Raw genomic sequence first — 144,179 nt, forward strand, 5'->3', positions numbered from 1 at the left:
TGGCAGGCTTAGTAGGCAGATGAGGTGTTAGAGAGTCTAGCCCAAGGACTCCATGCTGAATAGCACGACAATCTGCTTCTGAATCTAAATATAAAATGTTAGCTGTGAGCTGCCAGGAACACTGTTGGCCCCATACCTCCATAATGTCACACACCACCACTGCTGTGAACAGGTGACGTGACAGACCTCAAGAGAAAAAGAAGGGAAGAGGTTCAGAATGAGTGAACAGAAGGCTGTTGGTGGGGACACTTGCAGTGCAAACATTTTACATTTTTATATTGCAAAACTGAAGTGTTTCTGCAATATACTGTTAAGTATGCATTTTTTATCTGCATTTCTAAGGTGTACATTAATAAAGAAAAAAATGTGTTAAAACTTGAAACTAGGGCTTTAATGAAGAGTCTTCATTTAAAGGGCTGCCTTCTTTTACTGTGATAAATATTAGGACACTGGGCCAGGGATTTCTGATTGCGGAGTCAGGAAGAAATATTTTCCTTTTGAAAATAAAATGGTCCATGCCTTCAAGGGTTTTTTGACTTCCTCTGAAGGAGGTTCTGAGGATATTTGTTTGTTTGTTTTTGCTATTTTTATTAAAATTGACTGGACTTGATGGACATGTATCTTTTTTTTTTTTTTTAACCAAACTAATTGTGTAATCCAGTGTGGTAAAGTGGTAAAATGCAGAATTAACAGCTGCCGTCCATCCACTGGTGTCTAAGAGGTGACAACACACTAGCTCAGCACTGGAAGTTGTCAAGCAGCACAGATGTACAGAGGAGGGGGGTCTGTGCCCCAGACAATACTTAATGACGAGGGGTCTGGTCCGTGCCAGCAGTCGATAGGTCAGTATGTGTACTGTAAATCTATAGAAAATCTCAGGGCAGAAGGTCAGCTGTCTTCTTTCGTTCCTGCTGTAATTATTAAGCTCTGCAAGACTCAGGAAGCAGCTGGCTTAAACAGCCAGACATGCAGCAGATATGAATGGCATATAACATGCTGTATCAGAGGCCGCCTTTGCAATTAACTCAGTGCTGGAGACACTGGGGAAAGACAAAGTGAGAGAGAGTGAGAGTGTAGCAACCTGCATTTCATATCAGCTCAATTTTTCACCACACTAATTGGGAACTCCAACACGTTGCCTCATTTGTTGTGTGTTACAATGTCAAACACAATACACGGTGAGACTGAGCAATGGACAAGACACAAGTTATTCATGGGGCTGCAAAGGCAACAAGATCTGTTTCTCTAAGAGAAAAGAAAGTGTTGTTGGGGAGGGGGGGTTGTGTAATTTGGGGAGTGGAGGGGGAGATTTCAGTCAAACTACAAATAAGGGTAATGATCTTTTGGCCCTTATATTTCTCAGAAAATAATCTGAGGGTGTCTTTTATGTTCAAAAGATTGAGTGGTTCTCTTCCCTAGAGTGCTGAGGAAGGGTATTATGAGCAAGAAGCATTGTGTTAAATTTGTCATGGTTTCAGTCAACAGCCTGTCAGCAGCCAGTGACCATTTATCCCTGCTGTGCGCCAGGAGGACAAACCAATGGGTTGAAAAATTCTATCTCAGCTGATTGCTAGTTGCCTGTGCTTTGACGATGCATAAGATTGGAGGTGGCGGTACGAACATCAGACTATCAGCTGAAATGATCAAAAACAAGTATTTTGCTCATCTAATGTCTAGACATAAAAATAGCGTTCCTTTGTTAAAGACCATCCCTGGGCATAGATCTAAAAATACTAGTGTATAGCTCAGAGAAGGGAAGAGGCACCCCAAAAGAATAATCAAAGGCTTAAAAACTGTTTAAAAGGCAAGTATAGACTTCAAACCTCAAATGATGGATTGAATCAGTAAAAAAGGCTTATTTGTACACTTGACACACAAGACAACCTGTTTCGTGGGTGTCGTGCCACTTTCTCAGGTTGATAAAGTGTACGGAATAAAATCTGTATGGGCTAGGAGACAGTCCATCACCAGGTGGCCATCTCATGACGTGTGCTTGTTTTTTTATTGGAGAGCAAAGATTTACAAGTATCAGTAAAGCCGCTGCTGCAACCCCACTTTTTTATTATACTGCCCCTTTGTTTTATATTGTTCTGAATACTACACTATACAGGGCTCCCGGCCTCTCTCTTTTTTTGTTTCTGAAGGATTGTTGGTCTTTTGAGACATTCCCAAATCTTATACAGTGGTGTGAAAAACTATTTGCCCCCTTCCTGATTTCTTATTCTTTTGCATGTTTGTCACACTTAAATGTTTCTGCTCATCAAAAACCGTTAACTATTAGTCAAAGATAACATAATTGAACACAAAATGCAGTTTTAAATGATGCTTTTTATTATTTAGTGAGAAAAAAAACTCAAAACCTACATGGCCCTGTGTGAAAAAGAAATTGCCCCCTGAACCTATAACTGGTTGGGCCACCCTTAGCAGCAATAACTGCAATCAAGCGTTTGCGATAACTTGCAACGAGTCTTTTACAGAGCTCTGGAGGAATTTTGGCCCACTCATCTTTGCAGAATTGTTGTAATTCAGCTTTCTTTGAGGGTTTTCTAGCATGAACCTTCTTTTTAAGGTCATGCCACAACATCTCAATAGGATTCAGGTCAGGACTTTGACTAGGCCACTCCAAAGTCTTCATTTTGTTTTTCTTCAGCCATTCAGAGGTGGATTTGCTGGTGTGTTTTGGGTCATTGTGCTGCTGCAGCACCCAAGATCGCTTCAGCTTGAGTTGACGAACAGATGGCCAGACATTCTCCTTCAGGATTTTTTGGTAGACAGTAGAAATCATGGTTCCATCTATCACAGCAAGCCTTCCAGGTCCTGAAGCAGCTAAACAACCCCAGACCATCACACTACCACCACCATATTTTACTGTTGGTATGATGTTCTTTTGCTGAAATGCTGTGTTACTTCTACGCCGGATGTAACAGGACACGCACTTTCCAAAAAGTTCAACTTTTGTCTCGTCGGTCCACAAGGTATTTTCCCAAAAGTCTTGGCAATCATTGAGATGTCTTCTAGCAAAATTGAGACGAGCCTTAATGTTCTTTTTGCTTAAAAGTGGTTTGCGCCTTGGATATCTGCCATGCAGGCCGTTTTTGCCCAGTCTCTTTCTTATGGTGGAGTCGTGAACACTGACCTTAATTGAGGCAAGTGAGGCCTGCAGTTCTTTAGCTGTTGTCCTGGGGTGTTTTGTGGCCTCTCGGATGAGTTTTCTCTGCGCTCTTGGGGTAATTTTGGTCGGCCGGCCACTCCTGAGAAGGTTGATCACTGTTCCATGTTTTTGCCATTTGTGGATAATGGCTCTCACTGTGGTTCGCTTGAGTCCCAAAGCTTTAGAAATGGCTTTATAACCTTTACCAGACTGATAGATCTCAATTACTTTTTGTTCTCATTTGTTCCTGAATTTCTTTGGATCTTGGCATGATGTCTAGCTTTTGAGGTGCTTTTGGTCTACTTATCTGTGTCAGAAAGCTCCTAGTAAAGTGATTTCTTGATTGAAACAGGTGTGGCAGTAATCAGGCCTGGGGGTGACTACAGAAATTGAACTCAGGTGTGATAAACCACAGTTAAGTTATTTTTTAACAAGGGGGGCAATCACTTTTTCACACAGGGCCAAGTAGATTTGGAGGTTTTTTTTCTCACTACATAATAAAAACCAACATTTAAAACTGCATTTTGTGTTTAATTATGTTATCTTTGACTAATAGTTAATGGTTTTTAATTAGCAGAAACATTTAAGTGTGACAAACATGCAAAAGAAGAAGAAATCAGGAAGGGGGCAAATAGTTTTTCACACCACTGTAGTTCACTAATTGAAGAACTCACATGTTAGGTTTTTTTTTGTTTGAAATGAAGCTTCGGCAGGAAAATATCCTGTCTTCAAATTCTGATTACGTGACCAGAAGCATCTGAGATTCATGTTCAGTGGGTGGCTGTTTGGACTGCATCATTTGCTCTTCATACTGTAAGGGGAAGGCACAGACGGAAACTCTAGACGGAAACTCTTTGCAACTGAAAGTTGAGAGAACAAGTATAAGGTAGCAGTGAAGAAACAATATAATAATATTCATCATTTGGCTAGTAAGAAATCACCTTTGAATCTCTGGTCTCAAGTTTTGAAGTTCGGAGAAGGGTTGGTGTTGCACCCAAGCACCACATGTGTTCTAAACCTCAACTACAGCTACATCTGGGTGAAGAATATTTAGTCCTGCAATACATTTCAGCCACCAGATCTTTACGTTCTAAAAACTTTCACATCAATACTCCAGTACCATTTTCAAGAAACACTAAGGACCATATGCAATTCCCTTTTTCTCCTGAGATTTCTCCTAAAATATATTTTCACACCTTGTTATAAAATGCCTTTTGAACCGCCAGCAAGCAAGAAACGATTCCATATAATTTTGATAGTAATTTTCATCAACTCTTGAATACTTTTTTAATTGTAAAATGCATAAAAGTTATTGTAAAGAGAATATGAAAATTATCTCCTAGGACATAACTCAGGTGAAAAATGGAATTGCATATGGGCCTTAGGGTTCCAATAGTCAGGGCATCCAGCCCTTGCTTCGTTCAGTTAGGTCACTGTATTCCCTATAGACTCACCTGCCGCCTCCTCAGCTCTCATGTCGTATCACGGCTTTCTTCTTCCACTTCACCACGCGAATTTCAAGTTCTTGTTTTGTTACATTTTCCACTTTAATCATTCTCGCTAATGTGACACAAAATCACAACAGAACACAAATCATTTCTCTCTGGCTGCCTCTGAAAGGATGCAAATCCACCAGGGTAACCGTGAATGCAAACTGAAATCGATAACCACCGAGCAAAATAAAAACACTTTTATCAATAAGGCTCTTTATTCTCTGCAATCACGACACACAATTAACCCTTTAGCATCTGGGCTGTGTGTGTGTCTTTTAGCCTGAGAGAAGGTGATCTCAGACATAAGTTCTCAGCAGCTTCCAGGGTGTTCTCATATCTTGATAATCATATAGGTTTTGTTATCCGTGGCCTGGAGGAAGATATTGGCGAGGTGAAAGGATGTGAGTCTCCAATGAACTTTCAAATCAACGATTTTCAATCTCTGCTGTGTAGGAGTCTGAGGAGTTTAGCGGGTCAAAAGGTCCTATTACATCAGCAGAAGCCTTTGAAAGTGGTTAGATTATGTCACGTATGTCTGAAAACGATTCCAAGCAAATATATCTGTTTTCTTTTCCTTGGAGGTTTCTAAAGGAAGATACATGGAATTTGGTGATATCCCGAAGTTCTGGAAAAGTAATGAGCCAAATTACAATATTTTTGTAACAAAATGACCACAGCAGAGTGGTTAGTTATTCAGGAAGATGGTAAAGTGTTATGATGAAATGTGAAAGGACTGTAGGACTGCCCTAAATGTGCTATTAATCTAAATTACGAATTAAAAATTAGGAGTGGTTTGATCTTACCTCCATTATAGAACAAACTGCATAAGGTAGGTATAATATTAATTGATGCACATAAAACAACGCATTTCATGGGTACTGGTCCACTTCCTTGGGTCAATATAAAGTGCCTAAGTTCCAGCAGTCACGAGTGTGGTTGCCTCTATTACCTAATAATAGTAATAGAGGCGCCCACACTAGCAACTGCTGCAATTTAGGCACTTTATATTGACCCTAGGAAGCGGGCCAGTACCCATGAAACACCATTGTCTTATGAGCATCAATAAATATGATCATTTATGATTATCTTGAGTATAAAGCTAGCATCACTAATGGTCCTATAAGGTCCATACGTGTTAATCAGTCATCTATTGTGCTGGGCCACTAAAAATCCAAAACATGACTTCTGTTTTTAAGCACCTTCCTTTCCTCCTCCACTTATCCCTCTCATGAGATGTGATGACTGGTGTGTAGACCTGGGAACTATTGCACAGATATCTCAACATCAGATTTTAAGATATAAAAGACTCCATTTTGTTTTAGTTACTAGGTAGGTTAGTCTAACAAATTTAACAGCAAATATTCTGGTGGCCTGGCTGATTAATAGGATAATAATAATTAATAAGATGAATTCATAATAATTAAAGGACAACTGAAGTGAGAGGGATATGGATATTTATTTCCTTTTAAGCAAAACCAGTTGCCTGGCTGTCCTGTTGATCTTCTGCCTCTAATACTTTTAGCCGTAGACCCTAAACAAGCATGCAACAGATCAGATAAGCTGCATGCTTGTTTCTGGTGGGATTCAGACACTTCCGAAGCCAAATAGATCAGCAGGGCTGCCAAGTAACTGGTATTTATTAAAAGAGTAGTATTCATATTCTTCTCACATCAGTTGCCCTTTTAAAGCTAGATACACAAGTTAGATGAACTTAGCATGTGTACAGGTGTTTCCTGAGGTCACATGAAGATTTGGCACACTGGATCTTTAGCAATAGTAACTCTAAACCAACACATGAGCATATTGTACCCCTCTTTATGCCTCTTCCTGGAAGCTGCTTTATCGTGTGCCACGCTGTCATCCTTCCTCTCCCTCCATAGCAACAGAACACGTTGCCAGGTTGTTGCACTTGGCTCCAAACTGTCAACCGAGGCATCAAATCCTGGTCACTGCAGGTGCAAATGTGTTAATGTACACACTTTAATACTTAGCAGCAAATCAGTCTTCACGTTTTGTTGTTGTGGTTGAAAATTCATGAAAGGTGAAATCTTGTTGTTGGTTGTTGCCAATCATTATTGATATAAGCTGAGTTTAATAAGGTAATGCTGCTGACTGATACACAAATGCCTTCTCTCTATCCTGCCAAAAATCTCACTCAGGCACACATAACAGTGAGGTTACAGGAGGTATAACATTGTATCTGGCAGTTACCTTGCAATCTGGGGTTAAACACGAGTTCTGTTTCTAAGCTGCTACAGGCCCGCCATGGATTGCCTCCTCTGCGGCTAATGTGCTGCACGGCCCTTCAGAGAGACATCAATTATCCTCAGAGATAAAAAGACAAATATCAATAAGTTTCTGCTCTGGTTTATTAATATCAGGGAACGCAACTCAAACTCCACTTCAAAATGCAATTTATACAAATCACGCTCAAATATTCAGACACATAACAAATTGCAATCTATTATCATTAATACCCATGAACTCTGAATAAGATACACATAATGCACAATGATAATACTCAATTATTCCAGCCAAATGCCACAGGACAAACACAATCAGATTGCTTTAAAAAAGAAACACCATTTTCATCTACAATAGCCTCAGGAAATCAATACCCCTTCCCTGTATAAAACACTTAGGGCCCTTTCACACTGTGTGCGCAGTGCATTGTGTTTTATTTTTTATTATTATTATTATTATTGATTTACAGTATATAGCACCAGCATCTTCCGTGGCATTGTACAACAGCATACATGGTATAACAATACAATATAAACAATACAACAGTTAATACAAGACAATGGTGGATTACCGCAGATGCAGTGAACAAATCAACTATGGTTTTTACACAGGGGTGGGAGGTGTTCTGTGTTAAATAGTCAACCACGTCAAGACAATCTTGGGGGTTGATGGCACGTGCCTTCTGAACACTGTACTTTGGTCCAGGGCCGCACTAAATCACGACAGCACGACCTTGAACAGACCTGCCGGGTGGCCTGCCTCTGCCTGTTCTGCCCATATTGGGGGATGAAGTGAAAGGTATGCACTGACTTGACTAATACAATGTGCAGTCACACAGGTGCAGTGAACAGGTATGCAGTGACTGGTATCAATACAATGCGCAGCTGTCACACACACAGGTACCGTGAACAGGTGCAGCGCCTGACTGGTATATAACACTGTGTGCGCTCACGTAGGTAGGTAGGTGCACTGAACAGGTGGGTATGCAGTTATTGGTATTACAAATGTGCAGCTATCACACACAGGTACCGTGAACAGGTGCAGTGACACTGCGTGCGCTCACGTAGGTAGGTAGGTGCACTGAACAGGTGGGTATGCAGTGATTGGTATGACAAATGTGCAGCTGTCACACACACAGGTAGTCACTGAATGTGCTGGGCCTGGCAGTGGCACAGTAGGAATTACCAAGGGGCCAAGGTCCAGCAGCTGCGACTGACTGACAGGGCTGTATATGCAACACAAGTGTCTCTGGGACACACACACAAAAAAAAAATAGATCACAAGAACAACATTAGCTCTCAAAAGAGGTGTTGAGGATGAGGAATACTTTTTAGCAATAAGATCAGCAAGAAGGTGCAACCTAACAAGCCTAACACAAGAGACTAACTAAGCTTTTCCTGTGTCAGCAGCAGGTTCTCTCCCTTCTCTAATTACTGCAGCCACACAAGTGAGTGAAATGGCTGACGCTGCCTGCATTTTATAAGGAGGGAGGGAGTGTAGCCTGATTGGCTACCCTGTGTCTGCTGACTGTGATGTAAAGGGTCAAAGTTGACCCTAATGATGTAGTATAGAGGGGGGGCGAACTCTCATATAGTTCGCGGTTCACCGCGAACGCGAACCACCGAAGTTCGTGTGAATAAGTTTGCAGGCGAACCGTTCGGGCCATCTCTAATAACAGCAAAAACATAAAGAAAACGTTGTATGTATGAAACGTAACTCACGTTGTTTATAAGTAGGGGACTGTCTTTAGCCTGGAATTAATTTAGTAAAAATAACAAGGTACCTTGAAAAGAAGGGCAGAAAATTATCCTCCCTCCTCTTTACAAAGTTTATATAAAAACAACATGGTATTCCTCACCTCCACATGCTCAGTAGATCACAACCAGAATTATTTTCTTCTTTATGTTCCTAGGATTGTATGGGGTCAGAATAATGGGGAGAGCAACCACAGGGAAGCTCAGACCAGTGAGCTTATCTTCTTACTCTTCCGTCTTCCAATACAGATTGTAAGCCTCTGGCAGGGTCCTCTCTCCCCTAGTGTAGTCTACATGATTGTGTGCTACTTTCCTAAGACTTATTCTTGTATTACTGGGCCTACCTAACCAGCCCATAATCGCATGATCGTGTATCTTGTACCGTTTGCCTCTTATAACTTTGTTCTATATTGTATAACCTTGTTACATCTGTCATTCTTGTATCGTTGTATATATTTATTGTCCAGCGCTGCGTAATATGTTGGCGCTTTATAAATTAAATAAATAATAATACAGGGGACACCCCTCCAAACCAGGCAGTATTGAGGCCTAATTATTATGGATGAGGGGGGAATGCAGTATTATGAACAAAACTGGAAGGCAAAATACTGCTACTCACACTGTGTTGACAGTGGCGGCGCTACACTGGGGCTTACCCAGGCTTCAGCCCCAGCTGTCAACTAGCCAGCCCCCCCTAAAGCCACCCCGCGGGCTGTGGCCGCCGCAAGTCAGTACTCGCGGTTCAGAAGAAGGAAGGAAGAGGGCTGGCCTGGCTGTCAGAAGGAACCCCGCCCCTGCCCGGGTAATTATACAGTCTATCTGTATACAGAGGCGGCACGCACGGGCAAGGGAACGTTCGTGGCTCATTTGTGTCACGTGACGACGTCCGTCATGTGACACGCAGCAGTGTGCAGCGTGTTGCCTGGCCTGGCCTGGCCTGCCCGTCCACCCGCCCAGCTTCAGAGGCAGAGCAGAGAGGCTTGCTGCTATTCACTGCGACGGCGCCGGGGACTCATTCCAGCCACCAGACTGTCACTTACTACTAGTGACTCACTCACGGAGACGCAGGAGGACCTCCATTGACAGCTCAGCAGAAGGAGGAGGAATCAAGGTGGGTTACTGTGGGGTGGGCAGCCAAGCCAACTTGAATTATTTTTTTTTTATATGTGATGCTGATGTGAGCCTGGGGCCCCCAGCCCACTACCACCAGCCAGACCTGAGCTGCCCCCCCTGGGCCCCCAGCCCACCATCACCAGCCAGGCGCCTCCAGCCCAGCCCACCACCAGGCAGACCTGAGCTCCCCCCCCCCTGGGGCCCTCAGCCCACCACCAGCCAGGCCTGAGCTGCCCCCCCTGGGGTTCATAGCCCACCACCACCAGCCAGGCGCCTCCAGCCCACCACCAGCCAGACCTGAGCTGCCCTCCCTGGGGCCCCCAACCCACCACAAGCCAGACCTGAGCCTGGGGCCTCCATCCCACCATCACCAGCCAGGCGCCTCCAGCTCAGCCCACCACCAGGATGACCTGAGCTGCCCCCCTGGGGCCCCCAGCCCACTACCAGCCAGGCCTGAGCCTGGGGCCTCCAGCCCAGTCCACCACCAGACAGACCTGAGCTGCCCTGGGGCCCCCAACCCACCACTATAAGCCAGACCTGAGCCTGGGGCCTCCAGCCCACCACCAGGCAGACCTGAGCTGCCCTGGGGCCCCCAACCCACCACCATAAGCCAGACCTGAGCCTGAGGCCTCCAGCCCAGTCCACCACCAGGCAGACCTGAGCTGCCCCCCTTGGGCCCCCAGCCCACCACCAGGCAGACCTGAGCTGCCCCCCTGGGGCCCCCAGCCCACCACCAGGCAGACCTGAGCTGCCCCTAGCCCACCACCACCAGCCAGGTCTGAGCCTGGGGCCTCTAGCCAACCACCAGGCAGACCTGAGCTGCCCCCAGCCCACCACCAGCCAGACCTGAGCCTGGGGCCTCCAGCCCAGCCCACCACTGCCTCTTATGTGCATTTACTGGTGAAACGCTGTCTCATTATGTGCATTTACTGGTGAAAGGCTGTCTCTCATTACATGCATTTACTAGGGAAACACTGTCTGTCAGTATGTGCATTAACTGGTGAAACGCTGTCTCTCAATACCTACATTTACTGGTGAAAGGTTGTCTGTCATTACGTGCATTTACTGGTGAAACGCTGTCTCTTATGTGCATTTAGTGGTGAAACGCTGTCTCATTACATGCATTTACTGGTGAAACGTTCTCTCATTATGTGCATTTACTGGGGAAATGCTGTTTGTCATTATGTGCATGAACTGGTGAAAAGTTGTCCCTTATGTGCATTTACTGCGGAAACGCAGTCTGTCATTATGTGCATTAACTGGTGAAAAGCTGTCTCTTATGTGCATTTACTGGGGAAATGCTGTCTGTCATTATGTGCATTAACTGGTGAAAAGCTGTCCCTTATGTGCATTTACTGCGGAAACGCAGTCTGTCATTATGTGAATTAACTGGTGAAAAGCTGTCTCTTATGTGCATTTACTGGGGAAATGCTGTCTGTCATTATGTGCATGAACTGGTGAAAAGTTGTCCCTTATGTGCATTTACTGCGGAAACGCAGTCTGTCATTATGTGCATTAACTGGTGAAAAGCTGTCCCTTATGTGCATTTACTGCGGAAACGCAGTCTGTCATTATGTGAATTAACTGGTGAAAAGCTGTCTCTTATATTCATTTAATGGGGAAACTGTCTGTCATTACATGCATTAACCGGTGAAAAGCCAGCTCTTATGTGCATTTACTGCAGAAACGCAGTCTGTCATTATGTGCATTAACTGGTGAAAAGCTGATTCTTATGTGCATTTACTGGTGAAAGGCTACCTGTCATTATGTGCGTTTACTTCATTTTTTTTTCCATGTAACTACGTTAGCTGGTACAACTACATTACAGTTAGCCCTGCCCACATGACATCATGACCACGCCCAATTTTTCGCCGCGGCGCAATTCCCCCCCCCAAGCCCGGCCTGCCAGCCTTCGTGCCCCCTTTGAGCCCCCCCAAAAATCTGAAGCTGGAGCCGCCACTGTGTGTTGATGCCAGCAAATGGCTGTCCAGTAATGTATTGTATAATTTAAAGGAGTACTGTTGGGGGATATGGGGGGAAAAAAAGAGTTGAACGTACCTTGGGCTTCTAATGGTCCCTGCAGATGTCCTGTTCCCGTGCAGCCACTCACCGACCCGTCCTCCGGTTCACCTCTGGAATTTCTGACTTTAAACTCGGAAAACCACTGCTCCTGCACGGCCGTGCCCTCGCTCCCACTGACGTCACCAGTAGTGTATTACGTAGGCCCAGTATGCTCCTGGTGACGTCAGCGGGAGTGAGGACACGGCTGCGCCGGTGCAGTGGTTCTCCGACTTTAAAGTCGGAAATTCCAGGAGTGAAACGGAGGCGGGGACCGGAGCATCGGTGAGTGGCTGCGCGGGCACAGGATGTTTGTGGGGGACCATTATAAGCCCCAAGTATGTTCAATTCTTTTTTCCCCCTACAGTAGTCCTTTAGGCTCCTATACCTAGCATCTTTCACTAACTGCATGAGACAAGAGTGTTGTAGCCTAGCCTTCCCATGCTTTTTATAGGGAGGAGGATAGCTAATTCATCATTTGGTTATAAGTCTGACTGTATATGATGTCAAACATGGTAGGCGACACCTTTCAGAACATTCTATGGCTGTTTGAACTCATGGGGTGACATTGTGGGTCTATGGCTGGTAAAAAATAATGTGTGCAAAAGGTACACGTAAATTCTACCAGCAGTAACGCAAACTAGTTAGCATACTTTATGTAGTTTGTGTAACGCACATTACACACATTGGGCCTGATTCACTAAACCGTGATAACTCATATCACAACAGTTTTTGCGCACATTTTCACATTTGCACACGAAAACGGCCGTGATATCACAGTTTAGTGAATCAAGCCCATTGTGCGTATGTCAGTCATTCCAACCCCTATATGGTTTGCATAACAGCCGGTAAAATGTACATGCGCTGTCAGTACTTTTTACCAGCCAATAGTAAATAGACCCCATTGTTTCAGCATGCAATTCTGTGCAGAATGCACAACATGGCAACATTTGTAAAATATTCAAGGGAAATGCAAATTGTGTGGAAACTAAACACTTATCCGTATTCAGTAGCAGTGGTAAAGTACATTTAAATACACTTGCCAGTGCTTATTTGAATTTGTTGCTGTACTGACATGACCCAGCTGCCTCACCCCACTGCATCATCTATAAATAGATTCAGGGCTGGTGGCAGAAGATTAGAGGAGCACCACTGCTCAAAGAAGACAGACACTGGGGACACTATCTCTTCAAGCAATACAGAAGACTACTATCATCATGCAGAGAACAATGTTGCAAGCAAACTGACAAGATTGTTCTAGTAAGATGAAATAAGACTTCTATAAGTACAGAAGAAGCAGATCTAGACAGGGTTGCCAGTAAAGATCCCAAACACTTTTACTAACATTAAACAAAGTTAAATAAAATATTAAAACATCCTGTATGGTTTCTTGACTCTACTTTAACCCTTTTATGGTTATTAGATCATCTGCTCAAAGACTCATTCTATCCTTTTACTTTTTAACTGAGGTTGGTTCTTTGGTTGACCTTTTGTTAAGGGGCAACCAAGAGCACCAGAAGCCCCCTCATTATATTACCTTTACCTTATTTAAAGGCACATGGCAGTAAGGAGGATTAAAAGCCTTATAGATTGCTATTGGTTAGGTATTAGAGCCCCATGCTCAGGGCCTCTATTTTCCTTGACAGTGCCACATCAGCTGGGCGCTATATCATGCCACCAAAAGTAACATATTGGTAATAGAAATTACTGATATTTTACTATGCACTGCCCGGCACCTATGCTAACTGTAACCCTCTGCTGTAAGTGCCCAACCTTAACCCCCCCACCTAACCCCTAACACTAACCCCCTCCCCCCCTGTAAATGCTTAAACCCCCACCTAATAGCTAACCTTAACCTTGGGCATCTTAACCATGGGCAGTACAGTGGCATAGTGGTTAGCACTGTTGCCTTACAGTGCTGGGTCCCTGGTTCTAATCCTAGCACAGGCAATATCTACACAGGTTTGTAAGTTCTCCCTGTGTTTGTGTGGGTTTCCACCGGACACCCTGGTTTCCTCCCACACCCCCAAAACATACAAAGTTAATTGGCTTCTCCCTGAAATGGCCCTAGACTATATGTCTATGTATGTATTGTGTAGAGTATGTACTGTATCTTAATACAGTACATACTCCACACAATACATACATAGACATATGACTATGGTAGGGATTAGATTGTGAGACCCTCTGAGGGACAGCGACAAGACAATATCAGCGCTGCAGAAAATGTCAGCTATATAAAATACTAAATAATAATAACTAACGACCAATAGTTGTAGCTGATCGGCTTTAGTTGTAACCAAAGGTCAGCCAGGCCAGGTGCAGCAATTAAGTGGGTAATTAGATGAGCCAGGTTCAGCAGCAATACAGGTACTCAGATTTGCAGAGGTTGGTAGCAAGCAGGTGGTCAGACAAGTAAAGTTCGCAACAGAGCAATCCAAAGACAGCCGCCCATGTCAGCAAGGCCTTGTGGCTATCGAGAGATTATGATGAGAGTGCGACATAGGGGTGGTGCCCATAGATGAGGAGCATAGCATGAACCCCCAAATTAAGACTGTCGCATACAAATAGTGGTAGCTGTGAGGTATGGCTGTGGTTCATAAAATTAACTACTTTATATATACATTAACTAATGTTAAAGCCAGAGAATTGCTGCATTTGCCACGCAAAAAATCATTCATCATTATTTCAGCCAACAAACTTGTCTCATACCCCATTTCTACCTGCTCAGCCAAGCAGCATATACTGGACTATAGAGAGGGAGTGGACCAGGAGGAGGCACCCAGCATCAAAGCAATCAGCAAAAAATAACGGGTCCAGCTGATTGTTTCCCACATTAGGTCAGGCACAGAAGATGAGCTATGCCTGCATAGACATCACTGATGGCCAAAATGATCAGGGATTATCCTTTCAGCCACCAAAATTATGTATGCACCTTACATATAGAGTCCTCATATATCAGACTTCTCCTTTGGAGACTATCGAAAAATGTACAACGTGACATGACCACAGTTCCTTTAATAAGACAAACAACTAAATTATCTCATAAGGACCCTCAATTGCTTTTCTTTTCATTGTTGTTTATGGTTTTGCTCAATGACTGTATGTTTTTGCCTTTGACACACTCTTAAGGCCCGTACCCCCCTCGTAATTTTTTGAGAGCTGAGCGGTCATTTCCACCATCTTGAAACGTGGGTACAGGCGCACTATCATGTGAACGTTGTTTAGCGTCACACAGTGATAACTGTCATGGTAGATCGGATCTTTAAGATCCCAGGCGACTCCTGCGCAAAGAACCGCGGTCACTTGAAGTCTCTTTTGCGCCCATCGTCACGCATACCCCATAGCTGGAAGATGGATCGGGTGGCGCTCGTTGTCAAGGAGACACTGCTGGATCCATCTTCCTCATCGCTGCAGGGAGGATTCAGCTTTACTCTGAACAGCAGAATGGGAGATGATAGAACTATACAAATCTTTAATATTGATTTGACTATTTGATTTCCTATAATGCTCTTTGTTTCTTTTAACGAACAAATACTCCCAATATGTAAACAATATATATGAACATGTTTACAGGACCCATAAACTAAGGGAAAGAGTATGGGCAAGTAGCCCAATCAGAATTTGTCATTCTGAAGCAATGACAGTAAACTGAAACGGCAAGCTACTTACAGGCGTGATAGAGGAATAAAAATAAGCATTCAAAGCATTTCATGAATATTTCTTTTATCGCATCTAGAAATTCTTACAGATGGGATCTCCATCTGGACTAAACATCTGTAGTGCATTACGCCATTGACAACATTTGGATCCTAATTTACTCTTCTTTCATTCCACATTCATAAATATTGGAAAACTAATTTAATTTTAAATTGTGAACTTCTTTTTCAATAAACAAATGTTGTTTATCAAGGTGGTAAAGGCGTGAATAGCACTTCATCGCCATGTGCTACCACTGTTATACAAACAACCACTGCTCGGATGCGGGAAAAACTTAAGAAAGGGATTGAAGAATGGCAGCAGCCAGCAGGAATACTGGGACTTTTGTACCAATTCACAGTCTGTCTGTTACATTTTGCTTTTAGTTGAAAAGTTCTGAATTACTTCCGAGAAATTAAACCGCTTTCAGCGATCACAGTGGATGTACGTGAAACTTTTATGGAGGAGTTAAGGGAGGAAAACACATTTGAAAAGATGCTCTGCAATCTTGTTTCACAGCTCACAGAAGCAGGGGCATGGTGTTATATAGTCCCAGACACTGTGTGTGAGTGTGTGTGCGTGTGTGTGTGTGTGTGTGTGTGTGTGTGTGTGTGTGTGTGTGTGTGTGTGTGTGTGTGTGTGTGTGTGTGTGTGTGTGTGTGTGTGTTATACATTTAACCCCTTCAGGACAGGAACAATGAAGGTGTCACTTGTAGTGAAGATAGAAGGTCCAGTCCAAGATTTGTCCAGCTTGTATTTCACAGACCTGGCAGATGTTGGAGTGGTTTCCATGGCAATGTGGCTCAAGCAGAAATTTAGGTTTTGTGGCCTACTTCCCCCAGAGCAGTCAAAGAGGGTCATTGTTCGGGCTGGGCTGGCAGCCCTTCCTCTTTGCTGGTGTTTGGAGGAGATGAGCACTCAGTTTAGGTTCTAAATCTTTATTTATCTGCAGTGTGTGATGTTAGTGGCAGAGAATGACACACAATCCGCCCGTGACATTCCTCTTAAGTGACTACAGTCCAGGCCATGACAAGGTGGCATACACATGGGATTATGGGTCCTGGTAGTACAACATGCCCAGTGTGACCTGATATGTCACTTTATACTTTAACACACTGACATAGGCCTTAGTCCCTGATAACTCTGAGGATGAGGAATAATGTGAATCAAACGTGAACCCATCCACTGATTTAAGTACATTGCTCCAGTAGTACAAGACCTTTTCCTGAGTATAATCATTATTACCAAGGCTGTACTAATAACTGAGCTAAATGGACATTTGGCACAGGGCCACCAAGGGACTTCAAAGTTAACTGTACTTTAATATTGCATTAACAATGCTTTTTTTGAAATCTACTTCTGAAATTGTAAATGTTAATGTTTCTGGATGTTAGGAGATGAGGTCGTTAATGTATGGCTTTAAGTTTGGGTAGAGACTCCAGAGAACTATTGCACACGTCCATTTGCCATCAGATCTGTCCAGATTTATGTTGGACATATATTATAAAGTGTGCTATGGTACTGATCTCCACAGAGAGTACATTTCCCAGCAGGGCCGGTTTAAGCAACAATGGGGCCCCAGGGCAAAATAAACCTGGGGGCCCCCCCCCAACAGATATCCCGGAACAAAACTCAGCATTAAGGGACCTTTTTTGCAGCTGGTATAGTCAGGGTGTGAAGCCCCAATCGGTCGGAGCGCCACATTCTGGCTACCCCAGCCTGCATGGGTGACAAGGGGTTAAAGTTTCAGGAGGGGGGACCCCACATAATTTTTTTTTTAAATTCCCGCACTCTAAACATAAAAAAAATTGGGAAAATAGGAAAAAATGCCAGGGATCTTCATACAGCCATATTGTGGCTGTATAGCGATCCCTGGCCAAAGCGCTGCGGCTGTGTATGGGCCCCCTGGAAACCCCGTCAGGAAATTTATTGCTCTTTCTTTTGATGCATGTAAAATTACACTACTGTTGGGTTTGCTACTAAAAGTGACATTTACCGCATTTAAAAGTATACTTTTTTCCTTCGAAACTTTAAAATCGATTTTCTCAAAAACTATAAGGTCTTTTTGAAAAATAGTTTTTTTTCCTCTTATTCCCAATGATCTCCTTAACATATCCTACACATTTAGGGTTTGTAGCATTTAAGGTGGATTTGCTAATAACCATTAAAGTCGGCGGGTTTTTAAATGTGTATTTTTTTTCCTTTGAAACTTTAAAATCAGTTTTCTCAAAAACTATAAGGTCGATTTGAAATTTTTTTTTCCTCTTGTAGCCACTGGGGGCCCCTACAAGCTCTGGGGCCCTGGGGAAATTGCCTCCTTTGCCTCTATGGTAGCGCCGGCCCTGTTTCCCAGACAAACTCGCTATACTCACAAAATTTCTTGAGAGCGCTACAATATTATCTCTAAGTAGACATAAAATGGATAACTCCACATTAATGATAAAAATGAAAAATACTAATTAAAAACAGTCTTTTAGACCCAATCAAGTCCTATAAAACTTTAACAGGCTATAGCCGGTCAGATGTGCCATGTGCACTTTCTACTGGCTACAGGCAGGCCATTCCGGCAGTCCTTTTATGTATAAGTAGCGCTCAATGTAATCCTCACTGAGTACACCACCATACTTAGGAGCCTAGCAAGATGATCGGGAAGTGAATAGTGAAGACTCACGTGGTGAGGGGAGGACGCCGTTGGTTTACTGGTGCCAATCCTGCAGCCTACCCGGGAGGCAACACTGAGCCTGTAAAACTCAGTGCCTGTTTACCATTTATGTGAATGTGAGTACATCCTCTATAATAAAACCCGTGTCTCTGCGTATGCTGTCTCTGTGTAGCTGGGTCCGTGCTTTTTGCTACTGCGCATGTGCGCAGCACGGACCCAGCCTCACAGAGACAGGAGGACAAGGACGGGGCCAGGGAGCCAGACGGGCGTGTGAACGGTTGGCCGGGTGTTCGGCGGGTGTGCGTGCGCGGCAGGTGCACGCGCGCACATGTACGGTGGGTGCAAGTGCGTGCACAGTACATACGGCGGGCGGCGGCGAGAAACACAGACCCTAGAGCCCGTTTTTAAACAGGCTTGGGTCTGCTAGTTTTTATAATAAAATGCTTTTAATCTAAACGGTGTTATGCTATGAGAGCTAGCTCCTTATGAGGTTTCTAAAGTGAAGATCTACTTCAAACCACCTGTGCATGAAAATAAGAGGGAGTCAGACCATCAGAGGCTAAATGTCCAGGCTCACCGGTAGAGCACAAACTGACCAAACTATCAGAGGTCACACGGATCAGGGGAGTTCTCTCCCTCATGGGGTGTATGGTGGTGGACTCGCTGAGGATTACGTTGAGCGCTATTTATACATATAATGAAACTCACTATATTAGCAGCTCAATTTAACCACATCAACACTGTTACATAAGTTATGACAGGCATGTCCATAGAGAATCTCACAAAAATGAGTACACCTCTCAATCTCTCTTAAATCCTTTCATGGGACAACACTGAAGATATGACACATTGATACAATGTAAAGTAACAGTGTACAGCTTGGATAACAATTTGCTGCCCCATCAAAATAACTCAGCACACAACCATTCATGTATAAACCACAGACAACAAAAGTGAGTACACACCTAAAGAAATGGTAAAAATATGCCCAAAATGTCAATATTTTGTTTACCCACCAATATTTTTGATATTTTTCACTTAGTGGGTGTAATCACTTTTGTTGGCAGCATCTTCAAAATTAAAAGCTGTGTGTTAAGTTATTTTGATGGGACCAGGGCCGGCGCTACCATAGAGGCAAAGGGGGCAATTGCCCCAGGGCCCCAGAGCTTGTAGGGGCCCCCAGTGGCTACAAGAGGGGAAAAAAATTCAAATCGACCTTATAGTTTTTGAGAAAACTGATTTTAAAGTTTAAAGGAAAAAAAATACACATTTAAAAACCCGCCGACTTTAATGTTTAATAGCAAATCCACCTTAAATGCTAGGAACCTTAAATTTGCAGGATATATTAAGGAGATCATTGGGAATAAGAGGAAAAAAGTATTTTTCAAAAAGACCTTATAGTTTTTGAGAAAATCGATTTTAAAGTTTAGAAGGAAAAAAGTATACTTTTAAATGCTGTAAATGTCACTTTTAGTAGCAAACCCAATGGTAGTGTAATTTTACATGCATCAAAAGAAAGAGCAATACATTTTCTGACGGGGTTTCCAGGGGGTCCATACGCAGCCGCAGCGCTTTGGTTAGGGATCGCTATACAGCCGCAATATGGCTGAATGAAGATCCCTGGCATTTTTTCCTATTTTCCCAATTTTTTTTTTATGTTTAGAGTGCGGGAATATAAAAAAAAAATATGTGGGGTCCCTCTCCTGAAACTTTTTTTTTTTTTTTAATCAATTAAGTTTTATTGAAAGGAATACAACCAATAACATGTAAATGCCAATTGAAGAATAGTGAATAGACATTTCAAGCATGACATATGACAAAGCATATAATATAACACTGTCTTACAAGTGCCGAAGCACAGGAAATGTCACATGGAGAGCTTTATTACAAAAGCCATGTTAAAAATTCAAAAAATGGAACATAAGCTATGATTCTAGATAAACATGTCATTAACTGTTGTTATAGGGCTGGACCATCACGGGGAGGGAAAGGGAGAAGAGAAATGATCAGTGAAGGACAGTTGGGAGATGTCAGCATAGGGGAAAGGGGAAGAGGTTATACAGAGGAAGAAAGATACAAGTTACTTATTCGAACCCCGATTAATTGGGTTCCATGATTTGTTTGTATGTGTCCGAACACTGGAAGTCCATCCAAACCGACCAGGTCAAGGTGTATTGTTCAGATCGATCATGCAATAGGAGGATTAAGTGTTCCATATGTTCAATAAATTCAATTCTCGTGATCCATGACTTTATGGACGGAGCATTGGGGGACTTCCAGTGAAGGGGAATCATTGCCCTTGCCGCGTTAATAAGATGGATAGTTATTGATTTTTTTGTATGTCTTAGTGGGTTCATGGGTGCCATGAAGAAGTAAGGCAGCAGGGTGAAAAGGGATTTTTTCCCAAGTTATTACCTCCATTAAGTGGTGAACTTCCCTCCAGAAGGGGACAATAACAGAGCAAGACCAGAATATATGGAAGATATCGCACCCACCAGCACCACATCTCCAACAGGAGTCAGGTGATGAGGGGAAGATTCTGTGTAATATTTGTGGAGTTTTGTACCAACGAGATAGTATTTTAAACCCGAGTTCTTGGGTGTTTACATTCAGAGAGCCTTTGAGGTTTAGGTTGAAGATTTTATGCCATTGCTCTTCCTCAAAGATTTGTCCGAGGTCTCTCTCCCAAGCCTCCTGGTAATTGAGCTTATCTGGAGTCGTGGAGACTACAAGCATCTGATATATGGCGGAAATTAGGTGTCTGTGTGGCGCAGGGCTTACTATTAAGTTTTCAAACGGAGTTAAGGTCGGGGGCCAGTTTCCTATTTTGAGTATAGAGCGTAAAAAGTGTCGAATTTGAAAATATTGCCAGTTGGAAAGGGGTATCTGCTCTCTCATTCTAATTATTTCCTGGTGTGTTTTGATTTTTCCTGCTGTCACAAAGTCCCTTACCCTAGGGGGTTGGTGGGGGTCCCAGGAAGTGAGGAGTGGTATATCCGCCGCTGGTTTGAACGCTGGATTGTCTTTTAGGGGAGTGAGTGGGCCCAATAGGTTGGTGAGGTTTAAGGACGAAGCGTATTTTCTAAAGCATTTGACAGTAGCTTCCATGAGGGGATTTTGCCAAGTCACCTGTACTTTACGTGGAGTATCTACCCAGCCCAGGGCTGAGGCGTGGATGCCCGCCAATTCTTGCTCAATTATTACCCACGGCTTGGGGCTATCCCCCACAGCCCATTCAACCACCCTACTTAGATGAGAGGCCACGTGATATTTCTGGAGGTCAGGGAGCCCTACCCCACCCAGGTCCTTTGGAGTTGAAAGCAGGGGCGTAGCAATAGGGGTTGCAGAGGTAGCGACCGCATCGGGGCCCTTGGGCCAGAGGGGCCCCGAAGGACCCTCCCTCAACTACAGTATTAGCTCTCTATTGATCCTGTGCTCATAATAATCACTTCTATAGATACTTTAAATAGTGGTAATCATTAACAAACTGTTCCCCATCTCCTTCTTGCACCTCTGACACAGTAGTTGCCATTGGCAGGTTTTGGTGCGCCGTATCAATTGTTATGTATAGAGTGCTTGGGGGGGCCCCAATGTAAAACTTGCATCGGGGCCCACAGCTCATTAGCTACGCCACTGGTTGAAAGTATGGCTCTCTTGATTCGTGGAGGCTTATTGCCCCATATGAATTTATTGATTGCCCCTTGTAAATGTTTTAAAAAAGTGGGAGGGAGATTTATCGGGATACTTTGGCTTATGTATAGGATACGGGGCAGGAGATTCATTTTGATGGAAGACATTCTTCCAAACCATGACAAGTGGGTTTGGCTGCCCCAGCGAGCGAGATCAGTTTTCAGCATAGAATCTATTTTACTAAAGTTTTCAGAGAATAGGTTTATCAGGTTAGAGGTGATGTTGATTCCTAGCTAAGTTGGTTTTGGGACCATTGAAAGGGGAGACTGGTCTTGCAGGTGTGTAATGTGCTAGCGTCAAGAGAGACGTTTAGCGCCTGTGACTTCTGAAGGTTAATTTTTAAATTAGATAATTGGCCAAATTCAGTGAATCTGCGAATGAAATTAGGGATAGAGGTCATCGGATTTTGCAGGAAAAATAATAGATCGTCTGCAAACGCAGCGACTAGGTGTTTTGATGGGCCTACAGGGATGCCATGTATATCAGGGTCCGATCGAACCGCATTTAGAAAGGGTTCCAGTGTGAGTATGTATATTAGTGGTGAAAGGGGGCAGCCCTGCCTAGTCCCATTTGTTATAGAGAATGAGTCCAAGAAGACACCGTTAACTCTGACGTTAGCCGAAGGGTTGGTGTATAGCAAGCCAATAAGATTGAACATAGTGTCCCCGATTCCCAGCCCTGACAGGACCGCTCGAGTGTAATTCCAAGCGACCCTGTCAAAAGCCTTCTCTGCATCAGTTGAAAGCAGGAATGCTTTAATCCCCTTAGCCTTGGAATATGACATGAAGTTTATTGTCCTCATGACATTGTCCTTTGCTTCACGACCTGGGACAAAGCCAGCTTGGTCTGGGTCAACGTGTCTAGAGACAAATGGGACTAGGCGGTTAGCTAATATTTTGGCCAAAATCTTGGCATCTAAGTTTAAAAGGGAGATGGGCCTGTAGCTGGGGCAAAGTGCGGGGTCTTTGTCTGGCTTGGGGATCACTACTATGTGGGCTTCTAAGAACTGGGTGGAGGGAATAGTGTTAGGGGTAATTGAATTAAAGGCTTCAACAAACGCTGGGGCTAGTATACCGCTAAAGGCTTTATAGTATTGGCTCATGAGGCCATCAGGGCAGGGTGCCTTGCCTGGTTTCAAGGAACCAACTGCCACACGAAATTCATCCTCAGTAAGAGGAGATTCCATGTCTTCCTTTTCTGATTGATCTAGGTTTAAGCTAGTAGCATGTTGAGAGAGAAAATTAGAAATGGCAGAGGCTCTGATGGTGAGCTGATCAGGTGATTGGCTATGGGTGCGCAGGTTGTAAAGTGAGGGATAGTATGTCTTAAATTCATCTGCAATTTCCTTCGGTTTAAAAACCTGGGACTGCTTTTTGTTGGTAATACATGTGACGTTCGTACGAAGGGTTCTTTTCCTCAAGGCTCGGGCAAGATATTTGCCACTTTTATTGCCATGTTCGTAATATATTTTTTTGACAGACATTAACTTCCGTCTTGCGTCGGAATATAGGAGTTTGTCTAGTGCACTTCTAGCTTTATTAAGTTCCTCCAGGTTAGCTAAAGCTAAAGTTTGTTTATGGGTACGTTCCAGACGGTCAATGTCTGCCATCAGTTGTCTGATCATTTCTACCCTTTCTTTTTTAAGTCTAGAGCCCATCCTAATAAAGTGTCCCCGAACTACTGCTTTGTGCGCCTCCCATGTCGTGAGTTTGGATGTTGCTTGATCATTGTTATGAAGAAAGTATTCATCAAGGGCCTCAGATATGTTTTGTCTCCTACCAGCATCTGCCAGGATATTTGGGTTCAGTCTCCAGTTCCAGATTTTTGTAGAGGAGTCAGGAGTGGAGATGGTGAGAAACACCGGGGAGTGATCCGAGATCGTTCGATTGCCTATGTCAGATTTAATTACTAGAGATAGGTCTCTTTGTGGGACAAAGAAATAGTCTATCCTAGAATATTTATTGTGGATAGCGGAGAAGAAGGTATAATCCTTCTCCTGTGGGTGGGATATCCTCCAAGGGTCCATTAAGGATAAACTCTGCAGTTGAGCTTTGATGCGGCGTAAAGCCACGTATGAGAGAGTGGTTGAGCCATTAGAGCAGTCTTGGAGAGGGTTGAGGGGGATATTAAAATCCCCTCCTACAATTAGTACACCACTAGTAAAGGCGGCTAGTTTGGTTAACGTGGAGGATAGGAATGACGGTTGGTGCTTGTTGGGTACATATATATTAGCCATGGTGACCGTTTGGTTAGCAATTCTCCCCTTAATAAATAGATAACGGCCATCTGGGTCATGAACTGACTCATCCAATGTGAACGGTATATCTTGATGTAAGAAGAAGAGACTCCTTTAGTTTTAGAAGTAGGTGATGTAGCATGAAAGGCTAACGGGTATCGAGAGTTGAATCTCTTAGGAATATGGTTGGTTCGTAAGTGAGTCTCTTGCAGGTAAGCTATCTGCACTTTTTCTTGCTGGAGAAAGTCAAATATAATAGATCTTTTCTCCGGCGTATTAAGGCCGTTCACATTAAACGAGACCAGCCTTCAATTTGCTTGATGCGTACACAATGTCATAGTTACTTGTCTTGCTGGATTTGCCAGCCCACCAAAACCCAAATTTTTCCCCGTAGAGATAGTGATTAGAGAGATGAACGAAGGTAGAAGAGAAAGAATAGAGAAAGTGGAAAGAAGGAGGTAAAGGGTACGAGAAGACAGGTCCTCCCCGCGATGGATCAACATACGAACTAGTGTAAACAAACACAAATAGGTTATAGGAAATAGTTCCCACATGTGTGCGACTTGGGGGACCGCACACACTTCCTGAAGTGGGATATATGTAGTCAGTGTATAAATAACACACTGGGTGGGGATAATGAAAGACACCGCCAAAGTATGACCACGGAGAGAAACTACCACACACAGAGGTTTCTGTATGTATAGAGATAAAACTACGCGATCATAAACCACTCTGGCCACTGTAATAGAAAACTTATAAAATTCAACAAACGGGCTAGAAGAATGGGGCCCCGCATTCCCGGGTGGGCTCCGCCCCGACATCCCACACGCATGGGGCACGGGGAAAAGGAGCCCAGCCGGGAGCGCACTAAAGCCCCCACTAAGGCCATATCTTGGTCTCCACCCCACCATACTAACCTCTAAGGTCTTAGGGTGAGATAACGTATAGGGGGAGGTGCCTACCGTACAAACAAAGCTGCATTAGAGCTTGTCATCAGCCCAGCCTCTGTATAGTTGTGTTGAGGATCTTAATGAATGCATAACAATCCCGCCCTCTCCCCCTCTCCTCCTATTGTAAACCTCCCTCTGATTATAGCAAGCATATACATATAGTACAGTATACTTAGACGGGTATGAATGGAAAACAATTATATAGCAGATTGGCAGTATATTATGATATCGAATGGTTGAAATAAAAGCCCAACTTTGAATATGAACTAGACCTAGTCCACAATCGCTAAATAAAGTGTGGGGGCATAAGTGTGGACCATATGCCCTTATAGGCTGTAGGAGGTGATTAGGTGACAGAGTCTCTTCAAAGAGAGAGCTCTAGGTATGTAGGCAAGGGTATTAATGGGGGAGGGAGAGTAAGGTGAGTCGGCATAAGAGGAGGGGAAAGCATATCATCAGGGGTCCTCGTAAGACTTTAAACAGCACAGGTATATGAAAGCCAAAAACATGTCATAATAGCACAACATCGCAATAAACTCACAAAGCTGAGGGTATACGTGTCATATCTTCAAGCTCAATTGTAAGGACATTGTGTGGGCCCTCCGTATTGGCTATAAAACAGAATGGGTATAATACCATTGCTCATATGTTCGTTTTAAGCTGGCCTCCGCTCGTCAATGAGAAAGTCCATAGACCATATAAGGGAGATTGCGTTAATTAGCTTATAAAAGGAAAAATGAAAAAACCTAATGCCTTATGAGGTAAAAAAGAAAAACGGGGGGTTAATGAGACCGTATAACCAAGGGTGTTCAGGAGGGCAGTCCGAGCACCGAGAAAGTTAGTGCACTTGGTATAGCAGGTAAGACCGAACAGGGCTAAATAGTTACCAGAACGATGGATGAGTAGTGCCTCTAGAACCATAGGGAGCTGAGATGAGATGAAGGGAGACCACAACACGGATGACCCTTAGCCATCTTCCGCCGATGAACACGAATCACGGCGGGGACGAGTAGTCTCTGATCCGGATTCCGAATCCCTGCTTCTGGAGCGGTGCGCTGGTTTCTGGCTGTTAGGTGGGTGACGCTTGGAGGCCCCGGAGGCTTGTGTGTTTGGTCGCTGAAATACTATGTCACCGTCCCAGTCCGGGAGCTCGACCACAGGGATATTCAGGTCACTGCAAAAGTCATTCAGGTCCGCTGCTGTGCGTAGAGTGTATGTTTTCCCCTCAGCCGTGACGGATAGCGAGAAGGGAAACCGCCACTTGTACATCAGGCCTTTCTTTCTGATTGCTAGCAGGAGAGGCTTTAGAACCCTTCGCTTTGCTAGGGTAATGGCAGATAGATCTTGATAAAGTTGTACGGGCGTCTCATTGAACAGGATCTGATCCTGTGTTCTTGCTGCCCGCATGATATTCTCCTTGAGCTGGAAAGACTCCAGACAGCAAATAATGTCTCGTGTCTTCTCACCGTCGTTACTGCGAGGGCGAAGGGCTCTATGTGTGCGGACGAAAGCAATCTCGGAATCCGCACGCCTTTCCAGAAGGTTGTTAAAGATGGCCGAAAGTGCGTCACAGATCTTCTCGGAGGCCACCGACTCTGGCAGGCCCTTCACTCTAATGTTGCATCTGCGGCCTCGATTGTCCAGGTCCTCGATACATCTAGTGTGGTCGGTTAGCCTGGAGGAGTGCTTGTCAGAGGTTTTAGATAGCTTCTTCAGCTGCAGGGTTGTTTGCGTGTTGGCCGCTTCTAAGATGTGTAGCTTGGAGCCTAGTGCAGCAACGTCCGCTCGGACTTCCGACACTGCAGAGAGCATGGAAGCCTTGATATCGTCAGCAAATAGCTGTAGGTCAGCAAGAGTGGGGGATAGCTGCTGTTTGCCCGAAGGTCTGCCGGAGTCAGTGGGCGAAGAGTCTGGTGACGATTGGGCCTGGCCTTCTCTGATTTTGTCCGGCGCCATCTTGGAGGCCTGAACGGATTCCTTTTGGGAGCGGAATAAGTCCGGTAGGGTCTTTCCAGCTTTACTTGAATTGCCTCTGCCAGTTGCCAGTGTGTTCTGCTGGCTGCGGGTACCCGGCATATCTGTTGGGTGCCCGTTGGAGTGGTTGAATAGCGAGCTTTAGCGGCTGTAGAGCGGGAGAGAAGAGAATAGGCAGCCATCTTCCAGCAGCGCCAAGCCACGCCCCCCTCCTGAAACTTTTTAACCCCTTGTCCCCCATGCAGGCTGGGGTATCCAGAATGTGGAGCTCCGACCGATTGGGGCTTCACACCCTGACTATACCAGCTGCAAAAAAGGTCCCTTAATGCCGATTTTTGTTCCGGGGTATCTGTTGGGGGGGCCCCCCAGGTTTATTTTGCCCTGGGGCCCCATTGTTGCTTAAACCGGCCCTGGATGGGACTGCATATTTACACTGTTATACTGTATAATCTGTACACTGACTAGTTCACATTGCATCAAAGGGGTTGATGCTCGTACCTGCAGTAATTTTGCCGTGCACAGACAGCGCACAGCAATATTTCCCTTACTTCTGCCCACAGTACCGCAAGTTACATTATTCGCATGGCTCACAGTACTTAAGCTCCTTAGTAACGAGTGTGGCCATAGCAATGGTCACGTTTCTCAGGTGGGAGTCGCGATTCTCAGGTGCGAGTCGCGCAGTACTTGTAGTACTGCGGGCAGAAGTAGGGGTAATATTGCAGTGAAATGTCTGTGCACGGCAATATTACTGCAGGTACGTGCATCAACCCCTAAGTGTCATATCTTCAGTGTTATTCCATGGAAAGATACAGTATAATAAATTATTTTTAAAAAAATTGAGAGGTGTACTCACTTTTGTGAGATACTGTATGTACTAATGCAAGTATAAATATGCTTTATAGTTTCTTTTTTTTTCTTTTTTTTCGTCTTTTTAACTCAGCACACAGACCCAAATTCATGAGTGATCAGTTACACGGGGCATTAGCAATACTCATTTCTTGCCATACCCCTGAACTGAATTGTGTGATCATCATAGTTTGGTGGGAGCTGAATATGAACAATTATGCCTTTCTTTTCTTTCCCTCCCTCACCATTAACCTCCTTAGCGGTCCCCGTGTGTGACACGGGGTAAGCCGCCGGAGGGTGCCGCTCAGGCCCTGCTGGGCCGATTTAAATAATTTTTTTTTGCTGGATGCAGCTAGCACTTTGCTAGCTGCGCCAGCACCCTGATCGCCGCCGCCGCGCGCCCGATCGCCGCTATCCAATGCGGCGCGCGCCCCCCCCCCCAGACCCCGTGCGCTGCCTGGCCAATCAGTGCCAGGCAGCGCCGAGGGTTGGATCCGGAGTCCCAATGACGTCCTGACGTCGGTGACGTCATCCCGCCCCGTCGCCATGGCGACGGGGAAGCCCTCCAGGAAATCCCGTTCTTTGAACGGGATTTCCTGATCGGAGATCGCCGAAGGCGATCGAAGCGGGCGGGGGGATGCCGCTGAGCAGCGGCTATCATGTAGCGAGCCCTGGGCTCGCTACATGATTTAAAAAATTAAAAAAAAACAAAAACTGCTGCGCTGCCCCCTGGCGGTATTTTTCATACCGCCAAGGGGGTTAAACGACTGTTGCTGAGCTTGTTCTTTAATTATCCTTCTCATAACACATTCATACACATATACACCGACATCATCCTGCACCTACCCCTCTCCCTACTCCAGCCTCTCTCTTTAAGGTGGCCTAACTGAGGTTGGTTGTAAGGCTTCTCCACACTTCTTCGGATCTAACCGCACATCCTAAATCCTCATAATAACACTCTTTATAGTTTCTTGTCTGATTACAGATACACACTAAAATAAAATAAACACTAAAATAAGTTTGTTTTAAGTTTTGTAGCATATAAATTTGTTAAAAAAATGCTGGTGATATGCAATAGAAATTTAACGCCTTAAAGGGCAACTGAAGTGAGAAGAATATGGCTGCCATATTTATTTGCTTTTAAGTGATACCAGTTTCATGGCTATTCTGTTGATCCTCTGCCTCTAATAGTTTTAGCCATAGACCCTGAACAAGCATGCAGCCGATCAGGTTTTTCTGACATTATTCTGACTGGATTAGCTGCATGCTTGTTTCTGGTGTACTTTAGGCACTACTGCAGCCAAATAGATCAGCACAGATGCCAGGTAACTAGTATTATTTAAATGTATTATTCTCACTTGCGCTTTAACAAAAGCCTCTATGGAACATAACAGATTTCACAACTTCTACAGCAAATTTTATATGCCTTAATTCCTTTCCCAATCATCAACCCTTTACAAAAAATAAATTAAAAAAAATTAATAAGATTTACCCAGCCGGTAATAACTTTTTAAATGTATTTTTCACATGGAAAAAGGTAACTATTGATTTACATCTCAGATATTGTATTGTCTCAGTCCACAGTAATACTGCTGGTATATCCTTCTGAAAATGTATTTTTATGCAGCATATAATCATTGAGTTGCTCAGGAGTTTCTGAAACTTTCCCGGTTAGGAAAACTTCCTCTATGATCATTATTAATTCCCCTGAGACGGTTTTTAATCATATCCCAGCGAGTTTGGGCAGAGATTTTGCAGCTCTGTCGGTATGATCCAGGCAAGGCAGAACTGACTGAAGAAAGGGCACCTTTCCATCTGCAGGGCCTTTTAAAGTCAAGATCAGGGAAAATGGCGCTTAGCTTCTATTCCAGGGGAATTAAAGCCAGCAATGCATCACAGAGACTCCATTAATGTCATACAACTTGTCATTGCTTTGCCTTCCCCTTCATTAGTGTCACCATCAGATGGAAGGTTCCTGTTTGTCAAGATGTTCACATTCTGCAACTGCTTTCCAGGTGGATCAATGGGCAATGGATCAGCTGTGATTACTATACATGTCACAGAGATACTCAGATACTGACTGAGGCCTTGGAAATGTCCCTGGCCTGGGGTAGAGCCAATCACTACAGATACCACTACTGTATTCAGCTTTGTATCTCAATATTACTGTACATGTGCAGCTGGGGGTGCTGAGAGCTGATGTGTCTGCCCTGTTCTATGACAAGCTGCAAACCTCAAACAGTTTAAAAATAATTACTTTCCATATTCAATGTATCTCAGAAAATCTATATTTAAAATGCAACTCCAGGCACAAAGCTAAAATCAAGTTTTGACATTTTCCGTGTAACCTGAAACAGCAGAGCCCAAGGGGTTAACAAGGAACGTAAGGCTTCGTTTTCTTTTTTTGTTTTATATAAGAGAGACAGGGTAAATTAGTGGAAGGATTTAACTTTCTGTCTTGGTTCTTCTTGTGGAAATGTCTTCTCACTTCCTGTGTCATTGCCAGGATCACCCAGAACAGGATATGAGGTAAAGTAGTAGAAGGTGAACAGAGGCGCCAAACGGATAAAATATGCTAAAATTGTTATAAGGTTTGGGAGGTGGTGGTGGCCTCGACCTCCCCAAACAGACAGATAAGGTATCGATTTTTCAGCAACAACAAGATTTTTATTCACATACTCCAAAAAAACAGGCAACGCGTTTCGCAGGAGTATCACACAGCAAGAAGTCTAGTCCACACCTAGCACCCCTGGCTCACCTTCTACTATATCTGTGTCCACCCCTTGGTGGAGGGGTGTTTATCTCCCTTTTTCCTGCTCTACAAAGAGTGATTCCTGAGTGGGGACAGGCCTAATCTCCCCACTTGCGTTTACAATGGTTGCCTGAGCGGTAACCCTGGTTTGTGAGTATAAATTGCTTACTATTCATTTATCCTATCCTTTTCCAATACATATTACACTATTCTGGGCTCTCGGTCTCCCTGTTTTACATATTAGGATATTATAAGGTGAAATCTCTTCATGAGCAGGGATGCTCAAATTCGGATTCGGGAGATACCCGGATAGTTGCTATCCAGATATCTCCCAGTAAACCTGTGCGGGCTGGGCGGGGGGGTCAAGCTTACCTGTCTGACGTCTTCTTCGGTCCGTCCCTCGGCGCCTCCCACAATGCAGTCCACGCGCATCACGTGACTACAAACACTTCCTCCTTCAACCCGGAAGGAGGAAGTGTTTGTAGTCACGTGACCGCTGGACCGCATCGTGGGAGGCGCCGAGGGACGGACCAAAAAAGACAGGTGAGCTTGACCCCCCACCCAGCCCGCACATGTTTACCGAATCCGAATTTGAGCAGCCCTGTTCATGAGAGACACATACTGAAATGAAGACCCTATTTCTAGATTTATGGAAAATGTTACAACTTTTCTGCACTTTTACTGCTGTTTTTGTGACAGTTGAGAATATTCTCTTCATCCACTATACCAGTTACAGGAAGTAAATGGAAATTTCCCAAACCAGCAGTAAAATCCTGAGAGCAAAGCCTTTTATACCCTTTTTTTCAAATTCATTTTGACATTATGTCTGTTTTTCCCTTTTGTCTTCTAAGGTTCTGTTTGGCTCTTTATTCCTTCTTACATTCTTACATGTGTTCTATTGTGGTCCTTTGGATTTGTTTTTAATCATTTATTTAATAGTGTTTATAAACCTTTTTATGCCTGTTGAGTGGGTCATTACAGCATACCTCAAGTAATTGTACCGTTGCAGAACAAGGAATGGGATATCGGAAAAGGACTTTTTACCATTGTGTTGACAGGAATGTCCAGAGATATTGTCATTGTTATTTTGTTTTCAGAAGCTAAAGGAAGATGGCAGACAGTTACCTCCTGACTATTGCTGAGTAGAGATAGGCAATTTTTGCTTAACATTCTCTCAATTTAGAGAATTAATAGACAAGCATAGGATCGATTTGATTATGTGTTTGATTTGTAAGTCTGTGATTGGCTGGCTGTGAAAAAGTCTAATTAAGCAGCTCCCAGATAATTTTGCAGCAGCTAGAGCAGGAGTGGCTCGGGAGCCAGATGTGGCTCTTTTGATGGCTACATCTGGCTCACAGACAAATCAATAGGGTTGGTTCACTAAGCTACACTGCACAAGCAGCACAGCTTAGTGTGTGTAACGATTGTGGAATTATCTCCGTGGTCAGTGCACAAGAGGTGCGCTGACACTGCGAAAATCCTCCACAAGCGTATAAAATAACAGAACCCAGCTGTGGTGCAAAGCACCTGTAGAGGGAAAGTGAGCACAGAGACAGAATGTATGTGTGTCCACCAATCTAGTCGCCACCCGGCGAAGGCGAACACACAACAGCGGAAACCAAGCGGGAACGCAACCGCAAGAATGGCGATTGCCAGTGGTGCTCACCGCCAGGTCGTGATCACGCTTACGCGTGGATTCACGACCATTTTGACGCATTCCGCCTCGGACACGCTAAGCCGTGAATAGATTTTCAACCACGAAAATCTACTTCGGCTTCGCGTGAATGCGAACAGAAATCCGCATTTACGCTCGTGAAACCCGGTGCTGAAGTCGTGGTTTGCGGAAATGCGTCAAACTATGCGGAAGTGACACATTGCAGGCCAATCAGAGTGCCCCAGCCAGGCCCTAGCAACCAATCACAGGAGGGGAGCTATGCCCTCCCCTCCTGAATATAAAGCGGCGGCCATGATGGAAAAGCTCTGTCCTTGCTAGACTGTGGTGCTGAGAGGATTATCTCCAGGCCATTGTTGTTTGAGCAAGTGCATTTATTGTGTTAAAAACAAAGTGTTTTTTTTGTTAACACTGCTCTTATACTGTACACAGTTAGCTAGTTAGTAAGTGATTGCTGTAGTTAGTTGTAGTCAGTGTAGTGTAGTGGGAGTGTGGGAGTCTAGTGATTATTTAACTGTGTGTAGTGCAGGCAGGTTCAGTGCTGCAGTGTAGTCAGTGTAGTGGGAGTGGGGATTATCTGTGTGTAGTGCAGGCAGGCAGGTTAGTGCAGCTGCAGTGTTCACTTGCATATTCCAGTGACAGTTATACACTTGTACTATTTGCAGGCAGCCAGTCACACCGCCGGCGCCACCACTCTCTGCCAGCGCTGTTCATTCATTCTGTCAGTGACCTTGTGCCGTGCCCAGTGCCCACTGCTCGCTCGCTGGCATATGAGCATCTCATTACACAGTGTGACATCCTTGTGTGCCCACTGCATCCTTCAGTGACCTAGTTGTATATCCAGTGCCCACTGCTGTGCCCACTGCATCCTTCAGTGACCTTGTACTGTGCCCACTGCATCCTTCAGTGACCTAGTTGTATATCCAGTGCCCACTGCTGTGCCCACTGCATCCTTCAGTGACCTTGTACTGTGCCCACTACATCCTTCAGTGACCTTGTACTGTGCCCACTACATCCTTCAGTGACCTTGTTGTATATCCAGTGCCCACTGCTGTGCCCACTGCATCCTTCAGTGACCTTGTACTTTGCCCACTGCATCCTTCAGTGACCTAGTTGTATATCCAGTGCTCACTGCTGTGCCCACTGCATCCTTCAGTGACCTTGTACTGTGCCCACTGCATCCTTCAGTGACCTTGTACTGTGCCCACTGCATCCTTCAGTGCCGTTGTACTGTGCCTGGTGCATCCTTCAGTGACCTTGTACTGTGCCCACTGCATCCAGTGATTCATTACTAGCAACATGTCTGGCAGGGTTTCGCGGGGTGAGAGGAAAGGGAGTTCAATTGCCTCAGCCACTTCTGGGACTGCTCCACGTCCAGGGAGAGGACGCTCAGCTGTACGTGGTCGTGATGCAGCAGAAAGGGGGGCAGCAAAGCCTGGGCCGAGTCATTGTCCAAATATTTTAAAGTTTCTGGTCCCCGTGTGGTGGTTGAGCAAATGGAACCTGACGTACTCATGGACATCATGACTTCCTCCCAGACCTCTACTGTGAGCACCACTCCAAGCAGCAGCAGCAGCCAACGTCCCACGCTTGTTGTGACATCCACCCCAGCACCCACTGGTCAGCAGCCCTCCCAGGATGACAGCGTTCTGTCCCTCAGTCCGGCTTCTGGGAACCTGCTGATGCAAGAAGCTCAGGACTTACTGGGGACTGATGTGGCAATCACAAGCGTTGTTGAGTTCTGGTGATGAAGTAGAGGGGTCTGTGTCTGGGGATGTAGGGACAGAAGAGGAGGCAGGGGAGTCAGAGGAAGAGCTGGATTATGATGATGCTGCTGATGATGACGACGTTGTGGACCCTAACTATGTGCAGCCTGCTGAGTCCGTGGAATAATGGTCAGAGGCAGAGCAGGATGACGAGTCACCTCGGCCTAGGCAAGGATATCGCCATATGTCAGGCAGGGGCATCGGCAGCAGTGGGCGTGGAGGAAGTAGACAGGACACTGCTTCAGCCGGCACCACCACCATGCAACCCCCGGCAACTACTACCACACATTGTTCCGCTGCACCCTCTGCTAGTGGGGGCCGCAGTAAATTAAAGTCACCAGTGTGGGATTGCTTTGAGGAATGTACTGATGACAAAAGGTATGCGGTGTGCAGGTTATGCAGCAAAAGATTGAGCCGTGGGAAAAGTCTGAGCAAGATGGGTACCTCATCCCTCCAGGGCCACCTGAGAAGCCGCCACTGCCACAAGTATGCGGACTTTAAGAGGAAGCAGGCACTGCTGGCAGGGGTTCCTGAGAGCAGAAGGCCCACCAGCGCAGCAGCATCATCCCTCCCTCAGGGTCGTGAATCCTCCACAGCAGCAGCAGTAGTAGCACGCAAGCGCTCTTCCACCTCGGCTACTCAGGACACAGACATTGAGGCTGGCAGCCAGTGTTCGTCTCTCTCCTCTGTCTCCCCTGCATCCCAGCGTCGTCAGACCCTGCTGAGCGACACCTTTCAGGGTCTGACCAAGCCTCTGCCTCCAAGCCACAGGCGGATCCGCAAACTAAATGGCTTGCTGGCCCGGGCCATGGCATCACAGCTGCTTCCCTACTCCCTGGTGCAGGAGGGGAGCGCCATGCGGACGCTGCTCCAATTTGGCATCCCCGAGTGGCAAGTCCCCAGTCGCCACTATTTCAGCAGGAGCGCGATCCCAGCACTCCACAAGTTTGCGGTGGAAAACGTGGCCCGTTCCCTGGACTACTCTGTGGGCAAGTGGGTCCACGTGACCATGGACTCGTGAAATAGCAGATTTGGGACAGGTCGCTACCTGTCCTTTACGGCCCACTGGGTGACACTGATGGAAGGGAGGGAGGACAAGAGCGCATCAGCCCAGCTAGTGGTGCCACCACGCGGGATCAGGGGGGATGCAGAAGGGTCCTGTCACGACACTCCCTCTGCACCCGGAAAGCAAGCCCGCCTCAGCAGCAGCAGTGCCAAGCCTCGGCACTGCCAAGCCCTTTTAAAATTGGTGACCCTGGGGAAGGAGAGGCTTACGGCCACCAACGTCCTGGCCGCCCTCAGGAAGCAGGAGCGGAGGTGGCTGACCCCCAGAGGCCTGGAAGTGGGGTATGTGGCAGCCGATAACGGGGCCAACCTGGTGGCAGCAGTGCAGCAGGGAAACCTCCAGCACATCCCCTGCTTGGCCCACGTGCTCAATCTTTTGGCACAGCGCTTCTTGCGCACCTACCAGGGGATGAGCGAGCTGCTGCAGGATGCCCGGGCGGTGGTACGCTTTTTCCGCCTGTCAGCCACTGCCTCTGCACTCTTGTCCACCTTACAGCAGCAGTATGGAAGGCCACAACACCGGCTGATCATCGACATGCCAGTTCGCTGGAATTCGACTCTGGCCATGTTGGAGCGGCTGTGTCAGCACAGGCTGGCTCTTAGGGCCTACATGCTAGACCCAAGTGTCCCCAGCAACCAGCAAGTCCCCATGATTACTGCCACTCAGTGGACACTGATGCAGCAAGTATGCCTGGTGCTGAGTCCCTTCCTGGAGGCAACCAAAATGGTCAGTGAGGAGCGGGCCTCTGTGTGCCAGTGGGTGCCCTTGGTTTGTCTACTGGAGCAGGCAATGGACAATTTAATTGAGCGTGGGGATGAAGCCCTGAGGCAGTTGGAAGAACAGGAGCAGATGGCAGCACAGTCCAGCTCAGAGGAGGGCTCACAGCAGGTAGTGGAAGAGTTGGAGGTCCCTAACCTGAATGAGGAGGAGGAGGAGGAGCAGAGTGCAGCAGGCGATGTACGTGGATGGCGGTTTGAGGAGGACAACGACATGGCACAGGAAGAGGACAGGCATGCGTTATGGGACAATGGCGAGGACGAGGAAGATCTTGCTGGCAGGGCCCACTTGTTTCCCATGGCTGTGCACATGTTGCGCTGCCTTCGCAGGGACCCCCGGGTGATCCAGATGCGTTCAAGGGAGGACATCTGGATTACCTTGATGCTTGATCCCCGTCTGAAGGGGAAGCTGGGAGACTTAATGACGCCATCCACCACCGAGCAACGCACAAGGGAGTTGAAGGAGGCCCTTGTGCGCAGACTACTGGAAGCATTCCCCCAGCCTTCCACCCCCACTGTAACTGCTCTGCCAAGCCAGCAAGAGGTGCCTGCCATTGCCACTAGCAGCACAACAACAACCACCAGCAGCAGCAGCAGCAACTGGCGCCCCGGAGACCTGAAGAGCCTAAGCAAGAGCCTGTATGCAGTGCAGCAGCCCAGAACAGAGGTGCCCGCCACAGCATCCACCACCAACCAGCACAAGCAATGACTGACCACCATGGTGTCTGACTATATGGGGTCATCCAGCGGGCTCAATGACACCGACAGCCCCGTGGACCCCTTGGAGTACTGGGTCAAGAGACTGGACATCTGGAGCGAGCTTTCCCAGTACGCCCTGGAACTCCTATCCTGCCCTCCTTCCAGTGTCCTCTCAGAGAGATGCTTTAGTGCGGCCGGTGGCGTGGTCACAGAGAAGCGCTCTCGGCTCTCCCACGCCTCTGTGGACAAACTCGCCTTCCTGAAAATCAACCAGGCTTGGGTGGAAGGTGAGTTCCTGGCCCCTATTGTCGGACACAGGGGGACATGAAGTGGCTGCTGCATGTGCTGTTGTTAACTATGCCTGCCTTTATAAAGACAGTTACTACCTGCCTAGTGCCTACCTTGGTTAATTTTTTGGTGTTATGGTACTACTACCAGTAAGTTGCCATGGTCCTCCTTCTGAGCTGCTGAACTGACCGCCCGCTTTGTCCTCCTGACTCAGTCGCTACTACACTCTGCGTTCACACTGCCCGGGTCACTGGGTGCATTTAATTTTTTGGCCAGCACTATAACGCTGTGCTACTACTGTGCTACCACCAGTATGTTGCCATGGTCCTTCTGTGCTGCTGAACTGACCGCCCGCATTGTCCTCCTCCTCCTGATTCAGTCGCTTCCACCAATGTACTCTGTCTGCGTTATCACTGCCCAGGTCACCGGGTGCATTTAATTTTTTGGCCAGCACTATGACGCTGTGCTGCTACTACTACCACCAGTATGTTGCCATGGTCCTTCTGTGCTGCTGCTGCTGCTGAACTGAACACCCGCTTTGTCCTCCTCCTCCTCCTGACTCAGTCGCTACCACAGTACCACCAATGCACTCTGTCTGCGTTATCACTACCCGGGTCACCGGGTGCATTGAATTTTTTGGCCAGCACTATGACGCTGTGCTGCTACTACTAGCACCAGTATGTTGCCATGGTCCTTCTGTGCTGCTGCTGCTGCTGCTGCTGAACTGAACGCCCGCTTTGTCCTCCTCCTCCTCCTGACTCAGTCGCTACCACGGTACCACCAATGTACTCTGTCTGCGTTATCACTGCCCGGGTCACCGGGTGCATTTAATTTTTTGGCCAGCACTATGACGCTGTGCTGCTACTACTACCACCAGTATGTTGCCATGGTCCTTCTGTGCTGCTGAACTGACCGCCCGCATTATCCTCCTCCTCCTGACTCAGTCGCTTCCACCAATGTACTCTGTCTGCGTTATCACTGCCCGGGTCACCGGGTGCATTTCATTTTTTGGCCAGCACTATGACGCTGTGCTGCTACTACTACCACCAGTATGTTGCCATGGTCCTTCTGTGCTGCTGCTGCTGCTGAACTGAACACCCGCTTTGTCCTCCTCCTCCTCCTGACTCAGTCGCTACCACGGTACCACCAATGTACTCTGTCTGCGTTATCACTGCCCGGGTCACCGGGTGCATTTAATTTTTTGGCCAGCACTATGACGCTGTGCTGCTACTGCTACTACTACCACCAGTATGTTGGCATGGTCCTTCTGTGCTGCTGCTGCTGAACTGACCGCCCGCATTGTCCTCCTCCTCCTGACTCAGTCGCTTCCCGCTGCTGCACTCTGCGTTCACACTGCCCGGGTCACCGGGTGCATTTAATTTTTTGGCCAGCACTATGACGCTGTGCTGCTACTACTACCACCAGTATGTTGCCATGGTCCTTCTGTGCTGCTGCTGCTGCTGAACTGAACGCCCGCTTTGTCCTCCTCCTCCTCCTGACTCAGTCGCTACCACGGTACCACCAATGCACTCTGTCTGCGTTATCACGGCCCGGGTCACCGGGTGCATTTAATTTTTTGGCCAGCACTATGACACTGTGCTACTACTACTACCACCAGTATGTTGGCATGGTCCCTCTGTGCTGCTGCTGCTGAACTGACCGCCCGCATTGTCCTCCTCCTCCTGACTCAGTCGCTTCCCGCTGCTGCACTCTGCGTTCACACTGCCCGGGTCACCGGGTGCATTTAATTTTTTGGCCAGCACTATGATGCTGTGCTGCTACTACTACCACCAGTATGTTGCCATGGTCCTTCTGTGCTGCTGCTGCTGCTGAACTGAACGCCCGCTTTGTCCTCCTCCTCCTCCTGACTCAGTCGCTACCACGGTACCACCAATGTACTCTGTCTGCGTTATCACTGCCCGGGTCACCGGGTGCATTTAATTTTTTGGCCAGCACTATGACGCTGTGCTGCTACTGCTACTACTTCCACCAGTATGTTGGCATGGTCCTTCTGTGCTGCTGCTGCTGAACTGACCGCCCGCATTGTCCTCCTCCTCCTGACTCAGTCACTTCCCGCTGCTGCACTCTGCGTTCACACTGCCCGGGTCACCGGGTGCATTTAATTTTTTGGCCAGCACTATGACGCTGTGCTGCTACTACTACCACCAGTATGTTGCCATGGTCCTTCTGTGCTGCTGCTGCTGCTGAACTGAACGCCCGCTTTGTCCTCCTCCTCCTCCTGACTCAGTCGCTACCACGGTACCACCAATGCACTCTGTCTGCGTTATCACGGCCCGGGTCACCGGGTGCATTTAATTTTTTGGCCAGCACTATGACGCTGTGCTACTACTACTACCACCAGTATGTTGCCATGGTCCTTCTGTGCTGCTGCTGCTGAACTGACCGCCCGCATTGTCCTCCTGCTCCTGACTCAGTCGCTTCCCGCTGCTGCACTCTGCGTTCACACTGCCCGGGTCACCGGGTGCATTTAATTTTTTGGCCAGCACTATGACGCTGTGCTGCTACTACTACCACCAGTATGTTGCCATGGTCCTTCTGTGCTGCTGCTGCTGCTGCTGCTGCTGCTGAACTGAACGCCCACTTTGTCCTCCTCCTCTTCCTGACTCAGTCGCTACCACGGTACCACCAATGCACTCTGTCTGCGTTATCACGGCCCGGTTCACCATTGTCCTCCTCCTCCTGACTCAGTCGCTTCCCGCTGCTGTACTCTGCGTTCACACTGCCCGGGTCACCGGGTGCATTTAATTTTTTGGCCAGCACTATGACACTGTGCTGCTACTACTACTACCACCAGTATGTTGCCATGGTCCTTCTGTGCTGCTGCTGCTGATCCGACCGCCCGCATTGTCCTCCTCCTCCTGACTCACTCGCTTCCACCAATGTACTCTGTCTGCGTTTACACTGCCCGGGTCACCGGGTGCATTTAATTTTTTGGCCAGCACTATGACGCTGTGCTGCTACTACTACTACCAGTATGTTGCCGTGGTCCTTCTGTGCTGCTGAACTGACCGCCCGCATAGTCCTTCTCCTGACTCAGTCGCTACCACCACTGCACTCTGCGTTCACACTGCCCGTGTCCACTGACAACTCTGCTGCGATGTCATTGCTAATTGCTGCAAAAAAAACAAAAAAAAAATTACAAAAACCTCTCTGGGGCCTTTTTGGCGCCACTCATCCTCCTCCAGCGGTACCTTCGCCGCCAAGTGCCATTGGAACTCGCCTTCACCTCTTTGACTGCTTAATGCGTATATCCCTTTTTAAAACCACTTATTACCAATTAATAGCCCCATTTAAAGTGTTGATTTCACTTTAAAATCCATTTTCTCTAGAAAAAAAAAATTGGGGGGAATTTTTATGTTGAAGTTATGTTGCCCCTTATCACCTCGATAATCCATGCAATTTGGGGGATTGTAGCATGTATGGGGGCTTTGTTATTAACGTTAAAAGAAAATCCGCCTCCGGGCGGGAATCCACGCGTGATTACGCCATTTACGGCAGAAAATCCGCGTGGTTGCGTGGACGCGGACGAAAATCCGCATGCGGCGGGGCCGAATGCGGATTTTTTTTTGCAACCACGCGGATTGCCGAATTCGTGGATGAGGCACATCCGAGCATCCCTGCCAACAGTGACACAAGACCGAGTAAAGACAGAGCATAAGTGTAGAAAGAAAGACACAGCAAACAATGATCAGAACGCCAAGGAAAATAACAAACGCACCCGCACGAGAAGCGCAACAGAGACAACCCTAACTAACCAATGTAATACGAAAATGAATAGAGAACGTGAACGCTTGCTAAATGGTTACCCCACCGAGCCTACAGCAAGCGTTCGTTCCAGACAAGACAGACAGAAGGAGCAACCAGTAGCAACCGCAGCTCTAGCCCACACTCCCAGACAGAGTACAGAAGGAACCACCGCCACTACCACTAGGGCGAATGCGATCCCAACAGACAGAACGATTTCCTGTCGACCGCCGCTAGCGACAAGACAATCGCAACAGATAAGACAGATAAGTGCAAGGAGCACTCCCCAAGAATTACTCTAAGATAATCTTAGCAAACAATTAGCAAAGGCTTAGAACTCCAGGTAAGTTAGCAGGAACAAACCTCTATGACCAGCAGGGAATTCTGGGAGGAAATGGCATTTATACTGCAAGCCATCAAAGGAAGCAGCTAAGCAATTTGCATGATAAGTGGATGCAAATTCCTCACCAGCAGAGTAACTCTGAAACTTGCAGAGTGAAGACAGGTCTCTTTTCCAGAGACCTGCAGCACTCAGACCTAAAAAATGGTCAAAAAGCTGTCTGCCTGTGCAGACAGCAGAGCAGATCATTACAGTGTGACAGCTCAAGTAAAATTTTCAAAGTAGGCATGCTACTGCTGTAGCATGCACTACTAACTTACTCACCCCCCCTAACTAACGGCCGCTCCAATTGTCCCAACCTTGACCCTGTCAGGTCCAGTGACTTTGTAGGATGAATTCCCCCGCACTTTGATTGGCCCAATAGGCTGTCTGTCACTTGACAGGCAGCCTATTGGGCCAAAGTGCGGGGATCTCATCCTGCAAAGTGAATCAACCCCCAAGTAAGCAGGTTATTTGTACAAGTGTACCCGATTTATCCTTTAGCACTCGGCCCTGGTTGAGAGGAATCCACCAGACACTGACTCAGATGCGAATATCAAGGATTTATTTGTGACCTAACAGTGGTCAACTGGTAACTTTTCTCAACCAGTAACACTTCACCAACAATATACACTTCCCTTGCACATCATAGGTCAAAATACAATCTTCTCTTCACAGCCGGTGCACCGGTAAAAGCTGCGGGATAAAAAGGTTAAGTTACACATAAACTTCTACATATATTGAGCTACAGCAGATCTTCTTTTACAATCATCAACCACTTTACAGTACAACACCTTTTTATCACAGTACCATTCACTGAGGCACAGGGGCTTGGGGAGGGACAGGTCTACTGAGCAATTCAGTTCCTATACAGTCTCAGTCTCTTGTAGCCAAGTCCAAGCTATATTGCTCAGCAAAACTTTAGGTGACTCGGGACTCTCTTTACTATGGTACTGAAGCAATTTGTTCGTTGGTTGGCAATTTGGCATCCATAAGAATGTTCACTTTACTCAAAAGATTTCTCAGACTTTTACTCTATATACTGTAATACTCAAACTACTGGAATGCCAGATCTGTCCGCAACAAGCTCACATCCATCCATGAGCTCTTTCTCTCCAAATCCCTCACTTTCCTCGCTCTCACAGAGACATGGCTCACCCCCTCTGACTGTACCGCAGCCGCTGCTCTCTCCTATGGGGGACTGCATCTCAGTCACACCCCCAGACCTGACAACAGGTCTGGAGGAGGAGCGGGCCTGCTTCTTTCCGCATCCTGCACCTTCCGGGTCCTATCACCGCCACCTTCCCTGCACTTCTCATCCTTTGAGGCCCATGTAATCCGCCTGTACCAACCTCTCCCAGCCATCATTGCGGTCCTATATCACCCCCCATCTGCTCCAACTTCACTCTTCCTGGACAACCTGGCCTCCTGGCTCCCCCACATCCTGTCATCTGACCTCCCCACCATCATACTCGGGGATTTCAACTTACCCATCAATGAGCCTATCTCCACTGCTGCCAAGCAGCTACTCTCCCTCACCAAATCCCTTGGTCTCTCTCAGCACACAAATTCCGCCACCCACCGCGCTGGTCATACTCTTGACCTCATATTCTCAAAGTCCACCTCCTTCAGCAACCTGGACATCGCACCTTTCCCTATCTCTGACCATCACCTCCTCACCTTCACCATCTCCCCACCAACAACTTCCCTCCCCACCACTCAGCCTGGTCGATGGCAGAGAGACCTACGTAATCTCAGCCCAAATGTCCTAGCAAGTCCCCTTCTCTCCCTCTTCTCCCACCTACCCACCCTCACATGCCCCAATGAAGCGGCTGCACAATATAACCTTGCCCTCTCATCTGCTTTAGACCAAGCTGCCCCCTCAATCTTCCACCCTAACAAGCCCCCCAACCCCCAACCTTGGCACAACACCCACACACGCAACCTCAGGAAAGAAACTCGAGCAGCGGAACGGAAATGGAGGAAATCACATCTCAATTCTGACTTCCTAGATTACAAGGCCAAACTGTTACTCTTCCACACTGCCCTCTCTGAGGCTAAACAAAGGTACTTCGCAGCATTGATTGGAACCCAAGCTTCCAACCCTCGACAGCTTTTTGCTACCTTTAATTCCCTCCTCAACCCCACTTCTCCCTCTCCCAGCTCCTCCCTCTCAGCCAACGACTTTGCCAACCACTTCACCAGTAAAATTACAACAATACGCAATGAAATTTCCCTCCTCCATCCCTCCCTTCCCAACGCCTCTCAGGTTGTCCCCTTGCCTTCCCTCCCAGCTGCTCCCCTGTCTCATCCACTCCTTACCTCTTTTGCTCCTGCCACCATTAATGAAGTCAGCCTGCTGCTAGCGGCTTCCCCCCCCCCCCCCCCACATCCTCTCCCTGTGATCCGGTACCTGCCAATACTCTTCGTCCCCATCTCCCTGACCTGGCCCCAGTCCTCACCTCCTTGTTCAATCTCTCCCTTTCCACAGGCACCTTCCCCAAACCATTCAAACAGGCCACTGTACTTCCCCTGCTGAAAAAACCCTCACTCGACCCATCCCTACCCTCAAACTACCGCCCAATCTCCCTCCTTCCCTCCTTCGCATTACCCAATACATCAACACCAATACCCTACTTGACCCCCTACAGTCTGGATTCCGACCTGCACACTCAACTGAAACAGCCCTTGCCAAGGTGGTCAACGACTTTATCCTTGCCAGGGCCAAAGGCAGTTATTCCATCCTGCTCCTCCTTGACCTCTCCGCAGCATTTGACACTGTTGACCACCCCCTCCTCCTCCAATCACTACAGTCCATGGGCATCCATGGCCTTGCCTTGGCCTGGATCTCTTCCTACCTATCCAATCGCTCCTTCACCACTTCCTTCAATGGCTCCTCCTCAACCCCTGCACCCCTCGCAGTTGGGGTCCCCCAGGGCTCTGTTCTAGGCCCCCTTCTTTTCTCCATTTACACTTCCTCCATTGGCAAGCTTATCTCCTCCCTGGGCTTCAATTACCACCTTTATGCAGATGACACTCAGATTTATCTGCATACCCCCGATCTCTCATCCACCACCATAAACAAGGTCTCCTTGTGTCTCTCAGCAATTTCCTCCTGGATGTCAGCTAGGTTCCTGAAGCTTAACCTAGACAAAACTGAGCTCCTGATCTTTCCACCGCATGCTGCTGCACCCCTCCCAGATTTCCACCTCACTATCGACAACACAACCATTCGCCCTACCTCCCAGGCCCGCTGTCTGGGTGTCACCTTGGACTCTGACCTCTCCTTCATCCTACACATCCAAAACATCACCAGAGCCTGCAATTTCCACCTCCGTAATATCTCCAAGATTTGCCCCTTCTTAACCCCAGACACGACCAAACTGCTCATCCATGCCCTAATCATCTCCCGCCTTGATTACTGTAACTCCCTCCTTTCTGGCCTCCCCCTGAAACGCACTGCCCCCCCTTCAATCAGTGATGAACGGGGCTGCAAGACTCATCCATTCCTCGCACCGCTCCGCATCCTCATCTCCCCTTTGTGAATCCCTGCACTGGCTCCCTATCCGTTTCAGGATAACTTTCAAGATTCTATGCCTGGAGTATAAATCTGTGCACAAAACCTGCCCTACCTACATCTCGGAGCTCGTTCACAGGTATACACCAGGTCGCCCCCTCCGATCCTCCAACGACCTTCGCCTCACCACCCCACGCATTTCACACTCCCATGCCCGCCTGCAGGATTTCTCAAGGGCTGCCCCCACCCTCTGGAATGCCCTTCCACCACCCATCAGACTTGCTCCCTCTTTCAACACATTCAAGCAAGCCCTTAAAACCTACCTCTTTAGGATGGCCTACCCACCTCCTACCGCACAGTAACTCTCTAATGAGTATTTAACAGCCCCACCTAGTGTTTCCACCCCACCCTTTAGATTGTAAGCCTCTGGCAGGGTCCTCCACTCCTTAGTGTAATATTCAGGATTGTGTGCTCCTGTCCTATGACAGCCTGTACTTGTATTACTGGGCCTACCTAACCAGCCCATATCACACGATCATGTATTTTGAACAATTTGCATGTTTAACTTTGTTCTATGTTGTATAACCTTATGTCTGTCATCCTTGTGTCATTGTATATATTTATTGTCCAGCGCTGCGTAATATGTTGGCGCTTTATAAATTCAATAAATAATAATAATAATAATACTATATCTCTTAGGCACCACTTCTCTGATAGAGACTTCCCCAAAATAATAAACAAAATAAAGAAAGAATCAAATAATCAAAAGGGGGTTAGAGAAATAAAAATAAATAAAATAAAGTAAACAAATTGACCAATGCACCCAGCTATACCATCAATATCTCACTCCTTCAATATTGCTCTTTTTTATGTTGTTTGAACTCTAAGCTGAATAAGCTCTAATTTTGTTATATTGCAAAACTTGTATCTCCACTCTGTTGACTCTTTTTGTCAGATGTCACTCCGCTTTTCACTGTAGTTCACTTATATGCAGTAAAACTGCTCCTCCAATCTTCTTCTTTAATGCTGACAGGTTAACAGAAGCTGAAGAAAGAAGTGCGCAGACTAGAAAGGAAGTGGCGAAAATCTCAGAATTCTAAAGATAAACACACCCTTGTCTCTCACCTGGAAAGCTACCAAAATGCAATCAAGAAAAAAATCCTCCTACCTATCACAGGAGATCGCAAAGGCCGCCAACAGACCAACCCAACTATTCCGCACAGTTGATAGACTATGTAACCCATCCGGCCTAAAGGCTACTATAACTCCCTCAAAGGAGCTATGTGAGAAATTTGCTTGCTACTTTGCTGACAAAGTATCCTCTATTCGGTCTCTCATTCAGTCCACAGCACCCAAAACTCATGCAACTCCTGGAAATAGCTGCAAAAACAATCTAACACCCTGGGCTGACTTCAAAAGTATTAGTGAGGAAGAGATCTCAGACATCTTCCGCTGCCTCCGCCAGACAACCTGCGACCTGGACCCTGGACCAACTAAACATATGCTGAAATGTCCTGACCTGCTTGGTCCAGCATTTCACAAAATAGTAAATTGCTCTCTGCAAGCAGGGAGGTTTCCTACCTCTTTAAAAGAAGGAATCATCAAGCCCCTTCTTAAAAAAACCTTCAATGGATCCAGAAGCAATGAGCAGCTACAGACCTGTCTCAAACCTCCCCTTCTTAGGTAAAGTTATTGAAAAGGCTGTCTATCTGCTACTTGAAACCAGGCTGTCAGTAAACAACATCCTGGACCCTCTACAATCTGGCTTTAAGAAACACCACAGCTGTGAAACAGCCCTCATGCAAGTCTGCACAGTGGTGCTCAAATACCCCTTTTCAAAATTCGAGTTTGGTCAAATTCGAATAGTAAATTATTCGAGGTCAGTCGAATATTCGAGTCGAATAAATTTTACTATTCGATTCGACCTCGGACTTCGAGCTCACTATTCGAGTCGGTATTCGAGCTCATTATTCGAGCTGACTATTCGAATTGGCCTTAAATAGCTTCCTACACTTGTTTTGAGGGTGAATGATGCAAGAAACATCTTTTTTTCCAAGTAACAACAGCAAGTGATTATGTGGGGATGTTCCTTTAAAAAAAAAAGGTGAAAAGAGAAGTTGTGTCCAGAATTTTGTTCAGTACTGTATATACTTCTTCTTCTTCTTCTTCTTCTTCTTTATCTTCTATATCTTCTTCTTCTTCTTCTATATCTTCTTCTTCTATATCTTCTTCTTCTATATCTTCTTCTTCTATATCTTCTTCTATATCTTCTTCTTCTTCTTTTATATTGTCTTCTTCTTCTTCTTCATCTTCTTCATCTTCTTCATCATCATCTTCATCTTCTTCATCTTCTTCTTCTTCATCTTCTTCATCTTCTTCTTCATCTTCTTCATCTTCTTCATCTTCTTCTTCATCTTCTTCATCTTCTTCATCTTCTTCTTCATCTTCTTCATCTTCTTCTTCTTCTTCTTCATCTTCATCTTCTTCATCTTCTTCTTCTTCTTCATCTTCTTCATCTTCTTCTTCATCTTCTTCATCTTCTTCATCTTCTTCTTCATCTTCTTCATCTTCTTCATCTTCTTCTTCTTCTCCTTCTTCATCTTCTTCTTCTTCATCTTCTTCATCTTCTTCTTCTTCATCTTCTTCATCTTCTTCTTCTTCATCTTCTTCATCTTCTTCTTCATCTTCTTCTTCTTCTTCATCTTCTTCTTCTTCATCTTCTTCTATATCGTCTTCTTCTTCACTTATTTCTCTTTTCAATTTTTTTTTTTAAAGAAATGCAGCTATTTTTGAGCGTAACAAATAGCTGGTGGCGCACGCATGTTGGAAGCGCCATTGTATGTGCTCCCTGGCAGTGGAAACACACAGACAGCAGGAGGTAAATTCAGCAGCAGGAGGAGGAGGATGAGTGTGTGGCAGCAGGCAGTCAATGAGGCAGGCAGCGTGACATAATAGCCCTGGTACCTAGCGGTGATACCAGGCCGTAAATAAACACAACAGGAGGTCCCAGACAGCGGTCGTGCAGCCCCCATTGTGTCCAATACACAACTGGGACAACACAGTTTTCAACCCGGGCACCTCAGAAAAATTAAACCTTTTTTTTTTTTTTGGTTTTTTTTGTTTTGTTTTTACAACAAATTACACAGATATAGCTATTTTTTGACGTAATAGCTGGTGGCAGAGTGGCAGCAGAATGTAATTCTGTGTACCCTGGCAGTGGGAAACACAGACCGACAGCAGCAGCAGCAGGAGGAATGGAGGAGTAATGTGAGCAGCTATTGTTTGACGTAATAGCTGGTGGCAGTGTGGCAGCAGAAGGTAATTCTGTGTACCCTGGCAGTGGGAAACACAGACAGACTGCATTGCAAAGAGAGAAACAGAGGTGTGTGCATCTAACCAGTTTCACCTTACTTATATACTGGCTGCCTCAAGTCTATTGACTCATTCAAATTTGAAATTTAACTGACTCTCGTCTAATTAAAATGGCAGAGCGTTGCAAACTGCAATCGCCTACCAGTAGTGCAGGATCTAAGGCTAACTCCCTGACATTCCTGCAGGAGTTGGCCCACGCAAATACTTGCATCTCAACAGGGGCGCCTCGTGTAGGCCTCCTTGTACCCCCAGGAAATGAAGGGCAGCGCAAACGCCCCCACAAAGCATCCACTGCCCGGGAGCGCCGCAACTGCCCCCCACAGGGGGGGGGCAAGAACGCATGAACGGCATACTCCCCAGACGCGGCCTACGCCCGGAGAGAACCATCCACGCTGCCCCCCAAAGGATAGATGCCCTAACCTTACGAATATTGCTTACCCGTGGTGCATATGCGCATCCTGGGAGCAAACACACCAAAAAGGGGCGAGGGGGGGGGGGACACAGACACCCCCCCGGTGCAACACTACTGCCGGAGGACCTAACCGCGCCCCCCCCCCACCAACACCCCCAAGAAAAAAGAAACATACTGCATTGCAAAGAGAGAAACAGAGGTGTGTGCATCTAACCAGTTTCACCTGACTTATATACTGGCTGCCTCAAGTCTATTGACTCATTCAAATTTGAAATTTAACTGACTCTCGTCTAATTAAAATGGCAGAGCGTTGCAAACTGCAATCGCCTACCAGTAGTGCAGGATCTAAGGCTAACTCCCTGACATTCCTGCAGGAGTTGGCCCACGCAAATACTTGCATCTCAACAGGGGCGCCTCGTGTAGGCCTCCTTGTACCCCCAGGAAATGAAGGGCAGCGCAAACGCCCCCACAAAGCATCCACTGCCCGGGAGCGCCGCAACTGCCCCCCACAGGGGGGGGGCAAGAACGCATGAACGGCATACTCCCCAGACGCGGCCTACGCCCGGAGAGAACCATCCACGCTGCCCCCCAAAGGATAGATGCCCTAACCTTACGAATATTGCTTACCTGTGGTGCATATGCGCATCCTGGGAGCAAACACACCAAAAAGGGGCGAGGGGGGGGACACAGACACCCCCCCGGTGCAACACTACTGCCGGGGGACCTAACCGCGCCCCCCCCCCCCCACCAACACCCCCAAGAAAAAAGAAACATACTGCATTGCAAAGAGAGAAACAGAGGTGTGTGCATCTAACCAGTTTCACCTGACTTATATACTGGCTGCCTCAAGTCTATTGACTCATTCAAATTTGAAATTTAACTGACTCTCGTCTAATTAAAATGGCAGAGCGTTGCAAACTGCAATCGCCTACCAGTAGTGCAGGATCTAAGGCTAACTCCCTGACATTCCTGCAGGAGTTGGCCCACGCAAATACTTGCATCTCAACAGGGGCGCCTCGTGTAGGCCTCCTTGTACCCCCAGGAAATGAAGGGCAGCGCAAACGCCCCCACAAAGCATCCACTGCCCGGGAGCGCCGCAACTGCCCCCACAGGGGGGGGGGGCAAGAACGCATGAACGGCATACTCCCCAGACGCGGCCTACGCCCGGAGAGAACCATCCACGCTGCCCCCCAAAGGATAGATGCCCTAACCTTACGAATATTGCATACCTGTGGTGCATATGCGCATCCTGGGAGCAAACACACCAAAAAGGGGCGAGGGGGGGGGGACACAGACACCCCCCCGGTGCAACACTACTGCCGGGGGACCTAACCGCGCCCCCCCCCCCCCCCACCAACACCCCCAAGAAAAAAGAAACATACTGCATTGCAAAGAGAGAAACAGAGGTGTGTGCATCTAACCAGTTTCACCTGACTTATATACTGGCTGCCTCAAGTCTATTGACTCATTCAAATTTGAAATTTAACTGACTCTCGTCTAATTAAAATGGCAGAGCGTTGCAAACTGCAATCGCCTACCAGTAGTGCAGGATCTAAGGCTAACTCCCTGACATTCCTGCAGGAGTTGGCCCACGCAAATACTTGCATCTCAACAGGGGCGCCTCGTGTAGGCCTCCTTGTACCCCCAGGAAATGAAGGGCAGCGCAAACGCCCCCACAAAGCATCCACTGCCCGGGAGTGCCGCAACTGCCCCCCACAGGGGGGGGGGGCAAGAACGCATGAACGGCATACTCCCCAGACGCGGCCTACGCCCGGAGAGAACCATCCACGCTGCCCCCCAAAGGATAGATGCCCTAACCTTACGAATATTGCTTACCTGTGGTGCATATGCGCATCCTGGGAGCAAACACACCAAAAAGGGGCGAGGGGGGGGGACACAGACACCCCCCCGGTGCAACACTACTGCCGGGGGACCTAACCGCGCCCCCCCCCACCAACACCCCCAAGAAAAAAGAAACATACTGCATTGCAAAGAGAGAAACAGAGGTGTGTGCATCTAACCAGTTTCACCTGACTTATATACTGGCTGCCTCAAGTCTATTGACTCATTCAAATTTGAAATTTAACTGACTCTCGTCTAATTAAAATGGCAGAGCGTTGCAAACTGCAATCGCCTACCAGTAGTGCAGGATCTAAGGCTAACTCCCTGACATTCCTGCAGGAGTTGGCCCACGCAAATACTTGCATCTCAACAGGGGCGCCTCGTGTAGGCCTCCTTGTACCCCCAGGAAATGAAGGGCAGCGCAAACGCCCCCACAAAGCATCCACTGCCCGGGAGCGCCGCAACTGCCCCCCACAGGGGGGGGGGGGCAAGAATGCATGAACGGCATACTCCCCAGACGCGGCCTACGCCCGGAGAGAACCATCCACGCTGCCCCCCAAAGGATAGATGCCCTAACCTTACGAATATTGCTTACCTGTGGTGCATATGCGCATCCTGGGAGCAAACACACCAAAAAGGGGCGAGGGGGGGGGGACACAGACACCCCCCCGGTGCAACACTACTGCCGGGGGACCTAACCGCGCCCCCCCCCCCACCAACACCCCCAAGAAAAAAGAAACATACTGCATTGCAAAGAGAGAAACAGAGGTGTGTGCATCTAACCAGTTTCACCTGACTTATATACTGGCTGCCTCAAGTCTATTGACTCATTCAAATTTGAAATTTAACTGACTCTCGTCTAATTAAAATGGCAGAGCGTTGCAAACTGCAATCGCCTACCAGTAGTGCAGGATCTAAGGCTAACTCCCTGACATTCCTGCAGGAGTTGGCCCACGCAAATACTTGCATCTCAACAGGGGCGCCTCGTGTAGGCCTCCTTGTACCCCCAGGAAATGAAGGGCAGCGCAAACGCCCCCACAAAGCATCCACTGCCCGGGAGCGCCGCAACTGCCCCCCACAGGGGGGAGGCAAGAACGCATGAACGGCATACTCCCCAGACGCGGCCTACGCCCGGAGAGAACCATCCACGCTGCCCCCCAAAGGATAGATGCCTTAACCTTACGAATATTGCTTACCTGTGGTGCATATGCGCATCCTGGGAGCAAACACACCAAAAAGGGGCGAGGGGGGGGGGGACACAGACACCCCCCCGGTGCAACACTACTGCAGGGGGACCTAACCGCGCCCCCCCCCCACCAACACCCCCAAGAAAAAAGAAACATACTGCATTGCAAAGAGAGAAACAGAGGTGTGTGCATCTAACCAGTTTCACCTGACTTATATACTGGCTGCCTCAAGTCTATTGACTCATTCAAATTTGAAATTTAACTGACTCTCGTCTAATTAAAATGGCAGAGCGTTGCAAACTGCAATCGCCTACCAGTAGTGCAGGATCTAAGGCTAACTCCCTGACATTCCTGCAGGAGTTGGCCCACGCAAATACTTGCATCTCAACAGGGGCGCCTCGTGTAGGCCTCCTTGTACCCCCAGGAAATGAAGGGCAGCGCAAACGCCCCCACAAAGCATCCACTGCCCGGGAGCGCCGCAACTGCCCCCCACAGGGGGGGGCAAGAACGCATGAACGGCATACTCCCCAGACGCGGCCTACGCCTGGAGAGAACCATCCACGCTGCCCCCCAAAGAATAGATGCCCTAACCTTACGAATATTGCTTATCTGTGGTGCATATGCGCATCCTGGGAGCAAACACACCAAAAAGGGGCGAGGGGGGGGGACACAGACACCCCCCCGGTGCAACACTACTGCCGGGGGACCTAACCGCGCCCCCCCCCCCCACCAACACCCCCAAAAAAAAAACATACTGCATTGCAAAGAGAGAAACAGAGGTGTGTGCATCTAACCAGTTTCACCTGACTTATATACTGGCTGCCTCAAGTCTATTGACTCATTCAAATTTGAAATTTAACTGAGTCTCGTCTAATTAAAATGGCAGAGCGTTGCAAACTGCAATCGCCTACCAGTAGTGCAGGATCTAAGGCTAACTCCCTGACATTCCTGCAGGAGTTGGCCCACGCAAATACTTGCATCTCAACAGGGGCGCCTCGTGTAGGCCTCCTTGTACCCCCAGGAAATGAAGGGCAGCGCAAACGCCCCCACAAAGCATCCACTGCCCGGGAGCGCCGCAACTGCCCCCCACAGGGGGGGGGGGGGCCAAGAACGCATGAACGGCATACTCCCCAGACGCGGCCTACGCCCGGAGAGAACCATCCACGCTGCCCCCCAAAGGATAGATGCCCTAACCTTACGAATATTGCTTACCTGTGGTGCATATGCGCATCCTGGGAGCAAACACACCAAAAAGGGGCGAGGGGGGGGGGGGGGGGCACAGACACCCCCCCGGTGCAACACTACTGCCGGGGGACCTAACCGCGCCCCCCCCCCCCCCACCAACACCCCCAAGAAAAAAGAAACATACTGCATTGCAAAGAGAGAAACAGAGGTGTGTGCATCTAACCAGTTTCACCTGACTTATATACTGGCTGCCTCAAGTCTATTGACTCATTCAAATTTGAAATTTAACTGACTCTCGTCTAATTAAAATGGCAGAGCGTTGCAAACTGCAATCGCCTACCAGTAGTGCAGGATCTAAGGCTAACTCCCTGACATTCCTGCAGGAGTTGGCCCACGCAAATACTTGCATCTCAACAGGGGCGCCTCGTGTAGGCCTCCTTGTACCCCCAGGAAATGAAGGGCAGCGCAAACGCCCCCACAAAGCATCCACTGCCCGGGAGCGCCGCAACTGCCCCCCACAGGGGGGGGGGGGGGGCCAAGAACGCATGAACGGCATACTCCCCAGACGCGGCCTACGCCCGGAGAGAACCATCCACGCTGCCCCCCAAAGGATAGATGCCCTAACCTTACGAATATTGCTTACCTGTGGTGCATATGCGCATCCTGGGAGCAAACACACCAAAAAGGGGCGAGGGGGGGGGGGACACAGACACCCCCCCGGTGCAACACTACTGCCGGGGGACCTAACCGCGCCCCCCCCCACCAACACCCCCAATGGGAAGCCTCCTCGTGGCGCCCCTGGATAGTGCTGTATAGCATGAACTAATTCCCGCAGGGCGATTGTTTTGCGGTTTTTGGTTTTGACCCTGCATATTTAGGCATGCGAAAGCAAATGCTTATTTGCATGAGCAATGTCTCGTGATTAGCCAATAGGCCAAATTTGCAAAGCCAGATTTGTCAGGTTCACTTGGTTGATGCACACATGCTTTTTCTCTGATTATAGTTAGCATTGCATTTCTTTCTTCTGAGGGCAGGTAGTGAGTGGCTTGTTTTAGGAGGTGAGAGCCCTGGAGCAGGCTATTTGCGCCTGTCCGCCCCTTATGTGTCGCGCCCAGGTTATGCGCATATAGCAGAACGCAATGGACGTTGAGGTAAGTGCCTGTTTTTAATCCTGGGAGGTGTGTGCGGGTGGCTCTTCCCGGCGCTGGCCACGCTGGGGAGATCGCCTGCACCCCCTGGCCTCCACCTCCGGGGTGCCGCTGTGTGGGTTCCAGGCGGTGAGAGTGCCTGGGACCCCCGCGGCCCCCCGGTTGTATGGGGGCAATGGGAAGCCTCCTCGTGGCGCCCCTGGATAGTGCTGTATAGCATGAACTAATTCCCGCAGGGCGATTGTTTTGCGGTTTTTGGTTTTGACCCTGCATATTTAGGCATGCGAAAGCAAATGCTTATTTGCATGAGCAATGTCTCGTGATTAGCCAATAGGCCAAATTTGCAAAGCCAGATTTGTCAGGTTCACTTGGTTGATGCACACATGCTTTTTCTCTGATTATAGTAAACACAGACAGACAGCAGCAGCAGGAGGAATGGAGGAGTAGTGTGAGTGTGGCAGCAGGCAGGCAGCGTGACATAATAGCCCTGGTACCTAGCGGTGATACCAGGCCGTAAATAAACACAACAGGAGGTCCCAGACAGCGGTCGTGCAGCCCACATCGTGTCCAATACACAACTGGGACAACACAGTTTTCAACCCGGGCACCTCAGAAAAATTAAACCTTTTTTTTTTTAATGGTTTTTTGGTTTTGTTTGTAAAACAAATTACACAGATATATAGCTATTGTTTGACGTAATAGCTGGTGGCAGAGTGGCAGCAGAAGGTAAATCTGTGTACCCTGGCAGTTGGAAACACAGACAGACAGCAGAAGGGCAGTACACAGCAGCCCACTGTAGGTGTAAAATGTGTGGCTGCAGGCGACGTAATAGTCAAAGTGAACCAGGCTGGCTTAGTGAGCAGGAGCCAGGAGGTGGTAAAGGGTGGTAAGGCACATTAACGATGGTTCTTAGCCAGTTCATGTCCCCCTCTCGCCGACAACAGGGGCCAGGAACTCGCCTTCCACCCACGCCTGGTTCATCTTGAGAAACGTCAGTCTGTCCACAGACTTGTGAGACAGACGTGAGCGTTTCTCGGTGACCACACCACCAGCTGCACTGAAGCAGCGCTCGGACAGCACGCTGGAAGGGGGGCAGGACAGCACTTCCAGGGCGTACTGCGCCAGCTCGCTCCAGATCTCCAGGTGCTTGACCCAATACTCCATGGGATCAACAGGGGCATCGCTGTCAAGCCCGCTGTAGGACCCCATGTAGTCAGCCACCATGCGGGTCAGGCGCTGGCTGTGACCGGAGGAGGATGCTGCTGCATGCACCTCCTCTCTAGTCACTGCTGCCGGAGCCTCTACAGTCCTGTAGAGCTCGTGGCTGAGAGACAGCAGGTCTGTGGGGCGCTTGCTGCTGGATGCAGGCACCTGCTGCTGCCTCTGTGCTGGCTGCTGGACAGTGGGGGTGGAAGGCTGGGGGAAGGCTTCCTCCAAGCGCTCAACAAGGGCCTGCTGCAAGCTCCTTATTTGTTGCGCTGGGTCTCCTCCTGCAGGCGGCAGGAACTGGCTCAACTTCCCCTTGAGGCGTGGGTCCAACATCATGCTGATCCAGATGTCCTCCCTCTGCTTCATCTGGATCACCCTGGGGTCCCTGCGCAGGCACGTCAGCATGTGCGCTGCCATTGGGAAGAGGCGGGCCACGTCTGCTGGCACATCGACGGCAGTGCTGCTGTCCTCATCCTCCTCCTCTGCCTCGTCAGCCTCATCCTCTCTCCACCCCCGCACCAACTCAGCTGCACTGTGCTGCTCCCCCTCATCAGCAGCAAGGTCAGGGACCTCCACCAAGTCCTCCTCCTCCTCCCCCTCAGAGGTGGACTGTGCAGCTGCTTGCCGCTCCTGCTGGTCCAAGGCTGCCGCTCCCTGTTCCAGCAAAGCATCGAGGGCCCTGTTCAGCAGACAAACCAGGGGCACCCACTCGCAGACCATAGCATGGTCCCTGCTCACCATGTTAGTGGCCTGCAGAAAGGGAGCCAGCACTAAGCACACCTGCTGCATGTGCCTCCAGTCATCATCGGGGACGATGGACGGGATGTTGCTGGTCTTGTCCCTTCTCTGAGCGGCGGAAACAGTGGCCAGGGCAAGGTACTGGTTGACAGCGTGCTTCTGTTCAACCAGATGCTCCAACATCGCCAGGGTGGAGTTCCAGCGAGTTGGAACATCAAGGATCAGCCGATGGCGTGGCAGATCCAGCTCCTTTTGCACTTCTTCCAGGCTCGCACAGGCTGCAGCCGAGCGCCGGAAGTGACGCACAACGTTCCTTGCCATTTCCAGCAGTTCGCCCATCCCCTGGTAGGTGCGCAAGAACTTCTGCACCACCAGGTTCAGCACGTGGGCAAGACAGGGGATGTGGGTCAGGTTTCCCCTGTCTATTGCGGCAACCAGATTGGCCCCATTGTCGGCCACCACCTCTCCGACTCTGAGGCCTCTGGGGGTCAGCCAAATCCTCTCCTGCTCCTGGAGTTTGGCCAACACATGGGTTGCCGTCAGCTTGGTCTTCCCAAGGCTGACCAAGTGCAGCAGCGTTTGGCAGTGGCGGGCCTTCACGCTGCTGCTGAGGCGGGGGGTTTGGCCAGGTGTGCCGGAGGATGGCAGAGGATCGGAGGAACCTGCTGCAGTTCCCCTGACCCTGCGGGGTGGCACCACCCACTGTGTTGCTGCTGCTGCTGTGCCCGCTGCTGCTCTCCCATCCTCACCCCCTTCCACCAAGCTAACCCAGTGGACAGTGAAGGACAGGTAGCGGCCTGTCCCGAAGCGGCTGCTCCAGGAGTCCATGGTGACGTGGACCCTTTCACTAACCGCGTGCTCCAGCCCTCGCTCCACATTGGCCATCACAAAGCGGTGCAGTGCAGGAATGGCCTTGCGGGCAAAGAAGTGTCTGCTGGGGAGCTGCCAGTCTGGGGCTGCGCAAGCAAGCAGCGCACGAATGTCGCTCCCCTCCTGCACGAGCGTGTACGGCAGGAGTTGGGAGCACATGGCCCGTGCCAGCAAGCCGTTCAGCTGCCGCACGCGACGGCTGCTGGGAGGCAGAGCCCTAACCACCCCCTGGAAGGACTCGCTCAAAAGGCTCTGGCGTGGCCTTTTGCTGGCACGGGAATCAGCAGACACAGCGGAGGAGGCCACTGAGGACTGGCTGCCAGAACAGGCCTCAGTGTCGGCGGCAGGAGTTGCAGAGGGGGGAGGAGCAGTGCGTTTCCGCACTCCTGCTGGTGCTGCTGGAGGAGCAGGAGGGCGGGTGGCTGCTGTTGCTGCTGCTGCTGCAGCTGAAGGCTGTGCAGTGATGGGTGTGGTGCCACTGCCAGCACCAGATGCCTTCAGCCTCTGGAACTCCTCATGCTGGTGGAAATGTTTCGCAGCAAGGTGGTTGATGAGCGAGCTGGTGCTGAACTTTAAGGGGTCTGCACCTCTGCTCAACTTCCGCTGACAGTGGTTGCAAGTGGCGTACTTGCTGTACACAGTGGGCATGGTGAAAAATCGCCAGATTGGTGACAGAAACATCCCCCTACGGCATGGAAGCGCTGCTGCCGCCTGTCTCCCTGTGGTGGTTGGGGGGGGGGGCTTGGGTGCGGCTGGTGGTGGTACTGGCAGATGCTGCTGCTGCTGCTGCTGAGCCTGAGACACCAGCAGGCTGTGGGACCTGCCTACTGCTGCCAATGCTTGCAATGATGCGCCTCCTTGCAAGGCCCACAAGCGCATCCTCCTCCTCCTCCTCAGAGCTGCTGAGGACGACATCCCCTGGAGGTGGTGGCACCCAGTCTCTGTCTGTCACCGGGTCATCATCATCCTCCCCCTCCTGAAACATGTCCTGCTGGGATGATGACCCCCCAAACTCCTCTCCTGATGCATGGATGGGCTGCTTGACTGTCGCCACAGTCTTGCTGTCCAATCCCTCATCCCCCAAAGTGCCCATCAGCATCTCCTCCTCCAAATCGCCAACAACAGCAGACAATACCCTGATGGTGCCTGGGGTAAAAATACTGCTGAGTGACAGGTCGCCAACTTGTGACGGTGAACTGGCCTCCTCCCCAGACCCTGCTGGGCGGCTGCTGCGAACAGGGGTGGTGGTGGTGGTGGTGGTGAGGGTGGAGGCCTCGGATGCAGAGCTGATGGCGGGCTCCTCCGTCATGAGTTGCACCACAGTGTCTGCATGCTTTTCCTCAATGGGACGTTTCCGACCCGGCTGGAGGAAAATCGGAGCAGGTGCTACATGCTGCTGCTGCTGTGTCTCTGCAGCGTGAGTTGCAGATGCTCCTGCTGGGCGGCGCCCAAGGTGTCCACGGCCAGTGGCTATGGGAGGAATGTTAGCCACTGACGCTGCTGCTGCTGCTGCGGAACTGTGCATGGTGGCGCGGCCGCGGCCTGCCACAATGCTGCTCCCTCTCCTCCTGATTCCCTTGCTGCCCTTCCCCTTGCCCAAACCGCGCTGGCTGCCACTTCCAGACATCTTTGATGTTTTGGGCGTAAAGACAAAAGTTTTTTAAAAGGGCGGGTTAAAAGTGGGGTACTTTAATGGAGTGGGTTGGTGGGTGAGGTGACTGAGTGAGTGTCCCTAGTACAGTAAGTAAGTAGTAACAGTCAGGAAGTACAACTAGAAGTTACAATAATCAGTAGTAATCACAAGGAAATTTAGTGTGTGTACACTACAGACAGTGAGTGCACGCACGCGCAAACACGCGCAGGAGCTAGCCTATGAACAGTGAGTGAGTGAGTGTCCCTAGTACAGTAAGTAAGTAGTAACAGTCAGGAAGTACAACTAGAAGTTACAATAATCAGTAGTAATCACAAGTAAATTTAGTGTGTGTACACTACAGACAGTGAGTGCACGCACGCGCAAACACGCGCAGGAGCTAGCCTATGAACAGTGACTGAGTGAGTGTCCCTAGTACAGTAAGTAAGTAGTAACAGTCAGGAAGTACAACTAGAAATTACAATAATCAATCAGTAATCAGAAGGAAATAGAGTGTGTGTACACTACAGACAGTGAGTGCACGCACGCGCAAACACGCGCAGGAGCTAGCCTATGAACAGTGACTGAGTGAGTGTCCCTAATACAGTAAGTAAGTAGTAACAGTCAGGAAGTACAACTAGCAGTTACAATAATCAGTAGTAATCACAAGTAAATTTAGTGTGTGTACACTACAGACAGTGAGTGCACGCACGCGCAAACACGCGCAGGAGCTAGCCTATGAACAGTGACTGAGTGAGTGTCCCTACTACAGTAAGTAAGTAGTAAGAGTCAGGAAGTACAACTAGAAATTACAATAATCAATCAGTAATCAGAAGGAAATAGAGTGTGTGTAGTGTGTACACACTACACAGACAGTGAGTGCACACACACACGCAGGAGCTAGCCTATGAACAGTGACTGAGTGTCCTAGTACAGTAAGAGTAAGTAGTAACAGTAAGTACAACTAATTACAATAATCAATCAGTAATCAGAACTTCAGAAGGAAATAGAGTGTGTTGTACACAGACAGTGAGTGCACACACGCAGGAGCTAGTAGCCTATGAACAGTGACTGAGTGTCCTAGACTCCTATAGTACAGTAAGAGTAAGTAGTAACAGTAAGTACAACTAATTACAATAATCAATCAGTAATCAGAAGGAAATAGAGTGTGTGTGTACAGTACACAGACAGTGAGTGCACACATGCAGGAGCTAGTAGCCTATGAACAGTGACTGAGTGTCCTAGACTCCTATAGTACAGTAAGAGTAAGTAGTAACAGTAAGTACAACTAATTACAATAATCAATCAGTAATCAGAAGGAAATAGAGTGTGTGTGTACAGTACACAGACAGTGAGTGCACACACGCAGGAGCTAGTAGCCTATGAACAGTGACTGAGTGTCCTAGACTCCTATAGTACAGTAAGAGTAAGTAGTAACAGTAAGTACAACTAATTACAATAATCAATCAGTAATCAGAAGGAAATAGAGTGTGTGTGTACACTACAGTACACAGACAGTGAGTGAGTGCACACACGCAGGAGCTAGTAGCCTATGAACAGTGACTGAGTGTCCTAGACTCCTAGTACAGTAAGAGTAAGTAGTAACAGTAAGTACAACTAATTACAATAATCAATCAGTAATCAGAAGGAAATAGAGTGTGTGTGTACACTACAGTACACAGACAGTGAGTGAGTGCACACACGCAGGAGCTAGTAGCCTATGAACAGTGACTGAGTGTCCTAGACTCCTAGTACAGTAAGAGTAAGTAGTAACAGTAAGTACAACTAATTACAATAATCAATCAGTAATCAGAAGGAAATAGAGTGTGTGTGTACAAGACAGTGAGTGCACACACGCAGGAGCTAGTAGCCTTAGCCTTAGCCTATGAACAGTGACAGTGAGTGTCCTAGTACAGTATAACTACAATACTAAATACAGAATCAATCAGTAGTAAAGGACAGCAGAAATACTGGTATAGATGAGAGAAATATACTAACAGAGGACAGGAGAGAACAGCTGCCCACACAGGCAGGCCCTGAGGCCTAAAGCTGTAAGCTTGCCTGCAGCAGCTGTCTCTGTCTATGTAACACAAAAGCTACTAACTAAAATACAATGTCTATCTAACTAACAACAATATAGGTGTGTATAGGAGGTGTATGTGAGCAAAAACGCTAGGTAAATGACCACAATAGAGCTCTCGCTAAGCCAAAGCACAAAGGAGCAACTCTCTCTCTATGCAAGTCTCAGGCAAGGACGGAGAAACCTAACATGGCGGCCGCTATTTATAGGGTAGGGGCTGGCCAGGGTACCCCTCTGTGATTGGCTGCCGTCAGAGGGCCTGGGAGCCCTCTGATTGGCTCTAAGGACATCAATCTGGGCTATGACGCTATTCGAGCTCGGTACCCGAGCTCGAATAGCGCCGTTTGCTCGAATAGCTCGAATAGTGAATGGGCTATTCGCGTTTACTCGAATAGCCCATTCGAATAGCTGCAGCTATTCGGAGCTCGAATACCGAGCTCGAATAGCTGAAAAAGAGCTCGAATATTCGAGCTCTGCTGAGCACCACTGAGTCTGCAACGATCTGCTCATGGCAAGGGACAGAGGGGAATGTTCCATCCTAATCCTGTTGGATCTCTCAGCGGCTTTTGATACAGTTGACCATGAAATCCTGCTTAACAGACTGCAGGAGTACTGTGGCATCAGTGGATCAGTCCTCCAGTGGTTCAGATCATTCCTGACTGACAGAACACAGAGAGTATCCCTAGGACCTATAATGTCCAAACCTGCACCTCTACAATTCGGAGTGCCACAAGGATCAATCCTATCCCCTCTGCTGTTTGCAATCTACATGTTGCCACTCGGTACACTTATCCAACGACATGGCCTGACGTACCACTGCTATGCCGATGACACACAGCTATACCTGTCCTTCAAAGCTGGTGGAACAGACCCTACTCCAATAATAAACTCTTGCTTAGCTGAGCTACAGGCATGGATGAATGATAACTGGTTGAAACTGAATGCTGACAAAACTGAGGTCCTCTTTGTCCAAAGCCAGTGCTCGCCATCAAAACAGCTCTATCCTAAAGCAACACCAATCAGGATTGGGAATTCAGACATAAACAGCTCCAACCTTGTGCGCAGCCTGGGCATACTAATCGATGGGGATTTAAGTTTCAGAAACAAAATTTCATCTGTAGTTAAATCTTCCTACTTTTATCTGAAAAACATTGCAAAGATTAAACATCTGATTCCCCCAGAGGATCTTCCAACCCTAGTTCACGCCTTCATCACATCACGGCTGGATTACTGCAATGCCCTTTATGCTGGCCTCCCCAAAAAGGACCTGCGTCGCCTGCAATTAGTGCAGAATGCTGCTGCCAGATTGCTAACAAACCAGCCTCGCCACTGTCACATTACACCGATCCTTCGCTCACTGCACTGGCTACCAGTAGAATGGAGGATACTCTTCAAGATTGGACTGCTGACATTCAAATCCCTGCACAATCTGGGCCCTGGATACATGAAGGACTTGCTGAAGCTGCACCACACCTCTCACAACCTCAGATCAGCAAGTTCTATAAACTTGGTCACTCCCAGAGTGCACCTCAAAAAATCTGGAGATAGAGCCTTCTGTCCCTACTCTTTGGAACTCCCTGCCACACCCAGTAAAGACAGCACCATCCCTGGAGCTATTCAAATTCAGACTGAAAAGCCACCTGTTTAGCCTGGCATTTCCGGACTTATAAAATTCTTCCTCTGTACCACGATGGTCTGAGCCATGCTTATGCGCTTTGAGTCCTATGGGAGAAAAGCGCTTGTCACGGACGGTTGCGGGGCCGCAGACGCGTCCTGGAACCGCCCATGAAGAAAAAATGATCGCACTCAATTCCCTGCATCGATTGCGCTTCAAATCGATACAATTTGGGTTGAGTGTGTAGGGGCAGCTGAAGTCCTTTTCTTAGCAGAGAGAGCACCATCCTAAAGGCTGGATGGCTCTTTTGATATGCTAATGAGCCTGAGCCTAATCTGCCCCGGAGAGTCCCTGGCTTCAAGCTGTGCTGATGGCCCATCCATCAGGTATAAGGTGACAAGCACCATGGCAGAAGCAATCTAGTTGGGGGGAAGCCAGACCCACTGGCTCCCTCCCAGCAGGGGAGGTGACACCTAGCTGGCTGCTCCAAACTTCAAAGAGCCTTTGCCTGGGAATAACCTGAGTCTCATAGCATATCCATAACTTCCCAAAACTGTCATATTTCTGGGGTTCCTGAGATGGCAGCTTCGCCAAACGTGGGGGAAGTGTAGCATGAGCCCCGGTGCTGGTTCTGAGGAAGTTTCAGAACATTCTGAGGTAAGGACTGCCAGTTAGGCAGTTTGAAAATGCCCTGATGATACCACAGGGGTCCCACCCCTCATGTCTGGTATCAGGGCGCTGGGTAAATCGAGACAGACCTGAAAATGTTAATAAATCCACCCTGACCTGTACGGTTCTGTGAGATAGAGCCCATATATGGGTAGATATGATTTCTAGCCCCCAGGACAAGGGGAGGGCTCATCTCATCTTCTAAGGGGGTGTATGGCTCCCCGCCCTCACTCCCTCCTACTGAAGCAGGGGCATAAGAATGGCAGAGGACCCAAACTCAGTGTCCTCCACCCTGAAAACACCTTGAACTCATCAGGTGCCAGCTTGAGGATATGCTGGCATCCACCTGGTCTGAACTCTGATTGAAACCCAGAACTCTGTTTTTCCCACAAAAAGGACATCTTTCCAGGAACTAAGTATTTTTCTCCCTTCTTTTATTTTTTATACTGGCTATTACTGTCTTAATAATTGTGATTTTAATAATTGTCTGTATATATTAATTATTTATATTGCGTGAATAAACGACTTTCTCCAAGTCATTCACTGTCCGCTACCCTGCTTATCAGCACACGCAGAACTGATCCCGGGTCTCTGAAGATACCCTACTGTTTGTTTGTTGTTGGCTAGACAGAATACCGTGTGTTTAACCGTTTTATTCGCAGGACTAGTCAGTCAGTTAGTGGGCTCCACGGTCCCATGGTAACCGCGGTGGTGGCAGTTTACTCTGAACCAGTGGGTGAAGTTGTAATCACCCGTGTCTCACAGGCTCCCTTCTGAGTTGTCTGCGGCTAATTCTTAACGGTTCCTGCGCATTGACTGCGACCAGAGTTCGCACGATCTGTGCGCTGGCACCGTTTAGAGGGCTAAGTGCGGTCAGCCACTAGGGCTCCTGTGACAGTGTTAGGCAGCGGTTGGGACCTGTGTTGTGCTGAAAGTATCTAAGATAGCGCTAGCGCTATCAAGAAACAAACTAATTTGTTGGTGTAGCTGGAAGGCAATATATTTTTTATATATACAGAGAGACTGTGTAGCCAGTACCCCTCCCCAAAAGTTTTATTTTATTTGGCATGGAAATGTCCGGGAATTACCAGAACATGTGCCTGTCGGACCTGCAAAATCTTTGCCAAGCGAGAGGCATTGACGTCGGCCGCAGGAAACAACAGGACCTGATAGCAGACTTGTCCAGATGGGATACCCAGCAACTGCGGGAGCCGGGAGTGTCCGCTGAGGTGGATACCAGCCCATCTGACAATCGAGGGGAACCAGATGCTGAAGATCCTAGGCGTACAGAGGTTGAGCATCCTGCGGGCCCTGTTGCAACAGTTACGCCAGAGACTGTCAGTATGGACCCCAATCCCTGAGTTTCTGAAAGTACTCGCCTGGAACCGGCCAGTACCTGCAGTACATGCGTGAGGAGCGCCAATCTGCAGAACGCAAGGCGGCTGAGGAACGCCACGCGGAGAGGGATGCCGCAGAGGCGCGGGAGAGACGACAGCATGAGCTCAACATGGCAAAGGTTCAACAGGCCAGCCGGAGTTCACCGCCCAGCCTCCCTGCTGAAGGAGCTGCACCACCCGTAAGTGCAAAATTTAAATTTGCTAATATTGAAAAAGACACAGACATTGACTTGTTTTTGCGGTCTTTTGAAAAAGCATGCCGTCAGTATCGTCTGTCCCAAGACCAGTGGGCCAGACATCTGACACCTTTGCTGCGCTACAAAGCGCTTGATGCCTTCGCAGAATTGCCTGCGGAGAAGGATAATGATTATGCTGCTATAAAAGACGCTATCATTACTAAGTACCAGCTGACGCCAGAAGCCTATCGGAAAAAGTTCAGGGCCTGGCAGAAAAAGCCTTCTGATTCGTACCGAGATGTGGTCAGCAGCTTGCTCACCACACTACGCCAGTAGACTCTAGGCCTCACCAAAGGGTCTTATGGCGTCCTGGAGGACTTGATAGTCCTCGAACAATTTCTGAACATTTGCCCTGCTGATGTACGACAGTTTGTGTTAGAACGCAGGCCGGCTTCAGCCACTGTCGCTGCAGACCTTGCTGAGACTTTTGCAACTACCCGGGTGGCTGATACCCGCAGAACTGTCCCATCCAGCTGGAGAGGAGGTCAGCCCAATACCTCGGCAGACCCTCCTGCCCCTGTGAGCCGTCCGCCACAGAGGCCACCCAGCGCAGCTTGAGGATATGCTGGCATCCACCTGGTCTGAACTCTGAACTCTGATTGAAACCCAGAACTCTGTTTTTCCCACAAAAAGGACATCTTTCCAGGAACTAAGTATTTTTCTCCCTTCTTTTATTTTTTATACTGGCTATTACTGTCTTAATAATTGTGATTTTAATAATTGTCTGTATATATTAATTATTTATATTGCGTGAATAAACGACTTTCTCCAAGTCATTCACTGTCCGCTACCCTGCTTATCAGCACACGCAGAACTGATCCCGGGTCTCTGAAGATACCCTACTGTTTGTTTGTTGTTGGCTAGACAGAATACCGTGTGTTTAACCGTTTTATTCGCAGGACTAGTCAGTCAGTTAGTGGGCTCCACGGTCCCATGGTAACCGCGGTGGTGGCAGTTTACTCTGAACCAGTGGGTGAAGTTGTAATCACCCGTGTCTCACAGGCTCCCTTCTGAGTTGTCTGCGGCTAATTCTTAACGGTTCCTGCGCATTGACTGCGACCAGAGTTCGCACGATCTGTGCGCTGGCACCGTTTAGAGGGCTAAGTGCGGTCAGCCACTAGGGCTCCTGTGACAGCGCTCTACAAATGTTATTTGTTGTTGTTGAAGTCATGTCTGACACTTCTGCTGCCTGGAGGATCCACTGTGTACACATCACCATGGCAACAGGGACGAGAGCCCTCTGCTGCGCATGCGAACTGTCCCAGTTTGAAACATATTGTATGGCTCCCACAGAATTACATTTTTAAATATGTGGCGTTTATGGCTCGCTCAGCCAAAAAGGTTCCTGACCCCTGAGCTAGAGGGTTTCATTTTGCAGGTTATTTCCCACTTCCTGGGTCTGTGAAGATGTACACGTTAGGAATATTTTCTGCTCAGTTCTGATGGGAAAGTCACCTGATACTCCTACCCAAAACTGTCAGTTCAATAGAATTAATCTCCATTATAAAGTTTTGTTTATCCTGTCAGACAAATGAAGACTGATAATGCATGCTATTGATCAGTTACTGCACTAATCCTCTCTGTATCAGATCCTCATGTTTGGATTTCCAAACAGGCCTTGTGTCTATTAATGCATCCCTGGGGCGGCATGGTGATGTGGTGGCGAGAATCCTCACATTACAATTCACATTCAATTCCTAGACTGGATCTGTGTGCAGTTTTTATATTTGCATATTTGCTTGAGTTTTCTCTGGACACTCCAGTTTCCTCCCCCATCTGAAGAGCATACGGCTAAGTGAATTGGTTCTCCCCAAAATTGTTGGTATACTATGTGAAGGATTAGATTGGGAGTTCCTCTGAGATAATGTGAGTAAGATGGCTATGTTCTCTGACAAGTGCTGTAAAAGGTGTTAGCACTACATGAATGCATAAAAGGAATAAAAATCCCAACCCACAAATCTGTAACTGCTTCCCTCCACCTTGTGTAAAAGATAACAAATCTCTGGTGGTGGTGGCGGCACAACAGTCACACCAACTGTAGTCAGGGGTGTACCTAGAAATCCCCGGGCCCACCTGCAAAAAGAAAATCCGCCCCCCCCCCCCCCCCGCTCCCCTAGGGCCCGCTCAGGGACTTTTGGGGGGCAGGAGGGGTCACAGCATAAGAGGAGGAGAGTGTGGCAGATCGGTGGGGAGGGGGGACATCCCCCCCCTCCCTCACCTTGGGCTCTCCTCTCAGCGCTCCCCTCCTGCAATCATTGGTGGCAGCGGGGCAGCAGCAGCGGCAGCAGGATAACACATTACCTCCTTCTCGCTGGAGGTCTTTCGTTCTCTAAGAGCTTCATGGAACTTCCTGTGTAAACAGGAAGTTGCTCTTAGAGAACGGAAGACCTCCGGCGAGAAGGAGGTAATGTGTTATCCTGCCGCCACCGCTGCCCCACTGCTGCTGCTGCCCCTCTGCCACCAATGATTGCAGGAGGGGAGCGCTGAGAGGAGAGCCCGAGGTGAGGGATGGGGGGGGGGGTGTCCCTCCTCCCCACCGATCTGCCACACTCTCCTCTTATGCTGCAACCCCTCCTGCCCCCAAAAGTCCCTGAGCAGGCCATAGGGGGTCACATCCCCTATTGTTACGCCAGTGACTGTAGTAATACAGATAGAGTAAAATCATTACAAAACGCCAATCGCATATGCAGTAATGGCAGAAACAACAGAAGTCCACGGCCTCACTGAGCTCTCCCATTGGTCAGCAACATTTTAAACTGATTGGTTAATGACTTGTATTGTACCAATTTAACGAGGAAGTGTTCCTCCTAGTGTGTATATGGCTTCTGGCTTTGAGAAAGAGCTACTAAGCTTGAAACAGCCGCTCTAGCCATTTTTATTCATGGCATGTCATTTTTAATGACTTTTCAATAAAGAGCTACTGAATTACTGAAGGTGGTGCCTGCTTCATTTGGATATACAGTAATGGCCTAATGGAAGAAAAAATGTTTAATATGGTCACTAAAAAACCCTTTTGAAACTATGGGCCATATTCGGTAAACTGCTGTAAAACTGTTGTGCATAGGTGTTTAAACCCACAGACATTCCAGGTGGTGGCTTGGAGCGCAGTGCAATGCTGGGGAAAGGCACAGTAAATCACTGTCAGTCCAGAGAAATAATATTTTCCCTGTCCTGAGAGACAGCGGTAAGGGCCTGGAGAGAAAATAGTGTTCTGCTCTCTTCACAATTGTTCTAATGACTGCATCTGCATAGCCTCTGAGAAGGAATCATTCCGAGTTTAGATTTATAGACTCTCCCTACTCAGAAGATCTTGTTTATAGCTGCCCTGCCCCAAGCCTCTTGACCCCCTCCCAAGTGCTGTGTACTGTAGTGATGCTGGAGGGGTTTAGCTAATAACTGGAGGACAGTGTGAGTGGAAGAACAGTGGTTGGAAACACACTTGTCTGTCAGTTTTCTGTGCCTGTTTCTATATGCTTTTTGAGCACATCATGTGTGTCTGTATATGTGAAAACACCCAGTGTTTTATCACAAAAGCTAATGTAATTGGTAGAGAAAACGCACACAGTGCTTCACTTCTGCATAGAAAAAACACGTGAACTATAATACAAGAGTGCTATCCACAATGCCTCTGTTCCGTTCATATCTATCCATTCATCTTGTCATCAATTCTGAGCCTCTACTACAGGCTTTCTCAACCAGGGTTCCCTGGAACCCCAGGGTTCCTTGAGTACTCTGCAGGGGTTCCTTGGCATTTTCCCACATCGTGGGGATGTAGAATGGAGCACACTATAATAGGTGTTACTGTAACAAGAAGCACTAAATTAGGGGCTTAGGAGGCAGTATAATGAGTGGCAGTGTAATAGGGATAGTGAAATAAACAGCCACACATACTTTTAAAAACCATGCCTCCTGCAAAATAAATGCGGGGGTTCCTCTAGATCAAAAAATAGTTTGCAGGGGTTCCTTGAGATCTAAAAGCTATTTGCAGGGTTCCTCCAGGGTAGAAAGGTTGAGAAAGGCTGCTCTACTACCTTTCCTCCCTCCATCCGAATGCTCTTACCTTGTCACTTACACTACCAACACACTGTCATATAAGCAATTACATTTTTCTCCTTCGTTTTCTCCTACGTGATATTTTCAGAATTGTCAATGACATGCCTTTTAAACCACTAGCAAGCAAGAAAAGACTCAAAATACTTTTGATAGCACCTTTTCAACTGCAAAGTGCTGAAAAGCTATTTTAAATAGAAGATGAAAAATTATCTCCTAGGAGAAAACTCATGACCCAGCAGCCTTATACACTCACGCCCCCTACATAATCTACCCTAGCAACCCTTTCCTCCCACCAATATTACGTAACCAACAGAATCAAATTCCCTTTTTTTTTTTTTTTTTTTTTTTTTTTATATATATATATCAGCCATGACCGACACCACTCTTCTACACTCATACTTGAAATAACACTACATACTCCAAAACCTACGATGGAGTGATACTTTAATCGGCCACAGCTGAATCACATTAAAAGTAAACAACCTTTTCATTAAACACAGCATTAAACAAATCATTAACACAAACCAATAACAAATACATAACAGTGCATCCAACATAAGGTGCTCGAAGAAGACTTCATCCCCCTCTGCTGTTAGGTGGCGACCGAGGAGCCCCCATGTTTACTTCCAACCATCCCACTGAGCATGCAGCCATACCCCCAGCCGTGCTACCTGGCCCGGGAGTTCCATGGGCTTACATGCAGCATATCTTACTTGAAATATTACCCAATACTTTCCAATCCGAATCTCGTCCATTTTCTTGATCATACCCCGATTTATCACTCTGACCCCTCAGTCCCTTTACTTGCCACCTCTCCAAGCAGAAGGGGACCGCCGCCGCAGCTGTGACATCTGGAAAACAAAAACGGAATTAGAATACCGCCTATACACCACCTAACTAAACTTACCCCCTACCTAACAAACGCATGTCTCCCACCACCCGGGAGTGCGCCAAAACTTTCCGGCTACTGTTTAGAAAACAAAAAACCACCATCCCCCCATCCTAACTAACATTAAACTAAAGGGCGGGTGGGTGGGACGTTTACTCGGACTGCCAACCACGGAGGTAATGACTACCCCCAGCCCCCTAGCTTCCTGTCCTCCTCTAGCTCAGCCCCCAGCCCTGCCTCCAGCTAATCCCCCGCCCCCCACTATTAACCTTTACCACCCCAACTGGGAGTTCGTAAGAACTCGCCTGGGGTCATGATGCCGCTGGGCTAAAGGCACAGCGCATCGCTTGACCCAGCAGCCTTATACACTCACGCCCCCTACATAATCTACCCTAGCAACCCTTTCCTCCCACCAATATTACGTAACCAACAGAATCAAATTCCCTTTTTTTTTTTTTTTTTTTTTTTTATATATATATATCAGCCATGACCGACACCACTCTTCTACACTCATACTTGAAATAACACTACATACTCCAAAACCTACGATGGAGTGATACTTTAATCGGCCACAGCTGAATCACATTAAAAGTAAACAACCTTTTCATTAAACACAGCATTAAACAAATCATTAACACAAACCAATAACAAATACATAACAGTGCATCCAACATAAGGTGCTCGAAGAAGACTTCATCCCCCTCTGCTGTTAGGTGGCGACCGAGGAGCCCCCATGTTTACTTCCAACCATCCCACTGAGCATGCAGCCATACCCCCAGCCGTGCTACCTGGCCCGGGAGTTCCATGGGCTTACATGCAGCATATCTTACTTGAAATATTACCCAATACTTTCCAATCCGAATCTCGTCCATTTTCTTGATCATACCCCGATTTATCACTCTGACCCCTCAGTCCCTTTACTTGCCACCTCTCCAAGCAGAAGGGGACCGCCGCCAACGCAAGCCTGCAGTGATTCCTCACTGAAGGCGCGCCCGCCACAATTCAAAAGCCAGTTCAATGTGCTCCTGTAGGAGCAAATTGAACATGTCAAGTCCTACCTCGTTTAGGTGTACCCCATCCCTCCTGAAAAACATTTGCTTCCCCTCTAAACTGACATGACGAACCACCCGATCCCCCTGATCTAACAAAAACTTCCCGACGGCTCTGTTCACCTTTACCCGCGCTCTCTCCATGGCCCTGTGGCTTCGCGCAAACCGCCACACGAATCGCGGGAGCATGTCAGACCAAATAATTCTTACCTTGGGAACCAACTCCCGAATTGCTGTCAGAACTTCTTTCATCTCCCTAATCAGGGCCCGGATCGGCTGACGACCCATATCATTCCCCCCTGCATGAATGACCAAAATATCCGGCCATGGAAATGCCAAAAGTAATCCCCGAAAATAAGGCAAAACCTCCTCCCAAACCAGACCCCGGGACCCGTGCCAAAAAACCCTGATCTCCTCAACATTTAGTCCCATCTGCAGACCGCTCTTCCTTAGCTCCGCTCTTTTCGCTGCCCAATAAATGTACGAGTGTCCTAATATCCACACCACACAGCGTCCTTGACCTGTCGGAAAGAAAGAAAGAAAATCACATATCCCCCCCCCCACAAATTCCCCTAACACAAATAACGAACCCCTCCTGTCAAACTAAAAATACACTACCCAGCCCCTCCGGCCACCTAATGAACCTGCTCCACCCTGCCCGGCCGAACATAGGAGCGATATCGACTGGATTGCCACCTCCCAATTTTCATTACCGCGTCCGTCGACAATCCCAGCCTAGCTGCCTCCGTTGCCGCCCCTATCCTGAACGAATGCGAGGCGTAATCGGAACTCTTTAAACCCAAACGATCCAGGCACATGCGCATTACCGATACAAACTGAAAACGCGAAAGAACCCCCCCATCCGCGTGAACCAAAAACTTGGTCCCCAAACCCCTCCGTGACGCAGTATAGCCCCGCCACACTCGTAAAGGGCAAACCTCCTCCCCATGTAAGGGGAACAGAGCTATCTGTACCCCTTTTCCTTCCTGATCCGTCTTTGACCGACAGAGCTTTACGAACAGCACCCCCTCCTGCTCCCAGACATCATCCCTATTTAGGCCCCCTTCCCCTTTTTTACTTGCACATACCAACTCCCCCACCCTAAGCGCGGCATAAAATGCCAGACAAAAGGCCATCCGAAAAAGACCGACCTCATCTTCCGATGGACAGACCCCCGACAACTCCCGAAACAAACCCCGCAAAATGTCCCACGTGACTGGCCGGCGTTTGTCTACCGACTTGTGTTCCTTCCTCCACCCCTTCAATGCTTGACGCACTATGAAACCCTTCGTAAAATCGCACCACCCATGTAGTTTCGCTAAAAAGGCCAATGCCGCTACTTTTTTATCCATTACAGCTGGCGAAACCCCTTCTTCCATCCAAGACCCTATCAACCACACAAAAAGGTCGTCTCTCTCGCCTGCCGAACTGCCCATCTCCCAATGCTGCTGCCACCTGAACCACTCAGCCCATACTGTATTGTAGGCCTTCCAGGTCCCAGGAGCCACCGACTTCTGGATCCAGGACCACATCACCCCTCCAGGACGTTCCATACAAACGCTGGACACACTTCCCCGCGTCGACGTGCCTCCGGTGCCAGGCTCCAAAAACGATCCCACTGCAAACGAGACAACGCGTCAGCTATCTCGTTGTTTACCCCAGGAATATGCACAGCCCTAAAATGAATATTAAACTTCAAACAGGCCAGAACGAACCGCCTCAAGACCTTAATCACCGGGGGAGAAGAAGCCGTGAGTGAATTAATAGCAGAGACCGCAGCGGAGTTGTCAGACCGAAAGCAGACTGCTTTATTTGACAGCTCAGGGCCCCAAATTTCCACCGCCACCCATAGCGGAAAAATTTCTAAAAAGGCCAAATTCCGTACCACTTCACTCATGGCCCACTCTGCCGGCCACCGTTGCGCGCACCACCGTCCCCCAAAAAAGGCCCCAAAGCCACAGGACCCCGATGCGTCCGTGAACAGCTCAAGACTGTCCAAGTCCCTCCAAGGGTCCAGCCAATAGGCTAACCCGTTGTATTGCCCCAAAAACTCTTTCCACACTTCCAGATCTGCCCTGTGTTCCTGATTCAACCTGATGAAATGGTGCGGCTCTGTCACCCCACATGTAGCGAGGGACAGGCGTCTCGAAAATACTCTCCCCATTGGCAACACCCTGCAAGCAAAGTTGAGCTTGCCCAGCAACGACTGCAGTTGTTTTAGAGTAACCTTCCGAGCCCCCAATGCCTTGAGAATGTCCGCCAATAAACCCTCCAACTTGTCTCGAGGAAGCCGACATACCTGTTTCCCGGAATCAATCTCAATCCCCAGAAATTTGATTACTGACGCAGGGCCCTCCGTTTTGTCCTCCGCCACTGGCACTCCAAAATCCCGGAAAACCCCCAACATCCCTCTTAAAGCCAGTTCACACACTCTTGAGCCCCCGGGACCCACACAGAAAAAATCGTCCAAATAGTGTGTTATGGCTGTGACCCCCGTTCTCTGTCTGATGACCCATTCAAGAAATGAGCTAAACATCTCAAATAGGGCACAGGAAATGGAACACCCCATAGGCAGGCATCCGTCAATGTAAAAACCCCCCTCAAAATAACAACCTAACAGCCTCATACTCTCGGGGTGCACGGGCAAAGGCGAAATGCCGATTCAATATCGGTCTTAGCCATCAACGCTCCCTGTCCCGCCTGGCGTACCATGTCCAGGGCAGTGTCAAAAGATGTGTAGTGTACCGATGACAATTCCGGGTCAATGCCATCGTTCACGGATCCCCCTTTTGGGTAAGACAGATGGTGAATCATCCTGAACTTCCCATGCTCTTTCTTCGGGACAACCCCCAGAGGTGACACGACCAAATCCGGAATAGGAGGGACCGGAAATGGTCCCAACATTCTCCCCAACTCCAATTCCTTCCCCAGTTTAGCCCTGACAACGGACGCATGTTCTCTAGCCGACTTCAAGTTCTTAGTATGAACCGCGGCCCCTTCAACAGACGACGGAATCCTAAAACCCTCCAAAAATCCCCGTCTCAGGATATCAGCAACTCCCCTATTGCTGTAAAGATCTAGCCAAGGGCCCATCGCTCCTACCCTCACCGGCGTCGTCCCTTTTACCAGCACTATCCCCTGGTCGACGCTGGAAGCCCTGAGGCTTGGATTTGCGGAAACATTTGGCTGCTGAATGATTCCCGTTGCAGAAGGAGCACTCGTGCTTGAATCTGCAGCTCCCCGCAAATTTACAATGTGACTCATTGTATGCCCAGCATACCCCCCGTCTGCCAGAGTTCGTGGCCCCGGCACTTGCCGGAGCCAGGGTTGCTGGAAAGGACTGCAACGGCGAGGCCGCCGGGTATAGTCCCCCTTTGGAATTCATCACCCTCAGCCAAATCCCGATGTCCTTGTGCCCCCAATCCAAGTCCGGTTGCACCGACATACGCTGACGAAATTGTTCGTCATACCTCAACCAGGACATACCCCCATACACTCGGTGAGCTTCCCAAACCGCGTCCAGATAACCGAACAGTGCGGAGCACTTCTCTGGCGTCTTCTCCCCAATGATACTGGCCATGATTGCGTAGGCCTGCAACCAATTACCAAAGGTTCTCGGGATGAGCCTGAAACGCCGACGATCCTCGTCCTCCTCTTTCCTATGCTCTTTCCCCTTTACCCATCTATCAATATTAAAACGCTCCAAAGGCAACAGGGTGAAGATGTCTAAATACTCCCTCTTCCAGATTTTTTCCCGCACCTCTTGTTTTAAATGGGCCCCGAGAGGGCCCTCGTAACACGTATAAGCGTGGCCCTTCGCCGTGTCTGAAATTGGGACCGCTTTACCGGATTTCGCCGCCCCCTCCCCCGTATTAGAAGCTTCTGCTGCCTCTTCACCCCCTTCCCCAGCACCAGAAGTAGTGCTGTCCTGTGTCCCCGTATGAGCCCGTGCTGAACCCCCCCCCCAACAGCAGTTGCTACAGCGGGCCCAGCCCCCCAGACCGATTCCAAAGAAGGCGACGCCCCCTGCAACCCCGCCGGACTCCCCATGCGTTCCAAAAGCGAACGTACCCCTTGTAACAGACTCTGAATTCCCTGCCCCCCCAAATCTTGTGCATTAACCTCCAATCCCTGAACCCCATGCAATGAAGTAAGTGGCAACTCACCAGCTTGGCGCGCAGGTGTATCAGTCCTGCCGCCCGACGTAGTAGCCTGCACCCCCAATCCGTCTGTCCTGGAGTCGATGGAAGAAGTCCGGGCCAGTGTCGTGGAGGGTGTCCCAATCCTCCCACGTCCTGCACCCATGAAGTCCGTCTGTGAAGGAGAAAAGGGAGAACCAGTACCGGTGTTCAAGCCACCTGCCCCCCCCGATGAAGTCTGCGTCCGGGCAGCACTCTCTACCGCCCGACTGTCCCTTCCGTCCCCACCACCTCCGCCCCCCGGAACTCCTGCACTTGTGGAGGCTGCGAGAGCCCCATTCCCTGCGTCAGCCAGAGTTCCCACTGGCTGTAAAAAGAACCCTCCAGGACCCTGAGCCAGGATAAATGGACCGCCGACAGCTGTCCACTGCCCCCCTGCCTGAGGACCCACCCCTCCAATCTGCATTCCCTGGGCCACAGAATACCCCCCCGGCAACAGTAATGGCCCTGGCTGACCCCCAAACGAAATCCCCCCGAGGGGTATCCCGTCCGACCCTCCCTGCTGGCCCCCAAAACCTCCCAACTGCAAAGGGGTGGACTGCAGTGGCAAAGGTGCTGCTGCTGCTGCTCCCAGCGACCCTCCCCCATCCCCTCCTGTGGACATCGTGGGCTGGCTGGGTGCGCCCATACCTCCTGCGGGTGGACCCGCTACTGCCCCCTGTCCCACCGCTGCCTGGAGGGCCCCCCTCCCCGCCGCACTGTCTGCACTACTCCCACCTCGCTGGCCGCCATCTTGCGAGCGGCCGCCATCTTGCCCCTTCTTCTTCTTTTTTCCCTTGGGGCCTGCCTTCCCTTTTTGCGCAGCCTTGGAGTGGGCTGCCCCCGCCCCCGCCCCCCCGCCGTCGGCTACACTTACCCGGCCTGCTCCGCCACTTCCACCCGGCTGCGAAGGGCCAGGCCTCTCATCCTGCTGCCTCGCGCGCGCTGCCGGCGGTGATGGGGACAGCCGATCCGCCAGCTTGCGGGTCCTTTTGGGTCTCCCGGTCCCGGCACTGCTCCCCGCGCTGCTCTCTCCTTCAGCTACTGCAGCGGCTGCAAGCAAAGCTTGCAGCCAGCCGTCACCCCTCTGGGCCGCCGCGGATTGCAGGCGGCGTGCCATGTCCTCCATCTCCTGCTCGGCCATCCTCACCCTCTAGTCGGGGGAACTAGGTTACCTAACCAGGGGACAACTAAGCTAAATGGCAGCAGAGTAAACAGCACGTTTACTCGGACTGCCAACCACGGAGGTAATGACTACCCCCAGCCCCCTAGCTTCCTGTCCTCCTCTAGCTCAGCCCCCAGCCCTGCCTCCAGCTAATCCCCCGCCCCCCACTATTAACCTTTACCACCCCAACTGGGAGTTCGTAAGAACTCGCCTGAGGTCATGATGCCGCTGGGCTAAAGGCACAGCGCATCGCTGGAGAAAAAGTTAATTGCATATGGTCCACTGTACTTATCTCCAGATTGGGTTATGAATCTCTGAACTATTGTACCATCTCACTATGTCATCCCTTCAGTGTCATGATATACCCACTCCACATCTATCCTAACATCAATCATAACAGGCGGTGACATATTTACATATCTCATAATGTTTGTGACAAAGTATTCTGAAATGAAGACTGTCTTGCTTGACAATCTGATCTTGCAAATGTGAAGGACACGATGCCTGGAATTGTTCTGTGGGGACATGATGTTGGAACTTGTAATGTGAGAGAGCGACCTTATAGCTGCTGTTTTTATTTGAGGTGCATAGTGGCAGCATGTAGTATATTGCACATAGTTTATATCATATTGGACGTGTCCTATAGTGTCTGTGTTTTTTGGGGTAGGGTGGGGCACAGGATTTCTTGCCTGGGGTGACAAAATGGCTAGAAACGGCCCTGCTGCTGTGTGCAGCCATCGGTATAATGCCTGTTATACTAGCAATGCGTGTGTTGTCTACATAGCGCATACTGCGCTATTTCTACAATGCATACTACACACCCTGCGTAAGTACCTTTACAATTGTTGTATGCTGCCTTGCAAAGCACTTTTACCACACTTTATTGAATATGGCCCCATGTCTGTCTCAGTGTGGTATACTGTGTAGAGATGGCCCGAACGGTTCCAGGCGAACTTCCGGGGGTTAGCGATTGCAGAGAACCGCAAACTTTACCGGAAGTTCGATTTGCCCCCATAGTGCACCATTAGGGTCAACTTTGTGCACTCTTGAGGACGCGAGGAGATTAAATCAGTGCACAGTAGTTGCACCCTGTTACACGCTGACTTTGGTCCAACACCTTAGCTGCTGCCTTGCTTTCCAGCAGCCATGAGAGTGCCTTGGATCCTGTTTGGTCATGCATAGAGATGCCCCGAACGGTTCGCTGGCGAACGGTTCCCGGCGAACATCCAGGGTTCGCGATCGTGGAGAACTGTGAACTTTTCCGGAAGTTCGATTCGCCCCCATAGTGCATCATTAGGGTCAATTTTGACCCTCTACATCACAGTCAGCAGGCACATTGTAGCCAATCAGGCTACACTCCCTCCTGGAGCAACTCCCCCCTTATAAAAGGCAGGCAGCGCCGGCCATTTTACTCACTCATGTGCCTGCAGTAAATAGGGAAGGGACAGCTGCTGCTGCTGCAGACTCTCATAGGGAAAGATAAGTTAGGCTCTTGTAGGCTTCTTAGATTGCTCCTTGCTGATTCTTATTGCTAAAATAGCACCCCACAACAGCTCTTTTGAGAGCTAATCTTGTTCTTGTGATCTATTTTTTTTCTGTGTGTCCCACTGACACTTGTGTTGCATAGACAGCCTTGATAATTCATACTGTGTGTGCCACTGCCAGGCCCAGCACATTCAGTGACTACCGGTGTGTGTGACAGGTGCACATTGTAATACCCATTACTGCATATACTTACCTACCTGTTGTTCACAGTGCACCCACCTACCTACATGTGTGCACGCAGAGTCACTCTGCCTGTCCGCTACCTGTCTGTGTGTGAGGTGCACATTGTAATACCCATTACTGCATATATCTACCTACCTGTTGTTCACAGTGCACCCACCTAAATACATGAGCTGAGCACACGCAGTGTCACTGTGCCAGTCCGCTACCTGTCTATGTGTGACAGGTGCACATTGTAATACCCATCACTGCATATACCTACCTGCCTGTTGTTCACAGTGCACCCACCTACCTACGTGAGTTGATTGCACGCAGTGTCACTGTGCCTGTCCACTACCTGTCTGTGTGTGACAGGTGCACATTGTAATACCCATTACTGCATATACCTACCTGTTGTTCACAGTGCACCCACCTACCTACGTGAGTTGAGCGCATGCAGTGTCACTGTGCCTGTCCGCTACCTGTCTGTGTGACAAGTGCACATTGTAATACCCATTACTGCATATATCTACCTACCTGTTGTTCACAGTGCACCCACCTACCTACATGAGCTGAGCGCACGCAGTGTCACTGTCCCTGTCCACTACCTGTCTGTGTGTGACAGGTGCACATTGTAATCCCCATCACTGCACATACCTACCTACCTGTTGTTCACAGTGCACCCACCTACCTACGTGAGCTGAGCGCACGCAGTGTCACTGTCCCTGTCTGCTACCTGTCTGTGTGTGACATACCACTTGAATGGATGGCAGACTTGCCCTCCATAACAGATTCTCGTTACAGGTAGTACAGTCTGTCAGTGTCATCTACAGCAGGGCCTCGAAAGCCCTCCTTTTGGTCACTACCTCGGGACGTGCATGCCATGCCTGCTGCCTTCCTTGGATGTGTGGTAACTGTTCCTGCTCCTTTGCCCACAGCATGCCTGCTGCCTTCTTAGGATGGGTGTGGTGGTAGCCGTTTCTTAGGCTCCCACTCCAGACTGGAATCGAACCAGGATTCCCCGGCCATTACCAGTGGTCACTCATTATCAGTGGTCACAATGGCAGATTTGCCCTCCATAAAAGATTCTCGCTGCAGGTACTGAACAGCCAGCAGAACAAGTATTTTAAAAAATAGATGTAAGCTTTAACAATGGTAGAGAAAGAACCATTGAAAGTTGATAAGGTAGTCAGACATTACCTGATATCACTGCGGAAGAGCAATCTCGCCATGGTGCGCACCAGTCCAGCACGGCCGTCACAACGCAAACAGCTGTTTGCGGTGCTTTACACAGTTAGTTTGGTTTGTCAGTGTGAAGCAGTACTCTACTTACACTCCCTGATTGATGTATACACATGCAAGATGTTTGAAAGCACGTTAGGCCTGCAATTTAGCATTCAATGTGATTTCTGCCCTTAAAACGCTGCTTTGCGTAATATCCAGATTTTTCCCCGGGACTTTTGGCGTGTATCCCACTCCGCCATGCCCCCCTCCAGGCGTTAGACCCCTTTAAACATCTTTTCCATCACTTTTGTGGCCAGCATAAATGTTTCTAGTTTTCAAAGTTCACCTCCCCATTGAAGTCTATTGCGGTTCACGAAAGTTCGCGCGAATCGGTCGTTTGGCGAAGCTTTATTTTGCAGTTCACAAGATTATTTAAGTTTGAAGTTCACTTTTTAAACTAGCTAAACATGGTGAACCAGTGACTAAGGCCATTGCTTTATAAAGCAGATTCAGCAAGGTTCCTTTCCTTTTTCTGCATAGTATGCAGTATGGCTATTTTACATATAGTGGAATATATTCACAAAAGAAGGATAAGTTTAACGTATGCAGACAGCGCAAGTTTTGTTGCATGTATAACAGAAAAAGCAAGTGATGCATGTATACAGTAAGTTACACAATATGCTTAAACTCCCTACATAAATTGCATAAATCCAGCTCGAGCTTGTGCAGATGTTACACCCTGAATAAGGGGATTATAAATAAGAACTCCATGAGCATGCTTCCTCTAATCTGCATCATGTCTGATGAGAATTTATTCAAACAAAATCTTATATAGCAAATAAAAAGGTTTCCAATAAGAACTATTCCACAATAACATCCAGTTCTTGTCCACATAACAGTCATATAAAAGTTCAAATACAAAAGCATTTCTTGCTTAACCTATTTTGGTTCCTGGACGTAGTTTCTACGTCCAGGAACCATGCGCGCTACCGCGCGCCCCCGCGGCCGATTGTGCGCGTGCACGCGCACTCCCAGCCACGGATTCGGTAGCCAAGGAATCAATGTATCGGGCTATGGAGCTCGATCATTGATTCCTCTCCCCCGCTGAAAAAGCGACAGCTTCTCTCGGAAGCTGAGCTTTTTCTGGCCGTCTCCTTCCCGATGCGTCAATCTAAGCGCGTGCTACGCTTAGAGTGACGTCATGTAAACAAACTCATGGCCGCCATCTTGTGGCTAAAAAGTAATACTACACCTGAAAAGAAAAAAAAGAATTAACACACAGTTACATTATAAATCTATTGTTTACCTCCCACCCTCCCAAAAGTACCCAAATAAAATGTTTAGTATAAAAAAAAAACAAAAACATGTAAATAAAAAAAAAACATGTAAATATTTACCTAAGGGTCTAAACTTTTTAAATATCAATGTAAAGATGAAATATTTCTATATTTTTTTTTATTTTAAACTTGTAAATAGTGATAGATGCAAAATGGAAAAAATGCACCTTTATTTCCAAATAAAATATTGTCGCCATACATTGTGATAGGGACATAATTTTAACGGTGTAATAACCGGGACATATGGACAAATACAATATGCGAGTTTTAATTATGGAGGCATGTATTATTTTAAAACTATAATGGCTGAAAACTGAGAAATAATGAATTTTTCCATTTTTTTCTTATTCTTCCTGTTAAAATGCATTTACAGTAAAGTGGCTCTTAGCAAAATGTACCCCCCAAAGAAAGCCTAATTGGTGTTGCGGAAAAAACAAGATATAGATCAGTGCATTGTGATAAGTAGTGATAAAGTTATAGGCTAATGAATGGGAGGTGAACATTTCTCACGTGAAAACGACGGAACCTGAATTGGTTAACAGATAAAGATGCATTAACTTTGCTGGCTGATGTTCACAACTGCATAGTTTCACTGTGACACGTAGTTCCAGCATGGCTGACTGCAGGTAGTCACTAAACACACATGTGGCTGCACACTAGCTCAAATGCATTTGCAATAAACACATTATTCCTACTGATCTGTGAGTTATAAGGCTTCATGTGAACACACACATTACATACTGGCCGTGAGGCCTGATCTTCTCTTCTTCTGCACAAATCACTAACATGTCTGAGTGCTGGTTGCCTAACATATAGCACATATAGTACTGAAATGACTGAATTAGCTAGCTTTCTAATATACAGTATAACTCCCTGATATATAACACATATACACTAAAATGGCTGAATGGCTAGCTGCCTGATATATAACACGTACAGCACTGCTCAGTTTAACCACAGCAAATATCTGCTTCACATACATTTAACATGTTCATATAACATACAATAACTGTCTAGCAATCACTTAATTCACTTTGAGCTCAAAATATGGATAAAATACCTGAAAAAGGGAATTATAAATATAGACTCCATGAGCATGCTTCCTCTAATCTGCATCATGTCTGATGAGAAGTAGTGTTGTCCGGATCATGAACGATTCGGATCTTTGATCCGAATCTATTTTGTGAGTCGAATCATCCGAATCATCAAAATGAGTGATTCGGATCGCAAAAGGGGCAGGGCCATGAGCGACAGGCCTCTCTCAGCGGGCAGCGGGGTCCTGGAAGCAGAGCAGAGATGGCTCTGTTGGATGGGAGCCAGCCTTGCAGGGAGACAGGTAGATGAGAGAGGGGACATGGGTGCCACTGCCAGATATGTGTAGAGCACACATACTGGCTATAACGTGCTGCTCATTACAGGCCGTCTGTTCCGTAGTTGTGCACAGTGAACACATTGGAAGCTTTTGGCTCAGCACAGCTCAGTAACTTTGCAGGCACTGTGATTGCAGCTCAATATGATCCTCATAAACAGCTGCACTTTACTTTGGGGAATGCTTTCTTTCACTGTGCGACGTTTGCATGCAAAGTACACAGATAAGCATATAGGTGAAATGTATGTAAAGCATATGATTGCAGCATGTGGGTATTGTGTGCAAGCTGCTGTGTGTATTGTGTGCAAGCTGTGCAATCTCTGCTCTCTGCTCGTCCTTCCTCCCTTCTGTATCCATTTCCTGCCCTCTGTCCATCTTCTCCCCTTCTCTGTGTGTCCACCCCCCCTCCCCTTCTCCTGTCCTGCTAGTCATTTCACCCCCGAATGCTTCCCTTGTAAAATGATCCGAGATTCGGATCAAAGATCCCGATCTTTTCAATGATCCGATTCGAATCATACGGATCATTGAAAAGATCCGAACTTCCCATCTCTAATGAGAATGAGGCAGCCAGGCCACGAGCCTCCCCTTAGGTACTTTCCCCAGGTCAACAAGTTGCTAAACATAAACAGACTCAGGCAATAGATAGCCCAAATCCTGATCCTGTATTTCAGCCTGTTATCTCCACAGATATTTGGATTCTTTTCCAATAGCTAATTGGGAAATTACTGCTTTACAGATTTTTCTACACAAAAATCAGTCTATTACACAGAGTGTAAGCAAGTACAAAAAAAAAAAAAAGGCAGAGTAACCCCCCCCCCCCCATCAAGAACTGAGTTTGTCGCATGTGCTTGCTGCTTTGACCAGATCACTTTTGCACATACAGTACTTAGTGATAGAGATGTAGCGAAACGGATCGCCAGTGAACGGTTCCAGTCGAACTTTGGTGGTTCGCGTTCGCCTGGACCAGGTGAACTTTTGCGGAAGTTCGAATCGCCCCATAATGCACTATGAGGGTCAACTTTGACCCTCTGCATCACAGTCAGCAGGCACATTGTAGCCATTCAGGCTACACTAAGCCCTGGAGCCCCACCCCTCCTTATATAAGGCAGACTCGCTCACATGACACTCACTCGTGTGCCTGCTGCAAATAGACAAACTAGGGAGAGCTGCTGCAGATTTTTTCTCCTAGGGAAAGATTAGTTAGGCTCTTGGCTTGCTCCTGGCTGATTGTTATTGCTAAAATAGCACCCCTCAACAGCTCTTTTGAGAGCTAATGTTTTCCTGATATGTTTTTTTTTTGTGTGTGTTGCTCACTGACACTGACATTATACAGCCCTATCTGTTGCAACTGGACATTGGTAATTGTTATTACTGTGCCAGCCAGGCCTTGCCTAACTATCTATACTGGGACACCTACCTATGCCTACCTAACTACTGGGACACCTACTTACCTTTACGGGGACACCTACCTACCTACCTATACTAGGGGACCTACCTATGCCTACCTACCTATACTGGGACTCCTACCTATGCCTAGCTAACTACTGGGACACCTACCTATGCCTACCTACGTATACTGGGTCTCCTACCTATGTCTAGCTAACTACTGAGGCACCTACCTATGCCTACCTACCTATACTGGGACTCCTACCTATGCCTACCTACCTATACTGGGACTCCTACCTATGCCTAGCTAACTACTGGGACACCTACCTATGCCTACCTACCTATACTGGGTCTCCTACCTATGCCTAGATAACTACTGAGGCACCTACCTATGCCTACCTACCTATACTGGGACTCCTACCTATGCCTACCTACCTATACTGGGACTCCTACCTATGCCTAGCTAACTACTGGGACACCTACCTATGCCTACCTACCTATACTGGGTCTCCTACCTATGCCTAGATAACTACTGAGGCACCTACCTATGCCTACCTACCTATACTGGGACTCCTACCTATGCCTACCTACATACAAGAAGATAATAATGTCGTTTTTTCATTGTGGACAGACCAAATTTGATCAGCTGGACAGTCACTGTTGTTCTATCATTGAGCTACCACAGCCCGGCGACCATATGGGCTGGAAAACTGCCATGGCCTGCACTCTGGCCATGTTGCGCATCAGTCCAGCACGGCCGTCACTACGCAAACAGCTGTTTGCGGTGCGTTACACAGTGAGTTTGGTGTGTCAGTGTGAAGCAGTACTCTAATTACACTCCCTGATTGATGTATACACATGCAAGATGTTTGAAAGCACTTTAGGTCTGCAATTTAGCATTCAATGTGATTTCTGTCCTTAAAACGCTGCTTTGCGTCAAATCCAGATTTTTCCCCGGGACTTTGGGCATGTATCCAACTCCGCCATGCCCCCCTCCAGGTGTTAGACCCCTTGAAACATGTTTTCCATCACTTTTGTGGCCAGCATAATTTTTTCTATTTTTCAAAGTTCGCCTCCCCATTGAAGTCTATTGCGGTTCACAAACTTTTCCGCGAACCGAATCTTACGCGAAGGATTGCGAATGGGGTTCGCGAACCGAAAATCGGAGGTTCGCGACATCACTACTTAGTGATCCTTGTTGATCTTCTGACAAAGCCTATCATGGGTGAAACATGTAAGACCAATACAAGGGTCCCATATGGCTATACAATTGTTGATGGACTATACAACTGTAGATACTGGGGGACTTCAGAGCCAAAGGTAGACTCCTGGACTGATTACACAGGGATGGGTTTTATACAACTTTGGAGCCTTGATCAAAGTATTGGTAATTCCCTGCGTGCACTATTGGTCCACAGTGTGCATTTCTCACTTGTGTGTTACATTTTCAGACATTTGATTTCTTTTAATGTATACTCATACTTTTTCTATGTGGAACATGCGTGCTATTGACTTTAAAGAGAGAGAATATTTCAATGGAATGATCCATTTACTCTGATATTACAAAGTGGACTAACAGTGCAATACAGCCCAATCACAGCTGTATTTCACTGTAGAGGATTACATAAGTATGAGCTCAAAAGCTCCTATGAAGCATAAACATCAAAGCACAATGTTCCATCTATATTGATATTATAAAGTTGAGTGACAGTCATTGGGAATCTGTCACATTCAAGTGGCAACAGTCTACCTGTAGAAAAATCATATATACACAGATCACATTATTATTATTTAGTATTTATATAGCACTGACATTTTCTGCTGTGCTGTACAGAGTATATAGTCTTGTCACTAAAGTCTCCCTCAGAGGGGCTCACAATCTCTAAACTCTACCATAGTCATACAGTGCGATGCAAAAGTTTGGGCAACCTTGTTAATTGTCATAATTTTCCTGTATAAATCGTTGGTTGTTACGATAAAAAAGGTCTGTTAATTATATATCATATAGGAGACACACACATTGATATTTGAGAAGTGAAATTACGTTTATTGAATTTACAGAAAGTGCACAATAATTGTTTAAAGTAAATGTGTACCGCTTTAAAAATAAAAAAGCCAGATACTCACCTAAGGAGAGGGAAGGCTCGGTCCTAATGAGCCTTCCCTCTCCTCTCCCGATGCCCGGTCCCGCGCAGGATCCCCCGTAGCAGTATTCGACGAGTTCGGTCAAATACTGCCACTTCCGCCGCCGAAGGGATGTTTCGGAAGCCTTCGGGAGCACTCGGGCTCCCGAAGACGGTCCGCTCCATACTACGCATGCTTGAGCGCCCTCTATGACGCAATCGCGCGTGAATAGTATGGATTGGCCCGTCTTCGGAAGCCCGAGTGCTCCCGAAGACCTCCGAAGTCCCTGCGGCGGCGGACGCGAACGGGGGAGCCAGCGCAGCACCGAGGGCACCGGGAGAGGAGAGGGAAGGCTCATTAGGACCGAGCCTTCCCTCTCCTTAGGTGAGTATCTGACTTTTTTATTTTTACAGCGGTACCCATTGGCTTTAAAAATAATTAGGCAGGTGCATAAATTTGGGCACTGTTGCCATTTTATTGATTCCAAAACTTTTAGAACTAATTATTGGAACTCAAATTGGCTTGGTAAGCTCAGTAACCCCTGACCTACATACACAGGTGAATCCAATTATGAGAAAGCGTATTTAAAGGGATACTGTAGGGGGGTCAGGGGAAAATGAGTTGAACTTACCCGGGGCTTCTAACGGTCCCCCGCAGACATCCTGTGTTGGCGCAGCCGCTCACCGATGCTCCGGCCCCGCCTCCGGTTCACTTCTGGAATTTCAGACTTTAAAGTCTGAAAACCACTGCGCCTGCGTTGCCGTGGCCTCAATCCCGCTGATGTCATCAAGAGCGCACAGCGCAGGCCCAGTGTGGTCTGTGTCTGCGCAGTACACTCCTAGTGACATCAGCAGGAGCGAGGACACGGCAACGCAGGCGCAGTGGTTTTCTGACTTTAAAGTCAGAAATTCCAGAAGTGAACTGGAGGCGGGGCCGGAGCATCGGTGAGTGGCTGCGCCGACACAGGATGTCTGCGGGGGACCATTAGAAGCCCCGGGTAAGTTCAGCTCATTTTCCCCCGACCCCCCTACAGTATCCCTTTAAGGGGGTCAATTGTAAGTTTCCCTCCTCTTTGAATTTTCTCTGAAGAGCAGCAACATGGGGGTCTCAAAACAACTCTCAAATGACCTGAAGACAAAGATTGTTCACCATCATGGTTAAGGGGAAGCATACAGAAAGCTGTCTCAGAGATTTCAGCTGTCTGTTTCCACAGTTAGGAACATATTTAGGAAATGGAATACCACAGGCTCAAGTCAAGTTAAGGCTCGAAGTGGCAGACCAAGAAAAATCTGGGATAGACAGAAGCGACGAATGGTGAAAACAGTCAGAGTCAACCCACAGACCAGCACCAAAGACCTACAACATCATCTTGCTGCAGATGGAGTCACTGTGCATTGTTCAACCATGAGTTGCACTTTACACAAGGAGATGCTGTATGTAAAAGCCTTTTCTCTTCCCACAGCACAAACAGAGCCGCTTGAGGTATGATAAAAAAAGATTTGGACAAGCCAGCTTCAATTTGGAATAAGGTGCTTTGTACTGATGAAATTAAAATTGAGTTATTTGGGCAGAACAAGGGGCATTATGCATGGAGGAAAAGCACACAGCATTCCAAGAAAAACACCTGCTACCTACAGTAAAATATGGTGGTGGCTCCATCATGCTGTGGGGCTGCGTGGCCTGTGCAGGGACTGGGAATCTTGTCAAAGTTGAGGGACGCAAGGATTCCACTCAGTATCAGCAGATTCTGGAGATCAATGTCCAGGAATCAGTGACAAAGCTGAAGCTGCACCAGGACTGGATCTTTCAACAAAGACAACAACCCTGAACTCTGCTTAAAATCCACTCATTCATGCATTCATGCAAAGGAACAAATACAAGGTTCTGGAATGGCCATTTCAGTCCCCAGACCTGAATATAATTGAAAATCGTAGGTGTGAGTTGAAGAGAGCTGCCCATGCTCGAAAACGTTCAAACCTGAATGAACTAGAGATGTTTTGTAAAGAGGAATGGTCCAAAAATACCTTCAGCCAGAATCCAGACTCTCATTGTAACCTACTGGAAGTGTTTAGAAGCTGTAATTTCTGCAAAAGGAGGATCTACTAAATATTGATTTTATTTCTTTTTTGTGGTGCTCAAATTTATGCACCTGCCAATGTTTGTTTAAACAATTATTGCACACTTTCTGTACATCCAATAAACTTCATTTCACTTCTCAAATATCACTGTGTGTGTCTCCTATATGATATATTTAACTGAAATTTTTATCGTAACAACCAACAATTTATACAGGAAAATCATGACGATTAAAAAGGTTGCCCAAACTTTTGCATCCCACTGTATGTCTATGTATGTGTCGTAGTCTAGGGCCAATTTTATGTATAGTGTTGTGCATGTATCATATAGTCTAGTGCCATTTATTTATTTAGAGGGAAGCCAATTAACTTATCTGTATGTTTTTGGGATATGGGAGGAAACTGGAGTGCCTGGAGGAACCCCATGCAGAAATGGCGAGAACATAGAAACTCCTTGCAGATAGAGCCCTGGCTGGTATTTGAACCAGATACCCAAAATCCTTGTAATATAAAAGATGACAGTTCGTGGTGACCTCTCAGCTTCCAGGTCTGTGCATACTTACAACTATGGAATAGTATTATAGGTACTTGGTATCAGGTACCAAGAGGCTCCTATGAAAATAACATAGAGACACCAGGAGTCCAATACGGTGTAGTATTATTATTATTATTATTATTTATTTATAAAGCGCCAACATATTCCGTGGCGCTGTACAATGTAAGAAAACAAACAAGGGATACATAATGATACAGACAATGATATACATCAAATATGAACACTGATACAAGATACAGCACTGCTGATTACAATTTGATTTAACATGATGACTAAAATGTATAAGTGTCTAACAGTGTGCAAGCAATTAAATTAATAACAGTCGATGACACAAAAGGATGAGAGCCCTGCCCTTGCGAGCTTACAATCTAAAGGAATGGAGTGGAAACAAGAGGTGGGGATGTATACAGTATATGTACAGGCAGTGCGCAATTAGGTTATTTAGTGGGTGCATGGCCTAAGCTAGAGAATATGCTTGTCGGAAAAGGTGGGTTTTGAGGGAGCGTTTAAAGATTTCAAAGGTGGGAGAGTGGCGGATGTGTTGTGGAAGGGCATTCCAGAGGAGGGGTGAAGCACGTGAGAAGTCTTGTACACGTGAATGTGAGGAGGTAATTGTAGAAGAGTATAGAAGAAGCTCGTGTGCAGATCTGAGATTGCGGTTGGGTTGGTATCTGGAGACTAGTGAGGAGATGTACAGGGGAGAGGGATTGTGGAGAGCTTTGTAGGTTAGGGTTAAGAGCTTGAACTGAATCCTCTCAGTAATTGGTAGCCAGTGAAGAGCTTGACAGAGAGGGTCAGCAGAGGAAGAGCGAGAGGAGAGATGAATGAGTCGAGCAGCAGAGTTCAGTACAGAATTGAGCGGTGTTAGTCGGTTAGTTGGAAGTCCACCAAGCAATATATTGCAATAGTCCAATCGAGATATAATAAGAGCATGTACTAACATTTTGGTTGTGTAATGGGAGAGAAAAGGTCGGCTACGTGCTATGTTTTTCAGTTGGAAATGGCAGGAGCTGGTTAGGGAGTTAATGTGAGGAGTAAATGAGAGAGCAGAATCAAATATTACCCCCAAGCACCGTGCTTTGGGAACTGATGTTATAGACGTGTTGTTAACATTTATTGTAATATCAGGCAAAGGGGTGGACAGGGATGGTGGAAAGACTATTAGTTCAGTTTTATTCATATTAAGTTTTAAGAAGGGAGAGGACATGAAAGAGGAAATAGCGGACAGGCAGTCGGGAACCCGTGTGAGGAGGGAGTTAAGGTCTGGGGCTGAGAGGTACAGTTGTGTATCGTCTGCATATAGGTGGTATTAGAAACCAAATGAGCTGATCAAGTTACCAAGACCGTGCATGTAGATGGAGAAGAGGAGGGGACCGAGGACAGAGCCTTGAGGTACCCCTACAGACAGAGGATGTGAAGAGTAGTATATTCCACTCATTGATCTTTTTACATCAAAATAAGTATAGGTTTATACTCACAAGCCCAATTTTCTACAAGAGCAAAAGAGGTGTCCAAAATGATTATAAAATAATTAAAAATCAATAAACTATTGTCACCCTTTATTAGTGTCCTTATGAGGAGGCAGGTCAACACCTAGCTCCCTTTCTAAACTGTCTTTAATTATTTTATAATCCTGTGGATGCTTCTTTTTACTTCTCCTGCCACAGTACATGGAACATGACAGAGATTGGAAAAAGTGAAAGAGAGTTACCGTAAGTTCAGATTTGCTTTAAGCAACTGATTCCATTACATCTCTGCTTTATTAATGTCCCCGTCTGTATCAGATCTGGAAGATAATATAATCCGAGTCAGTGACACAAGCAACATACAATGCAGTAGATATGAAATGCACACATCCCATTCTGTTCAGATAGCAAAACAATGGCTTTACTAGAGCATTTGTCTTGTGGGCAATATGAAAGCTATTAATGTTATCTCTTTTTGACGATTGATCACACACTGGATGCAAACCTCTGTCTCACATCTTGGGTAGCTGAGCAATCATCTGTGTGCGTGTCACTCTGCTGTATGTACCTACTGCACAGGTTCTGATTGGTGGGAAAACGCCAGTGCTAAAGCTGAAGTTCTGCAGAGTAAATCCTGATAGATTGCTTTTCCTATCAGAGTTATGTTACACTAGTTTCCAGTACATGCCCCTCTTGAACATGTACACGATATTATAGTAACCTGCAGCATCACCATTTGTACTTGTCTAGTTTGATTCTCATTTTCATATTGTTTGAATGCAGCGTGTCGGTTTGACAGTATATTAGTATCATCACGTCCCATCTCTTGATCCAAGTATTTACTGTTCTGGCACAGAATATCTTCATGCTGCAGCTGCACAGACAGAAATAGGTGCATCCCTGCACAACTATTAATTAGAATGAATTATAATTCCCTTTTAATGATTCCTCTTTTATGGGAAGCACGTTAGTTCCTACAATTAAACTCTTGCCAAGTTTTGCAGAGAAGAAACATAAGAATATGAAGTGAGGTTTTCAGCTGCTGGCTTAGGGTAAGGATTACCACTCTGGAGCTGAATTCTGAATAGGTCCTGTGGGCTTCTGTCTAGAGGCACCAAGTGGATGAGCGCATGCAGTCTACAGTTATTAATGCAAAAAGTTTAACACAATTCCAATTAATTCCACGAGTGCTGGAGATAACCGAAGAACTATCTGGAGGTCTTCTTCTCAGAAAGTCCTGAGGGTCAGACTACAGACGGTTGCACAACTGGGTTTAACTAAGAAACTTTCTTTCATCCTCCATTACATGCAGAGTTCTTCCCATAAATATACAGCACTAGTACTCAAAGTGACATGGACAGCATAGTAAGCTCTACTACATGTCCTAAATGAGTACATATATACTCTCCACCAGGGCTGGTTCTAGACTGTTTCAGCCTGAGACAAACTTGTGAGGATGCGCTCCAAGTCCCCCCCCTCCCCCCTAAAATCGCACAGCACCCAAAAAAATTAATCCTCAGTATAGGCAGGTAGGTAGCCAGATATAGGTGCTCCCTGTATAGGGTAGCCAGGTATAGTTGCCCCCAGTATAGGTAGCCAGTGTAGTTGCCCCAGTATAGGTAGCTACTATAGTTGCCCCAGTATAGGTAGCCAATATTGTTGCCCCCTGTATAGGTAGCCAGTATAGTTGCCCCAGTATAGGTTTCAAGTATCCATGCCCCAGTATAGGTAGCTAGTATAGTTTCCCCAGTATAGTTGCCCCAGTAAAGGTAGTTAGTATAGTTGCCCCCAGTATAGCTAGTATAGTTGCCCCAGTAAAGGTAGCTAATATAGTTGACCCCAGTATAGGTAGTATAGTTGCCCCAGTATAGGTAGCTAGTATAGTTGCCCTCAGTAAAGGTAGTAAAGTTGCCCCAGTATAGGTAACTAGTATAGTTGCCCCAGTATAGGTATTATATATGCCCCCAGTATAGGTAGTATAGTTGCCCCAGTATAGGTAGCTAGTATGGTTGCCCGCAGTATAGGTATTATAGTAGCCCCCAGCAGAGGTAGTATAGTTTCCCCAGTATAGGTAGTATAGTTGCCCCAATATAGGTCAGCCAGGAAGGAGGAGCAGTGGGCACACAGCGGTTTGGCGCCCCCCCCCCCCCCTCCCTTACCTGGGCCCCCCTCTTCCAAGCTCCCCCCTCCAGATATTACAATCTGAACATTTGTTTAGTGCTTCTCTCCTGTCGGACTCAAATCTGCAGCCACTGGGGCGCACTCAAGAGGCCACCCTGCAGTGTTAGGGAGTCTTCTCTTGAACTCCTTACTGAATAGGTACTGACCTTAGGCAGTAACCATTGCCCTTAACCAGTACACTATCAAGCCACTATTAAGAGCAGTGTGTCAGCGGTGGCGGGCGGGGAATGAATGACTCACCTTTTCCTTCCGGGTTCCAGGCGTCAGAGCGCTGCATTCCACAGGTCTTACCCTTCTTAAATGCCCCCCATTGTACTTCCACAAGTACAGTGGGCGGTACTGAAGAAGGAGAAGACCTGTGGAACTCAGCGCTCCGATGCCTGGAATGTGGAAGGAAGAAGTGAATCATTCATTCCCCGCCCGCCACTGCTGACCCTCTGCTCTAATATCTGTAGAGAGGAGCTCGGAAGGGAAGGCCCCAGGTGAGGGAGGAGGGTCTGGCCCAGGGGTCTAGTCCTGGGAAATGAAGTGAGTGGACTCACGTGGGAAAAATTGGGGTGGCCAAGCATACCATGGGCGTGGTCATGGGTGGGGCCAAATATACATGACCTTAGCAGTGAAGTAAAAATTCTGTCGAGGAAGTTTGAGCTCTGCCGTAGTGTAACCTCCAAAAATAGATGTAATCTGACAGCATTTCACCAAAAAGACACATAATCTGGTAGAAGTTCCTCCAAAATATAGATAATATGGAAGTGGTTCCCCCAAAATAGACAATGTGGCAGCAGCAGTTCCCCCAACATACACAGAATTTGGAAGCAGTTCCCCAAAATACGCAAAACCTGGCAGCGGATCACCCAAAATACACGTAACACCCAAAAGACATTATCTGGCAGTAGTGGTCCCCCAAACATACACAATCTGGCAGCAGTTCCCCAAAATACACGTAATCTGGCAGCAGCCGTTCCCCTAACATACACATAATCTGGCAGCTGTTCCCCAAAATACATAACAGCAGTTCCACAAAAATGCAGATAATCTGACAGCAGTTCCCCCAAAATAGGTACCCCCAGCATAGGTAGCCAGGTCTATAGGTGTCCCCAGTATAAGTAGCCATGAGTATAGTAGTCCCCAGTATATGTAGCCAGAGGTATAGTTGCCTAGTATATGTAGCCAGGGGTATATGTGCCCAGCATATGTAGTCAGGGGTTTAGTAGTCCCCAGTATATGTAGCCAGAGGTATAGATGTCCAGTATATGTAGCCAGGGGTATATGTGCCCAGTATATGTAGCCAGGGGTATTTGTCCCCAGTATATGTAGTCAGGGGGTATATGTGTCCCCAGTATATGTAGCCAGGGGTATATGTCCCAGTATATGTAGCCAGAGGTATATGTGCCCAGTATATATAGCCAGAGGTATATGTGCCCAGTATATATAGCCAGGGGTATATGTGCCCAGTATATGTAGTCAGAGGTATATGTCCCAGTATATGTAGGCAGGGGTACATGTGCCCAGTATATATGTAGGCAGGGGTATATGTACTGTTCTTAGATGGTTTCAGACCTTCCTATCTGGCAGGACACAGCAAGTATGTCTGGGCACACACTACTCTAATCCAGTGCCACTTGCCTATGGAGTTCCACATGGTTCTGTACTATCACCATTACTCTTTGCAGCCTATATGCTCCCACTGGGCAAAATAATCCAGAACTATGGCCTAGGATACCATTGTTATGCAGATGACACACAACTGTATCTGTCCTTCAAGCCTGGCACCCAAGACCCATCAGCATCCATAAATGCGTGTCTAGTGGATTTACAAAATTGGATGAACACCAGCTGGCTGAGGCTGAACTCTGACAAAACAGAGGTGTTGGTGGTAGGTGGTCCACACATGATGGATAAAGTTCAAAACGCTCACCACCTCAAACTAGCAATTGGGGGAGATACTGTACAGTATAAAGACTCTGTGCGAAACCTTGGGGTGATCCTGGATGGAAATCTAAAACTCAGACAGCAGGTATCAGCTGTCGTCAAGTCTTCCTTCTTCCATCTAAGAAATATAGCGAAAATCAAACACCTTATCCCAGCTGAAGACCTACCTGCCCTGGTTCACGCATTTGTATCCTCCCGCCTAGACTACTGCAACGCCCTGTTCATCGGATCTACAGATAAGGCTCTGTGCCCCTTACAGCTAGTACAGAATGCTGCAGCCAGACTCCTAGCCAATGCCCCCCGCAGCTCACACATCACCCCAGTACTGCAAACTCTTCACTGGTTGCCAGTAAAATGAAGAATCAATTTTAAGATCTGCCTGCTGACATTCAAGGCTCTACACCACATGGGACCCAAATACATAGCGGATCTATTGGAACTTTATGCCCCTTCACGCACCCTCCGCTCTGCCAACAAGATGAAGCTGGTTATTCCCAGGATACACTTAACATTTGGTGCTCGGGCCTTTTCCTACGCAGCCCCTACTCTATGGAACTCACTTCCACAATCAGTACGAGAGGCTCCTTCTCTGGACAGCTTTAAAAAAAGGCTAAAAACTCACCTCTTTTCCCGAGCCTTTGAGACTGCATAATGCAGGGTCACAGCGCTTTGAGTCCCCAGGGAGAAAAGCGCTATATAAATATTATTGTTATTGTTATTGTTATATGTGCCCCAGTATATATAGCCAGGGGTATATGTGCCCAGTATATGTAGTCAGGCGGTATATGTGCCCAGTATATGTAGTCAGGGGTATATGTGCCCAGTATATATAGCCAGGGATATATGTGCCCAGTATATGTAGTCAGGGGGTATATGTGCCCAGTATATGTGGTCAAGGGGTATATGTGCCCAGTATATGTAGTCAAGGGGTATATTTGCCTAGTATATGTAGTCAGGGGGTATATGTGCCCCAGTATATATAGCCAGGGGTATATGTGGCCAGTATATGTAGTCAGGGGGTATATGTGCCCAGTATATGTAGTCAGGGGGTATATGTGCCAGTATATGTAGTCAGGGGGTATATGTGCCCAGTATATGTAATCAGGGGGTATATGTGCCCAGTATATCTAATCAGGGGTATATGTGCCCAGTATATATGTAGGCAGGGGTATATGTGCCCCAGTATATATAGCCAGGGGTATATGTGCCCAGTATATGTAGTCAGGGGGTATATGTGCCCAGTATATGTCGTCAGGGGTATATGTGCCCCAGTATATATAGCCAGGGGTATATGTCCCCAGTATATGTAGTCAGGGGGTATATGTGCCCAGTATATGTAGTCAGGGGGTATATGTGCCCAGTATATGTAATCAGGGGGTATATGTGCCCAGTATATATCCCCCCCCCTCCCTCACCTTAGGGTGCTTTCCCTCCCTCGCTGTCCCCTCCAGAAGTAACGTGCCGGCAGCCGGCGGGACTTGCCTCTCCTCGTTCCGGCGTGAGCACTCCACTGCTGCAAGTCTGGTCTGATCCAGAGCAGCGACACGCAGACCCGGCGCCGGAACGAGGAGAGGTAAGTCCTGCCGGCTGCCCGCACGTTACTTCTGGAGGGGACAGCAAAGGAGGGAGAGCACCCTAAGGTGAGAGATGGGGGGGGGAGAAGGCCCCTTCTCCACCGTCCACACAGCTCTCCTTCTTCTCTGCGCTGCTCCCCTACACACGCTAGGGTGGACGGCGTCCACGCTGAAGAAATAGTAAGTGGACGCCGTTCACCCGCGTCCACCCCCCACTCGACCACTGGTCTGGCCCCTTCCCACCTCTGTGTGCCCTCTGCTCTTCCTTCCTGCGCTTTTACCCACTCCTGCTCATGCCCCTCCCTGGCACCGCCCCCAGGACTTCCACCACCTAAGTAGAATGGCTCACTTGGTGTCATGGGTGGGCTGGGCCTGCTCTCTCAAACGATGGCTGCACCGTTATAGACTTAACAGCATTATGACTATGGCGGTGACCACCTCAGGCACAGCACGGCATTGAGCACACGTCCATATGACCTGCTTCAGTTCTAAATGTACCTTTTATGATCTGAGCTCTCTTAAGGCTTCTTGAACTTTTGTTGTGAAAATAATCCTTTCTGTTAGCTTTATACATTGTAAGGATTTTCACAAACGCCTTTTATATTTTCTTAGATTATTTTTTATGTGCACATACAAACAACCACTAATTCAAAAGGTTCATAGGCGCTCTAGGCTCTTTGTGATTCATCATAATAACACCACTCTGATTCACATAAACAGTCCTTCACTTCATAGAAATGTCACAGTTATCCTCTCGGCAGGTAAATCTTCAATAGGTGAAAGCCTCTACCACCACATCCATTTACATGACACTCACCGCTATGGTAGACCACCAAGGTATAATTGCATATTGGGGATATTCCCATGTCACCCCTAACCCACACAATCAAATTAGGGCAATCAAATATGACCAATGTAAGACTGATCCTGTGCATTGGCATCAGATCAGTACTTCCATATATAACATTTCAACGTTTCACATCATCAATATACCAGAAAGTACTTCATAAGACCTAAAATAAAAAACCCTTCACACCATTATACTGTTTTATTTAGATAGGTATAAAAACAATTACACTTATAGTTTTTCCACGGGCTCTCCCCCATTTTGGTGGCCACAGCTGGCTCTGCCAGGCATCTGGTCCTCCTCACCATAAACAAATGAAAGAGAGACGGCACACAATTGGCTGCAAAATCTGTTACTATGTATTATGGAGCAAAGCACTGCATTACATGCTACGGACTCCCATCCTTCATCAGATGCATAATGCTCTTTCATTTGTTTAGGGTGAACCAGCGACCGCTTGGGCAATCCGGTCGAGACTGAGCGCCGGCAAAGTGTACAGGTCACATACACCTGGTGTACTGCTTCCAAGGCGTCCATTCTACTTACTGATCTTGTCCTCCTCACATTGGAACTTAGGCAGCCGCATGCTCAGCTTACTTTTCACAGCATCCTGTACCAGGCTCGACTCTCACTGTTTGCACATGCCATAGGCTCTTTGTTGGTTTCTTAAAGGCACCTTTTTACTAACTTCAATAGTGTAATAAATCCTTTGAACGTTTTGTCACGTATTATGTATGTCTCTATATTTGCCTTGTATTTTCTTTGTAATATTTGAAATATTTCATTTTTGTTTAATTTACTTGATTTGCAAATCACTAAACCACTGCTAATTATCTTATTATTGAGTGGCCCTTGCTTGCTGTTATCCAACTAGAGCCATCCAAGTGTTGCAAACCTTTGCTATGTACTAGCACTAGGATTTTATAGTATCCCTAAAGTAGATTAAAACATTATTTGATCAAATATTTTACCAAGTGAAGTATTGACTCTTCTCACACACATCCCCATTGTTGTCCACCTTCTCCCTAATATTTTGAGTGTTTCCATTGTTTCAAAATACTCCAAAACCCAGCTGTTAGTGTGGTTTTCCTTATAGCACCTGAAATGGCACTGTGTCACATCAGTCCACCTTCCAACTACATCTTTCTCTTTTCAGGCTCGCTCCCCTCATTGTATGGACATGCAATCTGTACAGTCACTGACAGTTGAGAGAATCATGGAAATAAAGAGAAGTATGTTTTGACAGCATACAATGGGTGTGTCAGAGGGGATAGTAAAGGACATCCGGATCGCAGTGTTTCCATTGATCTGGCAGGTTTCAAGGGACTTTAAAGTGGGGGATAAGCCAAAATGCTAAGGAGAGAGTGCAAAGATGAGGCTGTGTCTGAATACATTCAACTTTTAATATGCTGACATCTTTGGTTTAATAATTTTTCTCCAGCTTCAGGTATACTTTAACCATTCCAGCCCGTGGGTATTTTTCACCTTATGCATTTGAGCAAATTTCACCTCCCATTCATTCACCAATAACTTTATCACTAATTATCACAGTGAATTGATTTATATCTTGTTTTTACACCACCAATTAGGCTTTCTTTGAGTGGTACATTTTTCTAAGAATTATTTTTTTCTAAATGCATTTTAACAGGAATATTAAGAAGAAAATGAAAAAAATTCATTATTTCTAAGTTTTCGGCCATTATAGCTTTCAAATTATACATGCTACCATAATTAAAACCTATGTATTTTATTTTTCCATTTGTCCTGGTTATTACACCATTTAAATTATGTCCCTATCACAATGTATGGCACCAATATTTTATTTGGAAATAAAGGTGCATTTTTTCAGTTTTGCGTCCATCACTATTTACAAGCTTATAAAGCACATGCATATTAACCACTTCACCACTGAGGGGTTTTACCCCTTGAGCACCAGAGCAATTTTCACCTTTCAGCGCTCCTTCCATTCATTCGATTATAACTTTATCATTACTTATCACAATGAAATGAACTATATCTTGTTTTTTTCGCCACCAATTAGGCTTTCTTTAGGTGGGACATTATGCCAAGAATTATTTTATTCTAGATGTGTTTTAATGGGAAAATAGGAAAAAATGTGGGAACATTTTTTATTATTTTTCAGGTTTCGCCTTTATAGTTTTTAAATAATGCATGCTACTGTAATTAAAACCCATGAAATGTATTTGCCAATTTGTCCCGGTTATAAAACTGTTTAAATTATGTCCCTATCACAATGTTTGGCGCCAATATTTTATTTGGAAATAAAGGTGCATTTTTTACAGTTTTGCGTCCATCCCTAATTACAAGCCCATAGTTTATAAAGTAACAGTGTTATACCCTCTTGACATAAATATTTAAAAAGTTCAGTCCCTAAGGTAACTATTTATGTAATTTTTTTAATTGTATTTTTTTTTTTTTATTAAAAAAAAAATTGGGGAGTGTGGGAGGTAATGAGTTAATTTTTAATGTTTAACTAATGTATTTGTATATAAAAAATGCTTTATGGTGTAGTTTTACTATTTGGCCACAAGATGGCAGTGAGTTTTTGTTTATGCAATCTGCAAGCGTACAGGAAGTACGCTTGCAGGAAGTTCAGGGAGGCTGGGCAACTTTTTTTTCACAATGATCGCGCTGCTTCTCGTAGAAACAGCTGATCATTGCGGGGGGCTTAGATCAACGAACGGGAAAGCTTTTTCCGTTCACTGATCTCCGGGCGAGCAGGGGGCGGCGTGCATGAGCGCAGGGGCGCGTGGAAGAGCGAGCGGGAGCGCGGACAGCGGCGGGAGCGGCGTCAGGTACGGATTTCACCATCCCTTGGTGGTAACAGGGTGGAAAAAGGGACGGAGAAATCCGTACCAGGGGGGGGGGGGTAAAGTGGGTAAAAAAGTTCAGACCCTTGGGTAAATATTTATGTTTGTTTGTTTGTTTTTTTTGGTTTTTTATTTGTAATTTTTTTTTTCAATAAAAATGTTATTTGGGTAATTTTTGGTGTGCGAGGTAAACAGTTAATTTTGAATGTAATAATTAAGATGGCCACAGTATTTTTTTTTTTCTAGCCCTGGAAGTGAAGAAACTTTTTTTTTTGTCAGAAAGACAGCGGCCTCTGATAAGAAGCCGTCGGTTTTTCTGCCGGGGACTTAGATCAATCGCGCCCGATTGCGCACTGGAGCAAGCTTCAGCACAGCAGCAGCTGCCTGGACGTGACAATCATGTCCAGGCGGCATAAATGGTAATAGGACACACGAGGTGACATGTGACATGATGAGATAGACATGTGTATATACAGTGCCAAGCACACAAATAATTATGCAGTGTTCCTTTTTTTCTTTCTTTGCCTGAAAAAGTTAAAAATCAGGTTTGTAAGTGAAAGTTTTTGTCTGGGTCGGGACCAGGTCAGATAGTGTAATCGCACCGATAAGGAATTACAGCCATAAAACACTTTCTTGGCAGAAAATGGCTTCTGAGAGCAGGAAATGGATAAAAAGCGTAAATAGTTAATAGATTTTAGCTCTGGTATATTTTAATGTATGTCATTGAGCTGAGACAATGAAACAGTAAACATAAAAAGTAGATTTTAAATAAAATAAAACTGGGGGATATCTAAAAAAAAGGTAATTTTTAGGATATGGGGGATAGCTACAGTTGTTTATTTCATCACTTTATTTTCACCTCATGTTTCCTTTAAGAAATCCAGGACAGATGCAGTGGCATAGCTAAGGCGTTGTGGGCCCCGTTGCAAGTTTTACAATGGGGCCCCCCAAGCACTCTATACATAGCAATTGTTACGGCGCACCAAAACCTGCCAATGGCAACTGCAGTGTCAGAGGTGCAAGAAGGTGATGGGGAACAGTGTGTTAATAATTATCACTATTCAAAGTATCTATAGAAGTGATTATTATGAGCACAGGACCAATAGAGAGCTAATACTGTAGTTGAGGGAGGGCCCTTCGGGGCCCCTCTGGCCCAAGGGCCCCGATGCGGTCGCAACCTCTGCACCCCCTATTGCTACGCCCCTGGACAGATGTCCCAAGTCACTTATGGTTTTCAGTGATCTCCAGCCTGTAAGGGCCTTAGAAATCAAGTTGACTTTCACAGAAGCCTATCATATTTACTTCATGCAACAAAACAAATACTGGTAACAGCAGCAGGTTTTTCCCACAGCAGGTAGTCACATTTTTTACATATAATAAATAGCCAAAAAGGGGTCATCCCTCTAATAGCCATCAGGTTTTAAAAAAAAGTTGTTCGCAGATGATTTTGAAAAAAAAAAAGCCTTTGTTTATTTTATATATATATGTATGCAAAAGTGATGGCCAAACATAGATTTTTAAATATTTCTGTAATTTTTTTTATTTTGAAGCCATTCCCTGCCAATAAAGGTGATTGATAAAGTCAGAATTTGTTTGAATCAAATGTTTAATGTATGCAATGAAATCACATTCTTTTCTTTATGACATTTAAAAATGAATGACCAGATATCCATTTTTAGTTGCTTTGATTTCTCAAGTAACACTAAAAAGATAACAATAAGTATCTAACAATTTCTGTTAACTAATAACTAGTGGCGTAGCTACAGATCATGGGGCCCCATAGCAATACTTTCATGGGGGCCTCAGATATAGCAATGCAAACTGCCCCTACCCTAAGGATATGAGTTCATTGGGCAATTTACATTCTCATGCAATCAGCACTGCACATAGTCCTTGGGCACTGAGACAAAGTCAGAGGGTGGAGAAACACAAGAAAGTTCATGGTGAATACATTAAGTACCACCTGGGCCCCCTATGCTCCAGGACCCCATAGCAGCTGCTATGGATGCTATGGTTATTGCTACGCCCCTGCTAGTAACATATTTTTTGTATTTATTACAAAATAAAAACTGACATTCCTGGCTCTACGAAGACCTAAAACTACTCTGTATGTACACACACAAACACACACACACACACACACACACACACACACACACACACACTTTATTATTTTATTTTTAATATCTTAAATATTTGATAATTTTTGGCTACCTCTTTACATATTACATTAGCATTTATGCTGGGGACCTTCTTCCACTGCTGGTCGTAATGGAAAAATCTACGCTTACGGATCATTACGCGTAATTTTACGCTATTACGCATTACGCAATTACGGTTACGGCATAGGAAATTATCTACGGTACATCACTGTAATTACGCGTAAACTTACGCAGTTACGCGTAAGGATACCGTAATGTAGGCGCTTACACTACGATGTTACGCGTAGTGCTGTAATACCCATTAATGCGTATTTTTTTACGCATACGGACGATATGTACGCAATAGCCGTCAATGTGACAGTTATTGCGTACATATCATTCGTATGCGTCAAAACGTACGCTTATACTGAAGGGCGGGAGAAGATACTATTGGTTGCTTAGGATGTTGACTGATTGGCTATTCTTAGAAAAGGGGAGTTTTTACGTTAGTAATTACGCGTAAAATTACGCGTAAGTGTTCGTAAAATTACGCATACCTAGCAATTACGGTAGACAGTGTAATTACGATACCACTCTACTGCTTACGCGTAAATAATTACGCGTAAGACCGTAATTTACGCGTAGCGCTTACGCGTAAATTTACATTGAATTACGATGCGTAATTACGCTCATGCGTAATTTCGGCCCAGCACTGCCTTCTTCCATATGTGCGATGAACAGACAGAGAGATCTGTCCAAGTGGTCTTACCAAGTGTGCAATTGGTGGATCCTGGTCTAGCAACCCAGGTTTGTGTGTATATGTCTACATTAACACAGATCAAATCAAATCAAATCAAAGATAGCTTTATTGGCATGACCAAGATTCATTACAGGTATTGCCAAAGCAAGGGGAAATAGGGGACATGGGAGGGGGTGGGGTAGGGGGACAATGGCTAAGCAGTCTGTGGGCTTTTTTTTTTAGGTTTACAGTTCCATTATGCTCCTCTCAGTCTGTGGCATGCTGTGACATAGTGTGCAGCGATTGTCACTGTGGATTCCTCTTCTCCCAGTAGAATATATGTTTTTCTCTCATCTTCTAGTGTGAGAAAGTCTGGGAATAGTTCCAACAATTTCTTAAAGTAAGTGTCCCTGGTTGCAGTAAATTTTGGGCAGTGCAGTAGGAAGTGGCTTTCATCCTCAAGGGTCTTCTGCTCACAGTCTTGGCATAGTGTAATGATCTGCTCAGCTGTCTGTACAGGCAGACAGCTGTTTGGCCATTCTTTAGGTCTGAGTGCTGCAGGTCTCTGGAAAAGAGACCTGTCTTCACTTTCCAAGTTTCAGAGTTGCTCTGCTGGTGAGGAATTTGCATACACTTGTCATGCAAATTGCTTAGCTGATTCCTTTGATGGCTTGCAGTATAAATGCCTTTTGCTCCTAGAATTCCTTGCTGGTCATGATGGTTTGTTCCTGCTAACTCACCTGGAGTATCAGCCTTTGCTATTGTTTGCTAAGATTATTTTATAGTAATTCCCTGGGACTGCACTAGGCATCCCTTCTAGCGTAGTCAGGTTGTATTATCTGTTTGCCTTGTACTGTCTCTCTGTTGCGATTGTCTTGTCACCAGCGGCGGTCGACGGGAAATTGTTCTGTCTGTTTTGGATTGCACTCGCCCTAGCGGTAGTGGCGGTGGTTCCTTCTGTATTCTGCCTTAGGGGTGCTAGCCAGAGCAGCGGTTGCTACTGGTAGCCCCATCTGTTTGTCTGTCTGGATCGCACCCGCTCTAGCGGTAGTGGCGGGGGTTCCTTCTGTGCTCTGTCTGGGAGTGTAGGCCAGAGCTGCGGTTGCTGCTGGCTGCTCCTTCTGTCTGTCTTGTTTGGTACGAACGCTTGCTGTAGGCTCGGTGAGGTAACCGTTTAGCAAGCGTTCGCGTTCTCTATTTCGTGTTTGTGTTTCATTGGCTAGTTAGGGTGGCACGCTTATCACTGGGCGCCTAACGCGTGGTGATCGTGTCTTTAACGTGTTCGCTGTTGCGAATGAGTGCAGAGTTCGCGTTTAGCTAGCGTTTGTTATTTTCTTTGACGTTCGTTGTTATTTGCTATGTCTTTCTTGCTACACTTGTGCTCTGTCTAATTCGGTCTTGTGTCACTATTGGCAATCGCCACTCTTGCGATTGCGTTCCCACTTCGTTTCCGCTGTTGTGTGTTCACCGTCGCTGGGTGGCGACTAGATTGGTGGACATACATACATTCTGTCTCTGTGCTCTCTCTCTTTAAAGAGTAACTGTCAGGCTGCAGAAGCTAATTTAAACCTCTATTCTCCTGTGTTAAACAGTTTAGAAGGAAGCCATAAAGCAATTAGTGAAGATAAAAATCTCAGTTACCTTTGATGTGTGCTTATCAGAAAGGCTGTTATAGAACCATAAGGACGCAAGCCGCATACTAAACTGCAAAGCATTCTGGGGCCCTCCCCTTGGCTGCTAATGAGACGGTACAGGAGCTTCTAATCAGTCCAGCGCGTAGCACTGATAAATCTCCGGGCTGAGTACACTGCAGGAGTCAGCTATTGTTCCTAGCCACATGGCTCATTAATATTCACTGCACACTGTGTTGTTCAAGTAGGAGCTTATCTGTGATCAGGAAGCAGGCAGGACATGAGGACACATTTGACAGAAAAACATGGAGCCTGCCATGAGCTGTCAGGAGCATCTATCTCTGCATATACTATATACAAATTCTGTGAAATCCAAACGTGGACAGTGAAATGCATATGTAATGTAAGTACAGCCAATCTTTAGCTACTGATATATGTGTTTATTTTCTCTGAGACCTTATACCTAACAGCTCCTCTTTAAGGGCTATCTTGCCCTGCATTGCTTCAACTCGTACAATTCCCATCTGGCATCTGTGGCAGTGCAGAGGCTGTGTTCGTCTGCACTCCACAGCTCCATCTGCCGGTGGGAATTTCCCTCTACAGGTGCATAGCACCATAGCTGGGTTCTGTCATTTTACACGCTTGTGGAGGACTTCCGCAGTGTCAGCGCACATCTTGTGCGCTGACCACGGAGATAGTTCCACAATCGTTACACATAGTCTCTTGGGGCAAAGCCTAGACTGAATGCTCAGTTGGGGATTCTTATCAGAGCTGTTAACAGGCAGATTTAGCAGAGGAGAATGAAACAAATTGCAGAGTAGGTGTTTACTGTAATGTTCCCATTGATATATATGGTAAAATACTTGAGGGTGCTTCGTCTCTGGTTCACTTTAAGATTTTGTTTCTGTTAAGATAGAAACAATGCAATGTTTGTTTTGTTTTTCTGTCAATTTCTTGAATGTGTCATAAAGCTTATCAAGGAGTTTTTTTTTCAAGGCAAGGACCTCAAAATAGTAAATAAAAATGAAACTGGTTATTCATAAAGAGCTTGAACAGTAAGGGTGGGCACACAAGATACAATAAAGATACAATAAAATTATGCAATTTTACAGCAATTCAATGAAAATGATTGGTTGAACAAAAAATGAAAGCTTTTTTTATTCATTAGAAAAATCTGATTGAATTTCCCAATTTTATTTTTTTATAGAAGAAGATTGGGAGTGGTGTATTTTTTCCTGTGCATTTTTTTAGATTTTCAAGTTCTTGGTATATATAGTAGATCCAAGCAATTTTTTCTGAGTGTTCAATCTTTTTTTCTTTCATAGTTAGTGGAAAATGTAACGTGTGTGTGATACATTGGGCAGACTTTTGTTTTGAAATGTTACAATTACACAGAAAAATTGATTGAAGGCTTGAATTGATCAGAAATATAAACAATTGTATGGTGTGTGGCCACCTTAACCACTTGAGGACCCAGCCTTTACCCCCCCTAAGGGCTGGTTCAGACGGACGTCTGTGTGGCGTCGCGTCTGGGGGCGTTGCGGCGGCTGCGCGGTCAGGCTTTCAGTAGCCTTCGGTCGCGTCGTGATGCGGTCGCGTTTTTTTTCCCCGTAGGGGAACATTAGCCGTCGCGGTTGGCCGCTCCCTGGAAGCTACATGTTGCTTCCAGGGGCAGCCCGAACGCTCGCGAAAATCGGGACCCAAACGCCGCGTTCGGGTAAAAGCGCGCAAAAGCTCGGTGTAAACGCTCCCATTCACTTGAATGGGAGCGTTTACCGCGACGGTCCGAACGCTTGCGGTGAACGCTCCGCAAGCGTCCGTCTGAACCAGCCCTTAAGGACCAGCGCTGATTTCGCTGATCTGTGCTGGGTTGGCTCTACAGCCCCCAGCACAGATCAAATAGCAGGCAGAGTGACCAGATCGCCCCCCCCTTTTTTCCCCACTAGGGGGATGATGTGCTGGGGGGGGTCTGATCGCTCCTGCCTGCGTGTGGCTGGCGGGGGCACCTCAAAGCCCCCTCCACCGCAGGATTCCCCCTCTCCCTCTCCTCCCTCCCTGCCCCGGAGATCGGAGGCTGCACAGGAACGGATCTGTCCTGTGCAGCCTCTAACAGGCTCCTGCCTGTCATGTGACAGCGATCCCCAGCCGCTGATTGGCCGGGGATCGCTGATCTAGTACAACGCTCCTGCTATAGCAGCGTTGTAAAAATGTAAACAAAGCGGATTATTTCCGCTTGTGTTTACATTTAGCTTGCGAACCGCGATCGGCGGCCCGCAGGCTATTCACGGAGCCCCCCGCCGTGAATTGACAGGAAGCAGTCGCTCACATGAGCGGCTGTTTCCTGATTAATTAGCCTGCAGCCGGCGACGCAGATGTGCGTCGCTGGTCCTGCAGCTATCACTTTGCCGACGCGCGTTATGAGTGCGCGGTCGGCAAGTGGTTAATCATTGCTAGTGGGTGTGTTTTTCTGCAGTCAAATTCTCCTTACCAGATGTTCCTGTTCTAATACATGCATTCTTGCCATTTGCAGCTGTGAAGAAATGCCATTCGGCATCAAGTCTGAAACCTGTCTTGAGTTGGAACAACTATAGCGTTTTTTATCATTTTTACACTGACTGGCTGCAAACTCAGAGAAGTAGCAGCCACTGCACAATTTAATTTCTGTTTCCTTCTGGAAAGAGACCACAGCATTTCTGTTGTGAGATAGATGGTCAGTCACGTCACTCAGTCACAAAAAAAGATGTAGCGTAATTGGTTTCCCAATGACATTTTCAGCAGCTCATCTTGGACTACGTTTTCACTGAAATTGCCAAGCATTAAACACTCATTTTTCTTTAAGTTCCCTGTTGTACTTTTGAGAAAGTGGACTGCTGTTTAGCATTCAAATGTTGTTTCCACTTAAGGACCAGCCTATGCTGGTCCGATCTGTGCTGCGTGCGCTCTCCAGCCCACAGCACAGATCACTTTGAAGCCAGGGAGACCAGACTTCCCCCCCTTTTTTCCCCACTAGGGGGATGTCCTGCTGGGGGGGTCTGACCGCCGCCGGCCATCTGCATTTTGCGGGGGGGGGGGGGGCTCCTCGAAGCCCCCCTCCGCAGCCATTTCCGCCCTCACGCTCCTTACCTCCCTCCCTCTCTCTCTACGTAATGCGCAGGACGGAATTCCGTCCTGCGCCTCCTAGGATAGGCTTCCGCCTATCAGATGCCGGTAATCCCTGGCCAATCTGCCTTACGGCGCTGCTGCAGCACCGTATGATGTAAACAGCAGGGATTTCTTCCCCGCGTGTTTACATTTTGCCGGCGAGCCGCGATCGGCGGGTCTCCGGCTGTTCACGGAGACACCCTCCGTGAACTGACATGGAAAGGCCGCTCGATCGAGCGGCCGTTTCCATGGTAAACCACTTAAGACCTGCCAACGCCTATGGGCGTTAGCAGGTCGTTAAGTGGTTATGTCCTTTACTTCTTTATTAGTTTACAGTGACCCTGTAGTCGTGGCTTCCATATTTATTTCCTTTTAAAAATAGCTGTTGCTTGGTTGTCCTGTGCACTCTGTTTCTAATACTTTATAGCAGGCCAAAAGTGTAAATTCCACAATGAAAAAAGAGACAGAATCCTTTTAAGGCAAATGTAGCAACAGCTGAGTTCTGTATTACATAGTAGGCAGCGCTGGAAGACACTCTACTTCTCCTTTCCTCACCCTTCCTCTCTGTGATTGGCTGGCTTAGTGGCATCAGCACATTATTTCACAGGCCACACCTACTGATTCACCCTAACCAACACCCCCTCGCCAGTTTTTCAGGAGAGGGGCATATCTAAATATAAAATCTTGATACTTTGGCACAGAAGGTCAGTTTTTAAGCATCTGTTCATGGTATTCTATATTAATTCTGCTGCCAACAATTTGGATTTTATTTTAACACCTTCCAATCTTTTTTCCCGATCACCCAAATTCCCCCCAGCTTTTCATTTGACATGGCTGTGTTGGAGGATGTGAGTGATCTATGTGTGCTGCAGCAGGGGGAGCAGGTAGGGTCTCTTCAACCAGCTCATCAGCAGAGCAGCTGGCGACAACTAGTTGTAGCTCCGTTCAGCAAAAAATGTGCCCCATTTTGTAGTACCTGGCAGTGTAGTGCTCACATGCCAGCCACAGTGCATGCCGAGGGATGTGGTCCAGGGATGCAAGTACATCTTGCAGCTCCTGTAGGCAAGTAATGCCGCTCACCCCAACCCCTGCCCGCCTAGTTAAGTAATGTTGTTCATCCCCTCCCCCCTCACAACACACTCCATTCAAAACCTCTCTTAGGAAGATCCATTAAAAAAAAAAATCACCTGGTGCAGAGTTACATTTCAGCTTTATAGGATTACACAGTTTCATCATTTTTTTGTGAAAAAAAAACACTTACACCTTTGCTGTCTTAGTTATAAAGTTATATACATAGTTAGTTTGGTTAAAAAAAGACATCTGTGCATCAAGTTCAACCAGGAAAAAAAATAGATCAACTCTACCTGGAATTGTCTAGTAATTATATTCACGTATGTCCTTCAATGCGAGGAAAGCATCCAAACTCTATTTAAATGCAGATACAGAGTTTGCCATAACTACTTTGTGAGGTAAGATATTCCAGGTTTAACCGTAAAGGACTTTCCAAATCAATGGCAAAATGTTTTTCCTCCATACGCATATTATTTTGCCTTGTCTGCTATACAAGCCTGGGGACAAAAAGCTCATCTGCCAAAAGCTGTATTCCATACTCCAGATCTGGCCTCACATATGATTTATGTAGAAGGAGTAATATACTAGCATCTCAATATTTTTTTCCCGTTTTATGCATCCTAGAATTGTATTTTCTTTAGTTACCGCTGATTGGCATTGTTTATGGTTAACCCACACTCTAGTTAGCTCCGCCCAACACATTTTGTCATCAATCAGATTGTTCAGGGGCTCCTCAGGGTGTATACATTTACATGTGCCCAGATGCACTTAAGTATATAATTGTATACACAGGCAAACATACACTCACATTATTATAATTTATTATTTAGTAATTATATAGCACTGACAACTTCCACAATGCTGTGCAAATTATATTGTATTGTCACGTAACTGTCCCTCAGAGGGGCTCACGCTCTAATCCCTACTATATTAATATGTCTATGTTTCATGTAGTAAATGTATCATAGTCTAGTGCCACACCGGCTTACATACATACATACATACATTTAAAAGTCACATTCATAGTTTTGCAACCAGATCCAGAGACATGCCCAGTTAAGTAAAACACTGTAGACTGGAGCTCACCTGTCAATAAATGTTACCACTGTCTAATTGTATGCATGAAGAAAGAGGGCACTCTCCGCTGCATGTTCCCTCCTGTCCTGGTGGGCTCCTGCAAGGTATGCAGGCAGCAGCTATGAAGGGAAATGCTCTCTGACCACCAGACACTGCCTACGTGACCTAAGCCTACACACATCCCTGGTGACAGGCCCAGACAAAACCCTAAAATCCCAGGCCAACATAAAAACATTATAGACAAATGACAACAGTAGGAACAAAAGTGGTATTATACACAGCATTAAGCATGACCTCAAATTTTTCTTTAAAAAAATTGCATTTTCGCACAACTCAATAGTGTGTTTTGTCATAATCATACGGTATATTTCCACAAATATTCTCATCTGTGCGAAAATGTGTGATGGCAAATCAATATTGTGCATATTCACTTATCTTTAGGCAGAAGAACCACTAGGAGTTTAGTCTCAAAAGTTCTGGGCAACAGTCATAGACCTGTGGTAAAAGCAGCATAACAAGCAGGGCCAAGATTTGTCTCCCACAAGCCCTGGGCAACACAGTGAAGTTTTAGACAACTGACAGCAACCAACATATAGCAGTAGTGTTGGGCGAACACCTGGATGTTCGGGTTCGGGAAAGTTCGCCGAACATGGCCGCAATGTTCGGCATGTTCGGGCCGAACCCCGAACTCCCCGAACATCCCGCTTTTGGGTCCCTATGGGGTCGCAGGCATAAGGGGGGAGCATGCCCCGATCGCGGGGGGGGGGGTCGGAAATTCCCCCCACCCCCTCCGCTAGTGCTCCCCCCTCTGCCCGCTTCCCCATACAAAAGTTTCAGGAAGTACCGGTCCGGTGGTAGTGGGTGGCTGGCAGTGGGCGGCACTGTGAAGTGAGTGACTGAGGAGGAGGAGTCCGGAGAGTGACGCGTTGAGGGAGGCCGGGCAGCGGGCGGTTCAGCAGTAATACTACTGCTGAACCGCCCGCTGCCCGGCCTCCCTCAACGCGTCACTCTCCGGACTCCTCCTCCTCAGTCACTCACTTCACAGTGCCGCCCACTGCCAGCCACCCACTACCACCGGACCGGTACTTCCTGAAACTTTTGTATGGGGAAGCGGGCAGAGGGGGGAGCACTAGCGGAGGGGGTGGGGGGAATTTCCGACCCCCCCCCCCCCCCCGCGATCGGGGCATGCTCCCCCCTTATGCCTGCGACCCCATAGGGGGGCAGTATTCGGCCGAACAGGGCCCTGTTCGGCGGCCATTTAGTAGTTCGGGGCGAACCCGAACTTAAAAGGCCGAACACCATCAGGTGTTCGGCCGAACGCGAACATCACCCGAACAGGGTGATGTTCTGCAGAACCCGAACAGTGGCGAACACTGTTCGCCCAACACTAATAGGCAGCACCTGTGTAGCCAGAACTTGGCACCGTCAAATCCCGGCGAAAATAAACATCTTACATGCAGAGAAAGGCAGTCGTAGATCAGTACAGCTAAATTGTATTGACTGGTTGCAGCAGACAACTGCCAAATCCATAATCTTTAACATTATATTGAAGACCCAAACATACTTCAGCTGAGGAATAAAACCAGCAGCCATGAAAATTGTATTTGGTATGAAATTAGATAAAGGATAGCAGAGTAATACTGTACCCCTGCTGAAAAACTAGCAGGCATTTATTGACAGCTCAGGACAGAAAAATGTGTAGTCCTCCACACTGATAACAGGCACCAGTTTGACAAATACTGAGGCCAAACAAATTATAGTCCTCTACATTTGGAAATGATTGCAGCAATTTCTAAAATTAGACAGGCAGATGAATGATTGTGCCTAAAATTTTGTATTGCACACCAATTTTCAAGGATCATTGAGAGAAAATTCTATAGGCATTGGCAGAAACTTTGTCAGGTAAATACACAGTACTGAACATGATTTTGGCCACCAGTAGTACGGTACACTGAAAAATAAATAATCTGTTGTCAATTGGATGCTGTGCAACAAGTGGCAGCAGCAATCAGAAATATTCACAGATCCCAGAAGCACAAGTATTGGTTTTATATGTGTATTTATTAAATGAGAACAGCTAGAGGTTTTGGAGTATGGTAAATAAATATAAAAAAATAAAGTGTTAAGCGCTGTCGTTTTTTTTTCCAGAAAAAAAGTAGTTTACATTGACTTTGAACTGAAGTAACCAGAAATAAGCAGAGAGGGAGAACGTTGCCCACAGTAAGATATTTTTTTGGATAGAGTTTAGTTTTTTGTTGTTGTGTGTACGCACTTTGGGCCCAATCCAATTCTGACAAGATTTTGACAACGGATGTGCAAAGTAATGTCCATGTTTTCCTATGGCTCACATGGGCGATATTGCAGTTTAACAATGTGCTGGCCCAGAAGCTGTTACAGAGTAATGGGCACTTTCAAAAGGGACAGATAATTCCATTGATCACAGTGGACAAAAAAGGATGCAGGAGAGGAGAAAGAGATTAATGATTAGACTACACGGGAGGTAAGTATGACGTGTATGTTTATTTAATTGTCATGGTGGGGTTTGCTTTCACCCTTACCCCCACGGTAAGTAACTGCTTCCTGAAGCCTAGCCCTCTTTGCCTGAAAATTAACTCCTAAAGCTCACCCTAAAATTGCATCTGTTAAACCCCTTCAGCATGACACCGTAACCAAACTGTTACATTAACTCTTGTGAATGCTTACGCTAAACTAGCCTTCCCATACGCCATCCACTAACAATAAACCTCCTAAATGATGCCTAATTGGAGATGGTAGCTCTAATTCATACTCACATTTTGCTGTTTGCATCGCTGAATCCAAACAGTGGGATGCAAATTTCTGACAATGGCCTTTTTGGCTATATACCAGCTAAATGCCATAATGCCAATGAAAGCAATGAGGCCAAAATCACCATTGTACATTTTAAATTGTAGTGCTGCATCTGGCTCAATTAACAGCATGTTTCAGCATTTGTTGCCTGGTAGCGAGCAGGGGCGTTGCTAGCCCCAAAGATCAGTGGCATGTGCCTCTGATCTATTCTGGGGTGCCCCAGACGTCTGATTTTCGGATGCTAGGGGGAGAATTGAAAGTTAGAGAGGAGCTCTCCAGACCTGGAGAGGGGCTGGAAGAGATGAGTAGTTCCTCCCTCTGTGCTATTCTGCTGGGAAGGGAGGGGGAGGTTCGGGGGGGAAACCGTGAGGACACACAACGATGTATGCTCCCTATGAAGGCTCCACACCTTTCAGCATATCACCACAACACCCAATATGCCCTATAGAGGCACCCAGCATGGCACCACACAACACCCAGAATGCCACAGCTTGCATATACACACACACACACACACACACACACACACACACACACACACACACACACACACACACACACACACACACACACACACACACACACACACACACACACACACACACACACACACACACACACACACACACACATATATATATATATATATATATGTATATTGTAGTAATGGAGACGGGAGCTTGATTCAACATTTTGCTGGGCAGGCCTACTCAGACCGCTGTAAGCTTCAAATAAATGTGGCCCCTCCCATGACCACTCCCACATTCTGGTGTATGGCCACACCCATTTTTTGGCAGGGGTGCCCAAAAGTGTCCTGGATGTCTTAGGATCCTATTAACGCCCTTGTTAGGGAGCTTTGGGCAGCTGTGAGAAAATATTGTTACATGACCAAACTTTCAGTAGTAATGCAGCAAATAGTTTATATTTATGAATTCATAAATTACAAATTGTTTAAACAGAAAAAAAACCTTTAACCACTTTATCCACCACTACAGTATATCTACGTCCTCTGTGACTTCATCTTAGCCACGAGTCAGTAGATATACGTCTTGTAATAGAAGCAGTGCTGTGCAGGATTGGGCTTGCTCCTGTGCACATTTCTGGCACTATCTGATGCAGCCCTAATTGGTAAACGGGAATATATGTTTCCTGAGCTAATGAGATTGATTTTTACCATTAAAAATACTTTTATTTTCTCAGGTCATAGTGAAAAATGCACTCTATAGCATTATGTAATAGATAGCGGAGATACCGCCGCAGCGGTGAGCGGCATGTCTCCGCGTCTCAGCCGGCGGCCTCCGCCGCGCAGTTACATGTTGGAGTTTTGCCTGGTCCTTCAGTTGCACATAGACTGAGGGCTACGGGCACGCGCGCCAGGCGACAGGACCTTTATGCGAATAGAAGGGGAGTCAGCTGATCGGCCGGTCAGCTGACTTCAGAAGTGCTCCTGATTGGCTGAGTGACTGGGGTGGTGCTGTGGAGCGCTCTCAGTATATATACAGTGGTGTGAAAAACTATTTGCCCCCTTCCTGATTTCTTATTCTTTTGCATGTTTGTCACACTTAAATGTTTCTGCTCATCAAAAACCGTTAACTATTAGTCAAGGATAACATAATTGAACACAAAATGCAGTTTTAAATGATGGTTTTTATTATTTAGTTAGAAAAAAAACCTCAAAACCTACATGGAGCTGTGTGAAAAAGAAATTGCCCCCTGAACCTAATAACTGGTTGGGTCACCCTTAGCAGCAATAATTGCAATCAAGCGTTTGCAATAACTTGCAACGAGTCTTTTACAGCGCTCTGGATTCCTGTGTTCAATAGAGATATCTCCCACTACCAGCTCCTCTGGGGGAGTGGGTATTCCTATCTGTATTACTGTTGCACCAAACACCTATTGTTACATCTGGTTGTCCTGTGTCTAGCTATACTCGCATTATTGGTGATTCTGCAGATAACCACATAATCAGGTATAGCATCTGTATTATTGGTGATACTGCAGATCACCAATAATCAAAAATATCTGTTCTTGTTGACACCAATCGTTACACATTATTTCAGAATTAAATATCTTCACAATAAATTGTAACAGGAACATAATCTAAGTTTTGTGATAAGTGGTAAGAATAGCCAAACAAAATTTGTGTTTTTTATCTACAGTAGCACTTTTTAATTTTAAACTGGAATTGGTCAAACTGAGAAATAATGTGTTTTTTCCATTTTTTTCCTTGTTTTCCCATTAAAATTCATAGAAAACAAAATTGTTTGAGGGAAAAAATGGCATACAATGAAAGCCTAGTTTGTCTTGAAAAAAACAATATACCGTATATCCTCGGCTATAAGTCAAGAAATTTAGGACTGACTCACAGTGTAAAAGTAGGGGGGGTCGACTAGTACTTGAGACAGTCCTAAATTTAACAACTTATAGCTGGGGTCCAGCGCCTCTTTCTCTTAATTATGCTATTCTAAACTGCCCCCCTCTCTGGCTCTCCCTCCCTCCTGCCTCCACCTACTAATAATTATGGCCAGTTTCCCTAACAAACCTCCCCTCCCTTCCCAGCCGCTGTGGTGCCTCCCTGTCTCTCTAGCTCTGAGTGCCCGCTGCCCTCTCCCTACGGATTCCCGCCTCTCTCTCCCTGTTACGTGAATGTAGTGTAAGCCGGGCTGACATACATTACCTAATCCCCCGCTGCGCGCTGTGTCCTCTGATCTCCTCTTCGCTGATGCTGGTAAGTGTACTATAGCGTCTCTCCCGCTTCCGGTACCATGTGACTCCCAATGTCACATGCTACCGGAAGCGGGAGAGACGCTATAGTACGCTTACCAGCATCAGCGAAGAGGAGATCAGAGGACACAGCGCGCAGCGGGGGATTAGGTAATGTATGTCAGCCCGGCTTACACTGCATTCACGTAACAGGGAGAGAGAGGCGGGCATCCGTAGGGAGAGGGCAGCGGGCACTCAGAGCTAGAGAGACAGGGAGGCACCACAGCGGCTGGGAAGGGAGGGGAGGTTTGAGGGGAAACTCTGCCCTAGGAATGTATGCCTGCTGTGCTGCAATGTGCACTCTGCATACAGGGCACTTGGGGTGGGGGAGAGAGAGGGGGGTCTATAGGAGGGCAAATTAAGGTATCACAAGGCACAGAGAAGGGAGGACACAGCTGCAGCCATACAGGGCACAGGGGTTCAATATTGGGCAGGTGCTGGCTGCAACTGGGGAGTTAGCTATTAACCTCTCCTAGTTTCCGAGTGCAGACATTACTTCTGGTCCCCAAGTGCAGAACCAGTAACCCTCCTAGTCCCCACCTGCAGCTATCAACTTTCGTGGACCGACTTATACTTGAAACATTGAAAAATACCAGCTTAAGCGGGTCAAATTTTGGGGTCGACTTATACACGAGGTCAACTTGTATCCGAGTATACACGGTATGTTTCATTTCTGTGTCATAAGTAGGTATAGAGTTATTTCTGATTAAATAAGGACACAGCTAAACTGTCAAAACTGCTCTGGTTTATAAGTGGAAAATAAGGTCTGGGTGCGAAGTGGTTAATCAATATTTGCTGTATTCACCCATTGCCTTAAACCAGCTGAGCGGTCTGGTCGAGCTCAGCTCGTCCAACACCGCCAGAGGCTGCCGCTCAGGCCCTGCTGGGCCGATTTTCACCAAATAAAAAGCAGCACACGCAGCCGGCACTTTGCCAGCCGCGTGTGCTGCCTTATCGCCGGTGCAGCGCGGCAATCCGCGTGCAGCGGCGAAAGAGGGTCTCCCCAGCCGCCCGAGCCCAGCGTAGCCGGAAAAAACAGTTCCGGCCAGCGCTAAGGGCTGGATCGGAGGCGGCTGACGTCAGGACGTCGGCTGATGTCCATGACGTCACTCCACTCGTCGCCATGGCGACGAGGTAAGCGAAACACGGAAGGCCGCTTATTGCGGCCTTCCGTGTTACTTCTGGCCGCCGGAGGCGATCGGAAGAACGCCTCCGGAGCGCCCTCTAGTGGGCTTTCATGCAGCCAACTTTCAGTTGGCTGCATGAAATAGTTTTTTTTTTATTTAAAAAAAACCCTCCCGCAGCCACCCTGGCGATTTAATCAGAACGCCAGGGTGGTTAAAGGGAACCGGAGGTGGGAGGGATATGGAGGCTGCCATATTTATTTTTCCAGTTGCCTGGTAGCCTTGTTGATCTTCTAGCTTAAAGTGGATCCGAGGTGAACTTTTACACATTGCATAATTGTGTTCCTTTCCTATTGTTTATAGGGCATTCCTCAATCCAAATACTTTTTTGTTTTTGTTTTAATACTCTAATTCCCTATAAACTAAAAAAGCCACGCCCACAGGTTTTCAGAGAGCCTTGGCAGTAGCAAGGGCTCATGGGAGCTCAGTCTGGGCAGGAGGAGGAGGAGGTGTTACTAACCATTGATTTCAGAGGCAGAGGGGAGGAGGGAGGAGGAGAGGGGATTAGGCTGATGGCTCAAGATACAGATAAGCCTGCCTCTGTATAATGTTTACAAACAACATGGCTGCTGTCATTGTATCACAGGAATAATCAATCATATTCTATTAAAACTGTTTGCAGCTAGATTTGCTGTGTAAACCATCTAAACTTTAGATAAGATATTATTATTATTATTTAGTATTTATATAGCGCCGACATATTACGCAGCGCTGTACAGTGTATATATATATATATATTGTCTTGTCGCTAACTGTCCCTCAAAGGAGCTCACAATCTAATCCCTACCATTGCCATATGTCTATATTATGTAGTGTAAGTACTGTAGTCTATGGCCAATTTTTAGGGGTAGCCAATTAACTTATCTGTATGTTTTTGGAATGTGGGAGGAAACCGGAGTGCCCGGAAGAACCCCACGCAGACACGGAGAGAACATACAAACTCTTTGCAGATAGTGCCCTGGCTGGGATTCGAACCAGGGACCCAGCGCTGCAAGGTGAGAGAGCTAACCACTACGCCACCGTGCTGCCCAAGATATATAGACAAGTTACTGGTTATAGTTAGTTTTTCATCTCAGATCCACTTTAAGTAGTATCTGAACAAACATATGGCTAATCCAGTAAAACCTGAGTCAGCTGAATCAGAGTACCTAATCTGCTGCATGCTTGTACAGGACCTGTGGCTAAAAGCATTAGAAACAAAGGATCAGTATGCCAGGCAACTCGCATTGTTTAAAATGAATAAATATGGCAGCCTTCATATGCCTTTCAACTTGGGTTCCCTTTAAAAATGCATTAATAGTCAAATAGTTTGGAGTTAGGACATAATAATAACAACCATTGATCAGATCTCCAAAGGAATTCATCCAATGAACCATATCGCAGAGCCCAGGACTTTTCAGCAATTAATTGGAATTCAACAATTTTGATAATCTCCTCAATGTTTGGTATACTATGAGATTTCCAGTTATCGGCAATTGACAGCCTGGTAGCAATTATAAGGGGACTAATGAGGAACCTTTCCTTTGGAAGTAAGTCACATACTTTTATATGAAGAAGACCCATATGAGGTGGAATACGGGATAGGTTCATAGGGAGTTTCTTTAGTAGGAGCTCTATCTTTCCATATTGGTCTAATTTTTGGGCAATGCCTAAATATGTGGTCAATTGAGCCAATTTGGCCACAATTTCTCCAGCAATCAGGTGAGGCCTGGTGGTCAAATTGTACAATTTGTTCAGGAGTTAAATACCAGAGCCAGAACATTTTCAACAAATTCTCATGATGTGAAGTACAGTGAGAGGAAGATTTGACTATTGATTTCTCTGAAACTTTGATCTAATATCAATATCACTATGACAATTCTGGACAATCTCAAACTCCTTTCATTGAGTTTCCTAATCCTATACTATTGTATGATGCACACAGTGGGCTTGATTCACAAAAGGGTTCTAACTTACTAAGCACGCCTAAAAGCCCTGTGCTTTAGGACGGGAGCAAAGTTTAACGCTGCGCGGTGTGCGCGAAACGTTGCACTGTGCGACGTTTCGGGCGCACCCAGTGCAAGTTTTAGGGGCACCAGGTGCAACGTTTTAGTCGCATTCCGTGCAACGTTTTGCGCGCACTGCACAGCGCTAAACTTTGCGCGCGATCACTAAAAGCTTTGGGCGTGCTAACTGATTAGCATCCTAGTTAGCATGCCCAAAGCTTTTAGGCGTACTAACTGAGTTAGCAACCTTTTGTGAATCGAGCCCAAAGTGCCAATAACCCACCACCTCTACTATGTGTAAAACAATTGATGCTCGGCTATAAGGCCCCTGTAGGGTATTCCCATCCTTCACCTACCCCCTGTTGTTATTGTTCAGTTATAGATTTATTTATTTATTTATTAGAAAAGTTAATCTATATTGGGGTACAAAATAAGCAGAATAAATAAATAAGCTTAAATAATATACAGTATAAGACATAAGCAAATTAACTACTCAACTTAATGTGAACCAGAAACACATAGATGACTATGCTTTGACTTATTGAGATAAATGCGACCCCTGAGAGTTCAGCAGGGTGGTTTTGGTCTCCCAACTCTTAGAAAGATCTGCTCCATTCAAATTATAATTAATCTCAAAACAACATAGTCAATTAATCATTTATCTATGGAAATATCATAAAATTCTTGTTACTATGAAACATATATCTAGTAACAAGGTTAGCAACAATATGTTGCGTAAATACTTATGCGTTAAGTACACCAATTTGATTATTACTACATGTATGACGTATAAACAAATGTTACTATCACTCTGAATACTGTTTGATCGGGAAAACTGTTCTTAACGGCCGTTATAAAAGCTATGCTATTGTTACCAATGTGAAATTTTTATAGACAAATGTATACAACTGCCTATTTGGCTGTACTGTTTATTTTATTTTTCAAAAGCCCCAATAAAAACTATTTAAACATAAAACTGCATTAAATTCTCTTTAACTTTGCCCACACAGCTTTTTAAGCCAAAATCCTACTTTGGTATTCACTTTATCAAAGAATTTGAAAAATTAAACAACCTGCTTGGCTTCTTCGCTACATTTGGTCATCGTCACAGCAATAACAGTCTGTATGATCCAGAACCTCCTACATGCTTGTATTGTGGCTGGGCAACTTGTGTGTAGTCTTTTTTTCATGTTTTTGAACTTACAGTAAAATGTAGGTTGTTCCAGTAGGTTGTTCACAACAATTCTATGGTTTTAGGCTGTTTTAGTTGCTTCTGTCTCTTCATGTAATCTCAGACACAATCAATGATGTTCAGATCAGTTCACTGTGGTGGCATATCATCTCATTCCTCATTCTTTTTTTTTCCATTAAGACAGTTCTTTAGGGACCTCGGGCTTGTAGCTAAGGTCATGATGCTGCTGCAGAATTGATTTGAGACTGATCAGATGCCACCCCAATGGTAAAGCATGACGGATAAGCATCTGCTTGTAATTAGCATTGAGGACACCATTTCTGGCCATATCCCCAAACGCATGTGCAAAATTGTAGCCCAAAACCTGCAATGTTTACCATGGCTCCTGTTTCCTGCAGATTGTCAATGATAAAGCCACATACCTGTAGCAGATGAGAGCACACTGTAGAGGACAGCTTCTCTTGCAGCTGGCCACCCAAAAGCCCTGGATTGGAAACCAGGACTACAGAGCAGTTGGCGTGACGGCAGTGTGCATGACTAGAGATGGCCCGAACCTCCGATTTTTGGTTCGCAAACCATGAAAGCGAGACTTCTGCAAAAGTTGGTTCGCGCAAACTTTCGCGAACCGCAATAGACTTCAATGGGGAGGCAAACTTTGAAAACTAGACACATTTATGCTGACCACAAAAGTGATGGAAAAGATGTTTCAAGGGGTCTAACATCTGAGTTTTTGCATGGATGAGTGGGATAGACGCCAAAAGTGCCGGGGAAAAATCTGGATTTGACGCAAAGCAGCGTTTTAAGGGCAGAAATCACATTGAATGCTAAATTGCAGGCCTAAAGTGCTTTAAACATCTTGCATGTGTATTTATCAATCAGAGAGTGTAATTAGAGTACTGCTTCATACTGACACACCAAACTCACTGTGTAACGCACCGCAAACAGCTGTTTGTGTAGTGACGGCCGTGCTGGACTGGTGCGCACCATGGCAAGAGTGCAGGCCATGGTGGTTTTCAAGCACATATGGTCGCTGGGCTGTGGTAGCTCAATGATAGAACAACAGTGACTGTCCAGCTGATCAAATTTGGTCTGTCCACAATGAAGCAACGACCTTATCTTGGGTGTGCCACCCCCCGAGACACTCATGTAGCCGTCGGTCATTGCTTCATTGTGACACGCAAGCCCCACACCATGGCAAGGTAATGATCACGAAGGGGAATTGGCACATGTACATGCCTTTTGTTTTGTTGCTGCAGTGCAGCCAGAAAAATTAGGCAGGCATGTACACGCACCAAAAAAATGAGTATAGCGACCGTTGCTAGCAGCGGCCTTAAAAATTCAGGAATCCACCTGGAGTCCTGGACCCTGTTGGTGGTGGCGGAGAAGGCAGTCAAGCGGCCTGTGGGCAGAGGTGCTGTGTGGGGAGCGACTTAGTCTTGGGGCAGGCAGTCACACAGCGTGCAGGCAGAGATGCTGTGTGTGGGAACTGACTTAGTCTTGGGGCGGGCAGTAGCCCTCCGGGGTCCATGCCTCATTCATTTTGATAAAGGGGAGATACTAAAGACTTTTGGGACTTAGGCGACTTCTCTTCTCAGTGACAAAGCCTCCAGCTGCGCTGAAGGTCCTTTTTGACAGGACACTTGAGGCAGGGCAAGACAGAAGTTGGATGGCAAATTGGGACAGCTCTGGCCACAGGTCAAGCCTGCGCACCCAGTAGTCCAAGGGTTCATCGCTGCTCACAGTGTTTACATCCACACTTAAGGCCAGGTAGTTGGCTACCTGCCGTTCCAGGCGTTGGTGGAGGGTGGATCCGGAAGGGCTAAGGCGAGGCGTTGGACTAAAGAATGTCTGCATGTCCAACATCCCCATGAGATCGCTGGAGCGTCCTGTCCTTGCCTGCGTGGACATGGGAGAAAGATTACTGGCAGTGGTACCTTTATTGCGTTGTGCTGTGACATCACCCTTAAACGCATTGTAAAGCATAGTTACCAGCTTGTTCTGCAAGTGCTGCATCCTTTCTGCCTTCTGGTGATTTGGAAAAATCTCCGCCACTTTGTACATATACCAAGGGTCTAGTAGCGTGGCCACCCAGTACAGCTCATTTCCCTTGAGTTTTTTAAACGGGGGTCCCTCAACAGGCTGGACAGCATGAAAGACGCCATCTGCACAAAGTTGGATCCAGACGTACTATCCATCGCCTCTTGCTCTTCCTCAGTGACATCAGGTAATTCCCCCCCCCAGCCATGAACAATACCACAGGAACGTTGAGTAGCACAAGCCCTCTGCAACGCCTGCTGCGGTTGTTCTTCTGCCGCCTCCTCCTCCAAAAAAACACCTTCCTCATCATCTGGGTCTGATGCCTCTTCCCCACACGACTCTTCTTCCTCCTCCTCCTCCCCCCTCTATGCTGCCGTAGGTGTTGAAAAAACATCTGGTCCTGATGAAAATTGATCCCACAACTCTTCCTCCTGTTCCTGTTCCTCTTCACGCTTCTCCACAGCTTGATCCACCACTCTACGCACGGCACGCTCCAGGAAAAAAGCATAGGGGATCAAGTCGCTGATGGCGCCTGCACTGTGACTCACCATGTTTCACCTCCTCAAACGACCGCATGAGCCTGCAGGCATTTCGCATGAGTGTCCAGTTCTTGGGCCAGAACATCCCCATCTCCCCAGATTGTGTCCTTCTACTGTAGTTGTAGAGATACTGGGTGACGGCTTTCTCCTGTTGTAGCAGGTGGTCAAACATGACCAGGGTCAAACTCCAGCGAGTCGGGCTATCACAAATCAAGCGTCTCACCGGCAAGTTGTTTCTCCTCTGAATGTCCGCAAAGCATGCCATGGACGTGTAAGACTGCCTGAAATGCCCACACAACTTCCTGACCTGCTTCAGGATGTCCTGTAAGCCTGGGTACTTACACACAAATCTTTGAATGACTAGATTCAGCACATGCGCCATGCAGGGTACATGTGTCAGCTTTCCCAAATTCAAGGCAGAAATGCAGGGGCGGACTGACAACTCATGGGGCCCTCGGGCAATAGGAGATTATGGGGCCCCCATACCAGTGTTTCCCACCTTTCACATTATATTTTTACAGACTAAGATATAATAATTTATTGACAACAGTAAATATGTTATATTGTGATATTGTACACTGACAAAAACCCCTGCGCCGTGCGTAGCGCGGCGCGCCAAAAAATGGGTGTGGTCATGCAACAGAATGTGGGCGTGGGTGGGGCAAAATATACATGACCTTAGCAGTGGTGTAAAAGGTCTGCCGGGGAAGTTTGAACTCTGCCATAGTGTTTCCCCCCAAAATACATGTAATCTGACAGCATTTCACCAAAAATCCATGCAATTTGGCAGAGGTTCCTCCAAAATACAGATAATATGGCAGTCGTTCCCCCAAAATAGACGCTATCTGGCAGCAGCGGTTCCCCCAAATACACATAATTTGGCAGCGGATCACCAAAAATACATGTAGCAGCAGTGGTTCCCCCAAAATACACAGAATCTGGAAGCAGCAGTTCCCCCATTATACACAATCTGGCAGCGGTTCCCCCAAAATACACAGAATCTGGAAGCAGCAGTTCCCCATTATACACAATCTGGCAGCGGTTCCCCAAAAATACACATAATCTGGCAGCTGTTTCTCAAAATACACTTAATCTGGCAGCAGCAGTTTCCCAACAATAGTTAATCTGGCAGCAGTTCCCCCAAAATAGGTGCCCCCAGTATAGGTAACCAGGTCAAAAGGTATCCCCAGTGGAAGTATCCAGGTCTATAGGTTTTCCCAGTGCAGGTATCCAGGTCTATAGGTGTCCCCAGTATAAGTAGCCTAATCTACAGGTGTCCCCAGAATAGATAACCAGGTCTATAGATGTCCCCAGTTAAGATAGCCAGGTCTATAGGTGTCCCCAGTATAGGTAGCCAGGTCTACAGGTGTCTCCAGAATAGGTAGCCAGGCCTATAGGTGTCCCCATTACAGATAGCCAGGTCTATAGGTGTCTCCTGTATAGATAGCCAGGTCTTTACGTGTCCCCAGTATATGTAGCCAGGTGTATAGGTATCCCCAGTATAGCCAGGTCTATAGGTGTCCCCAGTATATACAGCCAGGTCTATAGGTGTGAAAATGGAAAAGCGGAGGAGCGCTCCATAGTGTGAAACAGATTTTATTGGAATAAAAATGCGCATAAAACAATTGCACTTACTAGACAGCAGATGCAAAAAGCATATCAAACGAGGGCAAGGCCCTGTTCCTGAGTCCCTGGAAAAAGGGGGGGCCGCCTTCTACGTACTCCGTGGCCTGCGGAGATCGTGGTCCAGTTGGAAAAGACAGGAGGCGGCTGACCCTGGGGACTGGGTCTATAGGTGTCCCCAGTATATACAGCCAGGTCTATAGGTGCGACCAGTATATACAGCCAGGTCTATAGGTGCCCCCAGTATATGTAGCTAGGTCTATAAGAGCCCCCAGTATATGTAGTCAGGTGTATAAGTGCCCCCAGTATATGCAGCCAGGTGTACAGGTGCCCCCAGTATATGCAGCCAGGTGTATAGGTCTCCACAGTATATGCAGCCAGGTGTATAGGTCTCCCCAGTATATGCAGCCAGGTGTATAGGTCTCCCCAGTATAGCCAGGTCTGTAAGTGCCCCCAGTATATGCAGCCAGGCTTGTAGTGTCTCCAGGAGGGGAGACGGCCAGTGAAGGAGGGCGATGGGCATAGCAGCGGAGAAGGGGGGAAGTTTCCCCCCCCCCCTTCTCTCACCTTGGGGCCCCCCTTCCTGGCTCTCCCCTGCATAATCTGCAAAGTGTCGCACAGCTGGAAGCGGCTGACAGCGCGCGGAGACTTGCCGCTGTTCAGCCACCGGAGGGAGCGCTGATCTGTGTGCTGCTAGTCTGGGCTTCTCAAGCCCACACTAGCTGCACACAGATCAGCGATCCCTCCAATGGCTGAACAGCGGCAAGTCTCCGCCCGCTGTCAGCCGCTTCCAGCTGTGCAACACTTGTGCAGATTACGGAGGGGAGAGCCAGGAAGGGGGGCCCCAAGGTGAGAGAAGGGGGGGGGAAACTTCCCCCCTTCTCCGCTGCTATGCCCATCGCCCTCCTTCACTGGCTGTCTCCCCTCCTGCTCAGGGTTCTCTGGCGGGCCCCCCCCCCTGACCACGGGCCCTCGGTCCATGCCCGAGTGCCCTAATGGTCAGTCTGCCCCTGCAGAAATGAGATTGCTGCCGTTGTCACGCAGCACGCTGCCAATCTCCAGCTGGTGCGGGGTCAGCCACTGATCCACCTGTTTGTTAAGAGCAGCCAGAAGAGCTGGTCCTGTGTGACTCTCTGCTTTGAGGCAAGACATGTCTAAGATGGCGTGACACCGTCGTACCTGGCATGCAGCATAGGCCCTGGGGAGCTGGGGCTCTGTAGCTGGAGAGGAGATCGCAGCACCAGTAGAGTTGAACTGCCACTCTGCCAAGGAGGAGGAGGAGTATGACAGCGAAGAGGATGTAGCAGGAGGAGAGGAGGTGGCAGGAGGCCTGCCTGCAAGCCGTGGAGGTGTCACAAGTTGGTCCGCTGCACAGCCACGTACTCCCTGCTTGCCAGTGATCACCAGGTTGACCCAATGGGCTGTGTAAGTAATGTACCTGCCCTGACCATGCTTGGCAGACCAGGCATCCGTGGTCAGATGGACCCTTGAACCAACGCTGTGTGCCAGAGATGACACCACTTGCCTCTCAACTTCATGGTAGAGTTTGGGTATGGCCTTTTTAGAGAAATAATTGCGGCCTGGTATCTTCCACTGCGGTGTCCCAATGGCCACAAATTTACGGAAGGCCTCAGAGTCCACCAGCTTGTATGGTAACAGCTGGCGAGCTAACGGTTCCGCCAAGCCAGCTGTCAGATGCTGGGCAAGGGGGTGACTGGCAGAAATTGGCTTCTGCCACTCAAAGATTTCCCTCACGGACACCTGACTGCTGCTGTGGGCAGAGGAGCAGGAACCGCTCAAGGTGAGAGGCGGAGTGGAGGAGGGTGGCTGTGATTGTGAAGGTGCAAGGGAGAAAGCAGCTGAAGATGCTGCACCTGAAGGAGGAAGAGGAGAAGGAGGGTGGCTTTTCTTTTGTGTGCTGCTTTTGCTCAGGTACTCTTCCCATTGCAGTCTGTGCCTTTTCTGCATGTGCCTTCATAAGGCAGTTGTTCCTACGTGGGTGTTGGCCTTTCCACGGCTCAATTTTTGGAGGCAGAGAGAACAGATGACATTGCTCTGATCTGAGGCAGACACATTAAAAATTTTCCAAACCGCTGAGCCCCCCTGGGGTGATGGCACTATGGTAGCATCAGCAGCTGAAGTTGAAGGGCATGTTGGCTGGCTGTCCATAGGTGGCGATACATGGCGCCGGACACTGCCACCAGCTGTTTCTGACGATTAGCTCCACCTGCTTCTTTCAGGAACTCGTCTCCTCCTACTCCTCTCTGACTCCCCCTCTGAACTGTCCCCTTGGTCATCTTGTCTCTTAGGATCCCACGTGGCATCCGTATCATCGTCATCATCATAATCATCCTGCCCAGCTTCGCTTGCCTCAGACACCTCCAAAACTGCACCAACAGCAGGTACTTCATCCTCCTCCTCACGTTACGTCCATAGTGTCGCCTAACTCAGACATATGAGGTGGTGTAACTTGCTTAGCGCCTTCATCTTGTTGTAACAATCAGGGCTGGATTTGTGGGAAGGCCTCCGAGGCACGTGACTAGGGCGGAGCCAAGCAAGGGGCGGGTGGCCAGAGAGTTTCCTAAGCAGCAGCACAAGTTGCCCCAGGCTGCTTCATCTACAGTCACACAGCACAATGAATCATATGCTCTGATCTGCAGCCACCTCACTCTGCCCCTGCTGTGCTGTGTGTCTGTGTGCAGTGGGCGGCTACAGTCCAGGAGAAGTGCGGGGATCAGTAACGGACAATAGCCCAATTACGTTATGCAGCTGAAGGAGGTCCACATGGCTGCTCCTGTGTGCAGTGTGCACGGAAGTTTCACTTGTGCAGTGAAGTGAAAACAGGGAGGATGGGTCTGTATGAGAAGCAGCAGACAGCATAGATACAGCGCTGCTATGCTATATAACAAGCCAGGCCAGCCAGGAAAGTATTCAGAGCAAGCGAGAAGTTAGAGGGAGTCGAGTTTGAGCTGGGAGGGGGAGAGGTGAAGAAGAGCCTTCCTTGGACTAGAGGGGAAAGATCAGAGGGGAGAGATAAGCATCATAAACTTGCATCCCAGACTCTCAAATCCCTCACTGTGCTGGAGAAGCAAGCAATGAAGCAAATCATCTCCTAGCCAGTTTCTGGTAAGAATTCTGCAGAGTTACAGATCCCTTATTACACATCTGGCTTACTGCTCTATATTTTGTGTTAGAGTGTGTGGGGTTTCCAGACTTGCCATTAAACTAGGCCCGGTTCACATTAGCGGTTTCCATCCGGAATCGCCGTGCCGGAGCCGGACCGCATGCAGAACGGACAGAATGGACGCACGGCATAGCAATGAAAGCCTATGCGTCCGTTCACATGCGTCCGTTTCGTCCGGATCCGGACCGGATCCGGACTCCGGCATAAGACCCAACATGCGCTATTTTTTGGTCCGGCTCCTCCGGCAGCCGTATCCGGAGCGGAGCCAGACTGCACCATCCGGCCAATACAAACCAATGAGAACCGGAGAGCGCACAACACACTGGCTAAAAATCCGGATGTTCTACCCCACTTCCTATGCGTATTGTAGCGGCGATTTTGGATGGGGACACATGGGCAAGCATTTTGGAGTGGAGCAGCAGTGACTTTAAACGTGCTGGAGATGTTGGCAGTATGTCGGAGGTGGAGGTGAGTGCTAAACAGCGGAGGGCCTGATTCCACAGGTCCACCTTCTGCTGACCTCCCAGACCCCAACATTTTTATTCGGTTTCTACTATCTTTTGCCAAACGGATCCGGATCGCATCCTGATGAACACCTGATGCAACCTGACCGGATCCGGATCGGATCAGAACCGTACGGTTCCGATCCGGATCCGGTCCGGATCCGGTCAGGTCATCCGGTCCGTTTGGCAGGGAACCGCAAGTGTGAACCGGCCCTTAAGTGTCGTCCTCTCCCAATCTCTAAAGGTGGCCATATATCAGGCGACTTGGTGGCCGATAGACCATCCGATTCCATTATAATCGAATCAGATAAAAATTGATGCCGCCAAGTGCATGCCCGACTGACAAAGCGACTAATTTCGGACCCGAAATTGGTCGCATAATCGATCGCGCATGCTGCAAGAGCGCAACAAAACCCCCGGTGCTATGCCCCAATGATAAATGTTCCCCCTGGTGCCCCGTGCATGTAATACATTACCTTTCCGTCGCCATTGATAGTCTCCTCAAGCTCCTGGCGCACTCCACTCACCATACACGCCCGCCCCATGTGGTTTCCTAGTAAGGGGCGCTCGCATGACATCAGATGTCATACACACGGCCATTTTACTAGGTAACCACTTTGCATGCGTGTATGATGAGCAGAGTGCGCCTGGAGACTGCAGAGACTATCGGAGGCGGTGGAAAGGTAATGTATATCTTGCACTGGACACGGGTGACATTTGGGACATCATTAGGAGGATATCGTCAGGTGGCGCGGTGGTCAGCTGCAGCGTCACAAGGCTGATTCCTGAAAGATTTCATGCTGACATTGATCGGGAATCGGCCTGTGGTGTATGGGCAGCTGACAGATCTCTCTCTTTTCAGATTCGATTAGAGAGAGATTTGTCTTTTGGTCGAATCTGCCCATTATCGCTAGATGTATGGCTACCTTAAGTATACTTCTCACTTTCCCTGCACAAGGTCTCATGACGCCCCATTACATTGTAATGGATATTGACTGTGAGGGATTGGGTCCTTGGGTGACATCGCTGGGCTGGGATCTGTACATGACGTCCAAGTGGTGGGTGAGAGAGAGCTGTGCATAAACAATTGGCCGTACAAGATTCACTTCAGACCTGATCACTAACTGCTAACTGAAGCGGACAGTGTAATGTCCACTCAGATAGTGCACTGTGGTTCAGTGGGAGTCTGGAGCAGATACGTTTCCACCACAGACTTCTGTAGAAAACGCATCCACTGTCCAGGTTTATCATGCAAGTTAGATTTTTTCATTGTGGTTATCGCAGCAGATCTGTTGCAGACTGCCCCCCATATCCAACTAAATTTTGTGTACACTCTTATAAACGAATAGGATGCCTCAGCAGCACCATTTTGAAGTGGCGCACACTTTCATGAAATTATTATAAAACATTTCAGTAACTGATTTAAATAGTGCTGTTGTGCTGGGAGTTCACCATGAACATTCAGATTGGGGTGATCAGGGCTTGGTTGATCTGAAGGAAGGGGGGGGGAGGGGGGGGGTCAGGGGCAGCCAGTCACAGCAGGCCTTGGGCGGCAAAAAGTACAAATCCGGCCCTGGTAACAATAATGGCTGTGTATCAGTGATTTCCCCACCAAATAACTCCTGTGAAGTGTCAAATGCAGTGGATGTGGTGCTTGTAGTAGCGCTAGTGGCTGCGGAAGATGAGGTGTTCTGTGTTAAATAGTCAACCACGTCCTGACAATCTTGGGAGCTGATGGGACGTGCCTTCTTCTGAGCACTGTACTTTGGTCCAGGGCTGCACGAAATCACATCAGCACGACCTCGCACAGACCTGTCGGGTGGCCTTCCTGTGGGTCTGCCTCTACCTCTGCCTTTACCTGTTTTATCCGTTTTGTCCATATCGGAGGGATGAAGTGAAAGGTATGCACTGATTTGACTAATACAATGTGCAGTCACACAGGTGCAGTTAACAGGTATGCACGGAGTGGTATATCACACTGTGTGCACTGTATCACACTGCGTGCGCTGACGTAGGTAGGTGGGTGCACTGAACAACAGGTAGGTATATACAGTGATGGGTATTAAATGTGCAGCTGTCTCACACACACACACACACACACGTACCGTTAACAGGTACAGTGACTGGTGGTAGTAAGTATAACACTGCGTGCGCTCACGTAGGTAGGTGGGTGCGCTGAACACAACAGGTAGGTATATGCAGTGATGGGTATTACAAATGTACACCTGTCTCACACACACATACCGTGAACAGGTACAGTGACTGGTGGTATTAAATATCACACTGCGTGCGCTTACGTAAGTAGGTAGGTGCACTGAACACAACAGGTAGGTGTATGCAGTGATGGGTATTACAAATGTGCAGCTGTCACACACACACACAGGTACCGCTGTGAACAGGTGCAATGACTGGTGGTATTAACAATGTGTGCGCTCACGTAGGTAGGTAGGTAGGTGCACTGAACAGTGAACAGGTGCAATGATTGGGATGGGATTACAAATCTGAAGCTGCCTGTCACACACATAGGTAGTCACTGAATGTGCTGGGCCTGGCAGTGGCACAGTAAGAATTACACCAAAGGCCAGCTGCGACTGACTGACAGGGCTGTATATAATGCAAGTGGGCCACACAAAAAAAAAAAAAATAGATCACAAGAATAAGATTAGCTCTCAAAAGAGCTGTTGAGGGGTGCTTTTTTAGCAATAAGAATTAGCAAGGAGCAAGCTAACAAGCCTACAAGAGCCTAACTAAGCTTTCCCTATAGGTCTCTGCACAGCAGCTCTCCCTTCTCTAATTACTGCAGGCACACGAGTGAGTCCAATGCCTGATGCTGCTTGAAGTGGCTTCAGGAGGGAGTGTAGCCTGATTGGCTACAATGTGCCTGCTGACTGTGATGTAGAGGGTCAAAGTTGACCCTAATGATGCACTATGGGGGCGAATCGAACTTCCGGAAAAGTTCACAGTTCTCCACGATCGCGAACCCTGGACGTTCGCCGGGAACCGTTCGCCAGCGAACCGTTCGGGGCATCTCTATGCATGACCAAACAGGATCCAAGGCACTCTCATGGCTGCTGGAAAGCAAGGCAGCAGCTAAGGTGTTGGACCAAAGTCAGCGTGTAACAGGGTGCAACTACTGTGCACTGATTTAATCTCCTCGCGTCCTCAAGAGTGCACAAGAAAGACCTTATGCTGGAATACACCATGCGTTTTTTAGGCAGATAGATAGTTTGATAGATAATTTCCGACATGTCCGATTTCACTTTCGATCATTTTACCGCTCGATTTCTGATAGAAGTGAATGGAAATTGATAAGATAATTGAGTGGGAAATCGAGCGAAAAATAAATCAAAACACGATTGAACTGTACATCAACTGAAAAAACGCATCATGTATTCCCAGCATAAGACCTCGGGTCTGCTCAGCAACTTGTTGTGACCTGGAGAGTGGAGCAGAGAAGAGAGCTGGTGACTAAAAGCTTGGAATACACAGTGACTGCACAACAGAGAGTGAGAACCTGGTGCTTGTCTCCCTCACTGCTCTGGCTATATTGGTAGAAAGAAAGGACTGTAAAATTTATATGAAACACACAGTCTTACGATTTCTTCTGGTACAAAATTGTTCAAAAAATCTTTATTGACACAAATACAAAAATACTTTATGTTAAAAAAGAGAAAAAAATCTCTATGGGATGCTCCTAATTGGCATATAATCACAGAATTCTCAATAGAGGTTAAGTGACAAGGCTTAAGGCATTCAGCAGAATATCAATGGGCAACGACACGCTCGTTTCGGGCAATAAATGCCCTTCATCAGGCCACTGTATGAGCACTTTCTACAAGAGAATCAAAACAAGACTCTAATTAGCACATTAATATAATGTATCAGATAAATAAAGAACCACACCTTAAGGAGAATTCAGAAAAGAAAAAGTAGACCAAGTGTGCTCCACAAGTCCCAGAATTGAGGCCTCCACACAACGTGTAAAGGTACAGTAAATTAGTCAAAAACTGTGAGTAGACATATTAAAAAAGAAAGAACACAAGGAGATCCCATAAGGAATTAGAGTCTTGTTTTGATTCTCTTGTAGAAAGTGCTCATACAGTGGCCTGATGAAGGGCATTTATTGCCCGAAACGAGCGTGTCGTTGCCTATTGATATTCTGCTGAATGCCTTAAGCCTTGTCACTTAACCTTTATTGAGAATCCTGTGATTATATGCCAATTAGGAGCATCCCATAGAGATTTTTTTCTCTTTTTTAACATAAAGTATTTTTGTATTTGTGTCAATAAAGATTTTTTTGAACAATTTTGTACCAGAAGAAATCGTAAGACTGTGTGTTTCATATAAATTTTACAGTCCTTTCTACCAATATAGCTAGTTGCCTGAAGTGAAGTGGATCACATCTAAAGGGACTTGATGATTTTTTAGTCTTTCCTTCCATTGACGAAAAAGACATTCCCGATTATTATATTACTTACACTCCCTCACTGCTCTGTACAGGGTATCTCTGCAGCTCTGTGTTCAACTGCTGTGCATAGTTACATTCTCTCCTTCTCTATCCCTTCTCCTCTCTCTCCCCATTTGTCTCTTTCCTCTCCTCTCTCTTTCTCCCTTTCTCTTTCTTAATTTCTCTCTCTTTCTTTCTCTATCTCTCTCCTTTTCTCTATTTCTCTCTCCCTTTCTCTCCACCCTCCCTTTCTTTCTCTATCTTTTCCCCCTCTCTCCCTTTCTTCCCAGCCTTTCTCTATCTCTCTCCCCCTCTCTCTTTCTCCCTGCCCCTCCCCCTCTCCCCCTACCTTTCACTTTCTCTACCTTGCTCTCCCTCTCTCCCATTATCCTCTCTCTCTTAATTTCTCTCCCTTTCTCCCCCCCCCCCCCCTTTCCTTTTCTTTCTCCCCCTTTGCTCCCCTGTCTCTCCCTTTCACTCTCTCTCTCTCTCCAAATCAAAAAAAGCTTTATTGGCAGGACCAAATACATTTAGCATTGCCAAAGCAAAACAAAACATTAACATGGGGGGGGGGGGGGGTATTGTGGGAATAAGGGAAGGATATAGGTATACAGTCCATAGGAGTGTGGAGGATGTAATGGATGGTATGGGGGGATGAGATATATAGTCCATAGGGGAGGGGGGTATAGGTATACAGTCCATAGGGGAGGGGAGTATGGGGTTATACAGTCCATGTGGTATCATGTTCTTCTCAGTTGGTGGCAGGCAGTGATAAATCGGGCTGCTATTTGTACACTTTTTTCCTCTTTCCCCAGTAGGATATAGAGTTTCCTCTCCTCATCTGTGAAGGTGAAATCTGGGATGTAGTGGGAGGTCCTCAATGGTGTGTATTTGCTGCAGTGTAGCAGGAAGTGGGCCTCATCCTCCAGGACCCCCTGGTCACATTGCCTGCACATTCTTGCCTCGCGGGGCTTCCATGTCTGTCTGTGTCGCCCTGTCTCTATCTTCAGGTTGGGGGCGTTTAGACGGTACAGGCTCAAGGCCTGTCTGTCTTTGTGGTGGTGTAGCCTCTCCAGATACGGGGCCATTATGTACTCCCTCTGTAGTGAGTGGTAGACAGTGAGTTTCTGGGATTTATTTATGTCACTTCTCCATTCCCCCCCCCTCTCTCTCTCTCTCTCTCTCTCTCTCTCTCTCTCTCTCTCTCTCTCTCTCTCTCTCTCTCTCTCTCTCTCTCCCCTTCTCCCTCCTTTTCTTCCTCTTCTATTCTTTTTCTCTATTTCTCTCTCCGTTTCTCCCTCTGTCTCCCCCTTTCTTCCCCTCTCTCTCCATTCCCTCCCCACCCCCCTCTATCCATTTCTTTCTCTTCCTTTCTTCCTCTCTCTACTGCCCCCTCCCCCCCCCCTCTCTCTCCCTTGCTTTCTCTGCCTCTCTCTTTCTCTTTCCCTTTCTGTCTTTCTCCCTTTCTCTCTCTCTCTCTCTCTCTCTCTCTCTCTCTGCCTTTATTTCTCTTCCTTTCTTCTACTCTCTCTCCATTTCACTTCCCCCTTTCCTAACTTTCCTTTCTCCCCCCTCTACCTGCCTTTCACTATCCCCCCATCTCCCTTTCTTTGTCTTCCTTTCTCCCTCTCTCTCCCCTTTTTTCCTCTCTCTCCCCCCCCCCCCCTTCTCTCTCTCACACACATACTTTCTCTATCTCTCACTCTCTCTCTCTCTCTCTCTCCCCCCCAGATCCAAATCCAGATCCAAAAAGCTTTATTGACAGGACTAAATACATTTAGCATTGCCAAAGCAAAATAAAACATTAACATGGGGGGGGGGGGGGGGGTTATACCTCGCAGCACACACTTTGGCCTCAATTCACGAAGCTTAACTCCTGTCTTTAATAACTCTTCTGGGCTGTTTTACAGTTATCACCATGGTGATATAATTGTGATAGCTGTAAAACAGCTCAGAAGAGTTATTAAAGACAGGAGTTAAGCTTCGTGAATTGAGGCCTTTATCTCTCACTCTTTCTCTCTCTCCCTTTTCTCTTTCTCCGTATCCCACCACTTTTGAAATAATGCAGATCTCTCCCCTTCCTCATGTTTCTTGAAGGGGCTCATAGGTGTTATCTTCCATATATTTGCCACTATATGAGTGTATAATATGCAGGGTGGTTGTCATGCACTTACCTTGGCAGCATTCCCACGGCGATTTAGAGGGGAGCACACGGCCATGAGCTTGCCTTATGCACTCCAGCGTTGTTAGCTGCAGTAGTGCAACCTTCAGTTGTTAGCTGCAGTAGTGCAACCTTCAATAGGTCACTTTCTTGATTAAGCAGCAGAGGAATTGTAGTTCTGGCCTGATTGTGCTTTAGGGTCCTTCGACCATGATAAGGAATAGTTGCCTTGCGCTACGTTGCTGGTGTGATTTCTGTGATTTATCTGTGTACAACCTTTTGCCTGATCTTTGAACTGCGATATTGGATTGCTGCCTGGATCAGTCCTATATCTGTTATTGACCTCCTCTTGTCTGCTCCCTGATACCATGATTATCTAATTTATGAACCCTGGCTTATTACTGGATTTGATAAGGATTACATTTTTGTACCTTACTATTTGATCTCTTGTTGCTACCCAGACTGTTCTTTATCCTGCCTGTTAGTATCTGTCTAGCGTGGTTCTGGTGGTACTTCGACCTTCCAGGCCTCAGTCTCAATGCCTTGCACACTTAAATGCCTCAGTGTAACTGAGTAATGAGACACCGTGATTGGCCGTCTCTCGGCTGAGTGAGGGCGCGCCACATAAAATGAAGGCTGCAGAGGGGATTGGGGTATTGAGACTGAAAGAAGGCTGGAGATCTTCCTGGCCTCATATTAATAAATTCAAGAGACTGAAAGCCCATCTATGTGGTACTCTGACTCCTGAGAAATACCAACCCAGATTGTCCATAATATTGTGGAGAAAACGCCAAAATGGTGGTGACAAGGCCTTTTCCACATTCCAAACGGTCCAATATAATAGACAAGGGCTCACCTCCCCTTTGCAGTACAGGGGTGGGTGTAACTAACTCCACACTTGAAAGTATAGGACCTGAGGGCTTATGGTGGAATGTGAGAGCTACTTTAATGATAAGGTGATGCCCAGATGTGTGCCTCCTTCCAAGCAAATAGGCAAAGAAGGTAATTTTTGGCCCATACTTATATTACATTTTTAAGAATACACTTTCATTTGAAATAAACCTGTAATAAAATATTTAATCAAAATAATAAATATAACATTTATTTTTTTCTTCTCTCTTTCCATATGTACTTTTTGTACTGTTTTCATTTACATCTGTTTACATGTTCTTTCTTCTGTTTTGCAACCTTTCTCCTTTTGAAATACTGGTATGTGCATGCACCACCTTCTTCTGCATACTTCTTTCTTCTTTTAACATTTTTATCTATTCATTTATTTTTCTTCTTTGATCTTCTGTTCTTCTATTCTTTGCTTTGCAATTCTTCCTTCATCTAGTCTTCTTTTCTTGTAATTTTCTGTTCTTCTTTGATCTTGCTTGCTGCTTGCTGTGCAACATCGATTCCTGCAGCTAAAATCTGAAAGAACCCTGCTGGCACTTAAAATTCATGTGTGCACAATACTGTAAAAAGTGATCTAGCCAACCATCTCACTGCACAGCCTCTGCACATTTAATTTTTAAATTAGCAGGGGACCCGCCATCTAGTCAATGCAATGGCCTGTAGTATTGTGCATGTGCATGCACTGTTTCTCTATTCAGGTGAATGCACATGCTACATGCATGCATGGCTGCAGTAGCACTGGCCACAGCTCACTCACCTAGTGCTTGGGCAATGGTGGCACCACTAAGGAAAGAGACTGAGATGTGTAATTACTTACCATGATTAATTGGGGTAATCATGACTGTAATGGAGTCTTGGCTGAAGGGCAGTTTATCCATATTCTGATTACTACCTTTTTTATTTTTGTATGCCTCACCTTTGGGACCAGACCAACAGACAACTGGTCATACAGTAAGGCTAGGGTGTTAAGGTAGTTGTACACTTATAGATTTGCAGTAGAATCGACCATCAGATAGATTTCTGTCCGATGCCTGTCAAGTCAAATCTGACAGGAATCTATCTGATGTATGCCACACACTAGGAACTGATTATGGATCTAAATGCATTATTAGACCATTAGATCCAATGCACTCTATGGGCCATCGATCTGCTGCCAGCAGCTGATCGACCTAGATTTTCCATCCAGTCAGATAGATCAAATCAATTGAAATCGGCCTCAAACCGATCAATCAGCTGATTCGATAGAATCAATCACCGATCAATCGATGGCTGAAATCGACGACCAGTGTATTGGCCCCCTTACAGTATGAGTCGATGTAGGAACTGAAGAGATCAGTGGGTACACAAAGGTGCAGAACCTGCACGGAAGTTGTGGCAGCATTCCTCCCAATCAATATAGTTGAATAGGATGAACATCACTAGCCACATTGTAGAGTATGCACTGCTATTTGTAACAGTTTACTTGGGAGTTATGCAGCCAAACACAATTTTCTGGCAGACTCTGTATCTGTGTTTGCGTGTGTGTGGTGCGCGAACTACAAATACCTATGGCTTATTACTACAGTATATAGGTATGCTCTGTGTTGTAAGTGTCTGTATATTCCATATACATAGGGAGGGTATACTTGTCAAATGTACCCAGGGCTTGTGTCCTAAACAGTGTTTTATTTAGAAGTCATATGAATGGTGGTTATGGTTCTGTTCTGTTTCTGCAGTAACCAGTCTCATAGTTTAATAAGGAAAGCTTTCGTTGCATCTGACTGTTCATATAACAGACACACTAATACATAGTGATGACGTGTGTTGAAAATTCTTTAGCTGTCATCATCTTACAAATTATCATGTCATTCCCTCGTTCTCAGTACTATACTTTGACCATGCTCCATTTTTTCCTCTTTTTCTCCGTGTTCCTGGTGTCTTTGTTTCCATTTATCTTCTCTATTGTTCCCTCTCTTTAGTTTAATCTGCTGGTAAAGTATAAAAGTCAGATAAGCACGGATGGTGGTGGTTTATTCTGTGATAGATCTGTGAAGGTCTTTTCTTGGAGATCTCATAGAGCAGCGCACTGGCTCATTGTGAATATGCAATTATTGTTACAAATTATCTGAGTCTTTTTATCTGTTATCGGCCTCCAATGCTTCATTGCAGAATCATGTTTCTCCTCTTATACAAGTTTGATTCTCGCTGTACAAGGCATTATCCCCCTTATCACGCACTGCTGCCAATGCCACGCAGAGTGCCGCTAATTCCACAAGCCAGCCCGCTTCCTGAAGGAGGCTGAATGGACACCTCATAATAATAAAACAGCGGGTTTGTGGTTTTACCATTTGCGGCACTGTCAGAGAGCCGTGCTTTGTCTGCAGGGAAATACAATGAAGATGTTGAGGATCAGAGCAATGTCACTCAAATGCATAATTATTCTACTGACCCTGTTCCTACCTACGCCACTGATGGCCATATTTTATTGAATAATTTTATTTTATGGGGCAGCTCAGCGAAATGAAATTGCTGTTATAACAGCTATAAATCAGTAAATAATCAGAAGAACGCTAGTGCTAAAATTAGATAGCAGGGCTGATATATAAACAAATGATTTGGTTTATGGACAAATTATGCTTTCTGCAGCTGATACATAGATTGTAGAATCTGGGCATATTTATTAAGGTGAACTCCATGATGTATTAAATGAAAGTTATGACAGATATTACAATTCCTTTTTAATTACCTCTTGCTTATTTTTGGCTCTGAAGAATCACTAAAGACAGACTGTTATGACTGTGTAATGGCTGGAACAGTGGTGTAACAATAGCTCCCACAAGCCCTGCGACCGCGAGGGGAGTCCTTGGGACTATTGGGGCCCATTCCTCCTCTATACAGAGATCCTCTGGCTCCCGAAGCCTGTCATGTCATCAGGAGCCTTGGGGGGCAGCACACGGCTCCCGGGAGGAGACCATAAGACAAGAGGCAGCAAGGACTACATAAATATAACAGCTCTCCCTGTGCTTTTACTCTGCACACGGAGGGGGAGCGGAACAGCTGACCACTACGGTGGTCTCTGTCTTCACCTGACACCAGGGGGAAGGGGTATCTGGCCATGATGTGGGTGGGTGGCTCGCCACTATACTTCTACTGGGGGGGTCGGGGCCACTGAAGTTACACCCCTGAGCAGGATATTCTGTAATAAGTAATATTCAGAACTGGGATAATGTACTACAAGGGGAGGACACTGAAGGGAAATGGCAAGCTTTTAAACTTATTCTCAATCAATATTGTAGTATGTACAGTGGCTTGCAAAAGTATTCGGCCCTCTTGAAGTTTTCCACATTTTGTCATATTACTGCCACAAACATGAATCAATTTTATTGGAATTTCATGTGAAAGACCAATACAAAGTGGTGTACACTTGAGAAGTGGAACGAAAACCATACATGATTCCAAATTTTTTTTACAAATAAATAACTGCAAAGGGGGGTGTGCGTAATTATTCAGCCCCCTTTGGACTGAGTGCAGTCAGTTGCCCATAGACATTTCCTGATGAGTGCTAATGACTAAATAGAGTGCACCTGTGTGTAATGAAATCTAATGTCAGTACAAATACGGCTGCTCTGTGACGGCCTCAAAGGTTGTCTAAGAGAATACTGGGAGCAACAACACCATGAAGTCCAAAGAACAAACCAGACAGGTCAGGGACAAAGCTATTGAGAAATGTAAAGCAGGTTTACTCTACAAAAATATTTCCAAAGCCTTGAACATCCCACGGAGCACTGTTCAAACGATCATTCAGAAATGGAAGGAGTATGGCACAACTGTAAACCTACCAAGACAAGGCCGTCCACCTAAACTCACAGGCCAAACAAGGAGAGTGCATATTAGAAATGCAGTCAAGAGGCCCATGGTGACTCTGGACGAGCTGCAGAGATCTACAGCTCAGGTGGGGGAATCTGTCCATAGGACAACTATTAGTCGTGCACTGCACAAAATTGGCCTTTATGGAAGAGTGGCAAGAAGAAAGCCATTGTTAACAGAAAAACATAAGAAGTCCCATTTGCAGTTTGCCACAAGCAATGTGGGGGACACAGCAAACATGTGGAAGAAGGTGCTCTGGTCAGATGAGACCAAAATGGAACTTTTTGGCCAAAATGCAAAACGCTATGTGTGGCGGAAAACTAACACTGCACATCACTCTGAACACACCATCCCCACTGTCAAATATGGTGGTGGCAGCATCATGCTCTGGGGGTGCTTCTCTTCAGCAGGGACAGGGAAGCTGGTCAGAGTTGATGGGAAGATGGATGGAGCCAAATACAGGGCAATCTTGGAAGAAAACCTCTTGGAGTCTGCAAAAGACTTAAGACTGGGGCAGAGGTTCATCTTCCAGTAGAACAAGCTTGTTCTACCTCTATGCTATGTCAACAATAAACAGTATCTGCTAGTAAAATCCGCGTCCAGTGAAAAATGGCACCGGCTAAAGAATGGCGCCCCCTTCTGCCCGATATATGTTTAAAACAATATTTATAGTAATAATAGTGCAAACCTTTTGAACGAAATTTATCGTTTTAAAATATTTTTTTTAATCCTGCCTGAACGATATTTATTGTTTTAACCCCTGCTTTGCTGCCGTTTGGAAAATATCTGCCCGCCGGCTTTAATGTTTAATAGCAAAGCCCCCTTAAAAGCTAAAAACACCGAATTTGCAGGGAATGTTAAGAAGAAAATTTTGAACAAGAGGAAAAAAATGTTTTCAAAAAGCCCTTATAGTTTTTGAGAAAATCGATTTTGAATATTCTTCTTCTGACCGTGGGAAAATTAAATGCCGGCAGACTTTAGTGGTTAATAGCAAAGCCCCTTTAAATGCCAGAAACACCAAGTGTGTAGGGAATGTTAAGAAGAATAGTGGGAATACGACGAAAAAAAATTGTTCAAAAAGACCTTATAGTTTTTGAGAAAATCGATTTTAAATCTTCAAAGAGCAAAATGTATCTATTTAAATCGCGTACTGACATTTTCGCGGCGGAAACAATTCCCGCCGAATTTAGCAGTTAATAGCAAACTCCCCTTAAATCCTAGCAACACCAAATTTGCAGGATATGTTAAAAAGATACTGGGAAACAATATTTTTTAAAAAAAATTGAAATTTTATTTTATTTTTTTAATTTAAATTTTTGGGTTATTTTCAGAGTGTGGGAAATTTTTTGAAAAAAATGACGTGGGGTCCCCCCTCCCAAGCCTCTGTAACCCCTTGTCTCCCATGCAGGCTGGGATAGCCAGAATGCGGAGCCCCGGCCGACTGGGGCTTCGCACCCTGAGCTATACCAGCCCGCATGGTCCATGGTATGGGGGGACTTTGGGGGGGAGGGGCGGCCAAGCCTTCCCCTCCCCCCCGGAGCCCTTGTCCAATCCATGGACAAGGGGCTTTTCCCCACCTCCGGTGGCCCAGGAGGAGGTGGGGGCGACGACTCCCTGGGGGGGTTCATGGTGGCATCTGGGAGTCCCCTTTAAGAAGGGGACCCCAGATGCCTGCCCCCCTCCCAGGAGAAATGAGTATAGGGTTGCAAAGTAGCCCTTACCCATTTCCATAAAGGGTTAAATGAAATAAAAACACAACAACGAGAAAAGTCCTTTAATGTTCTAAATTAACCAGAAATACTTACCTGTACCTTTAAGAAAAAAATCCCACGCCAATCAGGTCCCACGACAGTATCCTCTATCTTGCGATCTTCTGATACATCTTGATTGCCCCGACGCCACACACGCCGCCTCCGCTGCACTGCTCTCAGCTATACTAAGTATAGCTGAGAGTGCGTCTATACAGACGCATTAGCGCTAGCTGCCCTCCCTGCCTCCCCCCACCTGTCACCCTCACCCATGCTGGCACCCAATGCACCCATGAGTGCCAGCATAGGTGAGGGTGACAGGTGTGAGAGAGGCAGGGAGGGCAGCGGCAGCTAGCGCTAATGCGTCTATATAGATGCACTCTCAGCTATACTTTGTATAGCTGAGAACAAAAAGCATATTTAAATTTTGGCTCCAAGGCTCCCCATCGGTTCCTTATCGACCAATGGGGATCCTCCTGATCCCCATTGGTCTGTTAAGGAACCAATGGGGACCATTGGAGCTAAAATTTAAAGATGCTTTTTGCTCTAAGCTATACTAAGTATAGCTGAGAGCAGTGCGCCGGATGCGGCGTGTGTGGCGTCGGGGCAGCGGAGATCTTCAATCAACATGTATCAGAAGGTGGCAAGATAGAGGATACTGTCGTGGGACCTAATTGACGTGGGATTTTTTTCTTAAAGGTACAGGTAAGTATTTCTGAAGATCGCAAGACAGAGGATACTGTCGTCGTGGGACATAAAAGATTATAGCGCGGGACCTTTTCCGAGGATAATGGCGTGGGAATTTTTTCTTAAAGGTACAGGTAAGTATTTCTGAAGATCAAAGGGGACTCCCAGATGCCACCATGAACCCCCCAGAGAGTCGTCGCCCCCACCTCCTCCTGGGGCACCGGAGGTGGGGAAGAGCCCCTTGTCTATGGATTGGACAAGGGCTCCGGGGGGGAGGGGAAGGCTTGGCCACCCCTCCCCCCCGAAGCCCCCCCATACCATGGACCATGCGGGCTGGTATAGCTCAGGGTGCGAAGCCCCAGTCGGCCGGGGCTCCGCATTCTGGCTATCCCAGCCTGCATGGGAGACAAGGGGTTACAGAGGCTCGGGAGGGGGGACCCCACGTCATTTTTTTCAAAAAATTTCCCACACTCTGAAAATAACCCCAAAATTTAAATTAAAAAAATAAAAAAAAAATTCAATTTTTTTTAAAAATATTGTTTCCCAGTATCTTTTTAACATATCCTGCAAATTTGGTGTTGCTAGGATTTAAGGAGACTTTGCTATTAACTGCTAAATTCGGCGGGAATTGTTTCCGCCGCGGAAATGTCAGTACGCGATTTAAATAGATACATTTTGCTCTTTGAAGATTTAAAATCAATTTTCTCAAAAACTATAAGGTCTTTTTGAACATTTTTTTTTCGTCGTATTCCCACTATTCTTCTTAACATTCCCTACACATTTGGTGTTTCTGGCATTTAAAGGGGCTTTGCTATTAACCGCTAAAGTCGTTCAATTTTCCCACGGTCAGAAGAAGAATATTCAAAATCGATTTTCTCAAAAACTATCAGGTCTTTTTGAAAAAAAAATTGTCCTCTTGTTCACAATTTTCTTCTTAACATTCCCTGCAAATTTGGTGTTTTTAGCTTTTAAGGGGGCTTTGCTATTAAATATTAAAGGCGGCGGGCAGATATTTTCCAAACGGCAGCAAAGAAGGAGTTAAAACGATAAATATCGTTCAGGCAGGACAAAAAAAAAGTTTTAAAATGATAAATTTCGTTCAAAAGGTCGGCGCCATTTTTTAACCTTTTAAAACGATAAATATCGTTTGATAATGTAAGTGAATGGGGCGCCATTTTTATCTAACAGTGCTGGGCGCCATTTTTCACTGACCCGGTAAAATCCTATTGACTCATGAGTTCTCAATCAATATTTAAATATAGCCCGTAATAAAGTTTTATATAATGAGTCCATATTAAAGTTCAGGAATATAATGAAAGTCAAGTAACTCGTATGGAACTCTCGAGGAAGGGACATGTTGTAGGCCCATCTATGAATAACATCCGATGTCTCACAGATGTTTCACAGATATCACTTTGTAGAGGCAATAGAGAAAATCTTTCATTGCATGGCTTAACAATGCTATGGATTACATTCATGGTTATTTAAACACCTTTCACATTTTCTTACTGCTGACTGATGTTCATTAGTTTGTTTCCAGTGAATTTGCTGGAATTTCCTTATTGAGTTTGGCTGGTGTAAGCACAGGAGTTATAGACATGACTGCATTTACATGCTGTCAGCATTAGTCAGCGTCATCAATAGTCAGGCTTACACTGTGTGTCAGGGACTTCACTTTTCATGTCTTATTGAAGAACTAGTAAATAGGCCCTCCCATTAAAAAACGGGCGCTATGCCCGAGCCACTACCACCCCACAATGCGTGCACAGGCGCGTCCCGCTCGTCCGTCCCCCACCACTGTCCTAAGTATATGCATACAGGGAGATGTTGTTTGCTTGGCAGTTGGAAAAAGCTGTTATTTCCCAACATGCAATGAAGTTCACAGACTGCAAACTGTCAGGTCTGGAAGCACGGACACAGGAAAACGCACAGGGGTTTTATTATATAGGATGTCAGTACATCAGCTAATTCCAAAGGAAATGACTGGAGAACTGATGACCAGACAGGCAGCTTGGGAGATTTTGCAGGTAACTATGGACAGAACATTTTAAGATATGATAACTTTTCCTGTGTCCAAACCAGTAGAACATGGAGTTGTTTGTTAATCTTTTTTTATGGAAAACAAAACAGTTTTGCTTACTAAGGTAGTTTTGGACAATTTTTTCACTCATCTTCACTTGATTTAGACTATTATGAAAACAAACTTTTATGAAATGAAGAAAATGTTGAAACTCCTGTACATAGGTTTTAGGTAAGATGTTGTATGTTCACAAGAGAGAACCCCTGTAGCACTGCAAATATAAGTGTGCCAGGGCCGATTAATCAATAAATGCTGTATATAGCAGCATATCTGGGTAATACAGTGCCTATGGCAAACACTGAAATTGCGCTCCCCCTTGTAAAAACAGCATATTTTCTTGTGTACATTTGTTATCATTGTCTGTGTTTTTTCAGAAATCTCGTTTCTTATTCCCTTTCTGTAGTCTATTCTAACATTAACCTTCCCCCCTTTACCTCCTAATGCTAACCTCCCACTCCAGTCCTAATCTTCCCCTCTTGACTCACTCTCCTATCCTAACACTAACACCCCCTCCCCCATCACTACTAACACTAACCTTTAACCTTTTTCCGCTCAATTACAGTTTGTGCACCAGATATGAATTAAGACTATATAGGGCCCAAGGTAGTCCAAATTAATGTTTGCCCCTTCCTTCCCACCCCCCACCCCCTTTTTATTGGTTGAAAGGTCACTTGGGTAAGTTGGAAGATTTCAGTCCAACAAGAAATGGGAGACTAAAATTCAATAGTGCCATAGAGGCAGTTTAGTCTTATCTGCAGACTGCACTACTGTTCTGAGACAATTATGTTGTCCCTAGATACTAAAATTAAGCATCTGGGTTATCAAAATACCAGAGTTTAAAATGCTCCTGGATACATAAATTTAGAAGCAATGGTCCCCTAGATATTATAATTATTTATCCATGTGCCTCAAAATTAAATAGTCACATGTTTTTAGATAAAATAATAAAGTAGTCACACACTTCCGTATAAAAGAATCAAATAGTTCCATGCCACCAGATAATTCATCAAGTAGTCACATGCCACCTAATAACAATAAAGTTGTCACAATCATCCAGATAAAATAATTAAGTATCCGGGTGCCTAATAAACAAATTAACTAGGCAGGTGTGTCAAGATACAACAATTCAGTAGCAAAGTCCACCCTGCATACATAAATTCAGTAGCCATGTTCCCCAGATAAAGAATTAAGTAGCCATGTGTCCATTTATATCAGTATTAGGTAGAAAGATCATGTGCCCCTAGATCTTAGGTAGCCACAGCTGTCCCACAATTGCTGTCTGGGGGCAGGGTGCTTGCTTGCTTGAGGCTAACCTGGGTGCAGGCTGGGACAGAGTGCAGGGTGCTAGCTGAGTGCTGGCTGGGGCAGGGTGCTTGCTGTCACCATAGAGGTGAGCTTATCCCGATGCCCAACTCTTAATGATAACTTATGCTCTAACCATCTAAGAGCAGAAGGGGGTAGGACACATTGAGGCTGTCTATGTGGCAGTTATCTACGTGGCTTATGCAATGTATGCCCACAAATGACAAGACAAACTTGTATTACAGTTCCATCTGCCACTAGAAAGTACCCATTGAAGCAATATATCAATAGTAGATCATCAGAGGTTATCTATGCCCTTAGGTGTTCATGCCCAAAAATGTCTGTGGGAGAGGCTAAAAATGCCCTGAAAACTAGCATCCACAACATTTATCCAAAATTAGATTAGCAGAATGGGTCTTTAAAGGACGTCTGTCACGAAAATCTTAAAATTTAAAATACATGTAAACATATACAAATAAGAAGTACGTTTCTTCCTGAGTAAACTGAACCATCAATTACTTTTCTCCAATGTTGCTGTCACTTACAGTAAGTAGTAGAAATCTGACATTACCGACACATTTTGAACTAGCCCATCTTCTCATGGGGGGTTCTCAGGGATTTCTTTATTTTTAAAAGCACTTAGTGAATGTCATTTGCTCCGTCCAACTGCCAAAGATGTGTATGGTGAGCAGGGAGGCTGGCCAGCATTATTATATAAATCTTTTTCAGGAAATGTCTATAAAGAGTAAAGGCCATGCTGAGAATCCTCCATGAAGAGATGGACTAGCCCAAAACCTGTCGGTAATGACAGATTTCTACAATCTACTGTAAGTGACAGCAACATAGGAGAAAAGTAATGTATGGCTCATTTTACTCTGGAAGAAATGTACTTCTTATTGTATGTGTTTTAAATTTTAAGATTTTCGCGACAGTTCCTCTTTAATTATGGGAAAACATATCGGTACCGTAGCAGTCCATTTTTTACATCATCATGGGAGGTCATATTCTAAGCTGAAGGTTATTGGGCAACGGTTCAAAAAGGGGACCTGTAACCAAGTTGTTACAAAAGGAAGCCAGATGGATTTATACATGTTACACATAAGCTCCATTCGGTGTGAACAAGGAGATTGATTTTTTGGGGTTCTTGTAAAATACCAATTTGATACTTTGTTTATCTTGTTGCAGAATGACTGATCTGTGTGTATATGCTGTGTTTAAACCTTTGAACCTTTCTACCAGGTGCATGAAACCTATGAACCTTACTACAGGGAAGCAGCCCGGCAACCACA

General features: G+C 46.7%; 2 long non-coding RNA genes across 3 annotated transcripts; one reads left to right on the top strand and one right to left on the bottom strand.

Annotated features, from left to right (window-relative positions):
• Window positions 1–4,840: 4,840 nt before the first annotated feature.
• On the bottom strand, window positions 4,841–109,333 carry LOC137522645 (uncharacterized). 2 transcript variants are annotated; one of them, XR_011022376.1, is made up of 5 exons: window positions 109,282–109,333; window positions 88,961–89,035; window positions 6,856–6,969; window positions 6,454–6,593; window positions 4,841–5,269 (listed from the first exon to the last, which is right to left on the bottom strand). It is a non-coding gene; the product is annotated as an uncharacterized lncRNA (long non-coding RNA). The 2 variants fall into 2 exon arrangements; XR_011022377.1 differs by lacking the exons at window positions 88,961–89,035; window positions 109,282–109,333 and adding an exon at window positions 16,279–16,351.
• On the top strand, window positions 6,565–13,194 carry LOC137522646 (uncharacterized). Its single transcript, XR_011022378.1, has 2 exons — window positions 6,565–6,685; window positions 12,930–13,194. It is a non-coding gene; the product is annotated as an uncharacterized lncRNA (long non-coding RNA).
• Window positions 109,334–144,179: the final 34,846 nt, after the last annotated feature.

Source organism: Hyperolius riggenbachi, chromosome 6, assembly GCF_040937935.1.
Source record: "Hyperolius riggenbachi isolate aHypRig1 chromosome 6, aHypRig1.pri, whole genome shotgun sequence".
Lineage (NCBI taxonomy): Eukaryota > Metazoa > Chordata > Amphibia > Anura > Hyperoliidae > Hyperolius > Hyperolius riggenbachi.